Source organism: Capra hircus, chromosome 26 (genome assembly GCF_001704415.2).
Source record: "Capra hircus breed San Clemente chromosome 26, ASM170441v1, whole genome shotgun sequence".
Lineage (NCBI taxonomy): Eukaryota > Metazoa > Chordata > Mammalia > Artiodactyla > Bovidae > Capra > Capra hircus.
This window is the reverse complement of record NC_030833.1, coordinates 30,230,702-30,374,176: the sequence shown is the minus strand read 5'-3', so window position 1 is coordinate 30,374,176 and position 143,475 is coordinate 30,230,702. Positions and strand designations below refer to the sequence as shown.

The following is a 143,475-nucleotide window of genomic DNA, read 5'->3' as shown; positions in this document are numbered from 1 at the left end:
TACAAACTTGGGCCAGTTTGAAAATATGAACACTCCATAAAGTGAATATGAATTCTTTGCTTTGGTAACAAGAACAAGGTAAATCATATGGAAAGTCACATGCAACCAGTGCAGTTAGGTTCAATCTGAATGGAGTTAAGACGGCCACATGTTCATCCTGGGATGCTGGGGGGAGCTGTGGCTGGCCTGCCCAGATCATGTCACCTTCAGTCACTGACCGTTGGGATCTCTGAAGTGGCTGCTTGGCCCAGGCTGGGTTTTCCCATAGCTGAGTTACACCCATGCCAAATTGGCTTGTGAAATGTTTACAAGCAGTTTTAAATATTATGATAAAAGGAACAAATATATCCAGAAGGCTTTAAAACCACCCTTTCCTAAGTTACCAGGAGGATTTTCAACAGGTTTGGCCCTAATATTTGCAGAGCTACAGCAAGAGAACAAATGCTCACATATTGTGTTCAGATATTTACAGTTTACAAATGAGCTTGATAAACTGTTAAAAGAGGACAGAGATTTCATCTTTCTTTCTGTTGCAACACATAAATGCCTCCATATTTTAAAGCCTAGATCTGGATTTAGAATTCCCAAATGCCACAGAGTTCTACACCAGAAATTGTGGTGAGAGCTGGCTCCCAAGTTCCAGCCTCTAGACCCTTCCCCAGGCCTCCCCATTCTCAGAGGTCCTCGTGCTCCTCCAGGCTAACTCTCTAATCCCCACATTTCAGTTCCAGTCTTGTGCCCTTCAAACAGCCGCACCAGGGATGCGGCGACATGTGCACAGGGGGTGCAGTCCACCCTTAGAGGGTAGACCTGGGAAGGGGCCCACACAGGCTCCAGAAGTGGGTTTGAGGCCATTTGGGCAAGACATGCTAGGGTTCCAAGTCCCCAAAACCTAGTGGAAAAGGAGGTGAATACAGATTCAGGGTGGACACAGCTGCTTGGTCCCACGGATGCTTCCACCTTATTGAAAGAAGGATCTAAGGGGCCCTAAAACCTGGGACTTGGGACAGAGATTCCTCTCCCCTTGGTCCAAGTATGAAAGTGAAAGTCGTTCAGTTGTGTCCGACTGTTTGCAACCCCATGGACTATACAGTCTGTGGAATTCTCTAGGCCAGGATACTGGTGTTGGTAGCCTTTCCTTTCTCCAGGGTATCTTCCAAACCCAGGGATTGGAACCCAGGTCTCCCATATTGCAGGTGGATTCTTTACCAACTGAGCCACAAGGGAAGCCCAAGTATACTACTTGGTCCAAGTATACTAATTTTCAATACTTTTTTTTTTTACAGAGCGGTATTGCCTTATTTTTTTCCTTCCAGTTATACTGAGATATAGTTGACATACAGCACTGTGTACACGTCAGGTATACAGCATACTGATTTGACTTATATACATTTCGTGATGTAAGTCAAATCAGTATGCTGTATCCTGAATATTCACTGGATGAACTGATCCTGCAGCTGAAGCTCCAATACTTTGGCCACCTGTTAGGAAGAGCTGACTCATTGGAAAAGACCCTGACGCTGGGAAAGATTGAAGGCAGGAGGAGAAAGGGACGAGAGAGGGTGAGATGGTTGGGTGGCATCACCGACTCGATGAACATGAGTCTGAGCAAGCTCCAGGAGTTGGTGATGGACAGGGAAGCCTGGCGTGCTGCAGTCCATGAGGGTCACAAAAAGTCAGACAAAACTGAGCGACTGAACAACAACATCACGAAATGATAATCACCGTAAGTTTAGTGAACATCTACCATCTCATGTGGACAGAAAATTAAAGAAAAAAATGTTTGCCTTGTGATGAGAACTCTTAGGAGTTACTCCCTTAACAACTTTCACATGTAACAAGCAGCAATGTTAATTATGTTTCTCACGTTGCACATCCCTAGTACTTGTTTATCTTATAAATGGAAGTTTGTCCCTCTTGACCATACTCATCAGTTTTCCCCTTTCCTGCCCATCACCTCTGGTAACCACAAATCTGATCTCTTTTTCTATGAGTTTGTGTGTTTTTGGAAGGATAACTGACCTGTAACATGATATTAGTTCCTGGTGCACAACGCAGTGACTGGATGTTTCTATACATTACAAAATGGTCACCACTTACTCATTTTTACTAAAGTGATACATATATATAAAGCAGATCAAATGGTAAGGATGAGTTTATAATGGGAAGTCAAATCATTTTCCCTCGCTGAACCACACCTAGAATTTTCCTCAATAACCCCAGATCATGCTTTCACCTCTGTTTATTAATTTATCAACTTTATTATCTTTTTTATATAAACAGTCTTATTCTACTGAAGGGTGTTAAATAGGAAAGTGACAAGCAGATGTGCATTGTAAGAGATCATTGTGGATATAGTGTGGCGAATAGATTACAGGCACAGGAGCAGACACAGGAAACTATTAGGAAACTATTTCAGATCAAAGGAAAGCTACTGGTGGCAACAGAAAAGAGGGAAGAGGACAAACTGAAGAGATACTTAGGAGTTATAACTGAGAGGATAGAATTGATAGGTGTGGAAAGGAGAAAGAATCAAAGATGATTCCTTCCTTATCTTTTCCTTGGTAGTGCTTACAACAATTATGATGAATTGGGTATTTGTGTGATTGTTTAATGCTTGCCTTCCCTTCTGGCTTATAAGCAACCCGAGGACAGGGGCCAGTCTTATCCAACATCTTATTTCTGTGTTCATGTGCTAGCATAGCATGTGACGCACAACAGTGTTTAAAAACTGTTTATTGGTTAAATTGTATTTTGGGTTATAAGCATATGGGTTTATGGTGGCATCATTCACCAAGTTCAGGGCATGGAGGAAGAAGAGGAAACGTGGAGAATGAGTTTTGACCATGCTGAGTTGCAGGTTCCTGTGAAACATCCCAGGGGAAGGGTCCTGGAAGCAATTGGAAATACATGTCTAAACCTTGGGAGAGACAGATGAGCTGGAGAGATGTGGGAGTCAGGAGTGTAGAGAAGATGGTCGAAGTCATGGAGGATTTGAGACACCCAAACCAGAAGCGAGCCCAGCTGGTAAAGAATCCACATGCAATGCAGGAGATCCCAATATGATTCCTGTGTTGGGAAGATCCCCTGAAAAATGAATAGGTTACCCACTCCAGTATTCTTGGGCTTCCTTGATGGCTCAGATGGTAAAGAATCCGCCTGCAATGTGGGAGACCTGGGTTCAATCCCTGGGTTGGGAAGATCCCCTGGAGGAGGGCATGGCAACTCATTCCAGTATTCTAGCCTGGAGAATCCTGTTGGATAGAGGAGCCTGGTGGGCTGCGGTCCATGGGATTGCAAAGAGTTGGACATGACTGAGCAACTAATCACACAAACCAGAAGCTTAGAATAAGGAAAGAGATCCTAGGAGAGCACTCTGAGGAAGTAATATTTAAGGATTGCGCAGAAGAGTAGCAATTGACAAAGGACATAGAGAAATGGCCAGAGTGTTCTAGATAGGAGGAAAACCAGGAGAAACTGGAGTCTGAAGTTTAAGAGAAGAATTTTAAGAAAGAAGGAGGGGTCAACATGTCCAATGTTCCATCTAGGAACTCAAGCAAGGAAGGTAACCAATAATCAGGGTCAATTCAGTGATGGGTAAAAATGCCAGAGTGAATTAAGGTGAAAGTGGAAAGAAAATTAATTTAGCAAATGTAAGTGGCTCATTCAAACTCACTTATCAGACTCGTTCACTGTCATCTTTAAAATCAGTTTAGATTTCAGAGAGGATAAAATGAATAACTTGAATTTAAAAAAAAGAGACAGAGAGGGACAATAGAGTCTGACTGTAATCAAGCCTCACCTCTCATAGGTAGGTGAGGGGAATACCAGGGAGGTGAGGCTAGGACTGAGGAGGCGGCTCTGGGGTGCATGCCTATAAGGGGGAGGAGAGTAGCATAGAAAACTCTGGTTAGTTCCTCATTTCACCCTGTGTGTGCTAAATTGCTTCAGTCGTGTCTGATTCTTTTGCAACTCCATGGACTGTAGCCCTCCAGGCTCCTCTGTCCAGGGGACTCTCCAGGCAAGAATACTGGAGTGGGTTGCTGTGCCCTCCCCAAGGGATTCTTCCCTCTGATTAGTTCATCATTTTGCCTTAGGTTAGCCCTGCTGCTGCTAAGCTGCTAAGTCACTTCAGTCATGTCCAACTATGCGCGACCCCATAGACGGCAGCCCACCAGGCTCCCCCGTCCCTAGGATTCTCCAGGCAATAACACTGGAGTGGGTTGCCATTTCCTTCTCCAACGCATGAAAGTGAAAAGCAAAATTGAAGTCGCTCAGTCGTGTCCAACCCTCAGCAACCCCATGGCCTGCAGCCTTCCAGGCTCCTCCATCCATGGGATTTTCCAGGCAAGAGTACTGGAGTGGGGTGCCATTGCCTTCTCCGAGGTCAGCCCTAATCCTCACCTAATTACCTGAGGAAAAAGGTCAAAGGACTTATTACCAGGGTTTAGCTGATGGAATACCACCTCTCACAAATAGATTTTGTTAAGGTCCTCACTCAAGCAGCAAGAAGATAAAGCTCTGCTGAGAAATTTTAGGACGTTTCACTCAGCTTCTCAGTTTCTCCTCTGCAAAGAAGCTAACCAGTGATGAGAGCAAAGAATGTCAAACAACAACTAAACTTCCTTTTGTTGAGAAATTGAGATTAGGAATACCAGACCACCTGACCGGCCTCTTGAGAAATCTGTATGCAAGTCAGGAAGCAACAGTTAGAACTGGACATGGAACAACAGACTGGTTCCAGATAGGAAAAGGAGTACGTCAAGGCTGTATATTGTCACCCTGCTTATTTAACTTCTATGCAGAGTACATCATGAGAAACGCTGGGCTGGAGGAAACACAAGCTGGAATCCAGATTGCCAGGAGAAATATCAATAACCTCAGATATGCAGATGACACCACCCTTATGGCAGAAAGTGAAGAGGAACTAAAAAGCCTCTTGATGAAAGTGAAAGAGGAGAGTGAAAAAGTTGGCTTAAAGCTCAACATTCAGAAAACGAAGATCATGGCATCCAGTCCCATCACTTCATGGCAAATAGATGGGGAAACAGTGGAAACAGTGTCAGACTTTATTTTTGGGGGCTCCAAAATCACTGCAGATGGTGACTGCAGCCATGAAATTAAAAGACGCTTACTCTTTGGAAGAAAAAAGTTATGACCAACCTAGATAGCATATTCAAAAGCAGAGACATTACTTTGCCGACTAAGGTTGGTCTAGTCAAGGCTATGGTTTTTCCAGTAGTCATGTATGGATGTGAGAGTTGCACTGTGAAGAAGGCTGAGCGCTGAAGAATTGATGCTTTTGAACTGTGGTGTTGGAGAAGACTCTTGAGAGTCCCTTGGACAGCAAGGAGATCCAACCAGTCCATTCTGGAGGAGATCAACCCAGGGATTTCTTTGGAAGGAATGATGCTAAAGCTGAAACTCCAGTACTTTGGCCACCTCATGTGAAGAGTTGACTCATTGGAAAAGACTTTGATGCTGGGAGGGATTGGGGACAGGAGGAGAAGGGGACAACAGAGGATGAGATGGCTGGATGGCATCACTGACTTGATGGATGTGAATCTGAGTGAACTCCGGGAGTTGGTGATGGAGAGGGAGGCCTGGCGTGCTGCAATTCATGGGGTCACAAGGAGTCTGACATGACTGAGCGACTGAACTGAACTGAACATTTTTTTGTGGTTCAAGAATTTGATTTGTTGTGTATAATCATTTGTGCCCCTTACCTTGTTAAATTGATATTGGGAAGAACTAATAAAAACATTTGTGTGAACTGCTTCAACCTTAAGCAACCTTAAAATCAGTGATAAGAATACAAGCAGATACTTCCTTCCTTAAGGGTTAATAAATTAAACATTAGCCTAAAGTGCCGCTTACTCCTGGAGGCTTACACATTCAGCCCAGTTGCTAACTAGAAAAATGGGAAGATAAGGTATAGATTCTGGCCCTGATCTTGAAATTTCCTGAGCCAAAATTTCCAGCTTTTTGGAAAAGCTGGCATGAACAATGACATTCCAAGCCTTAAGTACAGAAAACCAGATCCTCACAACAGCCCTGACACCTGAGGTCTCAGACCAACCTCCTCGTGACACTGGATCCTAATAGCCCTTCAGTAAGGAGGAACCACATTCCACCAACTTTGCCTAGGTAGCCTGTTCTCAGTTCTTTTGCTTCCTAAAGGCTGTACATTCCTTGTTTAAGGTTCAGAAAGAGCCTCTTCTTCGTTGCATTCTCTATGCCCATTTCCACCACCTTGTAATCAATCTCTCCTACCATATAACTTCTTGTTCTGGACAGGTTAAAGTTGAGTTGAAAAGAAAGCTAAGAGAAGAGAGTACAGAAAGTCAGATTTCTACTCAGAAAGCAATATCTCCATGGCACGTATGAGATTCTTTACTAATAGGCACAGTAGTTCAGAAATCAGGCAAAATTAGAAATAAGTTATAAGAAAGCTGTCCTTTCAATGTACTTCAGTAACAGTGAAGATGTTTTTGCATATATATTTTTCACAAAGCTCTCGCAGTGGACATATGTGATAATGAGGATTAAGGGGCTTAGAGGCAGGCTCACAAATACCGGAGATTGGAGTCCAAAAAGATAAGTCTGTGTTTCCTTTAATCTTTACCCATCTCTTTACTCCAGTTAAGTGTTCCTGGACCCCATAAACATTTTTCTATTAATGTTTCCACATATCTTTATAATTTCCAAGAAGGTCCTTAAGTCTGTCCCTAAAATTCATTCATTCAACTTATTTTTATTTTCCTTTTATTTTCCACCACTGAGCCAAGCACTGCCAATACAAACGGAAATTAGACATGATCCTCAACGTCGAGGAGCTTATGGTTTAGTGGTGATTCAAGAAAAAAGAAATTCAAACACCTCTGGAGATCTAAAAGCATTTTTAGAAATATAACGTGATAACATCTGTATCTTGTTTTGTAGATAAGTTAACATATTCTGATTTTGTATTATTGAAATCATGACTCCAAGTATCCACCTGTGTACGCACGTAACCTTAGATGTTTACACAGTTAAATTTTAAACTGGTCCTTAAATAGAGGGGTTTTGCAATTCATTAATTTTTGAGTTTGTTTCTGAGGTATTTCTTAATACTGAAGCACGGATGATTTAAACATACTCACAAATTTTGAGAGTCAAAAGCCAACTCTGAAAATAAGTACAGTGTACAGTGTTCAAGAATTTCCTGTTCTCCTTAGCTTTGATGGCTTTGTTTGCCTTGTTCAAAGAGATATTTGACTATTATGTAGAACTCATATTTAACAGACAGCTTTACAAAGCTGAGTTGTGATATCTTCTCTTTTGCTGATCCATTTTACCATCTAAAGAGTGTTTTTACAGTTTAGCATCTGGGCTTCTTGCTTCAAACACGTGGGGCTTGAAATTGAAATACACAGTTAAAGTGAAACAAAAGTTCATGATGCTTCACCATAATTATTTAATATTTATTGTATACCTTTCATTTTTCTAATTATTAACTCAAAGTTTGGCTCAAATGATTCTAACCTGTAATCTATATACAATCAGTCTTAAAGAATGCTGAGTAGATTAACCCAGAGGTAGAGGTAGCCTTGGAGAAGGCAATGGCACCCCACTCCAGTACTCTTGCCTGGAAAATCCCATGGACAGAGGAGCCTGGAAGGCTGCAGTCCATGGGGTTGCTAGGAGTCGGACATGACTGAGCAACTTCACTTTCACTTTTCACTTTCATGCATTGGAGAAGGAAATGGCAACCCACTCCAGTGTTTTTGCCTGGAGAATCCTAGGGACGGGGGAGCCTGGTGGGCTGCCATCTATGCAGTCGTGCAGAGTTGGACGTGACTGAAGCGACTTAGCAGCAGCAGAGGTAACCTATGAACTTGAAATCAAGTTATCTTGTAGAAAATAAATACTCCAATTTCATTTCATTCTTTCATTCACACACATTAATTCAGGGCCTTCCAAAGGATAGGAACTGTTCTAGGTGTTGAAAAGACATCAGTGAACAAAACAGGCTCCCCTAGGGAGCTCATTTTACTGGAGCTTACATTCATTTGACCAAAATCCCCGAACAGCCAATTTTGAGAAGGGACTCCACTTTTCATGGAGGAAGGGAGACAAATGACAGTAATCCCAAATCATTTGAAAGCTGCAGCATGGCAGAGTCAAAGGGCCTCTGGATTTGCAATCAGGCGACATTGATCATAGACGTCCTATACTCATTTTCCTTGTTGTTTTCTGGGTCTTAGTGTTCTCATCTATTAAATAATGGCATTAAATTTCATAATCTCAAGAGTCTCTTCTGGAGTGAATAGTCTATTATTTTATAATATGTAACAGGCATTTACTTGATTAAGGTAAATTCACATACAGTGAAATGCACAGATTATAGAGATATCTTTTTCAAAAGTACAGAAATGTCTGGGAGCCATCTTAAACTTCTCTACCTTCTGTTGCTACAGTATGGTGTAGAAGTGTATTTTATGTTCAGAGTAATGATCCTGAGGCATTGCATGATGCTGAGTCAGTAAGACAAGGTTTAATTATGTTCATTAGACTACCTACTAAAGCAAGAAAATGACTAAGGCAATATAGAGAGATTTCAAACAAAATTGTCTTCTCATAACCCATAGTTAATTAGAAACCCAATTGACTAGTATGCTCCTGTCCAAGAGTTGACAGTTTTCAGACTTCTTTATTCTTCTTTACAACCGTGACCAAGTCACTGATCCAGATCCCGGCCATTTCACACTGATTCCACTAAAATCAGTGGATTATGTCTCCTTCAAACTACATGAGACGAACCAAGAACTTCCAGATGTACAAGCTGGATTTAGAAAAGGCAGAGGAATCAGAGATCAAATTGCCAACATCCATTGGATCATAGAAAAAGCAAGAGAATTCCAGAAAAACTTCTGCTTCACTGACTATGCTTTGACTGTGTATATCACAACAAACTGGAAAGTTCTTAAAGTGATGGGAATACCAGATCACCTTGCCTGCCCCTGAGAAATCTGCATGCAGGTCAAGAAGCAACAGTTAGAACTGGACATGGAACAATGGACTGGTTCCAAACTGGGAAAGGAGTACGTCAAGACTATGATTTGTCAACCTGCTTATTTAGCTTATATGCAGAGTACATCATGAAAAATATCAGTTGAAGGATAAGCTGGAATCAAAATTACTGATAATCAATAACCTCAGATATACAGATGATACTATCCTAAAGGTAGAAAGCAAAGAGGAACTAAAGAGCCTCTTGTAGGTGAAAGAGGAGAGTGAAAAAGCTGACCTAAACTCAACATTCAAAAAATGAAGATCATGGCACCCAGTCCCATCACTTAATGGCAAATAGATGGGAAAACAATGGAAACAATGACAGACTTTATTTTCTTGGGCTTCAAAATCGCTGTGGATGGTGACTGCAGCCATGAAATTAAGACAGTTGCTTCTTGGAAGGAAAGTTATGACAAACCTAGAAGGCATATTAAAAAGCAGAGATATTACTTTGCTGATGATGGTCCATATAGTCAAAGCTATGGTTTTTCCAGTAGTCATGTACGGATGTGAAAGCTGAACAATAAAAAAGGCTGAGCACTGAAGAATTGATGTCTTCTCAACTGTGGCGCTGGAGAAGACTGTTGAGAGTCCGTTGGACCGCAAGGAGATCAAACCAGTCAATCCTAAAGGAAATCAACCCTGAATATTCATTGGATGAACTGATCCTGAAGCTCCAATACTTTGGCCACCTGTTGGCTCAGTTCCAAGAGCTGACTCATTGGAAAAGACCCTGATGCTGGGAAAGATTGAAGGCAGGAGAAGGGGACGAGAGAGGATGAGATGGTTGGATGGCATCACTGACTCAATGGACATGAGTCTGAGCAAGCTCCGGGAGTTGGTGATGGACAGGGAGGCTTGGCGTGCTGCAGTCCGTGGGGCTGCAAACAGTCAGACACTACTGAGCAACTGAACAACCGCCACCACCAAAACAATCACTTCAGAGGCAGAAAAAAAAGGATTTAAATAAGAAACAGACTTATATAAGACTTATATAAGTCTTATTATGTTAAATAAGAAACAGATTGCGTGAAGTGATTCTGAGTTGTGTGTGTGTGTATGTGTGTGTTTTAAATGAAGGGGCCAAGGCCCGGGATAGGTTAGACACTTAAAGGACAGGCATCTGAGATAGAACAGACACGAAGAGACAGCTCAGTAGACAGAAGGCATATAAAGTGGTAGGTGCTCAGGAGAGCTGGGCATTTTTTCAGAGAGACTAGAAGCAAGCCTGGAAGACATTTAAAGAGGCAAGGGCTGGAGTATGAAAACATATTTATTAAAGAGGCAGGAAAAGGGAGTATCTTGTCAGGGGCCTGGGTAGGAAGAAAGAACATGCATTCCTCTTCTCCATGTGAAAGAAAGAAAGAAAGAGAGAAAGAAAGAAAAAATGTGAGCAAAGTGATAAAGTTCTGAGTTTTTACAACATTCCAGATGTATTCTATCAAGTATATGTGCAACTAAAAAGAAAGTGAAAACAAGAAATAAAACATCTATTTTCCAAGTATACTTTTACTTCAATAAATCTTAATCCTTTCTAAATTCTAAGCATTAAAATATGCTAAATAAGGATCTCTGGCAAACACGCCTCGCTGATGAGGCTGAGTGTTGGAAGATCTACAGTGGCGCTAGCGGTAAAGAACACACCTGCCAGGGCAGGAGACATAAGAGACGCAGTTCAATTCCAGGGTCGGGAAGACCTCCTGGAGGAGGGCATGGCAACCCATTCCAGTACTCTTGCCTGGAGAATCCCATGGCCAGAGGAGCCTGACAGAGAATCCCCAGTCCATAGGGTCACAAGGAGTCGGTCATGACACAGCGACTTAGGACGGACAGATGGAAAACATGCCTCACTGATGAAGCTGAGTGTTGGAAAGGCAAGACTGTCCTCCTCCTCAATTCATGGTATCTAAGGAGCTAAAGCGGAGAAGGCCATGGCACCCCACTCCAGTACTCTTGCCTGGAAAATCCCATGGACGGAGGAGCCTGGAAGGCTGCAGTCCATGGGTTGGCTAAGAGTCGGGCACGACTGAGCGACTTCACTTTCACTTTTCACTTTCATGCATTGGAGAAGGAAATGGCAGCCCACTCCAGTGTTCTTGCCTGGAGAATCCCAGGGACGGGGGAGCCTGGTGGGCTGCTGTCTATGGGACACGACTGAAGTGACTTAGCAGCAAGAAGCTAAAGCACAGCCAGAATTCTTTGAAATCTTAAAGGACACGTATACTGGCTTGATTCTTATAGAAGAATAAATTTAGATTTCAAAATGGCTTTGGTCTTCAATATTTGATTATAACATTCAGGGAGAATTTGAAGTCTGGCCTATTATTTTAAAGCTGTATTCATTCACCAACTGGGTGCATTTACAAGTCACGCATTCCAAAAGTATAACTTTCTTTCATAGGATACCTTTTGAAACATTCATCTTGGTCATCATTCAGTGAAGAAATCTTACTTTCCTCATGTATGAATCATATCTCCTCAGAAGTTATTGTCCACAATAGCATTTCCACTTTTTGAAAAAACTAGACTAATTTCCTCCCTTCATGTTGCCTCTGATTAGACCTTCTCTTCTGTTTTCCTTTTCTGAAACTACTTCCTTCCACTGGTCAGTTAAATCAGTCTTTTAGAAACATTATTTTTTATCCCTTTCTCTTTCCTGGTTCTCCACCTCTCATTCTGTTAAAACACCTCTCATTATTCAGTCAGGCCAAACATTCATGTTGACCAGGCAGTGCACATCCAACAATGTAGGCGTCTGAAGGCTAGAAGAGATCTAGGCTTGGAACCTTCAGTCAAGGGGCTTTCAGTCTGGTTAGGGAGACAGCAAGCATATCGGAGCAAACAAAACCACAAGGAAACCGGGACACTAGACCCTGTGATCTGGCTACCAGATCTGAGCTCTAGAGTTCAGAAAACCAAGCAGCCTGAAGTTGCAAAGCAGAGAAACAAATCCGCACCATCATCTGCCAAGAAATCGTACACAAATCTGCAGAGACACAGACCCTGCCCAGTGTGACTTCCCAGCTTTTGAATCAATATGGAACTGTTACAAAACAAGAAGAGGAGGCAACCAGATAGACTATGATTTTATGTACACTTTTAGCATCTTCTTTCTAGCTGTATTAATTTGTTAGCTGGATCACTAAAGATGATCAGGCCATTGAAAAAGGTATCCATAAATATCAGAAACATGAGTGTGTGAGTGTGAGAAATAGACAGACAGAGATGGAGGGAGACTTAGCCAGGTAGGAATCAATCAAAAGGTGAATAATCAGAATACAATGTACCCCAACCTGCTCCATCAATATAGCCAATGTGTCACTGTGGAGAAATAGCACCATTTAAGAGGTCTGATATATTAATTAATGCTTGAATTATCATATAAAAAATAAATCTTTCCAAGATCTACCTTACAGCAGGTACTACCTGAGATAGATACTGGGAAATGGGGACCATTCTAGTCTTTTCCTGAGCAAGACTGTCACAGAGATTGGCATTTAACGTCAGCAGACGGCTTGGCCATGCCTGCGTACCTAGTCATCCCAGCTTATTCTAGTTTCACAACGAGGAGACTTTTGGTTTCTATCCGGCGCAATGTTCCTTCCACCTCGTGCCTTTCTATAAGGATGTTTAGTAAGGTCACCCCATACATGTAAGGAAAGAAAACTGCCTCACCTAAAAATGTGAGGAAATGGTGCTCTCTGCAGGACAAAATGGTAATCGCAGCCCCAGTGACCCTTGAGGACGGCGTCGTGCTTTTTGTAGTACAATACTATTTCTCTCCACAATGTGGCGCTGCTGTTCTAAACGTCGTTTTTCAGCCAGTTTTGGGTGGGAAAGAGGGTGATGGGGGCAGTGAAGATATAGGGTGGGAAGTACAAGCGCATTAGGAGGAGAGATTGGCTAAGGAAGAAAGCAGACTCTTTCTGCCAGAGAGGGCTTGCCTGGCAACTCAAATCAGACCCATTCCAATTAGAGTTACCCCTGAACCCAAATCATTTTGGATCATTTAATCCAATGGTTCCCAAACCTTCCTGACTAACAGAATCACCAGGGAACTTTTTTAAAAAGATGTAGATCCCCAGATTCTACCCTCAAGAAACTCTGATTCATAAATCTGGGTAGGAGCCCAGCCACTTGTGTTTTTAAAAAGCTCTCCCAGAGATCATTGGTGTTTCATTTATACGAGTTTTAGAGAGGAAAACAGAATTTTTAAGAGGAATCAATTCTTGCAGCATACCGTTTCCATTTCTCAATTCAATAACAACCAATGCCACGAGAATCTATTCTGTGGTTACGAGAATGTATTCCTGAGTTCTCTAGGAAATCAGAGCACAGTTGATTGACGATGTCCATCTGTCTCCTTGAAGTGCTTACTAAACAGACCTCTATTCTGTGTTTCCTCTCACCATGGGCAAAGACTGTGACCCAACAGAACCATAACTCCCTAGTACCAGACCACACTGTCTCCTTTCCAGGCACTGATCACCCCAGTTAGAGACCAGAGGTGGTCTGGCTAACTTTGGCATCATTCAGAACTGAGTTTGAATCCTAACCCAACAACTGATCAGCTATGGGGCATTTACAATTTTACCTAACCTTTCTGAACCTTTATTTATAATAGGAGATAGTCATACTTGCCTCTGAAGGCTGTAGAAGACTCAAATGAGGTGCTTTAAAGTCCATACATCCTGCCTGGCACAGGATGGTTAATGAACGGTATTTATTACTGGCAGTAGCAGTCATGCTACCTGGGATCTCTGGAACTTCTCTCCAGCACCCGTACAATCTAAGAATTCTCTACATACATGATATTTTTTGCATCCTAATGACCTGTTTTGAGAAAGACTGCTCAGCCTTGTTTCTAATAACCTGTTTAAAAAGTAAGGAAAGTGTCCTTCCCTTCTCTGAATCATAGCAGATAGACAAAATGAATATCTTTAGCAATCCTTAATCCCCCAATCATTCATGTTAGAATGATACCATTGGAACCTACCTTAGCAGGAGTTTTCAGGTTTTGGTGAGTGATTGAATCCTCCAGAGCACATATTAAAAGTGCGGTTTCCTAGGCTATGGCTCATGATTCTTGATTAAGTTAACCTGGCACGGAGGCCAGGCATCATCACTTCAACAGTCCTCACACTTGCACTGTGAAAACATGGCCTTAAAAATAACTTAGTCCCAGGTGATGGGTGTTAACAAAACAGGGTGGTGATCCTCTTGCAATATATATGTCTGTCGAATCAGGTTGTACACCTTAAACTTCTACAATGTTATATATCAATTATATTTCAATAAAATGGGAAAAATTACCCAGTTCCAGGGTATCAAACTCAAAACCTTCCAGAAGCCAAGCAGATTGTGCATGTACAGGAAGGGACAGGGTGTCAGGTAAAAATGGTGTGGTGCTTACCAAATGGAACTGGAAAGCCCATGCCCTATCTTCTTTACTTTTTAAAAATTAAGTTACAATGCATTTGGAAACAATTTGCTAGACGAAAGGAATTTGTCTCTGAACATAGGAAGGTAAAATGACTTGCTCTTTATCATTGAGGAGTGGTGGAGCAATACTCACTTTGTGAATGTCCTGGTTACTGTGCCATGGTGACAGCCTCTTGAGTGGAACTCAATAGTGTCCTTCTTTTTTGGCCTGAGACTAAATTTTATATCCAGTTGGAGAAAAGGAAAAACAGCATTGAGAGAGCACAGCTCAGAGGGTGACTCCAGCCTAGGATGTTCCCCTAAATAAACCATTTTTTTTTTAAGCAAAGAAGCCTAGAGTTCACAGAGGAGGTCTTTACCCAGTGTTCCTGAGTGCCAAGACCTCTCAAACTGCAGAGAGATATGTGCCATCAATTATTTTTAATGGACTTTAACACTACTTAAATGTTTATTTTCAAAGCAACCAGAAGCAGCTTGTCTCCTTCCTGAGAGAACTCTCCACCTGGTGTATGCTGTGCTTAGTTGCTCAGTTGTGTCCACCTGGTAATGGTGGTCATAGAGCCGAGGAAAGACAGAGTCTGATTAAATTGGGGAAGGGAGCAATGTCAGGAAACTGTGAGAAAGCAAGACATGGCATTTTTACACATGACTCGCCTGTCTCATATAATTTCAGGAAAACCAACATCCCATAAAAATAAGCAACAGAAAAGCATCAAGATTAAACCCAATAAAGGTTATCATGAGGAAAAGGAGAATGAGAAGCAGGTAACATTTTTACAAACAGTGAAAATGAAAGCTATTATATTCTGCTCCAAAATGAACTGAAAAACACTTTTAAATGATACAAGACATAAAATAATAGTAGAAATCAGAAGTAGAGGTACTTGAAATAAAGTAACAGAACTCATAAAAGAACTAGAAATAAAAGAAAAAATTTAGAGACTGGAACACCAGAGTGAACAAACAAACAGAAAACACCATAACAGACATAGAAGGTGAAAAAGAAGGAAACTTTAAAATAAAAAAGAAATTTAAAATATTAAAGAGAAAGTAACAAATATTAAAGGCAAATTAAAGTGAAAGTCGCTCAGTCATGTCTGACTCTTTGCAACCCCATGGTCTATATAGTCCATGGAATTCTCCAGGTTGGAATAGTGGAGTGGGTAGCCTTACCTTTCACCAGGGGATCTTTCCAACCCAGGGATTGAACCCAGGTCTCCCACACTGCGAGCGGTTTCTTTACCAACTGAACCACAAGGGAAGCCCCCAAAAGAAAAACTAAGGACATCCAATATTGCAATGATAGTTTTATACTATCATAGTTGGGAGAGATCCCAATTAAATTGGGAACATAAGTGTTTAAAATTTTTAAATTAAAAAAAAATTTTTTTTTAGTTTTTTAGTTTATCGTAAACTAAAAAGGATTAAAATTCATTCAATGATTTTGAAGTTTTTCATTGATTAGAACCCAAATCCCCCTTTCCTGGGACTTATCATGTGAACCAGTCATTCCATTTCTAAGTATTTACCTCCAAATAAATGAAAGTATATGTTCATACAAAGACTTGTATTAAATGTTAATAGCAGCTTTCTTTGTAAAAACTAAGAACTGGAAGGGCTTCCCTGGTGGATCAGTGGTAAAAAATCCACCTGCAATGCAGGAAACCAGGTTCAGTCCCTGGGTTGGGAAGATCCCCTGGAGAAGGAAATGGCAATCCACTCCAGTATTTTTGCCTGGGAAATCCCATAGACAGAGGAGCCTGGTGGGCTACAGTCCATGGCTTTGCAAAAGAGTCGGACATAACTTTGCAATTAAACAGCTGGAAACAACACTTATGACCATCTACAGGTGAATAGGTAAGCAAAATGTGGTACATTCATGCAAAGGAATACTACTTAGCAAAAGGAAAAGAAAAGAAATGAACTTGGTAAATGAACAATTTGGAAAAACCTCAAAAACATTATATAGAATGAAATAGCACAGACAAAAAAAGTACATACTGTATATGATTCTATCCATATAAAAAATTCTAGGGCTTCCTTGGTGGTCCAGTGGTTAAGACTCTGCCTGCCAACACAGGAGACATGGGTTTGATCCCTAGTCTGGGAAGATCCCACATGCTATGGAGCAGCTAAGCCTGTGTGCTACAACTATTGAGCCTGTTCTCTAGAACCCAGGAGCCGAAACAAATGAGCCCATGTGCCGCAACTATTGAAGTCCTCACGCCCCACAGCCTGTGCTCCACAAGAAGAGAAGCTACTGCAATGAGAAACCCACGCACTGCAACTAGAGAGTAGCCCTTGCTCATTGTAGCTAGAGAAAAGTCCTTGAAACAACAAAGACCCAGCACAGCCAAAAATAAATAAATTTCTTTTTAATTATAAAAAATGCAGACTAATCTAGAGTGATAGAAAGATGAGTGGTTGCTTGGAAAATGTAATAAGAAACGGGGGTGGGGAGTAGAAGTTGGTGACATGGTATCGTATAACTGAAATTTTCTAGGAGAGTAGAATGTAAGTGTCCACACACAAGAGAAAAAACGAATATGCCAGGTGATGGATATGTTCATTAACGAATGGGAGGGAGCCTTTCATATGTACATGTATATTAAATCATCAAGATGTACATTTTAAATATCTTACAATTTTATTTGTCAATTATACCTCAATATGGCTGAATTACAGAGAGAGAGAGAGAGAAAGACTAGGGAAATGACTGATAAAGAAGGGATAACCATGACTAGTGGGAAACGCATCAATAAATCACCCTCACAGGGAGCCAGCAAGGCTGGTGCTCAGAAAACCTGAGTAGTTAAGCAGTTCAGGCAATGGCCAGGCCAAAGGCATCTAAAGCTTAGCACATTAGCAAAGGTATGGGCATTTGGGTGAGAACAGTTTCGTGTATTGCTTGGTGCTTTTTTTTTTTTTTTAATAAATATGAAATGTATTTCTTAAGAAGTCCAGAGTAAAATAAAACACCAGAGGGTTTCTTGGAGGGCTGGCTTTTGGACAGGCAGAGACCATTAGATACCATGTTTCAGTCTTGCAGAACTTAAGCTGAATAGTTACCATGGGTCTCCTTGACTTGTCCTGTAATTGACTGTACTAAGGCATTCTTCTCTCTCTCCAGCCTGTCCTTTGGCAGATTGCAGCTGCTGACACAAAATAGCTTGCCTTTATTACCCTTTCCTTTATTTCCTCTTTTTTTTTAAATTGTGATTAAAAATATATAAAATTTACCATCTTAACCATTTTTAATGGTATATTTCAGAAATGTTAAGTATAATTCTCATTGTTGTGAAACAGATCCATTCTATTTCCTCTTGCCCCAAACCATCTCCTTTTCTATTCTCCACTTTCCCTTAATAAGCATCCTACTTTTCAATTCAAAATCTCAGGAACAACCTTTGTCTACTTCTATTCCACTTACTAATTCCAGTCAGTTCCATCTGTAAGTTGTGTTAGAGGCTGTGAGTCAGCCTCCTAACTTTCTCATCTCATCAATTCCTTCCTTTCTCATCTCTGTCTCTATCCTAGTCTAAAGCCTTATTACTTCTTGCCTGGATAACTAAGAGTTTTATAAGTGATTCTCTTATCTCCAGGATCTCTCCCCATAAAGCATCTGCTTGCAATGCGGGAGACCAGGGTTCGATTCCTGGGTTGGGAAGATCCCCTGGAGAAGGAAATGGCAATCCACTCCAGCCCTCTTGCCTGGAAAATCCCATGGATGGAGGAGCCTGATAGGCTACAGTCCATGGGGTCGCAAAGAGTCAGATACGACTGAGCGACTTCACTTTCACCAAATTAACATTTTTAATAAAAGTGTTTAAGCCTAGTATTCATCTGCTCAGAAAAATCTTCCATGACTCCTCTATAAAATAACATATGGTGTCCTTAGCCTATCATACAAGGGTCTGCATGATGTGCCATAAATTATCTTTCTAGCCTCTTCACTAATAAGCATGGTGCAACTTCAGAGGACTGAGAAGAAAAGAACCATTGTCAATGTACAAAGCAGAGAACACATCTTCATCGAGACCACTCCATAACAGCATGTGGCACCAATTTCACCAGCGCTCTTGTTTCAAAGAATGCCTTTCCCTTTCTCCGTGTAATGTAAGTGTACAAGCCACTGTGATATCATAGGCATTAAAAGTTATATGTTCACGTTTCTTGCATGCCTACATTATTTTTCTTTTGGAAATAAAAATAATTTCCTTGGACAATCGTAGAACCAATGTACTGGAAAAAGTCTTCATATCTCTCTACTTTTCTTTTCATCTACTGCTACCACTTTTGGCCAAACCACCATCATCTATTTGCACCTCCACAGAAGTCTCCTAAATGTTTCTCTCTGTTTCTATTCAATCATTTGTCTAAAGTGTTCTTCACACAGCAACCAGAATACATTTTTCAATAATGTTAACCATATTATGATACTACTCCCCTTCTTAAAATCCTCCTATGACTGCTTAAAATCCTCCTATGACTTCCCATTGTCTTAGAAGCAAATCCAAATATCTTGCAGGCTCTTCCCGATCTAGTTTATTCCATCTATTTGACCTTACCTCCAACTATTCTCCCCTTTCTGCTTACTAGGCTTCAGCCACACAGGTTTTCTTTTGGTTCCATAAATCTGCCTGACTTGTTCCTACCTCTGGACCTTTGCATCTACTGTTCCGTTCACTGAAATGCTCCTCTGTGAATCCATGCCTGATGGCTCCTTCCTGTCTCTCATGTCTCATTTCATATATTCCTCTCTTCAGAAATTCCTTCCATCACCACCTGATCTAATGTAGGTCTCTGGTCATTTATTTTTTTAAACTGAAGTATAGTTGATTTACAGTGTTATGCCAATCTCTGTCGTACAGCAAAGTGACTCACTTATACACATATATACATTCTTTTTTTATATTCATTTCCATCATGCTTTATCCCATGGTACTGAATATAGTTCCCTGTCCTATTAGTCATCAGTCATTTCTTATTAATTATCTTGTTTGATAGCATGTATCATCTGAAGTTGCTCTGTCATTTATTCGTTATTTGTCTCCTCCACCATCACCACCTCTGTAATGTGAAGTTCCACGACATAAGTTCATTTCTACGTTTTCACAGCTGTCTATCTTGTGCATAGAACAGAGGCACTCGTTAAATATGTGTTGAATGAATGAACGAACTACTTCCAAGCAGACTAAAGGGAAACATCCTTAAACATCTCCAGAGATGATACCACCATTTTTCTGAAAATGAATTCCAGCATCCAATAACTTTAAGTTGTCAGAAAGTTCTTTCTAATATCCAACCTAAATCCTTTCTAAAGCAATTTCTGTCTCTTCCTATTTGGTTCTCAATGGAATCATTAAACTGTCTTCTTACAGTCAGTCATAAATTTGTTATTAGGTCCTCTCAACACTGCTTTTACTCTTCACATTTTCTAACATTGTTGTCTTCATCTGTCGTTGTCAAATTCTCCGTCTTAAACTTTGTGAGCCCAATATTGGACCCAAATATTACTGCTTAAAATAATGCCTGCGTAAGAAAACCTCGGCTTATAAGTACCTGCCTTAAAAAAAGAGTAGTTCTCATTGTCATCCCACCTCTTTCTTAATCTCTTTTTCCACAGGTTCCATATGTGTTTTTATAAGAGGCTTTTATGAAAATGCTTGGATTTTATAAGAATCTGTAAGTTCAAATGAGAATTGAAATAGCTGAAGGACACAGATCCTAGAAAAGACCCTCAATTTGACTGATTCATCTGTATTTTAGCCTAAACTCCACACAAAGCAGATTACAGGCACAAGGTCTGAGGTTCCAACAACCCAGAGGAAGGTTGAGTGGATAACAGTGAAAGCACACTTCAGTGAGAAGTTATTAAGACTAAAAGTGAGTTTTAGGGGTGAATCTATTCAAAGTTGAGATGGGAGAAAAGATAAACAGAACTTTTAAACTATCTGTTTAAAAGGAATCTTTAAACTAGCTGGTATTCAAGAATGTGGCATAATTTTATTTACAATAGCCAAGACATGCAAGTAACCTAAATGTCAATCAACAGATACATGGTTAAAGAAAGATGTGGTACATTTATATAATGGAATACTAATCAGCTGTAAAAAAGAATGAAATAATGCCATTTGCAGCCACATAGATGGACCTAGAGATTGTCATACTAAGTGAAGTGAGTCAGAAAGAGAAAGACAAACACCGTATGATATAACTTGTACATGAAATCTAAAATATAACGCAAATGAACTTATCTATGAAACAGAACCAGACTCACAGACATAGAGGGCAGACTTGTGGTTCCCAAGGGAGAGGGAGGATGTGAATGATGGATTGGAAGTTCGGGATTCTCAGATGCAAGCTATTATATAGAGAATGGATAAACAACAAGGTCCTACTGTGTAGCACAGGGAACTGTATTCAGTATCCTTTGATAAACCATAATGGAAAAGAATATAAAGAAGAATGTGTGTGTGTGTGTGTGTGTGTGTGTGTGTGTAAAACTGAATTACTTTGATATACAGCAGAAATTAACACAACATTGTAAATCAACTATACATCAATAAAATAAATTTTTTAAAAAAGAAACCCATCTTTAGAAACAGTGTAGTGTAGCTGCAGGACGTCCAAGACCAAAAAAAAAAAACTATCTTAAAATCAGACAGAAAGTCACTACTTTCAAAGGAAAGATTATTAGATTTACATGTGACATTTCAGTAGGAACAATGGAAGCTAGAAAACAGTAACGTATTCAATATGCTCAAATAAAATAAGCATAAACTAGAAATGTATATTTAGTAAAACTGTCTTTCAAAAGGGGCTTCCCTGATAGCTCATTTGGTAAAGAATCTGCCTGCAATGCAGGAGACCTGGGTTTGATCCCTGGGTTGTAAGATGCCCTGGAGAAGAGAAATGCTACCCACTCCAGTATTCTCGCCCGGAGAATTCCATGGACTGTATAGTCCATGGGGTCTCAAAGGGTCAGACATGACTGAATGACTTAATATCTTTCAAAAACAAGAATGAAATAAAAATATTTCAAACAAATATTGAGAGTTGGCCACAACACTGCAGGAATTCTAAGAGTTATAATTCAAGTAAAAGGAAAATGATCTGTTTCTTCCAAAATAATTAGCAAAGAAAGTGGTAAATATGTTAGTGACTCTAAAAAAGCAATAACTAGATGAAATAATGACAATGTCTTATGGGGTTTAAATAAAACAAGATAGAATTAAAATGCATGAAAACAATAGCATATAAATTGGAAATGAGACCTTTGGAGGCAAAGTTTTTTACAGTCTTTTTTATTGTCAGGTGTGGTAAAAACATTGATTACCTTTGGACTTTGAAAAGTTGAATATGGATAATAAAACTCCAGGGGTAAACACTAAAAAAATAGAGAAAGTGTATAATTTCTAAGTTACTACTGGGAAATAAAGAATGAAAAAATAGTCAATCGCTTTAAAAGAGGCAAGAAAAGATAGAAAAAGAAACATGCGGGAAGGTGGGACAAAGAGAAATCACATAGAAATACAAATATGTCTGTAATCACAATAAATGTAAACGGGTTAAATGGTTCCATTTAATCAGACTGATTAAAAGTAAGTTTATCTATATGAAGTTTTACAAGAGAGACGTAGACCATAACAATTTTTCAAGTAAAAAGATGGAAAAAATACACCAGGAAAACACTAGCAACAACAATTTGGTTAGTTACATCAATATCGGACAAATCAATGTTAAAGCAAAAAGCGTTACTTGAGATAATGCAGATCAATTCCAGAAAGTTTAGCAATTCTGAACAACATAATTCAGAATTTAATCTAATAGACCTAGAAGATACCCAACATTATAAGGTATATACTCTTTAGAATTAAAAAATACTTTAAGTGACATATACCATATATGTGACATAGCTGAAGCAATACTTAAAAGGAAGTTTATAACATATAAAAGGAAGTAAAAACATTTAAATGCTTTTGAAAAGAGGATGATCATACTAGGGCTGGTAAGTGTTCCCCCAACACAGCAGTTAGCTTCTCCCAGAGCAAGTCATCCAAGAATGAGAACAAAATGGCATATAGCTTAAGAAGTTAAGAAAAGGGAAACAATAGATCCAAAAAAAGTAACTAAAATGAAGGAAATAATTAAGATAACCTCAGAAAGTAAGACTTTACATAGTACTTTCCACATGCAGGGTAGTGTTCTAAATTCTTAGCACTTATTAACAAAACCATGCAAAACAGAAAAGAACATAGACAAAACATTCTTGGGCATGTCAAGAAGAACATGAAAAAATGCTCAGCATCATTAGTTAATGGAGAAATCACAATGAGGTATCAACTCACATTGGGTCACAATGGCCATCATCAAAAAGCCTACAAATTACAAATGCTGAAGAGGGTATGCAGAAAAGGGAACCCTCCTGTACTGTTGGTGGGAATGTAACTTGTGTAGCCACTATGAAAAACAGTATCAAGAGTCCTTACAAACTAAAAATAGAGTTACTACATAATCCAGTAAACCCACTCCTGGATAATATCTAGAAAAGATAAAATTTTTAATTCAAAAGGTTACATGCACCCCTATCATCATAGCAGCACTATTTATATTAGCCAAGAAAGACATGGAAGCAACCTAAATGTCCATCAGCAGATGAATGAGTAGAGAAGATGCGGTATATATACACAATGGAATATTATTCAGCAATAAAAAGAACAAAATAATTCCATTTGCAGCAACATGGATGGACCTAGAGAATATCTTACTAAATGAAGTAGGTCAAATAGAGAAAGACAAATATTGGTATAACTTCCATGTGGAATCTTAAAAAAAAATGATACAAATGAACTTGTTTACAAAACAGAAACAAACTCACAGACATAGAAAACAAACTTAAGGTCACCAGAATGGAAAGGGATGGGGAGAAGAGATAAATTAGGAGTATGGGATTAACAGATACAAACTACGAGCGACTTTACTACCGACTACTCACTACTACTATACATAAAGTAGATAAGGAACAAGGATTTACTGTATAACACAGTGGACTATATTCAATGTCTTGTAATAACCTATAATGGAAAATAATCTGAAATGTATGTATCTGAATCACTTTCCTGTACACCTGAAACTAACACAAAATTGTAAATCAACTACACTCCAATTTAAAAAGAAAGAAAATCATATAACGGAAAGAATGAACAAAATCGAAGCTTCATTTTTAGAAGAAAAATACTAAAATTTTTAAATCTCTGGCAAGACTGATCAAGTAAGGGCAGGGGGGCTCCAAATAGCAATAAGTATAAAAATGACAGAGATTAAGTAGGTAATAAGAGTATATTATGATAAAAAGCAACATAAATGAAAACTTGCATGAAATGAACCAACTTCCAGAAAAAAAATATAGCTTTCTCAAACAGACTTAGGAATAAACAAAAACCTTGACTAATTCTATAATCATTAAGTCATTGAAACAATAGTTGAAAATCTTCCCAGATAGAAATCAGGTCCAGATTGTTTTACCAGTGAGTTAAAATATACATCGAAGGGCCAATTTCACTTTACATAAGCCAATCCAGAGTATGGAAAAAAATAAATTACTCCCCAACTAATGAAAAGCAAAATCCCAGCACCAAAACTTGACAAGGACATTATGAGAAAGGGGGCTTTCTTGGTGGCTCAGTCGGTAAAGAATATGCCTGCAATCCGGGAGACCCAAGTTTGATCCCTGGGTCAGGAAGGTCCCCTGGAGAAGGGAATGGCTACCCACTCCAGTATTCTTGCCTGGAGACTCCCATGGACAGAGGAGCCTGGCGGGCAGAGGAAGATTGTAGGTCAGACTCACTCAATAACATAGATGCAAAAATCCTAATAAAGTATTAAAAAACTAAATCCAATAATGTAAATATGTTATGACCAACTTGGGCTTATCCTAGAAATACAAGTTTGTTTTAACATTAGAAAATCAACCAATATAACTAATCACAGTAGTAGTGTTGTGTCACTCAGTTGTGTCTGAATCTTTGCAACCCTGTGGACTATAGCCCACCAGGCTCCTCTGTCCATGGGAGTCTCCAGGCAAGAATACTGGAGTGGGTTGCCATTTCCTCCTTCAGAGGATCTTCCCAATCCAGGGATCAAACCTAGGTCTTCCTCATTGCAAGCAGATTCTTTACTGTCTGAGCCACCAGGGAAGCATAACTAATCGTGCTGGCATATTAAAGAATGATAATACGTTCACTAACTAGATAGATAAAATTCATATAATATTCAACATCAATTTGTAATTGTAAAAAACTCTTATGAAAGTAGAAATCAATGGGAACTTCCTTAATCTGATAAAGCTTCTACAAAATCTCCCTGTATTTGTTATTCATTTTATATAATAAATTACCCCCAATGTTAATAGCTTCGCTCAATAATAAACATTCATGCTTTCACATGATTTCTGTGGGTTAGAAATTCAGAAGCTAGGGTTTCGTAGAAGATTTCAGTCAAGAATGTTGGCCAGCTTTTTCGCAACGGGTTTGCCGCCAGGACACAGGTGTCGTGAAAACCACCGTTAAACCTAAGCCAAAATGGGAAAGGAGAAGACCCACATCAACATCGTTGTCATTGGGCACGTAGATTCAGGGAAGTCTACCACGACTGGCCATCTGATCTACAAATGTGGCTGGATCGACAAGAGAACAATTGAAAAGTTCGAGAAGGAGGCTGCCGAGATGGGAAAGGGCTCCTTCAAATATGCCTGGGTCTTGGACAAACTGAAAGCTGAACGTGAGAGTGGTATTACCATTGATATCTCCCTGTGGAAATTTGAGACCAGCAAGTACTATGTTACCATCATTGATGCCCCAGGACACAGAGACTTCATCAAAAACGTGATTACAGGCACATCCCAGGCTGACTGTGCTGTCCTGATTGTTGCTGCTGGTGTTGGTGAATTTGAAGCCGGTATCTCCAAGAATGGGCAGACCCGTGAGCATGCCCTTCTGGCTTACACCCTGGGTGTGAAACAACTAATTGTTGGCGTTAACAAAATGGATTCTACGGAGCCACCCTATAGCCAGAAGAGATACGAGGAAATTGTTAAGGAAGTCAGCACCTACATTAAGAAAATTGGCTACAACCCCGACACAGTAGCATTTGTGCCAATTTCTGGCTGGAATGGTGACAACATGCTGGAGCCAAGTGCTAATATGCCATGGTTCAAGGGATGGAAAGTCACCCGTAAGGACGGCAATGCCAGTGGAACCACCCTGCTTGAAGCTCTGGATTGCATCCTGCCACCAACTCGCCCAACTGACAAACCCTTGCGTTTGCCTCTCCAGGATGTCTATAAAATTGGTGGTATTGGTGCTGTCCCTGTGGGGCGTGTGGAGACTGGTGTTCTCAGACCCGGCATGGTGGTCACCTTTGCTCCAGTCAATGTAACAACGGAGGTGAAGTCTGTAGAAATGCACCATGAAGCACTGAGTGAAGTCCTTCCTGGGGACAATGTGGGCTTCAATGTCAAGAACGTGTCTGTCAAAGATGTCCGTCGTGGCAATGTGGCTGGTGACAGCAAAAATGATCCACCCATGGAAGCTGCTGGCTTCACAGTTCAGGTGATTATTTTGAACCATCCAGGCCAAATCAGTGCTGGATATGCACCTGTACTGGATTGTCACACAGCTCACATTGCTTGCAAGTTTGCTGAGCTGAAGGAGAAGATTGATCGTCGTTCTGGGAAAAAGCTGGAAGATGGCCCTAAATTCTTGAAATCTGGTGACGCTGCCATCGTTGATATGGTTCCTGGCAAGCCTATGTGTGTCGAGAGCTTTTCTGATTATCCTCCCCTGGGCCGTTTTGCTGTGCGTGACATGAGACAGACAGTCGCTGTGGGTGTCATCAAAGCAGTGGACAAGAAGGCAGCTGGAGCTGGCAAGGTCACCAAGTCTGCCCAGAAAGCTCAGAAGGCTAAATGAATATTATCCCCAATACCTGCCACCCCAGTCTTAATCAGTGGTGGAAGAACGGTCTCAGAACTGTTTGTCTCAATTGGCCATTTAAGTTTAATAGTAAAAGACTGGTTAATGATAACAATGCATCGTAAAACCTTCAGAAGGAAAGGAGAATGTTTTTGTGGACCATATGTTTTGTGTGTGGCAGTTTAAGTTATTAGTTTTTAAAATCAGTACTTTTTAATGAAAACAACTTGACCAAAAATCTGTCACAGAATTTGAGACCCATTAAAAAAAGTTTAATGAGAAAAAAAAAAAAAAAAGAATGTTGGCCAGTACTGCAGTTTCCTGAAGACTTGACGAGGCCCGGAGGGCCCACTTTCAAGGAGACTTACTCACAGAACTACCAAATTGATGCTGGCTGCTGGCAAGAGGCCTCTGCCACACTGACCCCGCCATTGGGCTGCTTGAGTAGGCGCCCAACACAGCATCCGGTTTCCAAAGTAGAGCAAAGTGGAAGCAACAGTATCTCATAATCTAGCCTCAGAAGTCGCTAGATGACCATGTGTCATTTCCATAATATCTTGTTACACAGGTCAACCTTATTTAGCATTGGGTTGAGTATATCATTAGGCAAAAATCATATGAAGCCATCCTGAAGACTGGTTATCACAAAGCTATGACAAATGTTTTGTGGTGAAGCATTCAAAGTGTTGCAATTTCACAAACAAGACAAAGGTTGCCACTATCATCATTTCTATTCAGTATGGAACTAGAGGTGTTGGCTGATACAGAAAAACAAGAAAAAGAAACAGAAGGAAGAAACAGTCACTATTTTTAGATCATATAATGTATCAACAAAGAAACAACAAACAAATATACCATGTTTCCAGATACAAAATCAATTTATGAAATTCCATTTAAAAATTTTAAATTAAAAAAGCATTTGTTTTATTTGTATTTGACTGTGTCAGTGCCTAGTTGAAGCACTCAGGATCTTTGATCCTCGCTTCAGCATGCAGGATTGCAGGACTGCGGGATTTTTTTTAGCTGCCACATGCAGGATCCAGTCCCTGACTAGGGATCGAACTCGGGCCCCCTGCATTGGAAGTGCAGTGCCCCAGCCACTGGACCACCCAGGAAGTACCAATCAGCTGAATTTTTACACATTAGCAACAATGTTAGAAAATTCAATTTAAAAGATGATTTAACTCAGGGGCCAGCTTGCCTACCAATGGACCAGACCCAGAGGCCGCAACTGGGACCCTTTTGTCCCTGGTCTCCTCCTGACACGGACAACTGGCCAGAGTGCCCCGACCAGTAAGGAGCAAGAGACTTTATTGACCTCTCTCCCCTTCCCTCTCTCTTTCCTCTCCTTAACCCTTCCTATCCTTCCCTGTTTTTCTAGTCTCCCAGTCCTGGAAGCAGGAATCTGGTCAAAGGGCCCTCAGCCTGAGCTGAGGATTAGAGACTGATCACCTCCTCTTGGCAGAGAACTCGAATTCTGGTTCTGGTCTGGTCTGATTTCTGGTAGGGCCGAGTTTCAGTCCTCCCTTCTCTGGAGGCCCAGGGAAAAGTCCCATAATGCCTGGATATCTGTAGGTGGCAGGAGACATTTGTAAGGCCACCCCTTTCGCACCCCCCTCTCCCGCCCCCTCCCCCTTTTTCCTCCCTCCTGGCTTCCTTTCCTCCCTTGAAATCTTTGATGTTAGTACTTGGATTCTTGTATTTAAGGCCTTCCCTGGTGGTGCAGAGGTTAAAGCGTCTGCCTGCAATGTGGGAGACCTGGGTTCGAGAAGGAAATGGCAACCCACTCCAGTATTCTTGCCTGGAGAATCCCATGGACGGAGGAGCTTGGTGGGCTACAGTCCATGGGACACAAAGAGTCGGACATGACTGAGCGACTTTACTTTCACTTTCAACTTACAATAGCATAAAAATTATGAAGTACCTAGGAATAAACCTGACAAAATATACCTGAGATCTTGGAGGAGAATATCATAAGACTTCACTGAGGAACATGAGTGATCACCTAATAATGGAGGCATGTATCACCATCATGGACTGGAAGACTCAGTGATGCAAGGGTGCCAATTCCCCCCAAATTAATTTGCAGATCTGATAAATTCCAATCAAAAGCCTAAGAGAGTTTTGGGAGGAGGAGAGAATTCACAAAGTGAGTCTAAAGAATTAGATAGGAGGACTTGTCATACAAAATATAAAGAATGATTATAAATCCCAAATAATTAAACTATATCTTACTAATATAGAGATTAAAATGTAGCCACTGAAATAAAATGGCCCAGAAACAGACCCATGAATAAATGAAAACTGGACTTACGATAGAGCTGGTAAAAAATGGCAGAGGAAAAAGGATAGCTTTTTTTGATAGGTACTTGGTTATCCATACGAAAAGTAATTAAATTGGACCCCTACCTTACACCATAAACAAAAATCAATTCTTAGTGAATTCAGAATCTAAATATAAAGGGCAAACTATAATATTTTTATAACGTGATATCAGAGATTATCTTTATAACCTATAGATAGGAAATAATTTCTTAAACAAGCAAAAAAGCTACAAGTTGTTAATAATAATGATAATAATAACAACAGAAACACTAAATTTCATAGAATGTCAGGTGCCAATGATTATACACCACTACTTTTAAAACAGGAAAAATATGTCAATTAAACTATAGGACAGTTTTCTTATTAATCAGGATTTTTAACCTTATATTTTATAAACTTACTTAAACATAGATTTTATATATGTACATGCATAAGAAAGACAATTTGAGAGAAACAGACTGATTAAAATATTCAATATCCAGTATATACAAAGAATTTATATACTTCATTAAAAGAGGAAAGACAAATAACGCCAATAGGAAAAAATAGGTGACAGATTTGAAATTACACATCATAAAGTACCCAACAGAGTATAAAATACTAGTTGGAATGTAAATTAGTATAATTGCTTTGGGAAATAATTTAACATCATCTTCTAAAGTGGAAGATGAACTAGCCCTACGATCATGGAATTTCACTTTAGGTATATATTCTAAAGAAACTGCTGTGAATGTGTACAAAAGAATCTATAAGAACATTCACAGCACCTTTGATACGGATTAGCAAAAGATATGACACAGCCCAAATACTATCAACAGTAACATGGATAAATTGTAAACTAATTAAATAGTCTATCACAGTGAAAATGAATGCACTACAGCTATACATTAACAGCATGGATAATCTCAGGAATGTAAAGTTAAGTTAAAAAAGCAAATTGCAGAAAAATACATACAGTATGATTTCATTAATATAAGTTCAAAAACACAAAACCAGGGGACTTCCCTGGTGGTACAGTTAAGAATCCACCTTGTAATGCAGGGGATGCAGGTTTGATCCCTGGTTGGGGAGCTAAATCCCTACATGCCACTGAGCAACAAAGCCTCTGTGCCACAAGTACAGAGCCTGCATGCTGCAACTAAGAACTGATGCCGTGAAATAAACAAACACTAGAAAAAAAACAAAACAAAAACACAAGTCAAACATTGTTTAGGAATTAAACATGTGAACAGCAAAAGCACGTTAAAGGAAAAAAGTTCAAGATATTATCTATCTCTGAAGAGGGAATAAAGGAGATAAGCTTGGGATGAGATATAAACTGCATTTCAAACAGAATTAGTCTATTACTTGTATTAAGCTACATAAGTGTTCATTGTATCTTGTCTTTAAATTTTTAATGTATACTTGTAAATTTTATTTTCATATTAATTAATATCTAAAGACAATTTTAAAAGCTAGATATAATAGTACATATAAGATTTACACCTACTTTTCAAACACAAATGAAACAGTCACGTAACTTGAAAGAAAATCTCAAGGAACTTCAAAAAAGTCATGATTATACAAGCTACACTTTCTGATCACAATATAATAAAGTTAAAGGTTAACAATAATTTTTTAAAATGCATCCATTTAGAAAATATAAAATGCCTAATTAAATCATATTAGAGCTGAAATCAAGACAGAAATTTAAAAATATGGGATGTGGCTAAGCAGTTCTCACAGAAAAAATTTAAATGCATATACTAGAAAGTAATGATTGAAAATGAATAAAGCATATAATGCAAGAAGCTCTAAAAAATAAAATAAATTCAATTGAAGCAGATGAAATTAGTAAAGTTAAAAGTCAAAATGAAATAGAAGACAAATGATAGGAAGAATCAACTCATGGAATAACAATCTGAATAACTGTCATTGGTAATCAATAAAATGCAAATTAAAATGAGATACGATTTTTACAAAAGAGATGCCACTTCACACTCAATAGACTGAAAAAATGTAAAATGTGAAAGTAACCACTATAGAATCGAAAGACTCCTTCATCCAGTAAAAATGAAAAAGAAAAAATTGTGAAAATACCAAATGTGGATGAAGATGTGAAGAAACAAGAATTTTCATATTGCTTATGGGAATATAAATTGGTAAGAATACCATGGAAAAATATTTGGCAGAATCTGGCAAAGCCAAGAAAGCATATTTTTTGGACTAACAATTATATTTATAGCTATATATTTTATAGAAACTTTGATAAAGGAGTTCCAAGACACATGAATATCTGTGTAAAAAATTCTTAAATATTCACCAAGAAAGAATGGATAAATAAATTTAGTATATTCATGAAAGGTATGTTATGTGGTAGTTTAAATGAAGAAACTAGGTTACATGAATCTACCTAAATAAATAACTAAAGAAGAAAAAATAAACAAGAAAGACATAAAACTATGTGGCATATGATTGCATTTGTAGAAATATTGAAAACATCCAAAACAATACTACACGTTATTTAAGAATACATATTTATTAAAGTATAAAACTTGCTTGAGAATTATACGCACCAAATGGAGAATAATGATATGCCTGGGGAAAAAGTGAAGGGAAGAGAATTGGGATGTAGTATGTCAGAGACTTCGAGTATATCTGCTATCCTTTATTTCTTTTTTAAAATTAAGCAAATAAATTACGACTTCCCTCATAGCTCAGTTGGTAAAGTATCAGCCTGCGATGCAGGAAACCCGAGTTCAATCCCTGGGTCAGGAAGATTCCCTGGAGAAGGGAATGGCAACCCACTCCAGTATTCTTGCCTGGGAAATCCCATGGACAGAGGAATCTGACAGTCCATAGGGTTGCAAGAGTCGGACACGACATAGCAACTAAACCACCATGAAGTGAGTAAAACAAAATGTTTGGATTTGAGGGAAGCAAGATGAATACAGATGTTTGTTGTTTCAGCTCCAAATGATATATTTTATAATATTTTAAATACTTTTAAATGACTCAAGAATATGTAGAAAACCTGAAAAGACTGATATTTATAAAAGATATGAATATGTTCTACTCAAGACAACAGCATCTGATTCACATAATTTTATATGAGTTCTAACAAGTCTTAAAGAAAGGATAATATTTATGTTATTTGTATCAGGACTTAGAAAAGGATGAAAGTCCTTCAGTTTGTTCCAAAAATCTAGCATAATCCTGCTACCAATACCAAACTAGGATGACATTTAACATTTTAAAAAGGGAGGCAGGTAGGGCTAAATTTACTTACGTTCATAGATGAAGTATCTGAAATGAGATGTTAACAAATTAATCCAGCAATGCAGTAAAGTAATAATACATCATGAACCAGAAACGTTCATCCCAGAAATCCATGAATGATTTTGAATTATGAACTATGTTGATATAATTCACTCCATTAACATAGTAAAGGAGGAAAACCTATCATCTCAATAGACACCACGAAGATAATTTAATAAGATCAAAGCCCATAACAGATTTTTTAAAACTCAACAGAAATATTAAGAAAATTTCTGTCTCAAGGATACTAATCTACAACAAAAATCATATTTAATGATGAAATATTTAGCAGCATTTCCACCTAAATAGAATAAGATAAAAATGACTACTATCAACATTATAGTCAAGTTTAGTCAAAGCAATAAAATAAGAAAAATAATTAAGAAATACAAATATTGAAAAGGAAAAGCAATTTGGTAGTATCTACCAGAAAACTAAGTATGTATATACACAAGTTTTAGATGGCTGTGAACACATAGTTTTCCCCATTCCCTATTGGCACCACACTCCATTAAAATGGTGACAGAGAACTTATGGTTGCCAGGGAGAAGAGATAGTTAGGGACTTTGGGAAGGTCATGTACACAGTGCTACATTTGAAATAGATGACCAACGAGACCTATTGTATAGCATGTGGAACTCTGCTCAATGTTATGTGGCAGCCTGAATGGGAGTGGGGTTTGGAGAATGGATACACGAATAGGTATGGCTGAGTGCCTTTGCTGTTCACCTGAAACTACAACATTGTTAATCAGCTACACACTGATACAAAATAAAAAGTTTAAAGTTTGGGTTAAAAAATATTATGACAGGGAAATACACATAAATTAAATGGTACAAATACTGAGGGAGTCTATAAGCAAAGGAAAGATTTCAACCAATATTTGGAAGTTAGAGAATGGATAAAGAAAGGGTAATTAATGAAGCCAGTTACTGCCCAGAGTACAGAGAGAGAGATAGAGCCAAGGGCACTAACCAGTCTGTCAGAATCCCGGAGAAGCTCTTAGCTGGGAAGCACCAGGTTCAACAGACGGAATAAGTGAAATGTGGCGCTTATTAATTAAAAGTCTGTTTACACAAGAGTTAAGCCATCAGTTTTACTCTCCCTCCATCAGTCAAGTATATGTCCCGCTGGCAAATAAATGAAGAGTGTTCAAAATAAACCAAAAGGTGCAAGGAGAAAAATGGCTCAAAGGTTCAATATGAAAAATGCAGGCTCTAGAGTCACAGAACTTTCCCTCATCTGATACGTGGGATTTGATCACCCAAGTGAAAGGGTCCAAAGAGTTAAATATGAGATTATACATTTGAATAAGTGTTGGAGGCTTGTTGGAGTCATGTGTGATAGGCTCAATTGTGATCCCTGAAAGATACTGGAATCAAGATTGCCAGTTATTGAAATATCAATAACCTCAGATATGCGGATGACACCATCCTTATGGCAGAAAGTGAAGAAGAACTAGAGAGCCTCTTGATGAAAGTGAAAGAGGAGAGTGAAAAAGTCGGCTTAAAGCTCAACATTCAGAAAACGAAGATCATGCCATCTGGTCCCATCCCTTCATGGGAAATAGATGGGAAAACAGTGTAAACAACGTCAGACTTTATTTTTTGGGGCTCCAAAATCACTGCAGATGGTGACTGCAGCCATGGAATTAAAAGACGCTTACTCCTTGGAAGAAAAGTTATGACCAACCTAGATAGCACATTCAAAAGCAGAGACATTACTTTGCCAACAAAGGTCCGTCTAGTCAAGGATATGGTTTTTCCAGTGGTCATGTATGGGTGTGAGAGTTGGACTGTGAAGAAGGCTGAGTGCTGAAGAATTGATGCTTTTGAACTGTGGTGTTGGAGAAGGCTCTTGAGAGTCCCTTGGACTGCAAGGAGATCCAACCAGTCCATTCTGAAGGAGATCAGCCCTGGGATTTCTTTGGAAGGAATGATGCTAAAGTTGAAACTCCAGTACTTTGGCCACCTCATACGAAGAGTTGACTCATTGGAAAAGACTCTGATGCTGGAAGGGATTGGGGGCAGGAGAAGAAGGGGATGACAGAGGATGAGATGGCTGGATGGCATCACTGACTCAATGGACGTGAGTCTGAGTGAACTCCGGAAGTTGGTGATGGACAGGGAGGCCTGGCGTGCTGCGATTCATGGGGTCGCAAAGAGTCAGACACGACTGAGCGACTAAACTAAACTGAACTGATAGACATTATCTGATTACTTCCTTATGACAAATTCCTAAAGGTAGAATTATTGGGTCAAATGTATTGTTATGATTAAAGTTTTAAATTCATGTTATCAAAATTGTTTTTCATTGGGTTAATTCACACTCCTATCAGCAGTATTACAAAATAACTACTTGATAATATGCAATTCTTTTGTCAGTACTGGGTCTCATTTTTCTTAACCTTTGACAATGTGATAAATGAAGCTGATGTCTCATTGTTTTTATCCATCTTTTCTCTTATAATCAAGAAAGCTGAATATTTTATTTGCTTTGGGGATATTTTTACTTCCATGTTTTTGAAGCATCTAATTATATAAATCAGCCATTTTTAAATAGAGCTACTTTTTTCATCCTAATGGCTCATAATAGCTCTTTATATATTAATATATGACATTTATTTTTTAAGATCTATTATGAAAATATTTCTATTTTTATTTTTGTTTATAGAGAGGGGTTTTTTTGGATGGCAGGTTATATCTAAGAAGATGATTTTACTTACATATGAATTGGCCTCAGATCAACTTGAATAATTGATTTTTAAAAATACTGTGGAGAACAATAGAGTAAATATTAACAAGTGAATCTTGAATACTTAATGAGTATAAGGTGCCAAGCAAATATGCACTGGTGGAAGTCTCTGTTATATTAATGGCGATCTAATTCCGTCCTCTTTTAATCATTGTGATAGTTCAGTCTTTGTCTCTTGTCACCTGGATTTCTTCACCTGGCCCTAAATTGTCTCTGCCACTAGCTTCAGCCAAGCCATCTTTCATCACTGCCCCCAAATAATCTTTCTGATATACGCATTTCATGTCACACATCTGCTTAACCCCCTTTGATGGGCTCTAGTTGCCTTCATTATAAAACCCAAACTTTAGCACAAGGCCCTTCCTCACCTGCATCCTACCAAATGTCTCTGGCTTTCCTTCTGTCTTCATATCACAAACACTGCAGCCAAACAGACTATAGTTCTCCAAACATACCTTGTTGCTTCACAGATCTGCAATACCTTCTGTTATTTCTTCTATATGGAACCCCCTTACTCTCAGTCACTACTTATGAACTCGCTCATTTTTTTAAGACCTACACAAGTCTTTGTATACTCTCGGAAGTCTTCCTACCTCCCTCTCCTGTTCCTGTATGGAGATGGCCTCTAGGCTGCCACAGCACTCTTCTGGGTCTAAGTCTAGAAGTCTGTTTCTCCCAGAAGACCATCAATGTGGTGAAAGCTTCCTCTCTCCTCAGAATGCATGGTCTTACACAAAGCAAGTGTGCCAATGTCAAAGTTTTAAATAGGGATTAAGCAATACAGCAGAGCTTCAGGACATTAATAGCAATCATTTGTACAGTTCATATCATTTAGAGTACTCATTATGTTGCTTTTTTTGCATATGCCTTAATTTCCACATTTTTAGGCTTAAAAGAATATTATCAAGCAAATATCTTCAGACAATAAGCTAGAATTGAAGGAAATTAAGAAACTTAGTTGTAAGATGTTTTAATATGTCAGGTGCTGCTATAAAATTCCAGGAGACCTAAGAACATCTTATTTCCAAATATCTATCATATTGAAAAGTTATGGAATAATGCAATATATTTCATTTTTAATGCAAATGTAGTTCATTTTTAACTCAGACCCCTGATTTGAGGACATCAAGTGGAAACTCCAAACCTAAAATTTGGAGAAGATGAGAGGAGATTAAGAAGGTAATATAAACCTCAAAATTGCTAAAAGACTAAGATTTTGTTCTCACAATAAAAAAAAAATGGTAGTTATGTGACATGATAAAGCACTAACACCTTAATGGTAATCATCTTGCCATGTTTCAAATCAGCATGTATCAGATCAACTTACACAATGCTGCATGGCAATTATATATCACTTAAGAAAAGAAGATTAAAAAGTTGAGCACAAACACAAAAGTACTGTGAAACTCATAACTTTATGTATCATCCATTGTACCTCAGACATTGAAATAACTCCTTTTTCCAGTATCAAAGTGATTAAAACAGCATTGTGTGAGGGTATGCTAAGTTGCTTCAGTCATGTCCAACTCTTTGTGACTCGATGGACTGTAGCCTGCTGGGCTCCTCAACTCCAAATTGAAATAAATCAAAAAGTTTCCAGTTTCTTTGCTAGACTGAAAACAACCCAAAGATTCAGCAAAGTAAGTGTGATGACAATTTATATTATCGTGGTCTTAAAATAAGCGAGAGGTCTTTAGGCCCTAGCATAGTAAGCTGTATAATATTAAATGAGGAAAGCAACCTGCAAAATATAATCTATATAATCTCCTTTTTGTGAAAAATGTTAACATACATGTTTATATTCATATATATATATTTAAAAACCCAAAACACTATCCAAAATTTAGTGATTATCCTGGAGTAGGAAGAAGGCAGTTCAGCAAGGGGACGTGTCCTCTCGACTTCATATGTTTCTGTTAGGCTTAAGTTTTCACAATGAAAAGGCATTAGCCTTGTTCAAAACAATATGGGTATGAAATCTTTGTGGGAAAAAATTCTGAGGGAGTGGGAGAACACATCAAAAAAGTTGTTTTAAACCAGGTGTCCCTCTTCACAGAAAATTCACCTAAGTCTGTTCTACTTCCTACAAGTTTTTCCCTTCCCTGGGAATTTCCTAGTCAAGTAACTGTAGAGTACTCTGTCCCTGTTGTCAGGGAAGAAGTTAGGATTGAAATTCATGAGGCATCGTGCCTTGTTTTCCTACGACTTAACTCTGGGTCTTAAAGAGACTCTGTGGCTCCCTTTCTGAAAGATGAAAGACAGAAAGATCTACAAAGGGTACAAACTTTCAGTTACAAGATGAACAAGTTCTAGAGATCTAATGTAGAGCATAGTAACTATAGTTAATAATACTGTATTGTACACTTGAAATTTGCTACAGGAGTAGATATTCAGTGTTCTCATCACACACATACACACACTGTTACCATGTGAGGTGATGGATGTATGAATTAACTTGATTGTGGTAATCATTTCACAATACAGACATATATCAAACTATCATATTGGACACCTTAAGTACTTACAATTTTCATTTGTTAATTATACTTCAATAAAGCCTAGGAGAAAAGAAGGGAGTGTGAAGGACCTAAAGCTGTTTGTGTGGGTGTCAAAACTGACTGACCTTATCTCACTGAGATCCCTTATCTTAAGAGATCTCAAATGAAGATCTGGAAGATTCAAAATGGACAACAAAGTTCATGGTCAAACTATTCAATTCAAGAGTCATATGTCTTCTGGCCTGAATAATCCAATAATGAATGGATCTAATAATTCTTTATTTTCAGTTCCCTTTGCCAGTGTAGATATGGCCAGAGAGGGTTCTGAAGCAAGAGAAATAAAGATGAAGGGAAGGAAACAAAGACAGACCATTGTTTCTGGGGAGCCCTGAGGAAAGGTGATGCAGATGCTGAAGCAGATGTGACCACATGGAAGTGTGTTGGGGGCCCTTTGTGTTCCTATGCTGTGACTCAGGTGACCTTTCCTTCCTAAGTGGAACAGAAGGGAAAGCAGCTCTAAGATGTGAGAACAAGAAGCTTGGGTGTCCTCTTGGCTTCACCTTAGGGACTTGGTTGCCTTTTGAAATCTCATCCTTTCTTTGAAGCTCAAATTCTACCTTCTTCAGAAAACCTTCCCCAAATAAGCCTACATAATTTATACTCAGTTTGTAGCAATTTAATACCTTATTAAATGACATTCTTGTATTATCACCCTACTAGGTTGTAGGTATCTTTAGGGCAGAAATCTTATTTTGGTTTTAAAAAATGTCCACAATGTCTAGTGTTGGGTTGAGAAAGTAATGTGTTCAAGTAAGTGTTTAATGGAAAAGTTGAAAGGAAGAAACCAACAGGCTCCAAAAGGTGCCCAAGCTTCATTCTAACTTGAAGAATACAGAGTTGAGTCATATCCCTGCATTCTCAAATCAGAGCGCTGAGGTTCACCCGGTACATGGTATATTTTTCTCTGAAGAAAGCTACACTGAATGCAAATGAAGTCTCAAAGCCCTACAAAGTACAGTCGGGAAAACGCAGTTCCTTCTAAATCCCTTTGGGGACCAGGCTCCCCTCTCCGTGTGTCTGTGTCTGCGGTGAGTATGCCTGGGTGGGGGAGGCTGGGGCAGGGTGGGAGGAGGCAGAGAGAGGGGAAAGACTCCATGCAGTGATTATGTGGAGGGGATTTGCTATGTCCCTTTTCTCCCCCCCCCTTCCTTTGTCCTCTTTCTCTGTGTTCCTCTCTTTGTCCCCTTTTCCTCGTCCCCTTCTTCTGCATTTGTCTGGGAGAGGATCCTGGAGTGTTCTTTTGATCGAATCAATCTTTCTCTGGCACTTGAGTTCTGATTGGCTGAAGGACTTAGGGAGGAAAAAAAAACTTTAATTAAGGAGATAATCTCTTCTTTGGAAGTTTGGCAGCTCCATTTCACCTCCCCTTAACTCTGTTTGGGATCACTTACACACCAAGGAAGTTGGGGTTTGAGGGGAATTCCACCCCACTACCACTGAGGAGAATACTTTTGCATCTTACCTCTCTGTCTCCCAAAGTTTAGAATTTTCTATCCTTATTACTCCAAAGGATTAGGATGCTTGTGAAGCCTTCTGCGTGCATCTTTCTTTTCACCTGTGTCTTCCAACTCAGCCATACCTGGTAAGTAACCCGGACTCTTACCTGGAACTGGGAATAGGTAATTGTGTGTGATCTATTGGAGAGAGCTTATTTTCATTTCTAGAACTGTAGGAAGCCTTGGGATCTCTCCTAGGGAAAAAAAATTGTTCCACAGAGTAGGACTCTTTCTAAATTTACAGTTGGTTTTAGTAAATCTTTAAGATTCTTGGCAATATAGAAATGGATTATAAGTTGGGGGGGTTCTTACGTTTGTAAATTGCTGGACCGCATATATTCAAGTCATTTTGGGGGAAACGGACAGTAGCCCTTTTTACCAAATTCTGATGTCAGCATTGTGGTGAAGAAGAGGTGTTTCAGAGCAAGATCTACTGTAAGCTGAATCTGATCTTTGAGGTGGAGGTGGGAGACAAAATTCAATGGAATCTTATTTTGCACTTTCTGACTTAAATATTTTTTTTCAGAATATTCTAAGTAACTGCTCATATCGACACTTCCTAGACACTGAAAAATTTACTCAAGGTACTGAGTTGGTACTAGGTTAACAAACATGTTTGAAATAAACTGTTTTAGAAACATAAATTTCTCTAAAAATGTATTTAATTTATTCCACTTACACATATTTCTAAATTGCTCAGAAAATGAGAAAATGTGTCTGAAAATGCTTTGTAATCTATAAACCATTACACAAATCATAGATGATATTATCATCCTTTTCATTTAGCTCTTGGAAACCATATAAATATCTATATAAGGAAATGTTAACAAGCAAGTATGCAATAACGTACAGAAGAAAGACCTGGGAGATACATGTCGCTAGGTGTTTGGAATTTCTCCCCAATTAAAATATAAACTCAGTTTCTCTCTTTATCAGTTTTAGCTTTGCCCATCTATGTAATCAAGATATAAATCCAATTGCTGCATAAACTATTGAGAAAACAAAAATAGGAATTTCATTGCTAAAATCAGCTTCCTACACTGGTTGAGGGTGTATTCTAATTTTAAATGAGTAAAGCCATCTTTATTAGCGAGTCGATCAGAAGTGTGTCAAATGAGTACAACAACTTGCAAGCTAACACAATAATTTGCAACATCGATGATTATGAACTGAACCAACAAATAACCGGTCAGTTTTTAATTGGCATTTTAATTAAATATGTCATGTTAAAAAAAAAATCTGTCTTCTCTCTCCTTCATGAGAACAAAAAGACAAAAGGGAGAGGAGACTATTTCAGAGCATTTCTACTGACGTTCATGGTATTCTTCAGCTGATTCAGTATCAGCAAAAGAGAAACACGAGATTCCTTTCCCCAGTCACCAGGGCAGTGTGAAGAATTGTTCTATAAAAATACCTTTACTGTGTGTTCCTTCCCTGCTGGAGGGGGTCATGTTCATTTCATTCCGAAACTGACACAGCCACACTGAAAGGTGGCTGGGTTGCTTGTCTGTCCAAATTCAAGTGTCTGGATTCAAAAAGAGACAAGAAAAAAAGAGATGTGAAAGAAAGTTCTAATTTAAAAACAGGGTTTAAGAACCCCTTCTTGCCTCGCCTGACTTTGAGGAGAAAATGTACAAACCTCCTGTATAATGCAATTAGATTTTAATTGCCTTTCCCCTATAAGCCCCAATTTGAATGCAACATTTATAGTTTGCCAAGAGTCTGATTTGGGTAGCATTTGAAAGTGATTTTTAAGCTTCACATTAAATCTTGATTATTCTTATAATGGAACTATCAGGGTTTTACATAAGGTCATCCTTCCCTTTGTGCCATGCAGAGAAATTTGACCAACCGCAGCCTTTCAGAGTTTCTCTTAATACTTCATTATCAACCTTTTATGTAAGGATCCCAGAAGCATTTAACAAATAGAGAATCACAATTTCTGCTTGGCTGTTCAATTGTAGGCTTTCCTGAAATTGCTGTCTAAAGGAGTCTATCAACAGAAATTCCTGAGCTTGAAAAGGAGAGAATAAAGATGACATTCACCTACAATCTGCAGTTTCACTAGATATCTCAGTGCAAGATAATTAGGAGGAAAAAAGCATTCTCCACAGTTCCTTCTTGTTGGGACTTCTCTGAGAATAATTTTCTTTAGTAACTTAAGAAAAATCTTTTCTTTGAATTTGTTTGTCTTAACCCTAATGCCTTAAGAAAGAGAGAGAAGGGGAATGTACGAGGGCATGACATAGCCAAGCAGATGGTGATGGTTATGATGGTGGCCAGAGATAAGCCAATTTGACTTTTCACTTCCAATGCTTGTATTTTTCTGGAGTGAACAGGCCTAGAACATGTTTTTTCTTAACTTTTACCTTCATTTTACTCCAAATGATGTCTCATAACGATACTAGGTCTTGCTCAGTACTATCCACTTCTCTTTCTTTCTGCTCTACTCAATCACCAAATCAGAAAGATGCACTGGGACGTAGATGTTAGCCCTGGCTCTGCTCTCATGCTTTAAGGGAGATTTTTAACTGCCTCTCCTTCTTTACAAAGGAGTTAAACAGGGTCAGTCTCTTTTCTGCAGTAGAGAAAGAATTTATCTGGAAACTTAGGGTTTTAAGGCAGCTTTGAAATATATAATTCCTTGGTTCTCTGCATGTGTATTTTTTTGGGTAGCCTTTCTATGGCTCTTGAAATTTCATCTGATAATGACATGCAAAACCCCTGATTTGAGATTATGTGTGTGTGTTGTGGTAGGGGGCCTTGAGTCCATACTCTCACTGAACATCATCTATAGTTTATTATTTTTTGCATGTATGTGAAACTATTTTTCATATAAATAATGAATCATAAAACACACACTCATTTAAAAATGATTGAATTCATGGTGATTTGTTGCCTATTAAGTTTTTGTAGAGTTCTTCCCACTGATAGATATGAAAAGAATAGGTGCGATCGGGTGAGAACCCATTCCATTTCGTCAAACTAAGAGGATTCTCATCCCCACAGAGGTTGGGGATTTTCAAAGTTGGGGACATAAAAAGTAAGGTGTGTGAAATTGCTTTGGAATCTGGAAAATAATATGCCAATATGAAAGATTCACATACCTAATAGCTTTCCTGCTCAATAAAAAAAGGTTTATAGCCCATTAAAAAAAAATGGCTTGAGATTTGTGGAGTAACTTGGAGGTGGATTAGGTTGGCAGCTGCACAGTAGGAAGTCCTTCTAGGGGCTTGCAACACGATTACTGAAATTTAATTTCCATTTTGTCATTGATTTCTCAACAGTGGAGCCACGCATTGTTTCTTTCAGAGTCTCTGTGTCTCTTGCCCCATATAATAATATTAATATAATAACTATTACTATCTACAAAGGCTGTGAGGTCTGGAGGAGATACTTCATTACAGCTTTTCTTGCAAAACCAGTTTGTAGAAGCGATGACGACACTACTCCATGATACATCTTCATTTTTGTGTATGCGGATGATAATGTGATACAAAGAAAGATCTTCTTTTTATGACATTATAGAAAGAAAATTGGGCTTTCCTGGTGGCTCAGTGGTAAAGAATTTGCCTGCCAGTCCAGGAGACGAGGGTTCGATCTCTGGGTTGGGAATATTCTCTGGAGAAGGAAATGGCAGCCCACTCTGGTATTCTTGCCTCAGAAATCCCATGGACAGAGGAGCCTGATAGACTACAGTCCATGGGGTCACAAAGAGTCAGACACGACTTAGTTACTAAACAACAGTAATAATAAGCAAACCAGGATATTTTTTAAAAGGGTCAGAAGAAAAGAGATTTCAAACCAAACCCTTTCTCTTCCATGGAAAGAGTTTACTTTTTCCCCTTTTTCCCAGGTGGAACACTTGGTTTAATACTACTCTATATTGGGCAATGCTATTATCTCCGGGACTATTAATAAAATCCCTTTTTCCTGGACTCCATTTGCTTTTTTTAAAAATCAAACTCATATAATCAATTTCTCTTAATCTGCTGGCTGATTATTATTATTATAAATCGGGGCATTTCTAAAGGATTTCATTTGCTCACATTTGGATGAAATGGGTTTTTGGCTAAAAGATTCCAAAGATTCCACCAGAGCCTTGCCATCTACTCATCCTCAAAGATTTAGCTCAGCTAATCCCTCCTCCAGGAAGTCTTCCTAGATTGAATTAGCTACCTCTGCCTCCATTTTTCATATTTTGTAGTTTAAAAATAGAAAGTTGCCTGGCTTACTGAAGTTCTTACTGCTGTATAGCTATAGGCTCCTGAGAAAGGGGAACTTATGATTAGCTTTGGCTTTGTCCTAGATTTGTCTTGGGACACAATCTATACTCAGGAATAATAATGATGTGAACCAATAGTTGGTGAGCATTCACTCTGTAACTTCGCCAAAAACACATAGCTTGTTAGTAATGAGACAGGAATTTGACTCAACATCACTTGCTACACTGAGCCACCAAACCATCCTGTGTCAGACAGGACTGCTTTGTCTCCTCTGCCCATGATTTGTAGCTCAGCAGCCAGAATACTGGACCGTGCTCCTTCATGCTATGGCCAGACTTTTTTCTCTGTCTGGCACTCCAATTCTTCTGGGAATTTTTAATGATATTAAATTTAGTCTGACAAACATGCAGAGGTCTAGCACTGAGAAACAAAACCTTATACATGGCTAATATTTTGATGCTTGGGGCTGGTGCATGGGGATGATCCAGAGAGATGATATGGGGTGGGAGGTGGGAGGGGGTTCATGTTTGGGAACTCATGTACACCCGTGGCGGATTCATGTCAATGTATGGCAAAACCAATACAATTTTGTAAAGTAAAATAAAGTAAAAATAAAAACTTAAAAAAAAATTAAAAAAGTATTTCTTCTGTTAGCTTACTTAAATTGTCTCTTACATTAATTATCCATAGAATGCACTTTTATTTCATTCCTTTCATCTCATTGAAAACTATCGTCTACCTCTTGATTTGAATTAGATATATGAAGTACTGGCTTTTGTCCCAAAACTCAAATTACCTGTTCTTTTCAAGATAGCAGGTTTGTGTTTGTATGGAGATCAGCGCAAAAACTTCTGTGCTATCTTTACTGCCTCTGATATTAAAAGTTTACTTGCAACATAAGGAAGCTAGTTCTGACTATATTCTCCTAAGAATAAAGACATATATTTGTAGCATCTGTTAGAATTTCCAGGAGTCCAAGAATGATTATGGGTATCCTCCATTTCATCATTTTTCATTTAACAGCTTTTAAATAAACACTTGGGAATCTTTAGAGCTCTTTTGCCTTTTGGTTATCAAAGTAACTAGCCAATAGTGAAAACAGATTACCCAATATTCCTAATTTAATTGCATGGCAAGGAGACATATAGAATAAATATATAGTGTTGTTAAACCAGACATACCCAAAAAACTCTTCCCTATTTCCATCAGAAAGGCAGAGGAGATTTTATAGAGTTTAGAGAGATGGAGCAATACAATTTTTCTTAGGATAAACTCTCATTTTTCAGAAAGCAGATTTTTCTTCCTAGGTAAAAGATCAGGCTGGGTTAATAGTTGGGGGAACTCTGAGCCTGGTTCACATAAACAACATTCCCCACTGCCTCCCATTTGAAATATACCTACACTCTGAGGGCCTCTCGAAAGAAACTACCATCCATTTTGGACAGACTCTCTAGTCTCATTATGAGCCAAACTTTTACGGTTTGTTTTTCTCAGTCTTTATTGTTGGCTCTTGTTATTGATCATATCATTTCACTGTATGCTTCTAAGATCAGAGCTTTCTCCAGACCAAGAGAAATCAAACCATAAGGGGATCATTTAAATCCACTATTGTCTGACCAGTTCAAATTCACCCTTCTTAATAGGATATTTTCCCAACTTCAGCATCCTCCGGTACCAGCACAGTGTGAGGCTATGTGCCAGCAGCCTCAGAAAGACCCTGTAAGTGAGACAATAGTTCAATCTTTCTATGCAATTCCCTAAATGAAATTCTTACGTTTACTAGGTCAAGCTTAACCCATCCTTCAGAAGGAGAAATTCCCCTTTATTCAAAACTGTAATTCTTTTTTGCTACCATCAATCATAGTCCTTTTGCTTTACTCGGGCCCTCCGTATCAGACTTTGAAGATTTCACTTCATACTAATATCCAGGCTAATAAATAGTGATAGTTGAACTGTTTTATCCTGTCTGGCATTTCTTCATGTTAATCTAAGGCATCTGGGAGAGACTAGACTGCACAGATGGTTGGTTCTGTTCAGACTATTTATTCTGTTGTTTAATTCTATATAATAAACTTTTTCTTAGAAACATAGAGTAGCATATAGAATGACCTGCCATAGTTCAGCTTCAACAGTTATCAACTGCTGGTTCATCCTGCTTCATCTACACTTTTTGTATTATTGTCAACTGCATATATTTCTCTTTGTCTAAACCTTCCATGGTAAATACTACCATGGTTCAAAATAGGCAAAAGAAGGATAGGAAAAGGATTCTTTTGCCTGAGAGATCTTGATAGCCAATTAGAGTAAGTCTTGGGGAACATCATATAGATATGACTGCCCTTGGGGGAAAATCAAGAACACAAATTAGTGAAAAGAGAAAATTTATTCAAACAGATATTTGAGTTTATTTCTATTTGAGATGTGGCTGGTTAGCAAAGGCAACAGAAAATGATAGTTGGGTCAGATTGAGGAAAGAAAACTTTTACCATCCATTTGGATCTAGTTGCATTAAGTAATGAAAATGGTACCAAAGTGCCAACGCTTGTCAATTTTCCCACCTTGAACTGGTCACCTAATTGTGTTGTAAGATAATTCTTACAGTTACCATACATACTTTCCTCCTTGATCCTGACATAAACCAATTGACTGATCCATCAATGCAACTGAGAACATGAATATTTTCTAAAGTCTATACTACAGGGACCAATGTTAAAGATCATAAAACAAAACAAAGTTTTCTGCCTTCATAACAGTCCTGGAAAAGGTTCCTGCAATCCCAGGCTTCCTGGGAAGAGTGGTTTGAGCTGTACCTTAGCAGCTTTCACTTAGAGACCACAGAACAGAGAATGAGTTCAGTTTATTCCCAGTTAGAGTCCTCATTTACATGCTAAGTGTTGAAGTGCTTTTTTGTAGCTCCGTGTTTCTCAGCAGAGTTTGCTACAATACATAAAGAAGGAGGGATATGAGGACAGAAAGACTGCTCTATAAAATATCCTGGAATACAAATGCCTTTTCAGTTTCAAGGGAAAAGATTATCCCTTGAAAATTTCCGATTTCTTTGGGAAAGGAATCTGCCTGAGACTGTTTTGCAGAGACGCATGATATATTCTCGCCTGTGGGCTATTACTGTGGGCTATTATATATTATCTTTGCCTTTGCCAGTAGTTGCTTGGCAAGGGCTAGATCTGAGATATCACGGGATTTTAATACAAGCGTTAAGGACAACTGTTAAAACTGAAGCATCTGTTTAACATTTCTTTCTTTATAGCCAAGTGATTTATAACACTTTTTCCTAGTACTTTAGGGCACTGCATTTTAATATAGAAAATTCACATTTATATAAAACAGCTTGAGAATTATTTATAGAGCTGAATTCCTCTTGAAGAATGAGAGGGAGTTTAAAACCATGAAAGAGATAATGGGGATATGGCCAAAACTACACATTTGTTACTTTTTCCTTTCCTACAGATCTTGAAAAAAAAACCCTTGGCTCTAGTCTTCACAGCAATCATTTCTTTCTTTCCTTTCACATCCACACTCCTTCAATGAATCTATGCTAGTTGCTTTCATTTCACAACTGTTTACTTGCTGTAATCTGGCCTCTGAAATAGATCTATTTCTCCACTGAAATAGATCTCTCCATTGATATCACCTCTGTTCCCTCCTGACAAACTTTTAAGTTGGAGGAAGGTTATCTTTGAAATCCTGAATCCTTCTCTTCCCTTCAAGACGTTAAATATCTTGGGCCTTCTACTTTCTAATCCCATCCAATGACTAAATCGGAAAGAGCTTGATTTCAATTATTTCTACTTTACAATGTATAAGAATTAGTCATGCTGGTCACTCTTGGAAAAGTCTGTATTTTAAACTTAACTCTGTCTAATTGTACAGTGAATTGTTTCTAGCTCAAAACTCCTTAGGTACTATCAGCAAACGAAGTGAAAATGTTTGGATCAATGAGATATTATTTCAGTCACCAGTAAGGCTTGCTTTCTATGTATATAATTGTGTGTATGTACATATCTGTGCATGCTCTGCAGGTCCAATGTTGCAGAGGCTAGAGTCACAATAAAATTTGCTCAGGAAGAGCTATCCTTGGGTTTTCCCCGGCCCAGTGGATTTTGTGAATTCCATGGGGTGAAACACCTGGCCATTAGACATACATTCTAAGAGAAAGTTGTTTCACTGAGGCATCTGCCAGCAGCTCTGCTGGTCTGGACCCTCCCCTCAACCTTTCTCCTCCTTTCCCCTATACCCTCTCTGTGCCAAATCACCAGCTTCAGCTGAAGATCTGTATCTACATTCATTTACCGCCACTTTTCCTCTTCCCTGGGCTTCACCCAAAGTTATTATTATCAGACTGTCTTCCTGAAGTGGGCCAACTAGGGCTTCATGACCCAGAGACTCTCTGTGGACTTCAAATGGCAAAGAGAAGCCAAATCTGTTATTCAAGGACTCGTGGGGAGAGTGAACCAAGGAGGGGATCAGAGGGCATAGAGATGAAAGTCCTGGGCATTGAGAAGAAAACACCAAATCCTGGAAAATTCTGTTTAGAACCTTTGTTAAAAAAAAAAAAAATAGGTGTGTGGAAGGGGAAAAGGGAATCCTAACTTAGAGTGAAGCTATATCAACCACTGGAGTTCCAATATATCTGGTTACACTTGCCGATCAGTAAGGCTGGCCTGTTAGCCTTGCTGCATGAGACTGAGTTCTTTCTTGGGAGGGACTCTCATACTGAGGGGAGAGTGAGTCGAGCCCACAAACTTGGCACAGTAACAAGGTCCTGGTCACGCAAAGGGATGAGTAAGTCTGCAGGTAGCATGCTGGGTGCTCCTTCCTGGGCCTGCGCTGGTCTGTGCTGTGGGGCTGTATAGGATCAGGCATGTGTCCTCACGAGGGCTGCCACACCACTCAGAGCACGAGGTGATGGGCTACAGACCTCCTCATGGGCTACGCTAGTTTGGAGAAAGCCTGCAAACAGGGAAAAATAAGTAAAACTAATTGGATAGTGTTTGCCCACAATTGATACCATATTAAAAAGCAGAGACATTACTTTGCCAACAAAGGTCCGTCTAGTCAAGTCTATGGTTTTTCCAGTAGTCATGTACGGATGTGAGAGTTGGACTGTGAAGAAAGCTGAGTACTGAAGAATTGATACTTTTGAACTGTGGTGGTGGAGAAGACTCTTGAGAGTCCCTTGGACTGCAAGGAGATCCAACCAGTCCATTCTAAAAAAGATTTGCCCTGGGTGTTCTTTAGAAGGAATGATACTAAAGCTGAAACTCCAGTACTTTGGCCACCTCATGCGAACAGTTGACTCATTGGAAAAGACTCTGATGCTGGGAGGGATTGGGGGCAGGAGGAGAAGGGGATGACAGAGATGAGATGGCTGGATGGCATCACTGACTCGATGGACGTGAGTCTGAGTGAACTCCGGAAGTTGGTGATGGACAGGGAGGCCTGGCGTGCTGCGATTCATGGGGTCACAAACAGTTGGACACGCCTGAGTTCTGGCAGGCTCTAGAACTTCTGAGCAACTGAGCACACATGCACGTAGGAAGTTCTACAAAATTGCAGGTTCCCATTCTCTATTAGATATGTCTGCATGCATGAATGCTAAGTTGCTTCAGTCCTGTCCAACTGTTTGCGACCCCATGAACTGTAGCCTGCCAGGCTTCCCTGTCCATGGGATTCTCCAGGCAAGAATACTGGAGTGGGATGCTATGCCCTCCTACAGGGGATTTTCCTGACCCTGGGATTGAATCCAAATCTCCCAAGTCTCCTGCATTGGCAGGAGGGTGTTTTACCGCTAGTGCCACCTGGGAAGACCCTAGAACTTCCTAAGCAGATAAAATAAAGTACATTTCTTCAAATAGTATCAGGTGAAGAAGGGCTTTGAAAATCTGAGTGTATGGCTCTATGGATAATAAATATTAGGTAAGAAAAGACAAACAAACAAACTTGGAGGCTTTCCAAGAGCTAAAAGAGAAGCTGTGGCATTTGTATTTGGGTTGATCCAAAGTCCCTCCTGTCCTGTACCAGTTCCCTGGGAAAATTTTGCTGGTGGTCAGGCTGATTCTGGAATAGCCAATTCAGGAGGCCAGATGGCCTATGAAAAAAGCTGTGTAGTGTTAGAAGCTGTGGGTGTTTATGCTCTAGATCAAAGAATTTTGAATTGTGGTTAGATTGTGGGCAGATTACAGCTACTGAGGTACTGCAAGTTTAGAAATTCCCCAGAGCAGAGAAGCAATGGGGAAATGATTAAAAAAAAAAAAAAAGTCCACAGGGCTCTGCTTCAGCAGTTATTCACAGCCTCAGAACTGCTAATGTATCTGTATCTATGGATGGTTGCTTAACAAGGGTTGAAAAGATATTTAGTGATGGAGAAAATAGCAAGGACCTAAACTCACATTAAAAGGAAGGGGAAGGAACTTGTTAATGTCGATATTACAGGGATTGTGGCAAAAGGTAGTGAAGACAAGACAAAAGGACATAATGTGGCCAGTTAGTCCAGATGGGAGCAAGTAAAAGCAGAGGCACTTCCAGTGAAACATTGAGAGATCTCAGAATGAATGATGGAGAGAGAGTAAGAGGGGGGAAGATCTGATTGCTCTTTCAAATGTGTCCCGTTGGTAAATTAACTTGGAATAAGAATGAAATAGCTTTAGAAGGAATAGCTTTTTGTAGGAAAAAGCATAAAGCAAAACATAAGTCACAGACTCCCTTCAGGGTTAATGACAAGAATGTGGAGGTGGCCTGAGAATATAGAATACTAGCTTTGGCATTAAAGACTTCTCTGAGTGAAAGTAGTTAGCATGTTTCTTAGAGGACAGGGGGCCCCTAGATAAAGATCCAGAATCCTTGTGGGCATATCCCACCCTCCTCAAATAAATATTTTACTCTCAGTATGGGGAAGGTGGGCATAAACAGGGCAGCTGAAATCGCCAGGAAAACACTGATACCAAGAAAAAACTGCAGGGAAGGAAGGAGATCCATGGTTTTCATTCTCAGTGCAGTTAGAGACTCAGCCCCTCAAGACAGGGACCAGCGAGAGCTTTGGGAACCGCCCAGTCCAGAAGGTGCTCCATCCAGTCACCAAAAAAGAGAATGTCCACCTGTTTGTTACTGTTGCAGTTGGAGAAGCCATTTTCCAGATGGAGACAATATTTGAGTCTCCCAGGCCCTCAAATTATACCTAGGCATGGGATGCTTGTTGGCGCCTCCCCGTTCTCCCCCTGACCAGTGCTTCAAAGTGGATTCTCAGGATCACCAGCAATACAGATTCTACCCACTCTCCCATCAACACTCTACTGCCCAACAAGAGTCTCTGGAGCTGCGGGCCTTCATGTTTAATAAACTCCCCAGAAGATTCTCATGCACTTTACAGATAATATATCTGGATTGATTTTCAAAGCCTGTAATGAAGTCCATTCTCCAAATCTCTGGCACTCCAGATTATGTATATATACATGTTGTGATTTTTGCATAATTATTATAAAAGATTTGCAGAAGGTTGCAAAGAAATGTACAGGGAAGTTCTATGCCCACTTTCCCTAGCCTCCCCCAGCATTAACATCTTTCAACTGTAGTGTGATATCCATAAAGCTTATTCAGACTTTACCAGTTTTACATACCCCACAGTCACTTCACTGTCCTAGACTAATGGAATGCCTCTAAAAGATCACCAAAGCAAGACAGACAGGAGGATAAAAGAGGTTGGGAAAGAATCAAGTCCTGTCTAGGTCAGGCACTATAGCCGCGTGACAGTTAAAGGGGATTGGTGCAGCGTGGCTGCGGCTTACACCATTTTCCACTGGGACTAACAGTGAAGCCGGGGCAGGTCTGAGGAGATGCTCTCATCAAGTTCACTGTCTTCAGGCATCTGAAGACAAGGGAAGGGCTGGAGCTTCAGTTGGAGTCTTATTGAGGATCATCCTGCTTCTCTGGCTAAAATCCAAGTCTCCATGTCTTTGCTTTTGAGCCACTGGAAACTGTTAGCTTCCAAGGTAATAATCTTCCGTAAAATCAGAAATTCTTTAGGGTTGTTATAGGAGTGGAAGTGGTCCAGGGTGGGTAAATCAACAATGGCCAGATGCCAAGACTAAGCACATTTATCTTGGGTGGGCAAAGCACTATTTGCACGAGATCCCTAAACATTGATCCCAAGGAAAGTACTGAAAGAACACTACAGAGTCTAATACTTTAAAAAAATTTCCATTTCCTTGCAAAGATGGCACCCTTTGAAAGGGCCACCATATGAAGGGGCTCCAGGCTGGGATCACTGCTTGGGTTCAGCATATTGCAGGCAGGTCAGGAAAACTGGGAGGGCTCAGGCCCCAGAAGTTTATCTAAAGGAGTAACTATGGAGTCTTCCTAAGAGAGCATTCTCTCTAAAGGAAGGGAATTGAGAAGATCAGCTCTTAAATCTTGTCACTGGAATTTGTTAGCAAGCCCCTCAGTTTCAGTCCAGCGAAGGAGGTGGGAGGGTGACCAGGAGGGGGTTATAAGGAAAAACAAAAGAACAGTTTCATGACACCCTGTAAGACTTGTACACAAACAGCAGTTTTGATACGAAGTGGAAAAGTAAAACTCTAAAAGAGGTTAAAAGATATTTGCTCTGACATTTAAAAAATAGACTTTTAAAAGGAGAAGTTTTAGGTTTACAGAAAATTAGAGCAGAGAGTACAGAATTCACATCTATCTGCTCCCCTGCTCCCCTGTACAGTTCTCCCAGTTATTAATATCTTGCATTAGTGTGGTACATTTGTTTGTCCCTGCTTTTTCATCTGTTGAGCCCAATGTGAGCAGCAACATAGCTCCAAAATGTATCCAGGGGATGTGGTGGTAGATAAAGCAGAACCTGGCAGATATGGGTGCCTGGTGGGCATGAAGCCAAAGAAATAGTTAGAGCAATGGAATAATAGAAAAGCAGCAGAGACAGGGTGATAGTTAACTGAACCCTTTATGACTGTGGGCAAAAACCCCTAAAACCTCCAAGAAATACCAAGAAATTTTCGGGGATCGGGAGTCCTCAATTAGCATGTGGGAATAAGAGCAAGAGAAATATGAGTTGCAGAAAAGCACAGCAGTAAGGGAGTACATGCTCCAGAAATCAGACCGACTAGGTTCCAACTCCGTCTTTACCATTTAACTAGCTGTGGGACACTGACTAACAATCTGTTTCTCTTTCTGTGACTGTAAAATGGAAGACGCACTAGCTTCTACCTCATATAATTGTTGTAATAATTATGTGAGCTTAAAACATGTAAAGCACTAAAAAGAATATTTTGTGTGCACAGAATAAACACCCAATAAGTCATACAGTAACTATTCCATGGGGTTGTTATAAAAAAATTGAAAACAATGACACAGGTAGAGCACCCAAAAGAGTTCCTTATATATCTAATAAATTCTCATTACTTGTGTGATAAAAATTAAACTTTATATGGGATTAGTATATATACTTGGAGACGGCAATGGCACCCCACTCCAGTACTCTTGCCTGGAAAATCCAATGGACGGAGGAGCCTGGTGGAAGAGGCTCCTCCGGAAGAGTCGGATACGACTGAGCGACTTTACTTTCACTTTTCTGCATTGGAGAAGGAAATGGCAACCCACTCCAGTGTTCTTGCCTGGAGAATGCCAGGGATGGGGTCGCACAGAGTCGGACACAACTGAAGCGACTTGGCAGGCAGGCAGGCAGTATATATACTGGAGGACTAACTAAAGGAGAGGAAACAACTGTAAAATTTTTATTTGGCAGTGTAAAAGCAAAACTAACTATAGTTATTTATGTAAATTGCTTGCTACTTATGCCTAATTGCTATGAAGCACAATAACAATTATACATAACATTAAGTGTGTCAGATTAACGTGCTAAAAGTTTTGATTATAACATCAACCTCTGTGTACATATGCTCAGTGTTCACTGATGCTCTTGTGGAATGATCTGCTAATGCACCACGCTCATCTGCTCACCATGCTGGAAAATTGGTGGGAGCACAGGCTTGCCACAAACTTCTTTCTCATATCCCCCCAAATCTTTTTTCAGTCCTTTTTATCCTAGAATTTTCTGTTGATTCTGATGATCCTCTCATTATTTTTGCAAAATCTTAATTTATTTTTATCGGGTACTTGCTATGTTCAAGGTACTATATTAGGAGCTGGAGGGGATACAATGATAACTAAGACAGCCTCTACTTCAAGTTGAGTATAAGGGAATAAAAAAAAAAACCTTTATATGAGGCAGAAAAAAGTTGCTGAGAGTCTTCAAGAAACTGGTTGTGGGTTTTGAGTTAGATACTAATTTAAGAATAAGTAACATTTTAAAAATATTCAGTTCAGTTCAGTTCAGTTGTTCAGTCGTGTCTGACTCTTTGCCATCCCATGGACTGCAGCACGCCAGGCCTCCCTGTCCATCACCAACCCCTGGAGTTTACTCAAACTCATGTCCATCGAGTCAGTGATGCCATCCAATCATCTCATCCTCTGTCGGCCCCTTTTCCTCCCTCCTTCAATCTTTCCCATCATCGGGGTCTTTTCAAATGAGACAATTCTTTGCATCAGGTGGCCAAAGTATTGGAGTTTCAGCTTCAGCATCAGTCCTTCCAATGAATATTCAGGACTGATTTCCTTTAGGATGGATTGGTTGGATCTCCTTGGTGTCCAAGGGACTCTCAAGAGCCTTCTCCAACACCACAATTCAAAAGCATCAATTCTTCGGTGCTCAGCTTTCTTTAAAGTCCAATTCTCACATCCATACATGACTACTGGAAAAACCATAGCTTTAACTAGATGGACCTTTGTTGGTAAAGTAATGTCTCTACTTTTTAATAATCTGTCTAGGCTAGTCATAACTTTTCTTCCAAGGAGCAAGTATCTTTTAATTTCATGGCTGCAGTCACCATCTGCTGTGATTCTGGAGCACCCCCCCCCCAAAAAAAAACATAAAGTCTGTCACTGTTTCCACTATTTCCCCATCTATTTCCCATGAAGGGATGGGACCGGATGCCATGATCTTCGTATTCTGAATGTTGAGTTTTAAGCCAACTTTTTCGCTCTCCTCTTCCACTTTCATTAAGAGGCTCTTTAGTTCTTCTTTGCTTTCTGCCATAAGGGTGATGTAATCTGCATATCTGAGGTTACTGGTATTTCTCCTGGCAATCTTGATTCCAGCTTGTGCCTTATCCAGCCCAGCGTTCCTCATGATGTACTCTGCATATAAATTAAATAAGCAAGGTGAAAATATACAGCCTTGATGTACTCCTTTCCCAGTTTTGAACCAGTCTGTTGTTCCATGCCCAGTTCTTACTGTTGCTTTCTGACCTGCATACAGATTTCTCAAGAGGCAGGTCAGGTGGTCTGGTATTCCCATCTCTTGAAGAATTTTCCACAGTTTATTGTGATCCACACAGTCAAAGGCTTTGGCATAGTCAAGAAAGCAGAAGTAGATGTTTTTCTGGAATTCTCTTGTTTTTTGATGATCCAGCGGATTTTGGCAATTTGATCTCTGGTTCCTCTGCCTTTTCTAAATCCAGTTGGAACATCTGGAAGTTCATGGTTCGCGTACTGTTGAAGCCTTGCTTTGAGAATTTTGAGCATTACTTTACTAGTGTGTCAGATGAGTACAGTTGTGCAATAGTTTGAGCATTCTTTGACATTGCCTTTCTTTGAGATTGGAATGAAAACTGACCTTTTCCAGTTCTGTGGCCACTGTTGAGTTTTCCAAATTTGCTGGCATATTGAGTGCAGCACTTTCACAGCACCATCTTTTAGGATTCGAAATAGCTCAACTAGAATTCCATCACCTCCACTATCTTTGTTTGTAGTGATGCTTCCTAAAGCCCACTTGACTTTGTGTTCCAGGATATCTGGCTCTAGGTGAGTGATCACACCATCGTGATTATCTGAGTCATGAAGATCTCTTTTGTATAGTTCTTTTGTGTATTCTTGCCACCTCTTCTTACTATCTTCTGCTTCTGTTAGGTCCATACCATTTCTGTCCTTTATTGTGACCATCTTTGCATGAAAAGTTTTTTGCTATCTCTAATTTTCTTGAAGAGATCTCTAGTCTTTCCCATTCTATTATTTTCCTCTATTTCTTTGCATTGATCACTGAGGAAGGCTTTCTTATCTCTCCTCGCTATTCTTTCTGTACATATTAATTGAGATATAATTCATGCATTGTAAAATTTACCCTCTTAAAGAGTACACATCAGTGGGTTTCAGGATATTAAAAAATCTGTACAACCCTCATCAGAATCTATTTTAGAGCATTTTAATCACCTTAAAAAGAAATCCTTTATCCATTAGCAGCCATGTCCCATTCTTCCACCCCTTAGTCCTTCAGTTCAGTTCAGTTCAGTTCAGCTCAGTTCAGTCGCTCAGTTGTGTCTGACTCTTTGCAACCCCATGAATCGCAGCACCCCAGGCCTCCCTGTCCATCACCATCTCCCGGAGTTCACTCAAACTCACGTCCATCGAGTCCGTGATGCCATCCAGCCATCTCATCCTCGGTCGTGCCCTTCTCCTCCTGCTCCCAATCCCTCCCAGCATCAGAGTATTTTCCAATGAGTCAACTCTTCGCATGAGGTGGCCAGAGTACTGGAGTTTCAGCTTTAGCATCATTCCTTCCAAAGAAATCCCTGGGTTGATCTCCTCCAGAATGGACTGGTTGGATCTCCCTGCAGTCCAAGGGACTCTCAAGAGTCTTCTCCAACACCACAGTTCAAAAGCATCAATTCTTTGGCACTCAGCCTTCTTCACAGTCCAACTCTGACATCCATACATGACCACAGGAAAAACCATAGCCTTGACTAGACGGACCTTAGTCGGCAAAGTAATATCTCTGCTTTTGAATATGCTATCTAGGTTGGTCATAACTTTTCTTCCAAGGAGTAAGCGTCTTTTAATTTCATGGCTGCAGTCACCATCTGCAGTGGTTTTGGAGCCCAAAAAAATAAAGTCTGACACTGGTTCCACTGTTTCCCCATCTATTTGCCATGAAGTGATGGGACTGGATGCCATGATCTTCGTACTCTGAATGTTGAGCTTTAAGTCAACTTTTTCGCTCTCCTCTTTCACTTTCATCAAGAGGCTTTTTAGCTCCTCTTCACTTTCTGCCACAAGGGTGGTATCATCTGCATATCTGAGGTTATTGATATTTCTCCCGGCAAAATTGATTCCAGCTTGTGTTTTTTCCAGTCCAGTGTTTCTCATGATGTACTCTGCATATAAGATAAATAAGTAGGGTGACAATATACAGCCTTGACGTACTCCTTTTCCTATTTGGAACCAGTCTGTTGTTCCATGTCCAGTTCTAACTGGTGCTTCCTGACCTGCATACAGATTTCTCAAGAGGCAGGTCAGGTGGTCTGGTATTCCCATCTCTTGAAGAATTTTCCACAGTTTATTGTGATCCACACAGTCAAAGGCTTTGGCATAGTCAAGAAAGCAGAAATAGATGTTTTTCTGGAAATCTCTTGCTTTTTCCATGATCCAGCGGATGTTGGCAATTTGATCTCTGGTTCCTGTGCCTTTTCTAAAACCAGCTTGAACATCAGAAAGTTCACGGTTCACGTATTGCTGAAGCCTGGCTTGGAGAATTTTGAGCATTACTTTACTAGCGTGTGAGATGAGTGCAATTGTGCGGTAGTTTGAGCATTCTTTGGCATTGCCTTTCTTTGGGATTGGAATGAAAACTGACCTTTTCCAGTCCTGTGGCCACTGCTGAGTTTTCCAAACTTGCTGGCATATTGAGTGCAGCACTTTCACAGCATCATCTTTCAGGATTTGAAACAGCTCAACTGGAATTCCATCACCTCCACTAGCTTTGTTCATAGTGATGCTTTCTAAGGCCCACCTGACTTCACATTCCTTAGTCCTTGGCAACTACTAATCTACTTTCAGTTTCTATGGAATTGCTTGTTCTGGACATGTGCATAAAAAGAGTCATATAATGTATGGCCTTTTGTGTCTGGCTTTCATTTAGAATGATATTTTCAAGGTTCATTCATGTAGCATTAGTACTCCATTCCTTTTTATGGCAAAATAATATTCCATTGTATGAACAGACCACAGTTTATTCATCCATTCATCACTTGATAGACATTTGGGTTGTTTTCACTTTTGGGCCATCATGAATAATGCTGCTATGAACACTCATGTATTACAAGTTTTTGCTGGACACATGCTTTTAATTCTCTTGAGTAAATGCCTAGGAGTGGAATTGCAGGGTCATATAGTTACTCTATGTTTAACCTTTTGACGAATTGCCAGACTATTCTCCAAAGTAGTTACACTATTTTGTAATCCCACCAGCAATGTATGAAATTAAATTTCATACATTAAATGTATGTTTTAATTTGTCCACATCCTTGACAATACTTGTTATAGTTTTTTTAGTTTAGTGCGTGTGAATTCTTGTTGTGTTTTTTATTTGTATTTTTATAACTAACAACATGGCTTCCCTGGTGGCTCAGTAGCAAAGAATCTGCCTGCAGTGCAAGAGCCACAGAAGATGTGGGTTCGATCCCTGGGTTGGGAAGATCCCCTGGAGGAGGGCATGGCATCCACTTCAGTATTCTTGCCTGGAGAATCCCATGAATAGACTATAGTTCATAAGGTTGCAAAGAGTCAGACACGACTGAAGTGCCTTAGGACGTGTGCAATGATGTCTGGCATCTTATCATGTAGTTAGTGGCCATTTGTTCACCTTCCTTGGAGAAATTTTTATTCAGATCCTCTGTCCATTTTATTTTTCTTTCAATTAATTTTTATCAGAGTATACTTGCTTTACAATGTTGTGTTAGTTTCCAGTGTAGAGCAAAGTGAATCAGCTATGTGTATACATATAACTCCTTTTTTTTTGGATTTCCTTCTCATTTAGGTCACCACAGAGCATTGAGTAGAGTCCCTTGTGCCATACAGTAGGTCCTTTGCTCATTTTCAAATTGAGCTATTTGCCTTTACACTCTTTAGTTGAAGTGCTCTTTATATGTTCTGGGTAGAGTCTAACTAGATATATGACTTGAAGACATTTTCTTCCATTCTATGGGGTGTCTTTTTACTTTCTTGATGGTGTCTTTTGAAGCATAAAAAATTTTAATTTTGATTAAGTCTAATTTATTTATGTTTTCTTTGATGACATGTGCTTTTGGTATATCTAAGAAACCATTGCCTGATTCCAGGTCATGAAAAATTAAAACTGTGTTTTCATCTATGAGTTTCATTTTTGTAGTTTTAGCTCTCACACTTAGGTCTGTAATTCATTTTTAGTTAATTTTTATGTGCTATGAGGTAGAGATCCAACCTCATTCTTTTGTATGTGGCTATCCAGTTGTCCCAGCACTATTGGCTGACAATGCTAAGAATAGGTAAGATTAATGGAACAGCATAATCAAAGGCATAGAGGCATGAATGCATGGATTTCCAAGAATAGCAACTGGTTAGGCCTGACTAGGGGATTCCTGGTGGCTCAGACAGTAAAGAATCTGCCTGCAATACAGGAGACTTGGGTTTGATCCCTGGGTTGTGAAGATCCTCTGGAGGAGGGCATGGCAACCCACTCTGTGTCTTCTTGCCTTGAGAATCCCATGGACAGAGGAGAATGGTGGGCTACAGTCCATGGGTCACAAAGAGTCGGACAGAACTGAGCAACTAAGCACAGCAGAGGCCTGACTAGAGGACTAGACAAGTAGCGGTGTTTAATGGGAAATGAGGCTGGAAAGGGATGTAGGGTCAGATAATGGAGGGCCTTAAGTGGCCAGAGTTGGAGAACTACAAAAGATTCTTGAGTAGGATGACATTGGAATCAGGCTTTTGGAAGGCTGATCTAGCTCAGACTGTACCTGACAGGAATTGTATGAAAACTGTGAAATAGAGAGGTTAATCACTAGAGCTCTGTAGTGGTTTAGGTCGGGGGCCACAACTCAGGCTGCAACAGTGAGTCACTGAGACAATGAGGAAGAAAAGAGGGAGCTTGTATGTGAAAGATATTACAAAGGCAACATACACTTGGGTTTTAATAACTGGTTGGATTCTGAGAATGGATTGAGAGAGACTGGGCGGGGGCGGGGAACAGTGAAGTCAGAAGTGGCTAGTTGGCAGGGAAGATGAGTTAACTTTTAAACATTCTGTCCTCCACTGTTTACTGGCTATTTCTATTTCTTTTGGGATTTATGTCTTTCATGTCCTTTTTTTTTTTTAAATGTTGTTTGTTCTTTTAAATATGTAAGAGCTCTTCATGTATCATATATTGTAAGCATTTCCCCAAATTTGTCATATGTCCTATATAAGTATTATCTCATCTGACCCTCTCAATAGCCTCTGAAGTTGCCACATCATAACCCCATTAATTATAGTTGAGGTTAACTGAGCACAGACTAGTCTCTTTCCCAGGGTCACATAGTTAATAAGTAGCAGAGCTGAGACACTGACCCTCTGGCTCTAGAACTTCCTCTCTCAGGTTTTCTGCCTCATAATAAGGCAAATTTAGTAATAGTTTCCTAGATAATCATCTGTACTTTAAAAAAATTTTAAAGAAAATAGGATATATTTAAATCTTTTATAGTATTTTCTTTGCACACACCAACTTAATTGTATGTATTTGTGTTTCTCTTTTTTTGATGGCTCTAGCTAGAGATTTGCTATCTTATTATCTTTCAAAGACAGCCCTATAAAACTACCGTTTTTCTGGCTTCTAATTCTTTGACTTTTGCTCTTATCTTTTTTATTATAGCTCCCAATTTTTCTTATGTTCACTTTGCTGATTTCAAGAACACATAGCAAAATTTTCTTAACTCTTAAAAAAAAGTACTTAGAGTTTTTCTCTTAACATAATAGCGACTTTTAACCAGCATGAGAATGGGGAGGCAGGCTAATTATAATCTCCAGGAGGACTTTTTCACAGATAATCTATTATTCTCTTGTCCCTTGCACCAACTGCCTATCCCACCCCAACCTATGAAGAATATACTGTTTTGAGAGTGCTTGCTAATAGCTGTGTGTTTCCCCCTGTAAGAAAAAAACTCAAGTTTTAATCCATCCCATGAGTCTTCATATGATATTCTCAATGTTAATATTTAAACTGAAGTTATTTGGAAGGTGTGCTTTTCATATTAAATGGTAAAAATTAAAAAAATAAACATAAACATTGCCATCACAATTTGAAGCATTCCCAGTAGAGAAGTCTAGCATTTGTTTGAAAACGTAGCTCTGGATCTCAAGATGGAAGTCAGGGTTGGAGGTAAAGATTTGGGAGATATTGCATATTCATGGTGGTAAGACCTTGCGCATGAATCAAGGATTCTCTCCTTTCCCCATCTCTCTAGATTGCTGTTCCTTCTGAGTTTCCTCAGATGATACTTCTTCCTGCTCCCACCCCTAAATGTGAGTTCCTTTGTTCTTTCATTCAACAAATATTTATTAAATGGTTACTATCCTCAGGTACTGTTCAAGGCATTGATAATATTTGGTGAACAAAACAGACCAAAAGAAAAAAACAAGGGGGAAGAAAAGAAACCCTTGCCTAATGAACCTTACAATCTAGTGGAAGGAGAATATACAAATAAAGATGTAAAACATGGCATTTAGATGATGAAAAGTACCCTGGAGAAAAATGGAGCAGAGAGAGGGGGTGGAAGAAGTTGCAATTTTTAAACAGATGATCCAGGAAAGCTTCAGGGAAAATAACTCGTTTGATTAAAAGTCCAGTGCAAGTGAAGGAACAAGCTATATGTTTATATGGGAAAACCATTCCAGACAGAAAAGATAGCCCATGCAATAGCCCAGAGGCTGGAGAGTACCTGGTGTGCTGGAAGAACAAAAGGACCAGTCTGGCTGGAGCAGATTAAGTGAGGGGAGAGTAGCAGGAGATTAGACCAGAGGCATAACTGGGTACCAGATTGCATAGAATCTCATAAACCACAATAAGAACTTGGCTATCGTTCTATGTGAGATTTAAGAATCAAAATAAAACACTAGAGGATTTTGAGCAGAGTGGCAAAAATTTGATTTATATTTTAAATGGATCACTTTTGAAAGGGATCAATCATCTTGAGCATAGATTATGGGAAGAATAAGGGTAGAACCAAGGGGTTCAGTTAGCAGGCTATAACAACAGTCCAGGCAAGAGATCATGACAGCTTGGACCAGGGTGACAGCAGTGAAGGTGCTGGGAGCTGGTTAGAGTCTGGATATATTTTGAACTGGAGCTGGCAGGAGTTGATGACAGACTGAACACAGGGTGTGAGAGAAAGGAAGGAGTTAAAGATGACACCCAGCAGCTGGAAGAGAGAACTGTCCTTTCTTTAGATGAGGAAGACAGTGGGAGGAACAGGTTTGGAATGGTGACAGCAAAGATCAAAACTGTTTGGTCATGTTAAGTTTGAGCTGCCTATTAAAGCCTGAAGTGATGTCAAGAATATAGTTGGGGGAATTCCTGTGGTCCAATGGTTAGCTCTCTGAGTTTCCACTGCAGGGGTCCCAGGTCCAGTCCCTGGTCAGGGAAGTGAGGTCCTGTAAGCCATGCAGCATGGCCAAAACATAAATAAATAAATAAATAAATAAATAAATTATGTCTCAAACCCTAGTTCCTTTATATATATATTGCTTCCCTGGTGGCTCAGTTGGTAAAGAATCTGCCTGCCACGTGGGAGACCCAGGTTCGATCCCTGGATCGGCTAAAGAAGAGAATGGCAATCCATTCCAGGTTTCTTGCCTGGAGAATTCCATGGACAGAGGAGCCTGTTAGGTTGTAGTCCATGAGGTCACAAAGAGTCAGACACAACTGAGTTTTATATATTATATGTATTTATGCAAGTCTGGAGTTTAACGAAAGGTCTGAGAAGAGCTGAGAGGGTCCAGTAAGACACAAACCCTTTGACACCAGCCTGGGTCACGTCATCAGCAACTGTATGTAAAGGGAATGGGAAGCGTACAGCTCCATGTAGTAGTAGCATGCTGCTTAAACCGCATTCTGTAGAGCCGTCTCCATCTTCCACTGTCTGTTAGCATCTTTCCTTGAATCATATTACTGTCCCTAGGTGGCACACATATACACTTAAATTCCTTCCTCTTTGGCTCTCCTCACATTACACACTCACTATGCCTTCTATAATCCATATTCTATGTCACTCCCTAAAAGGGCATATAAGACTGCAGACTTAATCAATAAATGGGTGGGTTCTGACTGATCCACCCACCAGCCCTTTTCATCTCTCCCCTTCCTCGGGTGTCCCTATTCCCTGACACAACAATACTGGCATTAGGCCAGTTGAAAACACCACAATGATCTCTAAGTGTTCCAATAAAAACAAGAATCACTCACTTTAAATCAAAAGCTATAAATTATTAAGTTTAGTGACGAAGTTAGGCTTCTTTCCCAAACATTGTGAATGCAAAGGAAAGGTTCTTAAGGAAATTTAAAGTGCTGCTCCAGCGAACACAAGAATGATAAGTGAGGGGCTTCCTCGGTGGCTCAGTGGTGAAGAATCTGCCTGCCAATCAATGCAGGAGACACAGGTTCGATCACTGACCCAGGAAGACCCCACATGCCATGTAGCAACTAAGCCTGTGTGCCACAACTACTGAGCCTGTGCTCTAGAACCTGGAAGTCACAACTGCTGAGCTCATGTGTTGCAACTACTGAAGTCCACACGCACCTTAGAGACTGTGCTCCACAGCAGGAGAAGCCACAGCAATGAGAAGCCTGCACCCAGCAACAAGAGAATGGCCCCCGCTCTCTGCAACTAGAGAAAAGCCTGCATAGCAGTGAGGACCCAACACAGCCAAAAAAAAAAAAGAGTGATAAATTAAACAGTCTATATGGAGACAGTACCAGTATTAGTGGTCTGGATAGAAGACCAAACCAGCCACAACATTCCTTTAAGCCAAAGCCTAACCCGAAGCAAGGACCTAACTCTTTTTCTGTAAAGCCTGAGAGAGGTGCTGCTACTGCTAAGTCGCTTCAGTTGTGTCCAACTCTGTGCGGCCCCATAGATGGCAGCCCACCAGGCTCCCCCGTCCCTGGGATTCTCCAGGCAAGAACACTGGAGTGGGTTGCCATTTCCTTCTCCGATGCGTGAAAGTGAAAATTGAAAGCGAAGTCGCTCAGTCGTGTCCGACTCTTAGCGACCCCATGGACTACAGCCCACCAGGCTCCTCCGCCCATGGGATTTGCCAGGCAAGAGTACTGGAGTGGGGTGCCATCACCTTCTCTGAGAGAGGTGAGGAAGATGCAAAAGAGAAGTTTAAAGCTATCAGAGATTGGTTCATGAGGCTTATGGAAAAGAAGCCATCTCCATAATATAAAAATGCAAGGGCAGACAGCAAATGCTGATGTAAATCTGCAGCAAATTATCCAGATTCCAGATCTAGTCAAAATAATTAATGAAGGAGTCTAAATTAAATAACAGATTTTCAGTGGAGAAGAAACAGCCTTCTACTGAAAGAAGATGCCATCTAGGACTTTCATAGCTAGAGAGGAAAAGTCAATGTCCAGTTTCAGAACTTCAAAAGACAGGCTGACTCTTGTTAGGGACTAAGGCAGCTCGTGATATAGACTGAAATCAATGTCCATTTACCCTTTTGAAAATTCCAGGGCCCTTGAGAATTATGCTAATTCTGCTCTATAAATGGAACAACAAAGCCTGGATTATAGCACATCTGTTTACAACATGGTTTACTGAATATTTTAAGCCCAATGTTGAGAACTACTGCTCAGAAAAAAAAGATTCGGTTCAAACTATGACTGCTCACTGACAATATACCTGAGAACTCTGATGGAGATGTACAGTGAGATTAATGCTATTTTTCACGCCTGCTAACACAACATTCATTCTGCAGCCCATGAATCAAGGAATAATTTTGACTTTCAAGTCTTATTATTTAAGAAATACATTTTATAAGGCTATAACTGCCATGAATGAGTCCTCTGTACAAAGTTAATTGAGAACCTTCTGAAAAGGCTGCACCGTTCTAGATAACTAAGAACATTCAGGATTCATGGGAAGACGTCAAAACATCAAGTTTAACAGGGGTTTGGAATAAGTCGATTTCAATCCTCATGGATGACTGTGAAGTTCAAGATTTCAGTGGAGGAAATAACTGCAGGTGGAAAGAGAACTGGAATTAGAAGCAGAGTCTGAAGATGTGACTGAATTGTTGCAATTTCATGATAAAACTTGAATGAGTGAGAAGTTGCTTCTTATGGATAAGCAAAGAAAACAGTTTTCTTGAGATGAACTCTACCCATGATGAAGAGGCTGTAAAGATTGTCGAAATGACAACAAAGGACTTAGAACATTACATAAACTTAGTTGATAAAACAGTGGCACTATTTGAGAGGATTGACTTCAATTTTGAAAGAAGTTCTACCCTAAAATACTATCAAACAGCACTGCATACTACAGAGGAATCATTCATGAAAGGAAAACCGAATCGATATGGCGAAATTTACTGTCTTATTTTAAGAAATTGCCATATCTAGTCCAGCCTTCAGCAACCACCACCCCGATCAGTCAGCAGACATCAACATCAATGCAAGACCCTCTACCAGCAAAAAGATTTTGACTCAGGAAGCCTCAGGTGATGGGTAGCACTTTTTAACAATAAGCTATTTTTTTTTTTTTAGAACTTCCCTGGTGGGCCAGTGGTTAAGAATCCACCTGCAGGGGACTTGTGTTCAGTCTCTGCTCTGGAAGATTCCATATGCCATGGGGCAACTAAGCCTGTTCACCATAACTACTAAGTCAGCGCTTTAGAGCCTGTGCTCTGCAACAAGAGAAGCGGTGGCAACAAGACCACACTCCACCCACAACTAGGGAAAGTCCGCATGCAGCAATGAAGACCCAGCACAGCCAAAAATAAACAAATAAATGCCAAGGCTGTAAAACCCATGAAAAAATAAAGTATTTTAAAATTAGGGTACATACATTGTATTTTTTTAAGACAATGCTATTATATACTTAATAGACAACAGTATAGTGTGGACATAGCTTTTATATGTACTGGGAAACCAAAAAATTCATGTGATTAGCTTTATTGCAGTGGTCTGAAACCAAACCAGGAATGTCGCTGAGGTATGCCTATATATTTGCTGAAGTAATTCTTAAAACTCTTGGCATCAGAAATGAATCGGTGTATCTCTGTTATGCTGTGGTTTTTCTCTCTTCTAGGTCAGTGAACAATTTCCTGATGACTGGTCCAAAGGTAAGAAAAAAAATTCCTTTGATTTATTTGGACTTCACTTAGCTTCTTGACTGAAGACTATACATGTCAATTTCTTGTCATTATATCCACATCTTTTATTATACTGTGTATCTTTTAGGCAGAAAAACTGTGGCATGGAAAGGGATACACCCCAAATCACACAGCAAACTAATGTCAGAGCCAGGACAAGAACTCAGGAATACTGACTCTGAATTTATGACCAGAATAAAAGTTTTCTTTCATAGTGTCACGCTATAGTTAGCCATATAGTTAGCACAGGGCGGGCAAGCTGTTCTCCATCTTTAAAATGCTGGCATTCTACTACATGATCTCTAAGAATATTTCCAGCTACAAAATGTTCTCTTCATAGGATGAAAACAGTTGAAAATTCATGAATCGTGTAATTGAGTCTCACTTTGAAGTGACAGAGTACAGTGAATAGAGTGAGATCTAGAGTCTAATGAAACACCAGTTTCATTCCTACTTCCATTTGCTAGTGGTGGGACCTTGAGCAAATTGTTTTACATCACCTCTCTGAGCCTTAAGTTTCTATTCTATAAAGTGAAAGTGAAGTCACTCTGTAGTGTCTGACTCTTTGCGACCCTGTGGACTGTAGCCCACCAGGCTCCTCCGTCCATGGGATTCTCCAGGCAAGAATACTGGAGTGGGTTGCCATTTCCTTCTCCAGGGGATCTTCCCGACCCAGGGATCGAACCCAGGTCTCCTGCATTGCAGGCAGACGCTTTAACCTCTGAGCCACCAGGGGGTACCAATTTCACAAGGTTATTTGTGATGTTACATGAGACAGCATATTGAAAGTGCTTACTCTGTCATTAATTTGGAGGAGTGGGAAAGTGGGCAGGAAAAGACGTGCTTGGCCACTTTAAGGCAAATGCCTACCAAGTTCAGTTGCTATGAGTCTGAAGTTTGACCCCTGTGTCCCTGCAGGCTTACCTGATCTACTCCAGCAGCGTGGCAGCTGGTGCCCAGAGTGGAATTGAAGAATGCAAATACCAGTTTGCTTGGGACCGCTGGAACTGCCCTGAGAGAGCCCTGCAGCTGTCCAGCCATGGTGGCCTTCGCAGTGGTAAGGAAAGCTTCAGCTACAGGTCCCTGGACCCCTTGGCCACAGGTCAGAGCCCTACTCTCCAGGGACAGAACCAAGCCTCCTCTTTCCCTTTGTTGGTCTCTGGTCTCAGGTCATCTCCCTCTCTAGTATCTTCTGTTTTTTGCTCCAGCTCCTCTTTTTCTTAACTGACACCCTCTCTACTCAACAAATGGCCCTTGCCTCATCCCCAATCCTATACCATCTGCAGCCTCCTAGCTTCCTCAAAATATAAATAGGTAGGTAAGTAGAGGTCATATATTTTCATGCCTCTTAGCCTCTTCTTTTAGCAGGCTCAGTAGAGAGGTACAGGGCAAGTGGGAATTGACTTGGAGACCAGATTCCCATACAGAAGATTAAAAAGTGGCCATGCCAGGAAATGATTGAGGACTAGCTAGCGCCTCTCAGAAGCCTCTCAGACTTCCATGTTCCAAGAGAAAGTGGAGATGGGTTCTTTACACCCTGACCTTCAGATTCTTCCCCATTTCTTTCTTGGTTTCTTTCCCACCTAAATGCCACCCATATTAACAATACTCTAACCACTCAGTCATAAAATGTATAACCTGAAAAGATGGGAAGAGAGAAGAGCTGAGCTGAAACCAGGACTGGAGCAGATCCTGGAAGAGAGTGAGGTACATTATAAAGGTGGCAAGATATTTGGTTGGCCAAACAGTTTGTTGGGGTTTTCCATAACACCCTGTGGAAAAGCCTGAACTAACTTTTTGGCCAACCCAACAGAACAGAGCGGAGTGAGGAGGGTACAGTGATGGTATTAAAGGTATGTCTTTGGGCTGTAATTCCTCCCTCTAACTCAGTTTTTGGTTCCTGTCAGCTAATCGGGAGACAGCGTTTGTGCACGCCATCAGTTCTGCCGGGGTCATGTACACTCTGACTAGAAACTGCAGCCTTGGGGATTTTGACAACTGTGGCTGTGATGACTCCCGCAATGGGCAACTGGGTAAGCAGTGACCTTGGGGGTGGGTAGGGCAGCCCAGTGTTCACTCAGGCAACGAAAAGCTGGGCAGATACTTGGTGGAGTGAAGAAGGGTGGTAGTCTTCTACATCTGAGGAAAATCAAGGTGGACCACTTTGAGCCCAAGCGCTACAGTGACAAATAAGGCTATAGGTAGCTGGGAGCCCTTCTCTCACTGGGTGGTTCCCTTAATTTAAATACAATAATAAAAGAAGAACAGTCCCTTCAGATTCTAACCTATTACTGTCTCAACCATGGGAGGGGGGCCCTTCCACACTGCCTAATGAAGGAAAGCTACAAGGCTCAAAATAGCCTGGAGTTAAAATTCCCCTCCAGGACCTCCCCTCTGTTCTATACAGAATAAAGCACTTTCTTCCCAGAAGAAAGGAATGGACATTAAGATTGATTACGTTCAGCTCCTGGCCAACCCCAGTCTCTGGCTGGTCTCAGGAATTCCTTGCCCCAGTTGTTGAAAGCTAACTAGTCAAAAATAATCATGAGAAAAAACAGACCCCCTCAAAACAATGTATCTCCGCATATATATGTTTTCTATATATACCTACTTTCTTCTTGACTTAGCACTACTGCTAAGTCACTTCAGTCATGTCCGACTCTTAGCCCAACAGGCTCCTCCGTCCATGGGATTTTCCAGGCAAGAGTACTGGCGTGGGGTGCCACTTAGCACAGCAGCCCACTAATCTGACTGCTGCTCCTTCTTGCCTCATTAAAGGTGATCTGTTCCTGTGAAGTGCCAGTCTTGTGTTTTTCTCTCGAACCTCACCTTCTCTAACTCCCTTACCTTACACCCATCCCTATCTCATTTCCTGTTTACCTCCACTGTCCTCTGCAAGCCTCTGCCCTCCACCTCAACTACCAACTGCTGTTCCATATTATCTCAATTGGCCTCTCTCCCCGTCAGTGTGTGCACTTTCCTCACCTTTTCCACACCATTTTGTGCCTTTCGGAAGTCAGTCTCTGGCAGAGCACATGTACACTCTGCTGGAAGGCCAGGAACATAGCCCAGGGAGCAGGCATCTGCCTCCCCTGGTAGCTACTTCTGTCATGGAGTCCTGAGCAGGGGATGGGCTGAAGCTAGGAGTACAAAGGTGTCAAAAATAAATCTGGGGTGAAACTATTCTGGACCGGGTGCACTCGCCCCTCCTGAATCCTCCCTCAATCCCCCTAACCCACTTAGAACCAGCAGCCCAGGAAGCTCCCTGCAGCCTGCTCAACCGCCTTTCTTCCCACCACGTTTTCCAGGGGGCCAAGGCTGGCTGTGGGGAGGCTGCAGCGACAACGTGGGCTTCGGAGAGGCAATATCCAAGCAGTTCGTCGATGCCCTGGAGACAGGACAGGATGCTCGGGCAGCTATGAACCTGCACAACAACGAGGCCGGCCGCAAGGTGAGTCCTGCAGCCCCTGGAATCAGGCACCTGGCTCCATCCACTACCAGGCCTAGGTGTGGACAGCCCGTCAAGTCTTTTATCTGACTGGGCAAACGTGGTACCAAGCCGGCTGGCCAGGCAGACTTGCAGGAAGCCTCGCAACTCGCCAGACGGCGAGACTCCCCAGGGGCGCAATCCCTGGCCCGCTCACTCCTAGCTCTCTCCCCAGGCGGTGAAGGGCACCATGAAACGCACGTGCAAGTGCCACGGGGTGTCTGGCAGCTGCACCACGCAGACCTGCTGGCTGCAGCTGCCGGAGTTCCGAGAGGTGGGCGCGCACCTGAAAGAGAAGTACCACGCAGCTCTCAAGGTGGACCTGCTGCAGGGTGCAGGCAACAGCGCGGCGGGCCGCGGCGCCATCGCTGACACCTTTCGCTCCATCTCCACGTGGGAGCTGGTGCACCTGGAGGACTCCCCGGACTACTGCCTGGAGAACAAGACGCTAGGGCTGCTGGGCACCGAAGGCAGAGAGTGCCTGCGGCGCGGCCGGGCCCTGGGCCGCTGGGAGCGCCGCAGCTGCCGCCGACTCTGCGGGGACTGCGGGCTGGCGGTAGAGGAGCGCCGCGCCGAGACCGTGTCCAGCTGCAACTGCAAGTTTCACTGGTGCTGCGCGGTGCGCTGCGAGCAGTGCCGCCGGCGAGTCACCAAGTACTTCTGCAGCCGCGCGGACCGGCCACGGGGGGGCGCGGCGCACGAACCCGGGAGAAAACCCTAAGCGACTCCTCTCCCCTCTCTCGTTTCCCCTTTGGTCCTTGGCTTTTTTTAGAGACCCCAGTAGTGAGGAATCTAGGGAATAGGGACCCCACACTACCAAGGCCAGGGATCCCGAGGGAGAGAGCTGCTGCATTCTCTCCGGAGCTCGCCACTTTCCAACCTGTTTCCACAGTTTCTCTGCTGTCGGCATCGTCGGCCCCACCACGCTGAGGTCTGACAGCGCTCTGAGACTCTGAGCTACTGATCTTCCCAGGACTTCGAAGAGAATGGGCGTTCCTTCTCCCGGTCCTGCCTGCTATAATGCCTGACCTAGCCTGTGGAACTTTGGAACTGGAAGAACCCTCCTGAGTTATGCAGGGCCCAGAGAAAGCATGGCTTTTTTTTTTAACCCCATCTTCCCCCCTCTATCCCTACTCCCCTATGTCCTGCTGTCAGCTCTCTGCCACAGCCACACCTTCCTTGGGCAGAAGCCCTCCTGTGCTTCTGATTCCCTAACTGCTGGCATAGACTCCCCAAGAATCTCTACTTTCCCTCCCCTTATCCCTCCTTCTTTCTCTGAAAGAGATACTGGGGAAACTGACCCAAGAAAAAGCATGTCTTTAGGGGTTGGTTCTTAGAGGTGGAAGTTGAAGATGGAGGAAGTGAGAACCTTGAGGGCTGATTTGATGAAAACCAAGGGTGCCACTCACCCCTGTCGTGTCTCTAATGGACTTTGCCAGTGGGGCAACGACCTTCTTAGACAATCATCCAAGGTGCCCTAAGGGGAGAGTGCCAGTTATTTGCTACGCTTTCAAATAAGCTTCTCTGTGCTCCTAACCTACATTTTCCTAGCAACCAACTTTACCTCTACTCTTCCCTAAAGGATCTTATCTGAGCCAAGACTGAGATAAATAAAGCTAATTTCCCTTCAGACCCTGGTTTGCACCTCTGAAGACAGGTCATGAGGAATGAGAAGCTGGGATCCCTCCTTTTCACTAACCTGATTCTCAAATAGGCAGGATTCAGGAACTGGATACTTTCCTTCAATATGTAAACTTCCTGCAATGAAACTGTTAATAGGAAGTTCAGTACCTTAATTTATTGCAGTCACTGTGACATCTGTCTTTTTTTCCAGGTATTGAACTTATTCTTGGGGCTATGGGGAAGGGTGCATGGAAGATGTAACCTCTAGGCCCTCTCCTCCCTCCCACCTTGCCTGGATACTATCCTTCTGTGGGCCTCACTTCCCTGATGGCCTAAGTAGTTATCCTGGCCTGACTGAGGTTCATCTGCCAAGTATTAGGAAATCATGCCCATAAATCTTCCACGGATACATTCACTCAGTGGCTAAGACCTTGCTACTTGTGGTGCTTCTCATTCCCTTCTCAGAAGGAAGCAGTACAGCAGGGACTTGCTGATGGAATGGGGCTCAGGAAGGGAAGAACTAACTCCTGAAAGACCCTCTACAGCCCAAGGAGCCTCCCAGTCATCTCCTTCCCCTAGGCTGGTCCTGGATCTGGGTGCCAGGCAACCCTCTGGAGCAGAATGGGTCAAATGCTAGAAGACTTCATCTCATCTCTTGTAGAGGAGAGCACAGAGGAAGAATAGCTCCAAGTGGGTAAAATGGGAGGAGGCTCTAAGGGTCGATCAGTGAGAGCAGAATGGCTCCCATGCTCCAAACTGAGACAACAGCAAGGGCAGACCTCAAATCCCTGGCCTCATCCCTACATGTCTTCTGGTCCCACTAACACCTGCTGAGGAGAGAGGCTCACCTTCCCTCTGTGCAGGGTACATGCTGCCCTTCAGGGTGCTGGAGTGCTTCACTTCCAGTTCTATCAGCAAAGGCCTTTTGCTCCTTTCCTCAGCTTAGATCTGGGCCTCATGGATCTCCCAACTAGCCCTTTGTCCCTAATCAAGCAGTAGCATGCACTAACTTGGTTGTCCCACTTGGCAGAATTGCCTGACAGTGTTCAGTAAGAAAATCTGGCAAGGCAGCTAGAAAATATAAAAGTAAAATCTTATAAAGGGAAGTGACATTCCCCAGGAGGTCTCTCAGCATACTAGTAGGAGAACTATCGTGCTTCATGTGTGACAACTCCAGGTCGGTATTCGAAACATGTCATGCTGCCAGAAAGTTCTTTCACAGGTTATTATTTTACATTCCCAAATGGCTATGATTGACACCACATTCATTTGTGTCTATAAAGAAAACAATACTGAGCTACCTTAGATCTGGATTGCTTTCCCTCTGCCCCTTACATTATCCATTGATTCATTTATTCATTCAACAAACACCACAGTAGAAATACAGTGGTGAACAACATACTGACCTCCTGCGTTCATGGAGTTTAAGTTCTCTCTTATAATCAATCACCACTGCTATGTTCCCCTTTATAAATGTGGACAACCAGACTGGCTGCTTGGGAAGACAACTTCAAGGTCAGCAAGTGAAAAATCTTTTGTTTTACAGATTTAAACTGATGCTGAGAAAGATGTCTGGCTTGTTCCACCAACTAGTAAGGTACCACGGGGTGAGTTCTGGAACCCAGGCCCCTCCCCTCCTCTTGTGTGCTCCTTAGGAGTCCATCTGTCTCAGCCAGGGGACAGAAGTGGAGGGAGGTCCTGAGAAGTGACAAGGATGCTGGGTGGAGGGGACAGAACACTGTCTCCTTCTCGTCCCTGGCCTGTGAGCCTACACACAGGCAGGGCTTGCTTTCCTTGAAAAGAATCTTAGCCTCAACTGGCCTTAGCAGCAGGTTAGGGCCAAGACAGAGACAGGGTCGCGCTCAGTGCTGGCGGTGCTGGGGGTGGTGGGAGGGAAGGGCAGGCCAGGGCACTCGCCTATTGTGGGTCTGGATTGGATGCTTCCACTCATTCATTTCCTTTTAATTAACCCGCATTCCTGGAGGAGAAATATTTATGTTGGCTCCCATAGAGGCAATCTGCAGACTGGAAAGAAGGGGGAAGAAAGCCGGCCTTAGCAAAACAATATCTCTAAAGAGCTCAAGAAGAGAAAATAAGAGAACAAAATGCCATTAAAATAGCCTTCTACCCCCACCGGAGTCAATGAAAACTTCATTTCACATGCTAATCCCCCACTCCGCCCCCTTCCCTTCTCACAACACCTTTCCGAAAGTGTTTGGGAAAAGTCTTCGCAGTCAGTACACAGCTCCCCGCAGCTCAGACTTCTCCTTGTGTTAGTTCAGGGCCCCAAGTGGGGCTCTCGCTCCAGCAGCGGCTTTTTTCTCCCCCCCTTTAATTTAAACAAAGACTTCGGAGTTCATCAACCTCCCACTGAAATTCACAGCTGCTGAACAAACTAATCCCTTCTCCCGGCCTTTCTTCCCTTCAATGGGCTCTTGGCTTCAAAGACACTTTGGGAAAGGACTTTGCTGGGGCTCACACTGCTTCATCAATAGAAGTTAGTGCAAGTATTATCTGAAGAGCAAGTGGCTTTACAAACAAATACTGCCTAACAATCCCTTCCTCCCAAACACACACATCTAGCCTGCAGACATGATGGGATCTACAACAGGATTAGAGATCGTACCCCTGGCTTCACACCCGGTCCCTTTGTGTAGCTGAGCTCAGCCCTGAAGTGGTGTGGGGAAAACCCTGGAGCTGAATGTCAGGCACGGATGGAGACACACACACACACACACACACACACACACACACACACACACACACACACACACACACACACACACACACACACACACACACACACACAGAGTGGTGCGGGGAAAACCCTGGAGCACACACACACACACACACAGAGTGATGTGGGGAAAACCCTGGAACTGAATGTCAGGCACCGATGGAGACACACACACACACACACACACACACACACACACACACACACACACACACACACAGAGTGGTGCGGGGAAAACCCTGGAACTGAATGTCAGGCACCGATGGAGACACACACACACACACACACACACACACACACACACACACACACACACACACACACACACACACACAGAGTGGTGCGGGGAAAACCCTGGAGCTGAATGTCAGGCACGGATGGAGACACATACACACACACACACACACACACACACACACAGAGTGGTGCGGGGAAAACCCTGGAGCTGAATGTCAGGCACCGATGGAGACACATACACACACACACAGAGTGATGTGGGGAAAACCCTGGAACTGAATGTCAGGCACCGATGGAGACACACACACACACACACGAAATGATGTGGGGAAAACCCTGGAGCTGAATGTCAGGCACAGATGGAGACACGTGCACGCACACACCACACACACACACTCCTCCGAGTGGCTATAAATGCTGCAAGGAGAGAGCTTAATTCAGTGCCACCTCCTTTCTTCAACTCTCCTGACTTCCTATCTGTCCCCAAGCCTTTCCCTTGCCTTACTGAGGTACACGGAGCACGAACAAAGGACTGGGAAGACAGGTAAGAGCAAACGAGGACCCAGAGAAGATAATAATCGGGAGATGACTGAGGAAACCAAACTAAAGCAGCTTTATTGCACATAAAGTACATCAGGGCTTCAGTGCAGAGTCCAACCATGAAAGTGCAGCCGGAGAGGGTAGGGAAGAAGGGCCTCCAAGTCTTGAAGAAGAGTGCCAGAAGAGTCTTTCATTAATATGGCTCCTATTCCAGAACCAGGCTTCTAATCACAGAATGAATGGGTCTATATCTTGCCTGGGCCAGGACTCAGGCAGGCTGAGTCAGGGGCTGCTCCCCATGGGCAGTGGTCCCTCTGCTTCTATCCCATAGCTTAAGACAACTCTCAGCAAAAGGCAGTGCACCCCTTCCACCCTCCACCTCACCTAGTTCACCCTTAACAATGCTGGCAGAGGAGAAGTCCCTTCTTCAAAGGGCCTGAGTTCCTTCTCTTGGTTCTGCTCAGCACCCATCACTCATGTCTAGGATTTGTTGAAAGGCTGAGCAACAGTCAACTCTACTCCAGTCTCTGGGGCTCAGAGAAGTATGGAAACATGAAGTCAGAGGCAAGGAGAAGGTAAAGTCAGGCTCATAACCCACAGAAGGGGAAAGACAAAAGACCCACACGATGGGCACGGCAGAGGTAGACTTGAAAAGATGATCCTGCTCACCCTCTCAGAAACCACTTGGACAGAATGCCCCTGGGGGAGAAGGCGCACTGTGCCAGCCCCTGTTGGAGTATAGTTTTAGGGGAAGTGAGGGAGAACAGGCTGACTGAGCCCTGGGCAGATCCCAGAGGGCCAGGCATAAAGGGGTAGAGAGCAGGCATAAAGGGGTAGAGAGCAGGCACTCTGCTGGTTTGGAGCCAAGTCTACAGCATCATATACCTGGCAGCAAGGGAGGAAGGCTGGGAAAAACAAACAGAATCTGTCCCAAAAGTCCCTTCCTGCAGGAAGGAATTAAGTAACAGTAAAAGTGGTCTGGCAGGAGGAGCTGCCTGGTTTAGACGTGCAGCTTATGAGCAATGGTGAGGACAGACTTCAGGACAGGCATGAAGCTGGAGACCTCACTGAAGCTGCTGCAGCCCACCACCTGGGCATGCACCACAAGGCCCTGCTCAGAGCTTCCTGCGTCCACACATCGGGCAATCTCATGGAGTCCAGCCAGCACAGGAGGCGAGAGCTGTGGAGGGATTGGCCCAGAGTTAGTAAGCCCAACTCCACCCCTACGCTGGAGGCATGGAAGGGAGAAGCGAGGACTTCCTTCTGGAGTTCTGGAGCCCAGTCCAGGCAACATGTCTATATTCTGTAGGGAACCCAGGGTCAGTGAGGCTTATGGGAAGGGATAGTGCGTGCCCTTTGGCCATGGGTGAAGGTGGAAAAGCAGGAGGCAGACGAGCACCACTGAGTGTACTTACTGTCCCCTCGCAGAGCTTGTCATACAGACATTCTAGACGTTGCGCAGCTTCATCTAGCTTCCGTTTTGTCTTCTGCAGGGAGGGAAATGGATTCTAATTCCAGGCCCTAAGCCTAATCCTACACAGGACCGTAAAGAATCATGGTACCTTAGAGCTAGAATGGCTCAGTGCTCTTTCTTTCATTTGACAGAGGACAAATGGAGACCTGAAGAGGGTAAGTGACTTGCTCTAGTTGACTCAGCCAGGATTGAATGGCAGGTCTCACTACTGATCTCACCCTCCTTCCAGTACTCCCTGCTGCCTTTCCAAGAGCTAAGTCTCAGTGCTGTTGGGTCCTGCTACCAAGGAGCTAAACTCCAGACCAGACAAGTCCTCCCCAACGCCACACCAACAATATCAAATAAGTATAAGCTACAGACAGCATGTCCAGGGACAGTAAGAAGATTCACACAAGGAACTGGTCTTATAGTTAAGGGATCCTGGGACCAGCTGGGGTCGGAAGGGAGCATCATGGGGAAGGTTCAGACTCACTAAATCAGTGGCAGATAGGGAGCAGCGCTGCAGAAGTGCCTCAAAGCTGATCTTCAAGGACTGGTGTTCAGGGGGCAGCTCCTTCCTGTTGATCTTCTCCAGTGGCTGCTGACATTGCTGAGGAGGGAGCAGGGAGACAGGAGAGACAGGCAAGCTGTCCTGCTTATGGCTCCCCTCAGGACTAGTCCTCTGTGACTTGGGGTCATGCTGCTCCCTTTGGAGCAGAGCTGGGGAGGGGCATCCCCCTTCTCTGAAGTAGGGACACTTGGTATCTGCCCCCCACCCCATCTCTTTCAGCCCAGAGTCTGCCTCCAACTTGAGGAATGAAGCCATCCTTCATGCTCCCTGCTTTTCTACACCCAAGAAAAGAAGGTTTCCAAGAGGAAGGAAAACACATCATTCCTGTCATCTGCCAGCTGAGTTCTTATGGGGCTCTGGGGGGAGCATGACTCACACTGGGGACAGCGGGTTGTGAGGAAAGGACCCCTCGAGGCTCAGGGGCAAGGCACATAACTGGAGCAGTAATTGGTGCTGGGGGTGTAAATGTCTCTGGCAACTAAAGAGAGAGAAAAGAAAGGCACATGAGTCTAAGCTGAAAGACCCCTTCCACCCTGCTTTGAGGGAGTGGAGAAACTATGAATGAACAAGGGCACAGAACAGTGAGTGGTGAACCTAGAAGTCAGAAGATGGTGAATAAGAAGGAAAGAGGAGGTGGCTGAGGGGAGAAGAGTGAGTGGGGAGAGAGGGGGGACAGAGTGCCCGTTTGAGCATGGGAAGGACCAGGCTGCTTCTGTAAGGAACTAGAGCGTGGCTCATTGGCGAATGTATGGGGTTGAGTGGGGAGAGATGTATTCACCTTTTTCCTCTGGAGGTTTCCCTTGGGCACTGGAGCATTTTTCAAGGAATCCTGAGGTCCTGCATAGTGTGAACATAGGGGTAATTGGGGGCATGACCAGAAACACTGAAATTTTTGGTCTGAAGATCAGTAAAATTGATTTAGTTGGAGTCTTCCACACATACCCTCTGCAGACCAGCCACACTCTCAGTTGACATTCCTAACCCTAGTTCACTGGCTTGATGAAAGAGACTCCCAAGGTGGTAGTGGGGAGGGGAGGAGAGGGAGGCCATAGGAGAAGACTGACCTGGGTGAGGAATCAAGATGCCAGTGGTTGGGAAGACACCAGCGCATGGAGCACCTGGCCCTCCTGGAAGGTGGGCCGCAGGGAAGCTGACAGGAGGGGCTGGTGGCTGGGAGCTCATAGGGATGAAGCCTGGTGCTCTCACAGGAAACAGAGGGGGCACTGGAGGAGCCCTAGACAGGGGGACAGAGCCAGGCTGCATAATGTCTGAGGGTGCCATGGGTGGAGCCAGGAGAGGCCATGTTCCAGGGAATCCCACGGGGTTAGGAGCTTGCGCCCTTTGCCCTCCTAACAGCTGAGGCTGAGATAAAGCTGAAATGGGACAGAGAGGAGATTCAGACCACATCAGAGTGGAATCACGGAGAAATTAGAATCACAGAGGAATTTTAAAAAAAGAAACTATAATAGTAATTAATAATATAAGTATAAGGAGATCTACCATTTACAAACTATTTTTAACTATATTCCTTATTTGACCCGCAAAACAATCCTGTGGGGTTGAAATGAACAATATAACAATCACTCTCAATTTTCAAAAGAAACAAAGTGGCTAGGTATAATGCCCAAGTACAAAGCCAAGTACTGACAGTATTAAGAATTCAGACTCCAAGCTCCTCCCACTATATGGACATGCTGCTGTTGCTGCTGCTAAGTCGCTTCGGTCGTGTCCGACTCTGTGCGACCCCACAGACAGCAGCCCACCATGCTCCCCCGTCCCTGGGATTCTCCAGGGACACTGGAGTGGGTTGTTATTTCCTTCTCCAATGCATGAAAGTGAAAAGTGAAAGTGAAGTCGCTTAGTCGTGTCTGACTCTTAGCGACCCCATGGACTAGAGCCCACCAGGCTCCTCCATCCATGGGATTTTCCACTATATGGACATATTACTTCCCAAATCCATGCCAGCCATGCCAGCTGTTTTTCTCTCTACTCTGTCTAGCCAGATCTCCACTTAGTTGGTCACTCACCAGGCCTTACCCCAGGGCCCAGAGGCAAAGGCTGTGCTTCCTGGACCCCAGATGGCCTGTAGTCACTTGTATTCTGCATTCTGAAGCCCTGATAAGGGCTAGGATGGGAAGGTGTCAAGGGCATCACTAGTGATGACTGAGGTGTAAAAATCCTTGGCCTTGGAGGTAGAATTGGAACCTGTAGGAAGTGAAAAAAGGATCAGCATCTTGGAAAGGAAAAGAAATTACTAAGTAACTGAAAATGGAAAAACAACAGGGAAAATGAAACCAAAGGCTAATTAAAAAAAAATCAACAAAATGGATAAATCTTTATAAAGACTGACAAAGATAAAGAGAGAAGACACAATTCATCAAGACAGAGGATGAAGCAGAGAATACTCCAACAGACCCTGCATCCATGAAAGAGGTGATAAGGAATGTTACAAACAACTTTACAAATAATTTGACAACTTAGAAAAATGGACCAATTCCTCAAGAACCACCAACTACCAAAACTCTGCCAAAATTAAACCAAAGACCTGAATGTTCTGTAACTATTAAAGGAATTAAACTTGTAATTAAAAACCTCCTCCCACCCCCTTCCCCCAAAAGTTTCTAGGTAGACCTAGATAGTTTCACTGGAGAAATTTTACCAAACACTCAAAGAATTGACACAAAGGTTCCATAATCTCTTCCAGAATATAGGACCATTTCCTAATTTACTTTATGAGGTCAGTACTACCCTGATACCAACACCACAAAATAAAACTACAGGTCAATATTTCTCATAAACTTAGGCACAAAAATCTTAGGCACAAAAATCCTCAGCAAAATTTTAGTAAATCAAAGTCAGCAATGTATATAAAAATAATATACCACAACCAAATAGGATTTATTCCTGGTCATGGAATGTGTATCATGATATATTTAAAAATCAATCAATGCAATCCACCATATCAGAAGAAAAATCATTTGATCATACAAAATGATGCAGAAAAAACATCTGACAAAATTCAGCACTGATTCATGACTCAGCACACCAGGAAAAGCAGGAATTTCCTTAGCTTCACAAACAGCATCTACAAAAACCTACAGCTACCATTATTCTTGGTGCTGAAAGACTGAATGTTCTCCCTCTAAGACTGGAAACAAGAAGGTGTTCACACTCACCATTCTCATTTTAATACTACAAAAAGGCAAGAGAAATTCAAGGCATGTAATCTGGGGAAAAAGGAAGAGGGATAGCCTTTTTGATAAATGATTCTGGATATCCATTGGCAAAAAAATAAACCTTGACTCAAATTTTACACTTACACAAAAATTAATCCAAAGTGGAACATGGACTTAAAAGTACTTCTAGAAAAAAATAGTAGGAAATTTAGGGGACCTTGTACTAGGCTAACAGTTCTTTGACTTGACATGAAAAGCATGAACCACAGAAGGAAAACTATAAATTGGACCTTATAAAATTAAATTTTGTTGCTCTGTGAAGGACTATTAAAAAGATGAAAAGAAAAATTCTTACACAGTTATACACACATACACACATATGAGGACATGTAAAACCAGTGAAATCTGTGGGTGGAAATTAAAAGATGGGACAGGATAAATTATCAGAATTTTCCTGCCTAATACCTTTATCTACAATCTTCCTGGATTTTGCTCCCTTCTGGTAGGCTCCTGGTCTCATAAATTAACAGCATCCTATCCATCTGGGCACTGTCCTCTACACCATCATCAGTTTCTGTCAATTCTACCTACTAAACATCTCAAATCCAACCTCACTTTCTAGTTTTTTCATTCCTTCATCATCTCCTGCTATGCTCCTAACCGTCTCTAGCTTTGCCCTTCCTAGACACATAGCTAATCCTTCCCCTGCATAAGACCACTCAATAGCTCCAGAATGCCTTCAGGGTCAAGTCTAAACTCTTGAACACAGAAATACCAGGTCTCTCTTGATCTAACTATACATACTGTTACCCCAGCCTCAACTAACTCATTCCACTGCCACAAACACCTGCTTTGTAAAGTAGTTAAAATGTTAGTCATTCCTCAAACAGTCTTTGCTTACTTTCCCTTTACTGCCTTGGCAGATGCCATTCCCTCCGCCTGAAATAACCTTTCTTCCCTCTTCCTTTGTTTAAATAACTTTCAATTTTCAAGACTCAGATCAAATATCAGTAAATTGCTTTCCGTATGATCTCAGGGCTCTTTTATCATATCCCAATCAGGGCATTTATGAATTTTACTGTAGTTAATTTTTACATATCTATCTTTTTAGTAGACTATGAGCAAATAAAGGGCAAGGATCATGGTTTGTATACTTTCCTGTTCTAAGTGCCTAGCCGTTGTTCAATAAACAGCTATTTAAAAATAACTGAATCTATGCTTTATGACTGAGGTTCATGACATTGTACAGGAGACAGGGATCAAGACCATCCCCATGGAAAAGAAATGCAAAAAGGCAAAATGGCTGTCTGGGGAGGCCTTACAAATAGCTGTGAAAAGAAGAGAAGCAAAAAGCAAAGGAGAAAAGGAAAGATATTCCCATTTGAATGCAGAGTTCCAAAGAACAGCAAGAAGAGATAAGAAAGCCTTCCTCAGCAATCAATGCAAAGAAATAGAGGAAAACAACAGAATGGGAAAGACTAGAGATCTCTTCAAGAAAATTAGAGCTACCAAGGGAACATTTTATGCAAAGATGGGCTCGATAAAGGACAGAAATGGTATGGACCTAACAGAAGCAGAAGATAGTAAGAAGAGGTGGCAAGAATACACAGAACTGTACAAAAAAGATCTTTACGACCCAGATAATCATGATGGTGTGATCACTCACCTAGAGCCAGATATCCTGACATGTAAAGTCAAGTGGGCCTTAAGAAGCATCACTACAAACAAAGGTAGTGGAAGTGATGGAATTACAGTTGAGCTATTTCAAATCCTGAAAGATGATGCTGTGAAAGTGCTGCACTCAATATGCCAGCAAATTTGGAAAACTCAGCAGTGGCCACAGGACTGGAAAAGGTCAGTCTTCATTCCAATCCCAAAGAAAGCCAATGCCAAAGAATGCTCAAACTACCGCACAACTGCACTCATCTGATATGCTAGTAAAGTAATGCTCAAAATTCTCCAAGCCAGGCTTCAGCAATACGTCAACCGTGAACTTTCTGATGTTCAAGCTGGTTTTAGAAAAGGCAGAGGAACCAGAGATCAAATTGCCAACATCCACTGGATCATCAAAAAAAGCAAGAGTTCCAGAAAAACATTTATTTCTGCTTTATTGACTATGCCAAAGCCTTTGACTGTGTGGATCACAAGAAACTGGAAAATTCTGAAAGAGATGGGCATACCAGACCACCTGACCTGCCTCTTGAGAAATCTGTATGCAGGTCAGGAAGCAACAGTAAGAACTGGACATGGAACAACAGACTGGTTCCAAATAGGAAAAGGAGTACGTCAAGGCTGTATATTGTCACCCTGCTTATTTAACTTGTACGCAGAGTACATCATGAGAAATGCTGGGCTGGAAGAAGCACAAGCTGGAATCAAGATTGCCGGGAGAAATATCAATCACCTCAGATATGCAGATGACACCACCCTTATGGCAGAAAGTGAAGAGGAACTAAAAAGCCTCTTGATGAAAGTGAAAGAAGAGAGTGAAAAAGTTGGCTTAAAACTCAACATTCAGAAAACGAAGATCATGGCATCCAGTCCCATTCCTTCATGGGAAATAGATGGGGAAACAGTGGAAACAGTGTCAGACCTTATCTTTTTGGGCTCCAAAATCACTGCAGATGGTGACTGCAGCCATGAAATTAAAAGGCGCTTACTCCTTGGAAGGAAAGTTATGACCAACCTAGATAGCATATTCAAAAGCAGATACAAAAAAAAAAAAAAAGCAGAGACATTACTTTGCCAACAAAGGTCCATCTAGTCAAGGCTATGGTTTTTCCAGTGGTCATGTATGGATGTGAGAGTTGGACTATGAAGAAAGCTGAGTGCTGAAGAATTGATGCTTTTGAACTGTGGTGTTGGAGAAGGCTCTTGAGAGTCCCTTGGACTGCAAGGAGATCCAACCAGTCCATTCTAAAGGAGATCAGTCCTGGGTGTTCTTTGGGAGGAATGATGCTAAAGCTGAAACTCCAGTACTTTGGCCACCTCATGCGAAGAGTTGACTCATTGGAAAAGACTCTGATGCTGGGAGGGATTGGGGGCAGGAGGAGAAGGGGACGACAGAGGATGAGATGGCTGGATGGCATCACTGACTCGATGGACATGAGTTTGAGTGAACTCCAGGAGTTGGTAATGGACAGGGAGGCCTAGCGTGCTGCAACTCATGCGTTCGCAGAGTCGGACACGACTGAGCGACTGAACTGATGCTTTATGAAGATAGGAATTTTCATCATTTTAAAATTAATATATTCCAATCATGCCTGGTACTTGGTAGACACTTAATAGGCATTTTGGAATGACTGAATAAGCAGGGTCTTACCTGGTGAGAAGACTGGAATTTCAGTCTGGAAGAGGATGTCTCTTGAGAGTAGGGGGTAGCTCCCACGACAACCCGGGGAAAAGGGAAAGGGGGAGACTGTTGGCTCGAGACACCAGAACCCTGGGCGTGAAAAAGTCGATCTCTCAGCTGCTGAACTGGTAGCTATAAAAGTTACAATAATGAAAGACTGTGTTAAGTAAAATTAAAACAAGCAAATATCCTCTCTTACAAGCCTAGCCCCACATAGCTTTCAAACCTCAGCTGACCCTCCACATTTTAGCCATCTCAGAGAACTCAAAAGATCTCTGCTGCAGCTGCTGCTGCTAAGTCACTTCAGTCATGTCCGACTCTGTGCGACCCCATAAACGGCAGCCCACCAGGCTCCCCCGTCCCTGGGATTCTCCAGGCAAGAACACTAGAGTGGGTTGCCATTTCCTTCTCCAATGCATGAAAGTGAAAAGTGAAAGGGAAGTCGCTCAGTCATGTCCAACTCTTAGTGACCCCATGGACTGCAGCTTACTAGGCTCCTCCGCCCATGGGATTTTCCAGGGAAGAGTACTGGAGTGGGGTGCCATTGCCTTCCCCTGCCAAACTGACATCTGCTTTACTAGTTATTTCTCTTTGAAGGTCCAACTGTTTTAAACCACTGAGAAGCCTTCTTCAGCTTCTCCAAACAAAGCCAGCCCCTTGCCTATGAAGTCCCAAAGTGCTTAGTATAAGCTTCTGTTATGGCAGGATAAATTATTGACATCTGGTTTTCCTCCAAGAGACTGTGAACTTCCTGAAGGACTAGGTCTTATTTATCCCAGGAGCTTTAGCATTTAGCATAGTGCCTGTAACACAGAAGTGCTCAGCCAGTGTTAAGATGACTCAAAGAAATGGTTTGCTCTCTCCACATGCTCCCACTCACCTGAGCACAGTCACTGGGTAGGTAGCTCATGGCAGTGGCCAGGCTGCCCTGGGCTGCCAGGAGGTTGGCATACTGAGTGATTCTGTAGGTTGTGGCAGGGCCTGGGCTCATCCCATCAGGACCCCGCAGTAGCTCCAAGCTCCTGTTAAGAACCATCACTTTCTCCATCAGGTCCTGGAGGGACAAAGAAAAGGGCAGTCAGTCCTCATCAACGCACACCCTGCTCTCTTAGCTCAGGCAGCTCAACCAAGGACTTCCCTGCTATGGATAGCAGGTGATGACATATGATATGTAAGAGACATGACAGCCAGAGAAGGGCCACTTGGCTTCACTTCCCAAGCTGTTTGGGTCTTACACTCTTGTACATCTCTGCCTCTTCATTTTGGATTCTTTACCTTTTATGCTAATACATCTTAATTTCAGATTCTGTTATCCATTTATTTCATATGTGACTTTGTCTCCCTGTGACTGTGCCCATCTCTGTGGGCACCCACAGAATATCTGGTACAACTTAGAGTCATAGGACTTTTCATAGACGCTAATAGAAGGCCCAAACTCGGTATTATTCAAATACAGAGTAAACTTATATACTCAAACCTGAAGTGGGAAAAAATTGTGAAGTTAATATCTAAGCAGCTGCTACTCAATCTCCCTTGACTGAGAAGGAGGTAAGATGACAGCTTATCCATGGCAAAGGTCCCAGACTTTGAGGGCCCTTCCCTCTTTCCTAAAACTGATTCTAGCCTGGATACCTAGAAGACCCGCCTCTGATGTCCCTGCAATCTCCACTGCTAGCCTCTCCTGAAGGCCTGGTATGGAGGGACCAGGGCCCTGAAGTGAAGGGGTACCTGTAAAGCCATAGGGGATGAAGCCGGCTGGCATTTTGCCCAGCACTCCACCAGCCGCTCCACACTCCCTGAGCATACGTAACAGAGTCTGGCTTCAGAGGTGAGTGCCCAGCCACTCTCCTGCTCCATACGAGTTCCCAGCCTGTCTGCAGAGAGATAGAAGCTTCTTAAAATGGCACAGCTTCCCTGTGCTTCTCCTCCTTCTGTTTGAAAACAGGTAGGGGACCATGAGCTATGGGACAAGTAGCCACAGTGGCTTAAAGACAACACCGAGGCTAATCCTGCTGGGCAAAGCTTTTGCACTGAGATTTGACAAGAAAAAGTAAAATAGGACAATAAATGCCCTCCACAGAAAGTAGAGATGCACTGTAGTCTCTGATGACATGGCTTGGCTTCCCAGAGTTCAGGCTGTGCCTCTGTCTCCTCCCGCAGTGTGTCCAATGACTCCACGCTAGAGTCACACCACTCCATCTTGGAGCCAAGGGCCACCTACCACAGAGCTCGGGGAATTTCTCTGGCTCTGAGTATGTCAGCAGCAAGGCCAGAGCCTCTCTCCAGTTCTTCAGGCTACAGGTATGCACCATGTCTTTCCAATTCTTCTGTATAATGCAGGCTAGCAGCTGTAATGGGCAGTGAGGGAAGGAGGCCATCAGCTGTTCATGCAGCATAGGCAGCAGGAGTCACACAGGGATGACAAGCCCCTCCTAAGCAGCCTTCCTATTTGACCACTGACTAGGGGCTCGGGGTAAGGTAAGGGAGGTTGAAGTAGGAGGAGAGAGAGGCAAATCCTCTAAACGCCAGTCCCGTAGTACAGACAGCCTCTTGACAAGGTCCAAGTAATCCCCTCCTCCTCCTCTCTGCATGATGGTCAGTTACCGGGGCGATTCCGGTTTTCTTCTCGGCCAAGTAGCGCTCCTGTGCTTGCTTCAGCAGATCTGAGCCTCCAGCCTGGGCCAGGATGATGGCATCAGCAAAGCGCTCTTCTTTCAGACACAGCTCCATGGCAGGGCCCAGTTCTCCAAGCAGGAGAGCCCGGCTCAGGAGTCCCTCCGTGTCTGCAGGCAGAGCATCCCCTCTGCATCAGCCTGCCCTCAGACCAGTGCTTTCTGTCCCCACCTCCTATACCCTGCCTCCCTGAGTCTCCCTCATCCCAAACTCCCCAAGATTCATTCCCTCATAACAAAATACAGAGGGGTGTCCAGGGGTCCCCAGGTCCAGTGGTAAATCTCTAAGGACAGAACCCAAGACAAGAGAGGGACTCGTGGCAGCATCACAGGTGTGCCATGTGTTTGCTCAACAAGAAGAGGGTCACAGTTCTTTAAGCAGGAAGATAGAAGGATGAAGAGTACCTTGGTAGAAGGCCTTTCATATGAAGGATCCATCCATGAAAATCTTTAGCCAGAGAGAGCTCTGACTGGTACAGGACCACCCAGCATTTGCGATCATGAAGGGAAGTAGGAAGCCGGGGACAAGAAGGCAGTGTCTTCAAGTCTCGAGAACTCTGAGCCCACCTACCCCCACACAGAGGGTTCCTCTCCCTCAGGGTCAGGGTACCTTCTGTGATGGGGATCTCCCACGGAGTCATGTTTTGAGGGATCAGCTCATCAAAGAAGGCTGAGGAGGCCGAGGCTTCCCAGGTGGTATGTTTGGAGGTCTGTACAAAGAAGGACAAAAGTGGCTACTTGGGAAATGAGTCTAGAAGACAGAGAGCTGGCCTAGTCGCTCTCTCTGGGAGTACTATTAAGAGTTGTCCCTTCAACAGAAATAAAAGCCAAAATAAACAAATGGGATGTAATCAAACTTGCCAGCTTTTGCACAGCAAAGAAAAACAAAAGACAATAAACAGAATAGGAGAAAATATTTACAAATGATGTGACTGACAAGGGCTTAATATACAAAACAGCTCATATAATTCAACAACAACAAAAAACAACCCAACTGAAAAATGGACAGACAACTTAAACAGATATTTTTCCAAAGAAGACATACAAATGGTCAACAGGCACATGAAAAGGTGCTCAATTATTGAGAGATGCAAATCAAAACTACAGTGAGATATTACTTTACACTAATCAGAACAGCCATCATTAAAATGTCTACAAATAAATGCTGGAGAGGGTGTGGAGAAAAGGGAACCCTCCTACTCTGTTGGTGGGAATGTAAGGTGGTGTAGCCAAAACAGTATGGAGGTTCCTTAAAAAACTAGAGTTTCCATATGATCCAGAAATCCCTCTCCTGAGCATATATATGGACAAAACTATAATTCAAAAAGATACATGCCTCCCTATGTTCACAGCAGCACTATTTACAATAGCCAAGACAGGAAACAACCTAAATGTTCACTGACAGGTGAATGGATAAAGAGGATGTGATACATACACAAGGGAATACTACTTAGCCATAAAAAATGAAACAGTGCCATTCGCAGCAAGCTGAAGAAAGACAAATATACCATATGATATCATTTATATGTGAAATCTAAATTATGACACAAATGAACTTCTCTATGAAATAGAAACAGACTCATGGACCTAGAGAACAGATTTGTGGTTGCCAAGGTGGAGGGAGGTGAGGAAGGGATGGAGTGGGAGTGTAGGATTAGCAGATTTGAACTAATGTACATAGAATGGATAAACAAGGTTCTACTGTACAGCATGGGGAATTATATTCAGTATCTTGTGATAAACCATAATGGAAAAGAATATAAAAAAGAATACATAACTAAATCACTTTGTAGTACAGCAGAAATTAACACAACACTGTAAATGAACTATATTTCAATAAAAAAAAAAAAAAAAAGAGCTGGCCCTTAATGGGTAAAGCTAAAAGAATAACCAGGTGAAGTTTGGGAAGTGCTATACTTCATGGTTAAAAGAGCTCCACTCCTAGCTCCAAAGCTTATGGGGTCTATGTCTCTCTCTGGTTCTAAATGAGTGAGGAGTTTGAAAACTTCCACAGAAGTTGAGCAGTTATTGAGAACAAAGTGAAGGGCTAGGAAGGGGAAAATTCCTTAAGGGCAGGTTTTCTATGCTACTCTAGATGGGGCTGGCTGGGCTCCTTCCATACCTGTATGGAGAACGCCTGTTGTCTGTTACTGTTGAGGTCATCTCCCTTGGACTGAGGGTTCTCACCCAGCCTCAAATCACTCCTCAACCATGTGGCCACCTGCAGGGAGAAACATAGGAATACTACTCTTCCTAACACGAGATCAAATAAATATTAAGCTTTTCTTCCCACCTTCATACTCCACCAACTGATAGCACAGGATCCTTGTGCTATTTTCCTGGGAAACAGAATAACTCCAGGAGGTAAAATGCTCATATATGCATTACTGAAGCCCAGGAAGAGGTATTCTGAGATGGTTTCCACCAGCAGGATTCTCTTTTTCTACAACAAACATGTATTTCTGATGTGAAAGCAGCTTACCTTCTTCTGAAGTTCATCTTTACTATATCCTAATAGCTTCAGGAATTTCATCCTGGAGTCCTTCTCTAAAGTCACCTAGAAGCCACAGAACACAGACGTGTCCATTAAATGAATGTGAATAACTCTCTCCTGCACCAGCTGGACATCTGTGATAGTGGATCCTCAAATGTGGCTCTAGAAGTGCCCCCGAGACCAACACCATCTCTCCACTCTTTTCTGCAGACTTGATTCCTGTGGGATTGTGGGTAGATGTGTTAACAAATCCTTTCTCCCTTCTGCATGAGAACTGGACCTTCAAGTTGACTTCCTAGATCTACTATGCTGGTAACCTGATAAGAGTAAAATGTCAGCTATGTTTCTAGGCAAGACTGCTTGTGACTGGTAAACTGCATCTGGACTAGAACTATGTAAACTGTTAATAATTGATGTGGACAACATGCTATGGGCTTCCCTGAGAGCAAGGACTCTTGTACTAAACAAATCCCTTGCAGGAACCCTAGAAGCTATGCTTCTGGAGTTCATAAAACAGCTATTGGCCCTTGTGGGCCTGAGGCTTCTAAGCTAGGGCAGCTAACACACCAGCTTGATGTATATCTCATCTTCTTGCACCTGAGCTATCTTCTGAGGAGCTGAAGGGGAGAACTCTAAGCTGCTGCATGGACTGCAACAAGGACTCCCGCAGGAGAGAACCACTTGATGCAGTCTTGTGAATCTAAATGGCTAGGTGAGAAGACTCCTGCCAGCTGATCCTCTTCCCTTCCTACTGCCCCATGGCACGGCACTGGAGAAGCCTTCACCATGGCTCTGGTAAAGTACCCAGGACATCAGCAATAGTAGAAAAAAGGCCAACGTCACTTGTATTCCTCAGTTTCCCTAGCTACAGAGAGTCTCTGAGCCTCTGGTAAAAAGAAGATTTTGTTCCCAGGATGGGTGCTGTATAGGAAAAAACCCAGCAGGGTTAAGGCCTCTGTAATCTGGGCCATAGGGTGGTAGTTGACAGAGGTTGAGGTATCTGGCTTTGGGGAGACACTTCTGAGCAGCCAGCCTTTAGGCTTCCTACCTTCAGGAACTGCCAGAGCATCTTTTCACTTTGCAGTGATGATTGGCGGATCTTGTTCTGACAGTAATTCAGGAGATTTCCTGATCCCAGGGCTTCCTGCAGCTCAGCTGACTGTGTCAGGAGTTCAGGTTCTGTGGTGACCTGACTGATAAAGACTAGGCGGAGGCAAGGCTGTGGCACCTGATGGACCGGGGTGCTGGGGAGGCCAAAGGTCACCAGCTTGCCCCCAAACTGATAAAGAAAAACAAGAAGGGGAGGGCAAAAATTAACACCAAGTCAGGATTACATGGGAGGCTGTCTGTCGGTCAACCCTAAAAGACAGGAAAGCAATAAAAAAAAAAAAAAAAAAAACAAAAACTCCTGGGGGTGGAAAGAATCAGGAATTGAGTAGTAAATGTGCCCACATCCTAAAACCACCCCTGCACTTTCAGCACCATTAACTTAAAAGGTACAGTCCATGGTACTCATTCTTTCCTCACCTGTTCTGGCACCATCATTCTAGAATTATACAATAGTTATCACTATCCCAGGTAGGGGGCTTCCCTGGTGGCTCAGACGGTAAAGCATCTGCCTGCAATGCGGGAGACCCAGTTTTGATCCCTGGGTTGGGAAGGTCCCCTGGAAAAGGAAATGGCAACCCACTCCAGTATTCTTGCCTGGAAAATCCCATGGACGGAGGAGCCTGGTAGACTACAGTCCATGGGGTTGCAAAGAATTGGACACAACTGATAGTTATCACTATCCCAGGTAACTCTGGACTAAACTGCTCATCATTATCACAGTCGTTTTACCCACTGTAGCTGAGCAACAATAAAATCTTCCCCCTTCTTGTTCAGTGTCTCCCATGCCCTGTGCTAGCATTTTCTTCCTCCATTCCAAGCCCTAGACTACCACCCTTTTCCTACGGCCATCCAGGAGCTTGTACTGGTTTCACAAGGCCACAGGAGAGAGTTTAAGCTCCTCTGCCTATAATGCACAAAATCTTTCAAAATCAGGACCAGACCTGCCTCTCTAGCACCGTTCTCTCTGTTCATTCATGTGATCACTCTGTGTCTCCAAAGTACCCAGTACATTCCTGCTTCTATGCCTTCATCCACCACAACACTCCCACCTGAGCATCCTTCTCAGCAAATTAGGTACTTTATTGTATAAAGCACCTGGCACAAAAGCAGAGCCCAGTCAAGTTCCTTTACTCCAGCAGTTCTTCACCTTGGCTGCACATTAAAACCACCTGGGTATTTATCCAAAGTCACCAGGCTATACCCCAGACCAAAAATAAATAAATAAGAAGAACCACCTCTGGAGGTGGTACCCGGGCACTGGTAATTTTTTTTAAGTTCTTCAGTTTATTCCAATTGCAGTCATGCTAGACAACCACTGCTCTACTCCCCAACCATTCACTACTCTCTCTCTTTAATGAGTGCTTCTAGCCAGAATTCTTCTCGTGATTCTTACAGCACAAAATCTACACTACAGGTCAGTGCTAAACACAGCCATCTTAACTTTTGATTTGTATAATACTCAATAGTTTTACACAGTGCTTATATGTATTCTTTTTTGAATGTTGGACAGCACGGACTGTTTGCTAACCTCTGTTCTCCCAGGGCAGGAGACGTGGGGGGTCACAAGTTCTCTATCCTCTTCCTCCTGTTCTTCCTAAGGAGAGATTTCCATTTCTCCTTGGCCCTAGTCCCTAGCTGAGTCTCAGTGGATCACAGACAGAAGGACTAAGGGTTAAGAGGGGATGTTGGTGGGAGACATGCAGGAAAATCCTTCCCTCTGCTGTCCCCCACTGGGAGAGGCGTTGGGTTTGGAATGTGAGAACAGTACAATAAACAATGTCTAGGGTAGTGTCCCTCAACCCCCATATATTGTCACCCTGCTTATTTAACTTCTATGCAGAGTACATTCGAAATGCTGGGCTGGATGAATCACAAATTGGAATCAAGATTCCTGGGAGAAATATCAACAGCTTCAGAAATGCAGATACCACTCTAATGACAGAAAGGGAAGAGGAACTAAAGAGCCTCTTGATGAGAGTAAAGGAAGAGAGCGTCAAAGCTGATTTAAAATGCAACACTCAAAAAACTAAGCTCATGGCATCTGGTTCCATCCCATCATGGCAAAGAGAAGGGGAAAAAAGGGGAAGCAGTGACAGATTTTATTTCTTGGGCTCTAAAATCACTGTGGATGGTGATTGCAGCCACAAGATTAAAAAATGCTTGCTTGTTGGAAGGAAACCTATGACAAACCTAGACAGAGTGTTAAAAAGCACAAACATCACTTTGCCAATAAAAGTCCATATAGTCAAAGTTATGGTTTTCCAGTAGTCATGTACAGATGTGAGAAATGGACCATAAAGAAGGCTGAGCACTGAAGAATTGATGCTTTCGAATTACGGTGCCAGAGAAAACTCTTGAGAGTCCCTTGGACTTCAAGAAGATCAAACCAGTCAATCTTAAAGAAAATCAACCCTGAATATTCACTGGAAGGACTGAGGCCAAAGCTCCAATGCTTTGGCCACCTGATGCAAAGAGCCAACTCATTGGAAAAGACCCTGATGCTGGGAAAGACTGAGGGCAGAAGGAGAAGGTGGTGACAGAGGATGAGATGGTTGGATGGCATCACTGCCTCAATGGACATGAGTCTGAGCAAACTCTGGGAGACAGTGGAGGACAGAGGAGAGCCTGGTGTGCTACAGTCCCTGGGGTTGCAAAAGAGTCTGACATGACTTAGAAACTGAACAATAAGAACAACCCCCACCCCCTAACCATCCCTGGAGGTAAATGGGGCTCTGTGTACATTTGGCCTTGAGTCTATGAGGCAATGGCAGTGGGGAGGGCCAAAGGTTTTGAGCAGAGAAGAGGAGGAGATTTACATTCTTTCTCCTCTGCTTTCTATTCATTCCGTTCTTGCTTTGTATTCTAACCATGCCTGTACTCTATCAGTCCAGGTATGCAGGAAAATCAGATGGAATGGCAGGCAATTCCCCATAAGTGAGAGTTCAAAAGCAACCAGTTCTTTTAGACAGGACTGGCACTGCAAGCAGGGTAAAGGGGTTGAGAAGAAAGCTTAGCAAATCACTGCTTGAGCAATAAAATGGGACCTGATCTGAGACTCAGGCAGTGAGAATTAACTTCTTACAGAATAGAGCTCCATGCTGGGGACACAGTACGCTACACACACACACTACACTTACAGCAAATGAAACACCTGCTGGCCTCCGCATCCATTTGGGGGGTTTTTTCAGGGGAGGTATCAGTGATGCTTGGGCCACTTGCTTTGGCACTTGCAATGGTGGGAGAGGCTGGCCTTTGCTGAAGGAAGATGAGATCTGGGGACAAAAGGACACCTGCATCACCAGTGTGGAGTGGTGGCTTAGCCAGGAACTCCACCTACAAAGTCCATTTTGGGAGGGATCCTTGAGATACCCAATCTGGCCCACAAAAGTCAGGACTCTCATGTTTCAGGGGGCTGGTAGTAAGGATGGGATGCCCGTGCAGCTGGCTCCTGGAAAGCCAACTGCATCCAATGTCTACAGTGAAGGGTGACACAAAATGTAACTATAGGAGACAGGGGGGTAAGTTCATTCTTCAAAATAGTAGAGAGTCCCAGCATGGGAGTCCAATTCCCCTGAAATACCACAAGGAACATCCAAGAACAAGAGTCAAGGTAAAGGCCTCCTTTGTATTGGACAGGAACTGACATCCTTCCAGGGGGATGGACACTGGTGCAAAAGTTCACAAACCCAGGGTTCCCGAACCCAGGGCCCTAGTCTCCCAAGTCTTCAGGAATCCCCACTTCTCCCCAGGCTTATGTCCTTTGTTCTCCCACTGAACAGAGACAGTCCCTTCCCTCCAGCATTTTCCACCAAGCCCTTCAAACCTTGTCAGCCTGTCTCATCTGCTGGACTTCCCAGCTCCTACCCATCACAGAGTATAAATTGATCCAGCCATCAAAGGAGGCAGCGGAGAACACCAAAGGGTCCCGAGGGCACCACTGCACATCAAAGCACCAGCTGCTCAGCGTGGGTAGTTTATACACCACCTGTTGTGAGGGAACATAACCAAGAGGGAAACCCTGACTTAGGTAAGGCAACTAGAGCACAGAGGTGCAGCTGAGATTGCCCCACCATCCCAGCGTACCCACAGAAGGGCCAGCCTACCTCGCTGCTCCCCAGGTTCCAGCACAAGATCTGGTTGTCCTTGGCACTACTGAGCAGCAGCTCAGCATCAGCCTGACTCCATGACACTGACAGGATCCCCCTAAAAAGGAAAGGAAAGAGGAACTAACATTTGTTGAATGCCTACTACAAGTAGCGTGCCTTATGTATCTTGGGTAAATGTCATCTCCTCAAAATAAGCAGTGTGGCTTCATTTTACAAATGAGGAAAATGAGGCTCGGGAAGAAACTGAGGAACTTGCAGCAGTCATGCAGCCAGAAGCCAAGTCAGACTTCAGAGTGTGGGCATGATGTGCTATAACCACTCTGCCACCCACAGGTCCCTGCAGGATGGCCTGCTTCTCCTCCCTGATTGAAGGGTGGGTAGAAATTCTGAGTCAGCATGAATCAGGGAAGCACCCATTCCTATGGGTGCTTTTAGCCCAGGAGGGTAGTGAAGACCTAACTCTCAGAAGTCCCCAAGGAGGTACAAAGGCATGACCCTTGAGTTAGAAAGAACAGACTATGGGGCTGCTGCTTCTGCTGTAGGCCCAAGAGCTAGAGCTTCAGAGGCAAACCTGTTCACAGGAAAAACAGGAGCCAAGGTTCTTTTATTGAGAAGTCTTGGAGGAGGCAACTTAATTACCTAAGAAATGAGCATGTCCTCAGATCAGAGCCTGGGGGCTCTCCCAGAGGAACTAAACATTGGCTCCAATATTTCTTATGACCCTACCCCCACTCGTATGTCTGGAGGTTACATGGAATCTCAGGCTCTTTTCTATAACCTCAGGGTCTACAGGAACCCCTCTTGATTGGAGGTGGGGCTAGAACTGCGTAACTGTGTGGAGGTGGGGCTAGAACTGCGTAACTGTGTGTTCACCAGGACGGCTCTGAAGCTGGGGAGAACGTCTGATAGCCAAAGTGAGGCACGTATTGCCCTCTACCCAGGTCAGCTATGCCCGGCCCTCCACCAAGGATGACATGCTACCTGCTGTGACTCTCCAGCACCTTTAGGGGTGAGGAGGCAAAGCGCAAGTCCCACAGCTGAATTACTGGAAGATGATCATCTTCTGAACAGAGCACCAACTGGGTGGCGACATCTGGGTGCCAGGCCAGGCCTGAGCAGTGCATCTGTGAACAAAGCAGATCCCAACGGGCAACAGAACCTTACTCTTCTTTTTATGAACCCTTTTTGTCTAGCTGAAATGGGACCTCTCTGAGGGTTTTGTGTCTTTGTGTTTTGTGCCTTTCTTATGTAACTGGGAACACCACAGCCACTGGGGAACAAGTGATGACCGTAAGCAAGGAGCACTAGAAGCCTCCAGATCAGCTCAGTTTGGCTTCTCTGAGCTTTCACTCTCAATAGGAAATCTACTACAGGGCTGAATCTATACTTGTAACAGCTGAAAGCAGAACCTTGGCCTGGGGAAGAGCAGCTCCAATGCTAGGCCTGAGAGAGACAGCAGAGCCCGAGCCTATATTCTGCCTGTATTCAACTCACCCGATTGCTGTGATCACTGACTTTGATGATAGGTTCATTCTTCCTGAGATCCCACACGACTGCCTTGCCGCTGGGGTGAGCAGAAGACAGAATGTGTTGAACTTGACGGTTCCAAGAGAGAGCCTTGATATCTTCCAGCGGCTGCTAAGGCAGAATGGGGCAGGGAGCGGGATGAGGACAACCTGTCACCCCTGGACCAAGAGATAGCTGGTCTGCCACTGATCCCAACCACCCACAGAAAAGCCAAGAGTAGACGTGGGGCTACCCAAACCATGCCAGTCTCAGGAAGCTGGAAGGGAAGTTTTCCAGAGAGGATCCTTTGGAAAATGATGTAGAAGCTGAAAGAAGGACAGGTGCACTTGGGTTTTACTCCTATCCCAAGATGCTCCTGAGAGGACAGAGTCAAGATTTTAAAAAGAGCCTTCTCAACGATGACAAGAGAGAAAGGGAGAGGAAAAAGGTGAGGGTAGGAAGGAGGGAAATATAGACACCCAAGACCCCCAGGGAGAATGAGGCAGAGAGAAAAGCCATTGATACTTTAGGGCACAAGATGCTATCAAATTCATACTCAACTTACCTCACGATACTGTATGCACGAGACAGAAAAGCCAGGAAGAAAAAGATGGGGGCCCAGTTACAGACTGACAAGACATGAACACTCAGACACAGAGATACAGGAGACCCTCAGCTACATGGCGGAACAAGACACAGGGACAAAGCTGACCCTTCCACAAAAGGACAAGGGTGTATCTGGGTGTCCTGCTCTTGCCCCTGGTTGGCTAAACCCAGGGCTCAGCTTTTCTTAAATTTTACTATGATAAACAGTACAGCCACCCCTTCTCTCAGTGTCTTTTATCTCCTTCACTCTTTTTGCCTTCCAGAAACTTCTAGAACAGTCAATGACCACAAGCCACTTCCACCCCTACCCCTATTCCCTGACCTCCCTCCAGTCCCCACCCACCTCCATCCCTCTATTATCTGGCTGGTAGGCAACATGTTAGTCTGTGGAGCTTTACTGCCCTCCAGTGGTGAAGACTGAAATCTGTGCCCTGGCTGCCTCCAGAATTTAATTCTCCCTGGGAAAATCAGCTGCACTCTTTTAAGCAGTAGCACCAGGAGCCTCCTCACCTGTGACTTGGATCCTGGGGTCATTGGCACACTCAGGTTATTCAAATCCCAAATGAAGATTTCAGAATCATTGGCCCCTGAGGCCAGGAGGTTTCCCTGTATGAAGGAATATGCCTTTGGAGACACACCATCCCAGGAAGAGATGAGAGCAGAAAAAGGGGAAAGAGACCCACGTTTGGATTGAAAGCCACCCCCGTAACAACCTGGGAAGGCTCAGAGTTACAGACCAGAGGTCACAAGTAAATGCTTCCCTTCAGATCTGATGCTCCGTGCCTTTCAGGTCTGATCAACTGAGATGCTAGTACCTGGAAAGGATTAAAGTCAAGGGCTCTGACAGCCCCAGAGTGCTTCTGTCTCCGGGCAATCACAGGCTCCTTTCCCGAAGACAAGATGTGGGTCACACTGTACAGAGTAAGCATGCCATTGTCCCCGCCGCCTGCAATGACCCCGGAGGCTTCCAGAAGCCCACTGCCAAAGCTCCCCCAGATCAGCTTGTGAAACCTACGAAGAGGAGGAACTGGCATCAGCAACAACTCAGGTCCACATCAGTCAGTAGAGAATGGGCATCTTTGTCAGCCTCTGCCATTATGCAGGCATCCCCAACCTTAGGATCTTCCTGTCTCCTTCATTTCCCAGATGCAGAACAGAAGTCTCCTCTGCCTGGCCCTGCCCTTTGGCTGAAAAAAATACTTCAAATAGATTACTTCACTTAATCATCCCAACTCAAATAACAATACTTATTGATAACTTCCTATGTACTACGCACTGCTTCAAGTGCTTTACATGTATTAGCCGATCAACAATCCCATGAGGTATTTACCTTATTTTCAATTGAGGAAAGTGAGGCACAGAGAAGTTACAAAGCTTCTGTTATACAGCTAGTAATTTTACTCCCATCTGATGGGGAAACAGTGTCAGACTATTTTGGGGGGCTCCAAAATCACTGCAGATGGTGACTGCAGCCATGAAATTAAAAGACACTTACTCCTTGGAAGGAAAGTTATGACCAACCTAGACAGCATATTCAAAAGCAGAGACATTACTTTGCCAACAAAGGTCCGTCTAGTCAAGGCTATGGTTTTTCCATTAGTCATATATGGATGTGAGAGCTGGACTGTGAAGAAAGCTGAGGGCCGAAGAATTGATGCTTTTGAACTGTGGTGTTGGAGAAGACTCTTGAGAGTCCCCTTGGACTGCAAGGAGATCCAACCAGTCCATCCTAAAGGAGATCAGTCCTGGGTGTTGTTTGGAAGGAATGATGCTAAAGCTGAAACTCCAATACTTTGGCCACCTCATGCGAAGAGTTGACTCATTGGAAAAGACTCTGATGCTGGGAGGGATTGGGGGCAGGAGGAGAAGGGGACAACAGAGGATGAGATGGCTGGATGGCATCACCAACTCCATGGACGTGAGTTTGAGTGAACTCCGGGAGTTGGTGATGGACAGGGAGGCCTGGCGTGCTGCAATTCATGGGGTCACAAAGAGTCAGACACGACTGAGCGACTGAACTGAACTGAACTAAACAGCTAGGAAGGAGAAGGCAATGGCAACCCACTCCAGTACTCTTGCCTGGCAAATCCCATGGACAGAGGAGCCTGGTAGGGTACAGTCCATGGGGTCGCTAGGAGTCGGACACAACTGAGCGACTTCACTTTCATGCATTGGTGAAGGAAATGGCAACCGACTCCAGTGTTCTTGCCTGGAGAATCCCAGGGACGAAGGAGCCGCTGGGCTGCCATCTCTGGGGTCGCACAGAGTCGGACACTGAAGCGACTTGGCAGCAGCAGCAACAGCTAGGAAATGACAGACTCAAGGTTCAAAGTCAGACCCATCTTATGCCAAAGCCTGAGCAGTTAACCATCATAAAATATGGTCTTCTATTGAGAGGAAGATCCGAACTCTTCTACACCTGAATAGAAGCAGGTTCCCTAGGCCAACAGTTGCTGTCCCCGCTTAAACAGGAAGTGAGAAAAGATCTATTGACCTTCCTTTCCCATGCCATGCTCATGTGACTAGTCTACTGGAGCTGCCATATGTATTCTGTGGGCCAGCCTTAGAGAAACACAGAGGCATGAAGAATAAATGCACTGTTTGGGAAACACTTTTCTGGCTTTCTGAGCATCTTGCATTCTGGCACACAAGAAAGAGATGGACCCTGGGCTCCCTGGTCAAGAATAGGTCCCCTGAAAAACCCCTAGGGAAGGCATGTGAAACCCCCAATGCCTCACAGGTGGTCTTCCCTCCATTTCACAGCTGTTAGCCGAGGGTATTTCCACAGCCCTTCTGAGAAGGCAGATTTCACACTGAATGATGTCATGTAAGATCTCCAACTGAAATTAAATGTTTCCATACTCTGGGAACAGTCAGCAAAGAAACTGAATGGGGAAACCAGGCAGGAACCTGTCTAGCCAGTCCTTAGATCAGAGCCAACCTCTCAGAAGTGAAGAGCTGAGCACTAATTCAGACAAGGCCAGCATCTGAACAGAAACAGCACAGCAGAACAAACAGTGGGTCTAAAGCTACTGTCAGAAAGGCTGTTTTCTAAAGTTATGCTGATATCACCATGCCAGAAGAACGGTTCCATGCTGGCTCCAGAGAAGGCCATGTCATCAGGGGCTAGAGCTCAGCATGGGCAGAGAGCAAGACAGCAGATTACCCAGAGAAGCCTGAAATAGTTCACACAAGAAGCAGAGGAAGGTACACCCAGCGAAACTCACATGGGAATGCAGCGCCCTCAGTATGGTCATAGCAGATGACATACGAATCAGAGGAAAAGGTACCCGAGACCTCAAAGGAGTCACCACAGGGTTAGAGAAGAGGGCCCAGTTACTTTAGAGTGGCTGAACTGCAGACTACAGGGTGCGACAAAATCATTCCTCTTTGTGGAGGCATGTAGAAAGTACATTCCTATTAACACTTCACTGAGAGTGGAACTGGAGCCTGAATAGCTGTGATAGACAACACCTGGGAGAGTCCGGCAAAGAAGACTTAGTCGTGTGTGTGTTATGTATAAACAGAGCACACAGCATGTGAGCAAATGTGACATCTGTAAGTGTTAAAACATTAACAACTGATGAGTCTAAGTGAAGGTATGTGTGCTTAGTCGCTCAGTCATGTCTGACTTTTTGCAACCCATGGATTGTAGCCCGCTAGGCTCCTCTGTCCATGGGATTTCCCAGGCAAGAAGATTGGAGTGGGTTGCCATTTCCTTCTCCAAGGGATATTCCTGACCCAGGGATCGAACCTGTGTTTCCTGAGTCTCTTGCGTTGCAGGTGGATTCTTTACCATTGAGCCACCAGGGAAGCCTTTATCATTGTAATATTCTGCAACTTTTCTATGTTTGAAAACAAAAAGTTATAAAACAGACCAAAAAAAAAAAAAAAAAAGATGGCCTGAAAATAGGAACTATAAGATTAAGGAGAAGGTATAGGGAGAAGAGTTTGTATAGAAAGGTGGGAACTTTGAAAACATGAAAATACAGCTGGAATTCTTTGCTAAAGAGTTTCCCAGGATAATGATGGCAGTGATGGAGACCACACAGCATCACAGAATGAGAGGAGGCATCTGAAGAAAATACAGGTTCCTTGATTCCCTCCCAGGCTTTCTGAAGCAGAATGTCCAGAGTCAGGCCCTTAAAACCCATTGGCCCACTAAACCCTGCAGAAGATGACACAGAAAAGAGGAAAGCATAAAGCAACGGGTGGGTCGACCTTTATCTACCCTGATCATTTTGGTCAATTGTTTGTGATGCTAACTTTTGAGTAAGTGACCTAGCCTAGGCTAGAATGAAAAGTAGTGAGTGCCTTGGACCCTGGAGCATCTAAGATGATTTCTTCAGAAAGGCCGCAACAGAACTGCATCAAAGGTAATCCCCTAGGTCTTCGAGAATGAGAATCAATCTTTAGACACAATTACAGACATGAAAAAAGGAAGCTGCTTCAACCTAGTTGACTGCAAAACAGGTTGTTACCCTTGAAAAGCTCTTCAGGCACTAAGACCAACAGAAGACTGACCATAACTAACTGAAGTGGTGGATATGAATGCTCAGGTTGGTAATCCAGAAGTTTCTAATATCACTCATTTATTCCACAGATATTTTTTCAACTACCTAATGACAGGCACTATTCTAGATACTAGAGATACAGCAATAAATAAAACAGACAAAAATCTCTGCCTACGTGGTTCTCAGGATTCAGTTTCAAGGTTTCTTAAGCAATTAGCTCTTTGTTAAGAATTCTTGGCCTTAAGGAGCCACTACCATGCTGGAGCTGCTACTTGGCTGGTTTAAGAAAAGAGCCCTTGCCCTCTGCCCCTTTGCTTATCTTCAGGAGTATAAACATGATTAAATTAGCTCTCCTCTTTCAGAAGCCCTTTCTGAAATGCCTACTTACAGGCTAAGAATATCTCATCATTACTGGTAAAACTGCCAAGGCCTCTCTTCAAAAGATACAGGTACTGGAAATAGAAACATAAAAAACTGCAAAATAAGGGATACTGTAATAAAGTGATAAAGCAGTGATAAAGTGATATACGAGCTCAAGAAAGTAAGAAGAATAACTAATTTTCATTATTAAGTTAAGCCATGAAAAGAAAGAGGAGGGTACTTCTATGTATCTTAATCTAATCACTCAGACAAACCAAAAAAGGTGTAAGATAAAAAGTTACATAACAGACCAGCAATCTTTTAAGGGGGATGGCAAGAAAATCCTCTGGGATGTAAGAAAAGGATTTATATTTTTATATTAAAAAAATAATACAGTAATACATGTATATTATTTATATTAAAAATATACTTGAGTGCAGTGAATATTCACATTTCTCCTGATGGTGCAAAAATCTGGGGATCACTGATTCAGACTATAAGTCTCATCTTTACAAAACTAATAAAAGAACAGTTGAATAATAGAAAGCAGGTCTTGAAGTCAGCTAGGAGCAGACTTAAATTCCAGCTTCCTGGGGTTTTAATTTCCTCCTATGTAAAATGGGAATAATGGTATTATTGGCTAGGCTCATTTTGAGAAATGAATACAATATACAGAGCCCCAGCATAGTGCCTGGCATGTGTACACATGCTCAGTGAATGCTCATATCCAGCCCTATAAGTCTGCCAGAGCCGTGAAATCCATGAGTGCCCAATCGGTGCCTGACAGCAACGAGGGGAGGGTCATTCATTCGTCTCTCATTGGCAGAAAAGGGAGATACTGTGTAAGGCTGTTATTTTCACAAGAGCCAAGGGAGGAAGGAGCCAACATCTCTGGGTTCCAGAGAGAGATCAGGTACTCGTGGGTCCAGGCTTATGTGAGGCGTCTCTATCACATCATTCTGCCTGATCCTGCTGCTCCCCACAAAGGTGCGACTGGTAGTTTTCAAAATCTTCTTGCAAAATAAACTTCCCTGGTGGCTCAGAGGTTAAAGCGTCTGTCTCCAATGCGGGAGACCTGGGTTCGATCCCTGGGTCGGGAAGATCCCCTGGAGAAGGAAATGGCAACCCACTCCAGTATTCTTGCCTGGAGAATCCCATGGACGGAGGAGCCTGGTAGGCTACAGTCCACGGGGTCGCAAAGAGTTGGACACGACTGAGCGACTTCACCTTCACCTTGCAAAATAAACCCAGAATTAACTTCTCTCCAACTTAAAGATCATTCTCCCCTCACTTGTCCCCTCATGAGCCCTGAGAAGCACACAACGCTCCTGAGATTCCCCATCAAGGTCTATATCAGGATCTGCCCTGCATACCCATCAATAGTTCAGACATAGTACCTGCTGGAGGCAGAAAGGACTCCCTTGCGTTTCAAGTCCAGAGAGGGGTCCCTGAAATCAACCTCAAAGATTTCCAATGTGCCATCTGTACTAAAGGAGGCATCTAGCTGCTGGGCAGATGTTCCTAGGCACAAGAAAAGTCAGGAAGAGGCAGCATGTGAGCAACAATATATGCATGGATTTGGGGTATAAATGGTTAGGCAGTAGAGAAAAGGAGGAGTAGGAGAAAACTGGATATACCCTTTTTCAAGTGGTACCTCCAAAAAAAAGCAAGAAAGCATGAGGTGCTTAGCCTTGAGCGATAATTGAAGATTGTCCCCAGGGACCAAAACTCCTAATATCCCCTTGCTTATGCTCCTAGCCAACCCCACCTTTCCATGACTCTGAAACTTTCTCTGAAGCACAATCAAGAGCACTGAATACTAAGTTTCCCTTCAACCTATCCAACGGATCTTCATCTACAGTACTACCATACCTGTGGCCAGATACACAGGGTACTGGCTGGCTGGGCTCCACACTTGGACAGCTTGTCGCTCAAGCTCCTTCAGCTTCATGGTCTGTCCTGTAGGTGACAGAAAAGTGACATGATCCTCAGCCTACCGAAAACAACAGTAGAAACCACAAGCTTTTGGGCCAGATCAAGGGAACACCTGTGGACATGAGCACCTGTTTTCCTCGCTCCACCATAGGATGGAGTATTTGGGGGCAATACAGGGTGACAAATACATGATCAACTGCAGATGTGTAATGACAATTCATTTATCCAGTTGGACAGGGAAACCTGGTGTGCTGCAGTCCATGGGGTCGCAGACAGTCAGACACAACTGAGCTAATGAACTGAACTTACCCAGTTACTGAAATCTAATGCTTTAAATCCTAAAAGATACTGAATCACACTGGTTGCCACAGGTCCAATGGTGATGATAACCATCAAACCAGAAAATCTCAGCCACTCTATCCATTCCCTTGGTTTTAAACATTATCCATATGCTGATGACTGTCAAATTTCTATCAGCAACACAAATCTCTCCTCTGAGTTACAAGTTCTTATATACAACGGCCATTTACACAAGTTCTTATATACAACTGCTAATCAAATATTTCCACTTGGGTATAGTAAAGATACCTAAGTTAGTCTGTCTAAAATGGAATTCTCTATTCTATCATCTCACCCCTTCATCTGTTGTTCCTTCAGGTTTCTTCATTTCAGCAAACAGCCAATTGCTCAACCCCAAAACCTGCAAATCACCCTAGATTCCTCCTTCTTTCCCTTCTAATCTATCATTCTTTCAGACTTTACCTCCAAAATATATCTTAATCTATTTTTCTCCATCTTCACCACCACTACGCTATTTGAAGACACTATCATCTATCACCTAGATTACTGGTTATCTCCCTGCTGCTCATCTCCAACACCCAATTCTTTCTTTGCTTAGAGCAAGAGTAAACTTTTAAAATAAAAAATAGGATTTTGGTATGCCATGCTTAATGTTTTTCAGTGGCTTCTATCACTCAATAAAACACAAACCCCCTTGAGTCCTGCTCACAACTACCACTTCAACTTCCTCTCTTGCTGCTGCTGCGTCGCTTCAGTCGTGTCCGACTCTGTGCGACTCCATAGACGGCAGCCCACCAGGCTGCTACTCTCCCCCTTACTTATTGGGTTCCATCTGCGTTAGTCTTTTCTTTTAATTTCTTGGCTTTTCCCCACTTTAGAGCTTTGTAAATTAGGTTTGCTATACCTTGAAAGCTTTTCATTTTATTCTCTGGATAAGTGGTTCCTTATCACATCTTTCAGGGCTCAGCTTCTCACCTCCTCAAGGAGGTGAGTCATCCAATCCAAAATAGTATTTTTTGCTTCTTAGCAATTTGTAACTGTATATTCATTTACATCTACATTGTTGGTGTTGTACACTAATAAGTAAACTCCATGAAAGCTGCTGCTGTGTCTGCTTTGTTCACCATGTTATACCTAGTATCAGAACAATGTCTAGCACATAGTCAGTGTTCGATAATATTTTATGAATGAGTGCAGACATCTATTTTAACTCGGGTTTCCAAACCAATTCTAACATATACTCAAGGTGCCATTCCAACAGGCTAGCAAATCAGCTGCTGCTGCTAAGTCACTTCAGTCGTGTCCGACTCTGTGCGTCACAAAATCAAAAGTTTTATTACTTAACCTCAAATGTACTGTCCAGCTTGAAGAAAGCTTAGGGCTGCCAACTCAACCAAGACTTCCCGGGCACCTCTAAACACTTGAGGCTACAACAGGACTCCTCTGACGAGACTGCACATCATACTATACGGTCACCAGTGCCACCTGCTGGTCAAGATCATTTTCACGTTTCTGGAGAAAAGTCTCTCAAGTGGGAGCTACAATTAGCTGAGTGCACTTAACGTGCACCTCCCATTTAATTCTAACAATGGTTCCGTGTGGTCAGTAGTTACTATCCCCATTTTACAGGAAAGAAAACTGGCTAGGCCAAGCTGTGAACCCCAACCAGCCTTCAGAGCCCGTTGCTTTTAACCAATATACCAGTCTAAAGTAAACCCCATAGTGTTTAAATCCCAGACAGCCTACAAATTGAGAAGATAGGCTTGTCATGATGGCAAAAATGGTCCCCGATACGGTCAGAATGGCGGGGCCTGGGAGGGTCAAAGGTGGGGAGAGCTATGATCAGGCAACCAAGAGCTGGGCACACTGGTGCAGTGAAGGGGGAAAGCCAGCTTTCCTTAGCTGTCCACTCCCTCTGGAGGACGGTCGGCCTTCCCCGCGGCTCACCGGCGTCAGCACCGACGGGCGTTGTCGCCCGGGCGGGACGCACAGACCCGCGGCCGACTCTGGGCCCCGGACAGGTCAGGGCCCAGGGCTGCTGAGGAAGGCGCGAGGGCAGCGCTGGAGAGAGACCGTCGTCGGGCTGCGGGGCCCGGGCGCCGCAGGGAGAGTGAGCAGGCTGCAGTCCGAGAGCAGGGCGGACATCGTGGGGCCCCCTGAGAGGCACACCGGCCGGAGCCCCCGGGCGGGAGCCTGACCGGCAGGGGTCTCCGCCGAGGGCGAGCGCCCCCCGGCACTCCTGCGAGAGGAACCGCGCTCTGGTTCCTCCGCGCGCCTTCTGCTCTCAGGAGCCCCGGGATAGGCGGGGAAAACCAACCTGCGCGGAAAGCCCAACTCAAGGGTCCGGCGCCGCAGAGCTGGAGTCGGGGGCCGGTTCCCTCAGGGCTTTGGAGCTCCGCGGGCGCTGTCGACGGCGGCTCCAGAGGGCCAAAAGTAGTCCAGGCCGCGGGCGCCGCCGCCCACAGGCGCCGCTTGAAGCCAGGCCCAGGACCTGGACAACCCGCGGAGAACGTTCCCTCATGGAAATGTAGCTTTTAGTGGGGCTTCCCTCACCTGTCCTGTGATTATGCAGTGGGTCAGATCCCGCGACTGTTAAGTTCTGGTGTCTTTTCCTTCTGAAAAGGGAAAATACTAATTAAGCGGTAAAGACCTGGTCCTAGCTACAGGAGCGCTCTGTGGAATCCACTTAGCTGAAAAGGTGAAAAGCAATCTAGGCCAGGTGGAGCTAGCGATAACCCGCCTACCAATGCAGAAGACGTAAGAGACGCGGCTTCCTTCTCTGGGTTGGGAAGATTCCCTGGAGAAGGGCATAGCAACCCACTCCAGTATCCTGTGGACAGAAGCACCCAGCAGGCTACAGTCCATAGGGTCACAAGGAATCGGACACAACTGAAACGACTTAGCCCGCATAGGCCTTAATAGCAGAGTGACTTTGTGAGGCGGACCAAAAACTGGTGCTCCCAAACGTTGGTTGAACTAATTAAGGGCTGTAGATGGGTGGAGAGCGAGGTACCGTAGACCAGGGGCTGCTGCTGCTGCTAAGTCGCTTCAGTCGTGTCCGACTCTGTGCGATAACATAGACGGCAGCCCACCAGGCACCCCCGTCCCTGGGATTCTCCAGGCAAGAACACTGGCTGCTGCTGCTAAGTAGCTTCAGTCATGTCCGACTCTTAGTGACCCCATGGACTGCAGCCCACCAGGCCCCTCTGTCCACGGGATTTTCCAGGCAAGAGTACTGGAGTGGGGTGCCATTGCCTTCTCCAATGCATTAAAGTGAAAAGGGAAAGTGAAGTCGCTCAGTCGTGTCCAACTCCTCAGGACCCCATGAACTTCAGCCTACCAGGTTCCTCCGTCTATGGGATTTTCCAGGCAAGAGTACCAGAGTAGGTTGCCATTGCCTTCTCTGAGACCAGGGGCTACCCGGAAGGTATCAGAGACTAGACAGGTGTTAACACGTTGAAGTTTCAAGAAGATAGGTGATGTCCCAACAAGGAGAAAGGGGCCCAACAGACTGATAGGCGCCCTGGCATTTCCCATACTGTGAATGAAAGTGGCTACAATTGGGGAACTGGGCTGACTACAGATTGTGGAATACTAATTCCACTCTGCAGGTAATTGGGAGTTACTGAAAATTATAAGTAGACGTGGTGGCTCAGGGGTAAAAAAGCTGCCTGTTAATGCAGGAGACTGGTTTGATCCTGAGTTGGGAAGATCCCCTGGAGAAGCAAAAGGCAACCCACTCCAGTATTTTCTTGCCTGGAAAATACAATGGATAGAGGAGGCTGGCAGACTGTAGCCCACGGGGTTGCAAGAGTCGGAAACAACTTAGTGACTGAACAACACGCAGTAAGATTATATCACTAGTGATCTGGATCCCCTTGCAGAGAGAACAGAGCTGGAGGCAGGGAATCAAATTAGGAGACTAACAAAACAATTCAGGTACCAGGTGATGAACTCTTGGATTAACGGATTGTAATAGATTGTAATAGCTGAACAGGCTCTTGTGACTGATACAGGTAAACAGTTGGCAGGGGTATCTGTGATCATATATATCTATTGATTGAAGGAATTATGGCATTTCCAAATAAAATGTTCTGTAGGCAGCTGAAGATTTTGGATCTAAGTTATTTTGATTCAAAACTTTAATGCATGAATTCTACTGTAGTCCAGTCTACCTGCAAAGATGGTGAGCTGGTTATGACTGGGCCCTGTCTTTGTGACACAGCTCTAGATTTCCTTTTCACATGGATATGGAAGTTTTGAACTCAGAGCAGAAAAGAATGTAGGGTACTGGTGAATTTCTCAGCACAACAGTGGATAAGAAACAGAATTGAAAACTGAACCTCAGGCAACACCTCAAAGGAGGGAATGAGGCCAAGGTGTGTGTTCTGAAAGAAATCTGAACCAAAGGTATAAGGTTAGTTTCAAGTAGGACATGATTTTAAAAAAACCAAAAAACACACTCTTCCTGCAACTGGGACATCTTAGAAACTCTTTTCACCTTTTTATAAATACTAAGTCTTCTTTTCTAGGTAACTCATTGAAGGCAATTATTTTCTTGTTCAACTTTTTATCTCCAAGGCCTATCAGTGTCATATATATTAGGCAGACAGATGTTTGTTAAATTATCAAATGTTCTAAAGGACAGAGAATGAAGACAAAAAAAGCAGTGGAGACCTTGAGAGAGACATTTCAAAAAAGAAAAAAAGAGGCATTTCAGCAGACCCACTCCCTGATCTCATAAACGTCTTTCACTGTCTTCACACCTCTAAAGGACTGCTTATCTAACGTGAATGGACTTGCTTCCACAGATCATGCTGAATATACTTTATGGGACAGGTTTTTAGGCAGTATCATTGTAATTTAAGAAAATGGCCCTAAAGGGAAGAAGAGAACATAAATTGGTTCTCTTTAACAGATGCATTGAGATAGACCCTTAAAAACATGGTTTTTCTCTTTCTAAGGCTATTATAGGAGCTTGGATGAATCATTAAGGTAATGAAAGCCATGCATAGGTTCAGTAATAACTGTGACTATCCTCTTAATTCATAAATATAGGTAATGTCAACTTGTAACAGTCTAGGATTCAGAAGCTGCTTTGGAATACATATTCTCTTTTTTTAAAATGAAGGATAGTTGATTTACAATGCTGTGTTTTTAATAAATACATATTCTTATAAGAGAGACATACAAAATTAGAGGCAATCACAGCCCTAGGCCTGTCCTAGAACACCTATTTATCCTACAGTATTTTGTAACATGTAAGAGTACACTTTTTTTTTAGCTAACTACTATTATTAAAAGTTTTTTTTATGGGAAATAAACCTGTTCCAATTTGAGAAGTCAGAAAACCCTGTAAATGGGGAGTTACCCTCAACTACCTTTTCCAGCAAAATTAACAAATCAACATCCTCTTTGCTTCAGTTCAGTCACTCAGTCGTGTCTGACTCTTTGCAACCCCATGGACTGCAGCACACCAGGCCTCCCTATCCATCACCAACTCCCGGAGTCTACCCAAACTCATGCCCATTGAGTCGGTGATGCCATCTAACCATCTCATCCTCTGCCATCCCCTTTTCCTCCTGCCCTCCATCTTTCCCAGCATCAGGGTCTTTCCAAATGAGTCATGCTTAAGCAGTAGCTATTCCCAGAGGAAATGAGGCACAGATACCACAGCACTAAGTTTTATTAGGGATTTCATTTAAGTTAAATTTCTAGGATTGAAGGAGTCAGTTAGGGAACACAAAGCTCATGAAGCCTCCTCAGATCTCATAGTGAACCACTGGCTCAGGTTCTTTGTTGGGATCGCCGCCTCGTTCCAGGTACAGATTATTGTAAGGATACTGCTTTGGCCCCTAAGGAAAAAACACAGGTCAGCAAGAACAACATATATCCAGCCAACACCTGGCTACAGCCTACCCTGAGGGAAGAATCACACACAGTAAACAGGTACACAGTAGCTTCTGGTGAGACCCAGCTGGGCCAGAACAGCAGGGACAGTACTCTTCTTCCCAGCTCAGCCCAAGGCAGTGAGAAAGCCTAGATTGTAAGAGAAGGGGTGCTACAGAGAGAGAGAGAGTGTGTGTGTAAGAGAAGGGTGCCTACAGAGAGAGAGTGTGTGTGTGTGTGTGTAAGAGAAGGTGTGCCTACAGTATATGTGTGTGAGAGAGAGAAAAAGAGGAGGGAGAGAGAGAAAGGGAGAGCATGAGGGAAGCTTTCTAAATGAGATGATGCATCCATCCATCCCACTCTCTCGGGGTTGAGACAGACTCAATCTCCTTTAAGTCACTCAGCCTCTAATGGTTCCACCACTAAAGCGGCCTAGCAAATGAGGCGTGCAGGAGCAGCAGTGGGGGAAGCACAGAGGAAACATGGCTTGGACGTGCTTTAGGGGCTGCTGGCTTTACCAACAAACAGCTGTCAGAGAACACAGCTCAAGGGGAGGAGAAAAGGGTGATGTGCTTACAGAACTGAAAAATGGAGGAGCCACACTGCGTTGCTTGCTCTCCTGAAGCGAAGTTAGTGCTCACACCAGCCCTATGTGCACTCTCCAGCCTGGGGCCCCTGGGGCTCGGTAGGAAGGCTTGTGTCCGTGCACAGACATGCGCGCTACCATTAGGACATTGCCTGTCTCAGCAGAGGCTGCACTGTGCAGCCAACTGGAGACACGGCAGCCTCCTGCTTTCTGTACCTTTCTCACAGTCTGCCCTGTAGACTATTCCCAGGTTCATCTTTTAAAAACCTAGGCATCATTACAGCATTCTTCTGTTCAAAATCCCAACATGGCTCCCTGCTTCCTAGAGGCAGGCCAAGTCATCAATGTATTCCCAATCCTTGGCACCTTCTGTACCCGGTGCATGACAGGAGCTTCATAAACATTTATTGAATTAATGCATTACTATACCATCAAGTCCAGATCCCTCAGCCACGCAATAAAAGGTGCCCAACCAAACTGATCAAATGCACTTCACAATATTTTTAACACAGCAGTTTCCACACCTGATTTCCCAGCACATCAAAATTACCTGGGAACTTGTTAAATATTGATTGTAGAACCCCACTGTGGTGTTACTGAATTAGGCTCTCCAAGAGCTAAGGAATCTGACTTTTTAGCAGTTCCCCAGGTGCAGCTGGTTGTCTGAGAGCTATTTATAAACGTATTCCACTCCAGCTAACTCACTGTCCTCTTTCTCCATTCTGTTTTCTTCCCCCAAATGTTCTCTTCAACTTCTCTCCGTCATCTAAAATTATGTTTTAGCATCTAGCATAATCCTCCCTAATAGCACAAGCACATATATTCACTACGCACATATATATACAAAAACTGTGCCAAATTCCTATATATGTGCCAATGTTGCTCACGTCACATATCTGAATTTTCTTATCCAAATTAAACGTCCTCAAAGCAAGAGAGTATATTTTCATTCTTTTTTTTAGTTTATTTAAGTATAGTTGATTTACAATGTGTTAATTTCTGCTGTACAGCAAAGTAATTCAGTTGTGTGTGTGTGTGTATATATATATACACACACACACTTTTTCATATTCTTTTCCATTATGGTTTATCACAGGATATTGAATACAGTTCGCTGTGCTTTATAATAGGACCTTGTTGTTTATCCATTCTATTTATACTAGTTTGCATCTGCTAATCCCAAACTCTCAATCCATCCCTTCCCCAGCCCCTCCCTGGCAACAAGTCTGTTCTATACAGACAGTATATTTGCTGTGTCCTTCATGTTCTCTAAAATTAACTGTCCATGCTTATAGTAAACATTTAATTGCTTCCTATAGAAAATGCCCTTCACACTAATAAAGGATAAGCTTTCAACTTGAAATTCCTGGACTCTACCTTAAAAGATCACTTGCTGAAATATGGTGGTAAGTACAGTTCCCCAAATGGCAACTCTAAAGACTAGCTGGCTTCTTCATTCTCATTCCTCATCTACTCCTACACAGTTTCTTCTCACTCAGACTGACCCAAGATACAGGCAAAAGCTGTGCTCTGGTACTTGTTCCAGGCCAGTAGCTAAGGAACTAAGGCCCTCTATAGGCTAGGCCTCACCAGGAAGCCAAGCTTGATATCGGGTAGATCTGTACTCCAGAGACTGCATTCCCTCAGGAAAGTGTGCCTGAGGGAGCACTCCTCAGATACTCACCACAGGCTGGTAGGCAGGGTAAGTCTCCCCTACCCAAAACATGAACAGCATGAAGGCGACGAAGCCGAAAAGGTGCTTACACATGAGGTTCCAATTAACAGGAGTCGGGGACGTGTCCACACGGTTCCTGATATACATGTCCAGGTCCCAGTGCATCTGAGACAGAAAGGCAGATCACCATCACACACTGCTCTTCCTGCAAAAGGCAGGCAGCCCAGAGTGATCAGAGCCTCATACAAGACTTGAAAGGCATTCTCCTGCCCTGGGCAATATTCTGAGAGCCGCATCTGAGATACTCTGGCCCACAGGACTGGATGCTGGCTTATGTCTGGGTTTGGTTGATCAGAGACAGTCCCAATCATTAACATTCACAACTCAGAGCTTCAGTTATTCTCAGAAGTCCTTTACACACACACACACAGACACACACACACACGGAACCTCAGATCTCAGAGCACTTGACTCTGCTTCCTTGGGCAGAAAAACCTTAGTGTTGTTGATGTTTAGTCACTAAGTCATGTCTAATTCTTGGCAACCCCACGGGCTGTCCATTGGTTCTCCCAGCAAGAATGCTGGAGTGGGATGCCATTTCCTTCTTCAGGGGATTTTCCCGGATCAGGGATCAAACCCATGTCTCCTGCAGTGGCAAGCAGATTCTTCACCACTGAGCCACCAGGAAAGCCCACTTGGGCAGAAAAGTGCCATCTGATCTACAGAAGACATAGGGAAAAGGAAGAAAGGGCAAATGGGACATGGTTCTCTCACCGGTTCACCCCAGTTCAACCGCAGGTCTGGGTGGTCCCAGTCATACCATGGATCCCTCTCCTGCTGTGAGCGGTCAGGCAGTTTCGGATAGTCACCATACCTGAGAGACAGCAAGAACTTCTGGACACGGCTTTGAGAGCCTCCGACAATGCGCAGCCTTCTCATCTCTGAGATGAGAAACCAAGTGACAAGATAATGGCCTCCCACTAAGGACAGAGGAACTAACCTTCCAATCAAGATCTCAGTGTTTTCCTGTGGTGCACATATTAAGAATGTTGGGTTAAAGGGCTGCTGGTAAATATCCCAAATATCCCCCCAGAAAGACTGTGCAATTTACATTCCTACAAATGGTATAAAAGAGATTAATTTTCCTGAATGCTTTCCAGTATCAAAGTTATCATTAATAAAATATTTGCTATTTTATTGTTTTATTAAATCTCAATTTTTTACTCACTAAGCACAGCACTAACTGCAGAAGTCCAAATTGTTATTAAAAATTCATGTCAAACTCCGAAACATTATTTAACATATGTAAGCTTTTCTTATCTTCTTTCAACAAAAAGAAAAAAAGTCATGCCATGTTATAACATTAGCAATGGAAGGGAATTTAACAGTCAATCACTCTGTTTTCCTCAGTAGACAGAAAAAGAAACTGAAGTTTAGAGTCTGAACCTAAGGTTGCCCAGTTAACTGGAATAAAAACAAAAAGGTATAGATGAGAGGAGTACTCTTCATAGCAACTGTTTCTCAGCCACAAAATTGACAAACATCTCCAAGCCTCAAACACCTGATTGTTGAGTCCCTTTTCTCCCTCTGCTGACTTAGACGCATCCCGGAATAGGGGGCACTCCAGTGTGATAGGCTGGATCTTTCAACAACAAGTCCAGGTTCATCTTATACAGACTGCTACCGAGGCTGCTCTTGTCCACAACACAATAAAAGTCATAGGAAATGATGACAACTAGACATGTGTCACAGAAAGTGATTGGAAAACAACAAGACGAATAGGAGCTGCTAAAATCACTGCTGAAAGAGTGATGCTAGGGAGAAAATGAGGGTGACAGTAATCAATTCAGGTAATTAACCACAGAGATGTTATGGGGTATGGGGGAAAATCATCAAATGGAGTAAGAGTTAGCTATTTAACCTTTTAAAGTTGCTAAGATTTCCACAACGCTAACAGCAACGATTTAAAAAGACAGAAATATACACATATTAATATAGAATACTCGGTCTACAAATAAGGTTCTCATGACAGCAGTCCAGCTCCAGCCTGGTCACGTGCCTGGATGGCAGCACCTGAGCCCAGCAGATGCTCAATCTAAATGAAACCTTGCACTCTGGATGGACCAAGAAGGTTCCCGCTATTCAGGGGTCCTCAAGGGAGCTATTAAAACCTCAGCTTCCTCATCTGAGGAAACAGCCTGAGCCAAGGAGAAAATTAAAGTCCTCGCGACTGCAGCTGCTCACCCATCCCCTCCCACCTCTCTCCACCGAGAAAAGCACTGACTCTGACGGGTCACGAAAAGGTTCGGGAAAAAGGGTCAGAGTAGAGCCACCCACCCAGTCCGAACTTCTCCCATTACTACTCGGGTGCGAGCAGACCCTATCTCACCCCATGCCATCATCTGGGTACGGCTCGTAGTCTTCCACCCGCATATTATACTTCTTGGCGGCGGCAGCCCGTTCTTCTGGGGTCTTGGGATAGGGTCCCGGGAGCATGTCCTTGGTAATGTGGGAGGCTAGGGCAAACGAGGGCAGGTCAGAAGCGACCCCACTTTCTCTGCCACTCTAAAAGCTTCAGGCTTCAAGGTCAGAGCCCGAGGCTTCGAGGGACCAGCAGACCTTCCTTCCGTCTTTGTGGATATGCCAACCCTACCTCCGCCCTTTCCCGCACTCGGCGGCCGTGGTGCCCCACCAAATCCACCCTGCGCCCGACACAATAAACCTCAGGCACTTCCCCCTCCCACCCACACTGAGGCCTCGCCCGTTCTAGCGGACCTGTCCGTGCACCCAGCGGCACCACGTTTCGGGCTGCCTTTTGCAGCCATCGGATTCCCAGGACCCCCACTCTGGCCGCCGCCATCTTCACCTTCTTTCCGTTTCACCCTGCACATGCGCAGAGACCTGGTCACGGCGGCTGAGCCGGGCCAAACGCGATTAGGGAGAAAAGTGTTAAGGTTCAGTAAGGGCGGGGCTTAAACGGTGCTGGTAAACCGGAGGGAAGGTGAGCGGATCCGTAGAGGCTGAGAGGCAAGGCGGAAAGGACAGAAAATCAAGCGGGTCACTGCTTTGACATTTCTGATTGTTGAGTCCCTTTTCTCCCTCTGCTGACTTAGACGCATCCCGGAATAGCGGGCACTCGGAATCCGAACATCTCGGTGGACAGCTGACCCACCTCCCCCAGGACCTGTATAAGTAAAACGAGCCAGTTTAAATCTCTTTTCTAGGGCTTCCCCCATAGCTCAGTCGGTAAAGAATCTGCCTGCAATAAAGGACACTCGGGTTCGATTCCGGGGTCGGGAAGATCCCCTGGAGAAGGAAATGGCAACCCACTCCAGTGTTATTGCCCGGAGAATCCCATGGACAGAGGAGCCTGGCAGGCTACAGTCCATGGGGTCGCAAAAGTCGGACACGACTTAGCGACTAAAGAGAGAATCTCTTTGACTGCTTGCCTTGTTCCTCTCCTTCAGTGGCAGTTCCTCTTTCCATATTCAAACGTGATCATTCTTCAAATTTAGTGCTTGGTTTTGTTTGTTCACGTTTTGTTTTCCACATTAATTATTTCCTTTAGTTAGAGGCACGATGCAACACACAAATTGGCCCCAAAGTGGTTGTTTTGTTTCAGCCGCGCGGCTGGGGGAATCCCAATTTCTCGACCAGGGATTGAATCCGCACCCTTGGCTTTGAAAGCGAGGAGTCCCAACCTCTGGACCTCCAGGGAATTACCCCCCGCCCCGCCAAATTGTTCTTCAGATTCAGTCCCGTGTTTACATCCGAATGTCTCAGTCACCTCAACCCAACAAATATAAAAACAGTCCTATTATTTGAACTCGCCTCAGATTTGCTAGACTTGGATAAACACACTTCGAGCCGAACCACAATTAGCGAACACTAGCCCAACAAAAGAATGGGAGGGGCATTATTGTTCGCATATGAATGTTTTTATTTACACAAGTTATGATTTGCATAATTTACAGTATATCAGTTCAGTTCAGTCGCTCAGTCGTGTCCGACTCTTTGCAACCCCATGAATTGCAGCACGCCAGGCCTCTCTGTCCATCACCAATTCCTGGAGTTCACCCAAACTCTTGTCCATCAAGTGGGTCATGCCATCCAGCCATCTCATCCTCTGTCGTCCCCTTCTCCTCCTGCCCCCAGTCCCTCCCAGCATCAGAGGTGGCCAAAGTATTGGAGTTTCAGCTTTAGCATCAGTCCTTCCAAAAAACAGTATATACATGCACATACTTCCAGGAACTTTTAGGGTGATTACTGTTTTGGAGTAGAATCCATTATTATAGACATTCCCAAATATATATCAGAGCAATCAAAATTGATATATACTCTTCAGTGTATGAAATTTTGGGGAGAATTACTTTACAGCAACTTGCCCTCATGCATTGGAGAAGGAAATGGCAACCCACTCCAGTGTTCTTGCCTGGAGAATCCCAGGGACGGGGGAGTCTAGTGGGCTGCCGTCTCTGGGGTCGCACAGAGTCGGACATGACTGAAGCAACTTAGCAGCAGCAGCAGCAGCCCTCTTGCAAATGAGCAACTAATTGATGTTCAGAATGGTGGGATGAGATCTGCACTTGATCAATAGCAAACCCTGATCTAATTCAGTCGAGAAACAGAGTTGGACTAAGGCAAAAATGCCTTTTAAGTAGTTGAGATAGCAGAGAAATCAAATGGTGCCAAGCAAAGAAAAAAAAATGTCTTTGATTTTGGAAGAATTCAAGTTGCCATATATTTTTTTGCAGAGGACTTCAGATCAAACTTTGCTCAACATCTATATATTGGACAATTGCTTTTCCTTCTGACTTCCTTAGGTGGGTCAAGTTTGTGTCTCTCCCCATCTGTCAGGGTAAAATTTAATGCTTCACTAAACTTGCCTTCTTCTTTGCCTGTTGTGTAGGCCTGGATGCACTGAGCAATAATATTTTGTGAACTGGTTAGCCCAAATGATGACTCCTACTCAGTGAAACAATTGTCTAGTCCTAGGAGGGGCGGCGGTGAAGAGATACCCCTCGTCCAAGGTAAGGAGCAGTGGCTGCGTTTTGCTGGAGCAGCTGTGAAGAGATACCCCACATCCAAGGTAAGAGAAACCCAAGTAAGGCAGTAGGTGTTGCAAGAGGACATCAGAGGGCAGACACACTGAAACCATAATCACAGAAAACTAGTCAATCTAATCACACTAGGACCACAGTCTTGTCTAACTCAATGAAACTAAGCCATGCCCTGTGGGGCCACCCAAGACAGGAGGGTCATGGTGGAGAGGTCTGACAGAATGTGGTCCACTGGAGAAGGGAATGGCAAACCACTTTAGTATTCTTGTCTTGAGAACCCCATGAACAGTATGAAAAGGCAAAATGATAGGATACTGAAAGAGGAACTCCTCAGGTCGGTAGGTGCCCAATATGCTACTGGAGATCAGTGGAGAAATAACTCCAGAAAGAATGAAGGGATGGAGCCAAAGCAAAAACAATACCCAGCTGTGGATGCGACTGGTGATAGAAGCAAGGTCCAGTGCTATAAAGAGCAATATTGCATAGGAACCTGGACTGTCAGGTCCATGAATCAAGGCAAATTGGAAGTGGTCAAACAGGAGATGGCAAGAGTGAATGTTGACATTCTAGGAATCAGCAAACTAAAATGGACTGGAATGGGTGAATTTAAATCAGATGACCATTATATCTACGACTGTGGGCAGGAATCCCTCAGAAGAAATGGAGTAGCCCATCATGGTCAACAAAAGAGTCAGAAATGCAGTACTTGGATGCAATCTCAAAAACGACAGAATGATCTCTGTTTGTTTCCAAGGCAAACCAATATCACAGTAATCCAAATCTATGCCCCAACCAGTAACCCTGAAGAAGCTGAAGTTGAATGGTTTTATGAAGACCTACAAGACCTTTTAGAACTAACACCCAAAAAAGATGTCCTTTTCATTATAGGGGACTGGAATGCAAAAGTAGGAAGTCAAGAAACACCTGGAGTAACAGGCAAATTTGGCTTTGGAGTACAGAATGAAGCAGGACAAAGGCTAATAGACTTTTGCAAAGAGAACGCACTGGTCATAGCAAACACCCTCTTCCAGCAACACAAGAGAAGACTCTACACATGGACATCACCAGATGGTCAACACCAAAATCAGAATGATTATATTCTTTGCAGCCAAAGATGGAGAAGCTCTATATAATCAGCAAAAACAAGACTGGGAGCTGACTGTGGCTCAGATCATGAGCTACTTATTGCCAAATTCAGACTTAAATTGAAGAAAGTAGGGAAACCACTAGACCATTCAGGTATGACCTAAATCAAATCCCTTATGATTATACAGTGGAAGTGAGAAATAGATTTAAGGGACTAGATCTGATAGAGTGCCTGATGAACTATGGACGGAGGTTCGTGACATTGTACAGGAGACAGGGATCAAGACCATCCCCATGGAAAAGAAATGCAAAAAAGCAAAATGGCTGTCTGGGAAGGCCTTACAAATTGCTGTGGAAAGAAGTGAAAAGCAAAGGAGAAAAGGAAAGATATAAGCATCTGAATGCAGAGTTCCAAAGAATAGCAACAAGAGATAAGAAAGCCTTCCTCAGCGATCAATGCAAAGAAATAGAGGAAAACAACAGAATGGGAAAGACTAGAGATCTCTTCAAGAAAATTAGAGCTACCAAGGGAATATTTCATGCAAAGATGGGCTTACTAAAGGACAGAAATGGTATGGACCTAACAGAAGCAGAAGATATTAAGAAGAAGTGGCAAAAATATGCAGAAGAACCATACAAAAAAGATCTTCACGACCCAGTTAATCACGATGGTATGATCACTCACCTAGAGCCATACATCCTGGAATGTGAAGTCAAGTGGGCCTTAGAAAGCATCACTATGAACAAAGCTAGTGGAGGTGATGGAATTCCAGTTGAGCTATTTCAAATCCTGAAAGATGATGCTGTGAAAGTGTTGCACTCAATATGCCAGCAAATTTGGAAAACTCAGCAGTGGCCACAGGACTGGAAAAGGTCAGTTTTCATTCCAATCCCAAAGAAAGGCAATGCAAAAGAATGCTCCAACTACCACACAATTGCACTCATCTGACATGCTAGTAAAGTAATGCTCAAAATTCTCCAAGCCAGGCTTCAGCAATATGTGAACCATGAACTTCCAGATGTTCAAGCTGGTTTTAGAAAAGGCAGAGGAACCAGAGATCAAATTGCCAACATCCGCTGGATCATGGAAAAAGCAAGAGAGTTCCATAAAAACTTCTATTTCTGCTCTATTGACTATGCCAAAGCCTTTCACTGTGTGGATCACAAGAAACTGGAAAATTCTTCAAGAGATGGGACTACCAGACCACCTGACCTACCTCTTGAGAAACCTATATGCAGGTCAGGAGGCAACAGTTAGAACTGGACGTGGTTAGAACGTGTTAGAACTGGAACAGACTGGTTCCAAATAGGAAAAGCAGTACGTCAAGGCTGTATACTGTCACCCTGCTTATTTAACTTCTATGCAGAGTAAATCATAAGAAATGCTGGGCTGGAAGAAGCACAAGCTGGAATCAAGATTGTGGGGAGAAATATCAATAACCTCAGCTATGCAGATGACACCACCCTTATGGCAGAAAGTGAAGAGGAGCTAAAAAGCCTCTTGATGAAAGTGAAAGAGGAGAGTGAAAAAGTTGGCTTAAAGCTCAACATTCAGAAAACGAAGATCATGGCATCCGGTCCCATCCCTTCATGGGAAATATATGGGGAAACAGTGGAAACAGTGTCAGACTTTATCTTTTTGGGCTCCAAAATCACTGCAGATGGTGACTGCAGCCATGACATTAAAAGACACTTAACTCTTTGGAAGAAAAGTTATGACCAACTTAGACAGCAGATTGAAAAGCAGAGACATTACTTTGCCAACAAAGGTCCATCTAGTCAAGGATATGGTTTTTCCAGTAGTCATGTATGGATGTGAGAGTTGGACTGTGAAGAAAGCTGAGCACCGAAGAATTGATGCTTTTGAACTGTGGTGTTGGAGAAGACTCTTGAGGGTCCCTTGGACTGCAAGGAGATCCAACCAGTCCATTCTAAAGGAGATCAGCCTTGGGTGTTCTTTGGAAGGAATGATGCTAAAGTTGAAACTCCAATACTTTGGCCACCTCATGCAAACAGCTGACTCATTGGAAAAGACTCTGATGCTGGGAGGGATTGGGGGCAGGAGAAAAAGGGACGACAGAGGATGAGATGGCTCGATGGCATCACCCACTCGATGGACGTGAGTTTCAGTGAACTCAGGAAGTTGATGATGGACAGGGAGGCGTGGCGTGCTGCGGTTCAAGGGGTCGCAAAGAGTCGGACACGACTGAGCAACTGCACTGAACTGAACTGAACTGAACTGAAGGTCTACAGTGTAGAGCTATCGGTTACCATTAGGAGGCACTCCCCAAGGGCTCGGGCCGGCGTTCTTAATGTCTCTGGGCCGCTCTCTCTGGCTGCCTATCTCTATGGTTTCCGTTGTGTTTTTCTCCGGAATAGGCGCACTTCCGCTTCCGCTGGGGCCGTCCCTAGCGGTAGAGATGGCGGCGACTGCAACGGAGGCCGCGTCTTCGGCCTCTGGAGAACCCCGGGAAGAGGCTGAAGGCCCTGGCCCCGCCTGGGATGAGTCCCAACTGCGGAGTTATACCTTCCCGACCCGGGCCATCCCGCGTCTGAGTCAAAGCGACCCCCGGGCGGAGGAGCTCATCGAGAATGAGGTAGGGGGCGGAGCCGCTTTCGAAGGGGGAGGGGGAAGGAACCTGGTTGGGAGGAGAGGTCAAAGGCGAGTGGTGGTAGAAGGGAGGGACCCGCTGGGCTGTGGACTGGGGCCTAAGCGGGGATGGAGAGGGAAGCAAGGAGAAATGGAACTTGCGGCGTTCATGCTAGTTAACAAGTTATTTTGAAGTTGGGAAATAGTTGGAATCTTGGGACAAGAACCCACCAGCTCCTTGGGACAACTTGATTTGTTTTTTCCATTTAGGAGCCTGTGGTGCTGACGGACACAAATCTTGTGTATCCTGCACTAAAATGGGACCTTGAATACCTGCAAGAAAATATTGGCAACGGTGACTTCTCCGTGTACAGTGCCAGCACCCACAAGTTCTTGTACTATGATGAGAAGAAGATGGCTAATTTCCAGAACTTTAAGCCAAGGTCCAACAGGGAAGAAATGAAATTTCATGAGTTTGTTGAGAAACTGCAGGATATACAGCAGCGAGGAGGTGAAGAGAGGTGAGTTCCAAGATCATGGCTTTTTCTATTGAATCTAGGGCATCTGTTTTCCTTTCCTGTATTTATTTTAGGCTGAATTTTCTAGCTCGAGGGATGATGATGGAATGACTAGACTTGAAGTGTGACTCTGAAATTTGTTGTCTTCGTAAAGTGAGAGTCGCATTTGCCTAGCAGAGTCTGGTAGGTGAATGATAGGAGTGCAGGTTTGAGTGAAAGCTATGATGAAGCTGAAGGCATATGCCCTCTTCAGAGTGAGAAGTCATTACTTAACTCTGGTTTCCATTTTGGAGCGCAGCCCCAGGGTTGCCAGATAGTCTGATTTCCCCGCCCCACCCCCACCCCCGCAGAGAAGCTAGAAATCAAGATTTCTATTTAAAAAAATTTTTAAGCTTCAAGTGTGGGCAGCTAATTCAAATTTTTTAAAATGCTGCCAGAGGCCAGTTTAAAACGTCAGTGAATTTCCTGAGACTGCAGGTGTGCAGGCTTTGTCCTAAAATATTTGAATGGGAGCGGCGCAGGCTGAAAAGTTGAATAGGTGAGGGTAGGGAGAATATTGATGTTCTGCATTGTATTGACAATAGCAAACATAAGACACCCACACACATAGGGGAATGACTTACCTCTCCCTTTTAACTCTCTTTATGAGGACCTTCCGGAGAAGGCGATGGCACCCCACTCCAGTACTCTTGCCTGGAAAATCCCATGGGCGGAGGAGCCTGGTGGGCTGCAGTCCATGGGCTCGCTACAAGTCAGACACAACTGAGCAACTTCACTTTCGTTTTTCACTTTCATGCATTGGAGAAGGAAATGGCAACCCACTCCAGTGTTCTTGCCTGGAGAATCCCAGGGATGGGGGAGCCTGGTGGGCTGCCGTCTATGGAGTCGCGCACAGTCAGACACGACTAAAGCAACTTAGCAGTAGCAGCAGCAGCAGCATGAGTACTTTCTCTTATGTAGTTCTCTGACAGCATCCAGTCCTGCTTTAACTTTGCTCCTGGGGAATTGCTGTCACTGAGTACTTGATGGTGACTGACTATCTCTATCTCACATTTTGTGCCCAACCCTGGGCTTTTCTTCAGTTTCCAGCCCCATTTCTCTTTCAGACTCTGTTAGCAGTATGTGGCAGAATGAAAGGATTTGAAATATCCGCTTCCCTTCCCACCCACGCCCTCTTTTTGTTCGTCTTCCTAACTCTTAGGTATTGTCGTAATGTTGGGACTTTGACCAAAAGAGTTTCCAGAATCTGAATTACAATAGATTTGTTCTTTATGTCTTATAGAGACTGTTGCAGTTGAATCCGTTCATACATTAATGTCCTCAAATTTACCACAGTGTGCACTGATGCACATACAGACAAACACACACACACACAACCGACACTGAGAAGAAAGATTGATTTAAATGATGCTGGTGGAGTGTAAATCTGTTGGGTGAACATATGCTCTAGAATGAGTATGAGATAAGATATGAGTCTTTTGGTTTCCCAGTCGTTTTAAGGTTTTTGTTTCCCACAGTGAGAACATTTTGCCTAAATGTGAGCTAGGAGTGTAGTCTGTACTTTATGGATGACTTAAGGAAAATTTCTTGACTGTTTGCAGATTTTTCCCTACCGGCTGACTTTAGCACCAACTAACTCCATTGTGTAATGATACAGGTTGTTACGATTCTGATGTAAAGGGTATTAGGATCCTTTTTGAGCTGTTTTGAGCGTTTACTGTTAAGGTTTCAGAGGAATTGTTTAGATTCCTGTTTGGGAAGTGTTTTTGACTCTTTCAGAGTTACTTGAGAAATATTTGTACAAATATACATATTTTATAATCTCTGGGGAGCATTCCAAGGTTGCATTCAAGTCTTGAGGGTTCCATGTCCCCACATAGGTAGCTCTTTTCAAGTTAGCAAGATTTTTAATTAAGGTTGCTTTAAACATCACGGTTATCATCAGGCACTGAGATACCTTTGAGCTTTTTTAAATAATGTTCTCAACACCATTACTTTTTTCCTTCATGTTTGCCCCCTAAATAATATTTCTTTGGGGACTTGAGCAAGTGTGTTTGGGTTTTCATATGTATCAAGTAACTTCTTACCTTCCTCAGGCGTGTTAGGGGCCCTGAGTCTGCAGAAAGCTTAGTGAGGTTTCTTCCTTCAGTTCCAGATGGCTGCTATAGATAGGTAGTTGAATCAGTTAAGATAAACTAGGCTTCATTCCAGGACTCAGCAATGTGAACCAACGAAGGTTTATTTTTCACACATGCTGCATGTCCATCTCGGGTCACCTGGAGGCTCTGCTCTTAGGTCATCTTTTCCACTTTGGGACCCAGATTGCTCCAGCAGTTGCTATCTGAAACTTTGCAGTTGCTGTGGCAGAGGGAAAGTAATGTGGTGGTAGTGTGTACCGTTCTTAAAATTAAAGTTTGGAAGCAGCACCAGTCATTTCTGTGGACAGCTTGGTGGCCAAAGAAGTTAAATAAGCAAGCCTTACTTCAGGGAGGTGCAGAAAAATAACTCTCACAAGGAGGGAATACAGTCTGCCACAATGACTGTCAGAGGCCAAAGGAGACTTCTCAGGCCCTGAGAGTTTCTGGAACAGGCTGAGTCATCATTCTAGGGTCTGTGGGTAGGCTTTGAGGAATCTATGAAATTAAATGAAAGTTTGATGTATGTGCATTTTTATGGGGAACCTCCCTTGAGTACTTTTTTCCCCTCTTGGATTCATAAAAGATTCATAGTGTGACCCAGAAAAGCCAAGAATCAACTTCTTTAAAATACAAAATTTGATGTTGAACAGAGCTCAGAGAAGGATAGGAGAGGATTCAGCTCTGTGAGAGTCCCATGGCTGCAGCTGTTTTTGTTAGAAATGTTGGTGTGGGCTTGGGTTTGAATTTCCAGGTGTAGGGAGGCCATGCCACAGACAGTGTGTACATGCACTAATGGGATTTTCTTTTTGGGGAACATAGGTTGTATCTACAGCAAACACTCAATGATACTGTGGGCAGGAAGATTGTCATGGACTTCTTGGGTTTTAACTGGAACTGGATTAATAAGCAACAGGGAAAGCGTGGCTGGGGGCAGCTGACCTCTAACCTGCTGCTTATCGGCATGGAAGGTAAGAAATCGTTCAGAAAGCAGCACGACTTGGAGTCACATGAACTGATTTCTAATCCTTTTCCTACCACTTACTCGATCCATGACTTTGAACAAGTCATGTAACTTTCTTAAGCCTCAGTCTCCTAATTTGTAAAACAGACGCAGTAATACCTTAAAATTGACTATGAAGATTCAATGAGATTAATATATGTTACATCTTAAAATAGCTTCAGGCATTCTAAAAAGAAAGTTCCCTTTTCCCTTCCTCAATTGCTTTTTGAATACATATCCTCAGATACTGGCGATCTCTCTAAAATTCTGCTGTTTTCTGTTGGATATGTTTATAGATTTTTATCCTAGTAGAAGAGAAATATTTTTCCAATGTAAATTGAACTTATCTTTTGAACAGATAATATATTTGGGGGGTTAAATTCAAAAGGTATAAATAGGTATGTAGTGATAAATCTCTCTTACACTCCAGTTTCCCAGCCTCTCAGTTTCCATCCCTCCTTGGAGGCACCAAATGTTGTTAGCTGCTCTGTATCCTGCTAGAGGATTTTACATGTACATAAGCAAATACTTGAATAATAATTTTTTTTTTTTAAAAAGAGACACCTTTAAATTCCAATGAGGAGAAAGAAAGCTACTTACCAGCCAGGGTCATTGTCTCAATTCTGTCACTAGCTCAGTGCCAGGCTCATAGTAGAGGTACTTAGTAAATGGTGAGTAAATTGAGTTGAACAAGGAAGCTGAGTAATTACTCATTATCAGTCACCACTAGACTCTGAAGTCTCTTCTTCCCCTTTGATTGTCTTTTCTCCAGATTTGTGTCTTTTACTGCTAGTATTAATGAAAGCTTCTAGTATGGCAGCTTATGAATTGTCCCTTAGCCTGCCCCTTTGAAGCCAACTCTTGGTTGACCTACCAGGAGCCAGTTCTTGTTTACTTGACTCTGAATTTGTATGTTGCCTTTCTATCCTGTGGTAGAGGGCAAGGAAGCAGATGCAGCAGGTAGAGACAAGAGAGCAAGTCTTCTTCAGGGATGCACATGGACTCTGCACCTAGTAAAGTGGCTGTCTTGGCCCACTCAGGCAGATTGGGGAATGTTTTCTAAACTCCATGCCTTGCAGAGGGCCCTTGAGCTCTTAAGGACTGTGTAGAGAAATAGTGGGGCTCTTTATAACTGTCAGATGCAGCTCCAGTTATAAAGAAGAGCATACATACACAAGGGCAGATAATTCAAGATGGCATTTTAGATAATTTGCGTTATTCAGAGTACACAACACTCTTCAGGAATTTGTTGTTCTCCTCCTGCCCCCACAAGAATCAACAGCTCCAGTGTTGATCTAAAGAAGTGTTGCAGTTCAACAGGTGTGTTGAAGTGGGAGCAAAGGTTGAGAATCTTTGAGCTCCAGAAAGTGTTAGTCACTCAGTTGTGCCCAACTCTTTACAACCCTATGGGCAGTAGCCCACCAGGCTCCTCTACCCATGGAATTCTTCAAGCAAAATTACTGGAGTGGGTAGCCATTCCCTTCTCCAGGGGATTTTCCTGACCTAGGGATCGAACCCGCGTCTTCTGCATTGCAGGCAGATTCTTTACTGTCTAAGCTGCCAGGAAAGCCCCTGGTGAGCTCCAGAAGAGCTACCAAAGTAAGTACATATATACAACTTAAAATGACTGGTTAACTCCATCAAAGAAGAGCATGCATGCATTGCTGATACCATCACTTCAACTATTTCTAACTCTTGCTTGTGTTTCCCTTGAGTTTGTGCCATTGTCAAGAAGAGTTCAAGTGCAGGTTCCCACTAGCTGTCTGAAAGCAGACCATCCCTGTGAAACCTTCTATAAGCCAAGATGATGTAAAACAAAGAAGCAGTTATCCTAGGGCACATCTTGCTAACGGATGCCCAAAGTAAATAGAGATAAAGCACAGATGCTCACACACACAGTCAGAGCTGTGGTGGCTTGAGGCTGAGTGTAGTTTATAGAGGAGGAGGTTGGCAGTGGCGCTCTTACTGCTCATGCTCACTGCCTCTGTGGTGGCTCACTCCAGAGCAAACGCTGAATGATACTTCTGCCTTTTTCTTTGTAAAAATGAAAATTCTCTTTGAATTTCTTTCAGTTAGCAAAATAGATGCAAATATAGGTCTCCTTTAAAAACAAAATGGTATAAAGCAAACTTGTGAAGAGCAGGGCATAGCTGTACGGAGTGTATTATTTTGTCATGCTTGTATCATTTTGATGTGCAGTTGTATACAGTAAGGGCAGCAGCCATCATTTAAGGAAGTCTACTCTGCTAATTGATGGTGAACCCTTAGCCAGCGATGTTGCTACTAGACCTATTGCCTATTAAAAGTGTAGCACCTAATTGAATGAGAGTTGTGATTACAGTCTCCCTGATTTTGATTTGGAACCTTTTGCTGAGAGGGCAGACTAGGTTTCTTTGTAACACTGAAGCCTGTGTTCCATCCTGTGCAGTAGCGCTACTGTCTTGAATAAGAAAATGTCTTTTTTCCTACAGGAAATGTGACACCTGCTCACTATGATGAACAACAGAACTTCTTTGCGCAGATAAAAGGCTACAAGCGATGCATTTTGTTCCCTCCGGATCAGTTTGAGTGCCTCTACCCATATCCTGTTCATCATCCCTGTGACAGACAGAGCCAGGTGAGCTTGCGTGATCTGAGGAGGGTATAGAACTCCTTTGAGATCCAAGATGGGCATGGGTCCCCCTTCTCTGTGGCAGTATGCCAGGTTTGGATAAACTTAGGACAGTTTCACAATGTAGCTTACATATTCCTGGCCCCTGTGGTGGTCCCCAGATGTTCAGGGCAAAGCCCTCACTGATGCTGGTGGGCTGTAGTTATTTTGTTTGATTGGATTATAAATTCATGAAACAAAATGTGTATGTCTCCATTAGATTTTATGATTGTTTACTTTTGTCACAGATGCTACTTCTTTTTGATAAAGAGAAGGATGAATAGAATTGAGATATGTCACTGAAGGTCTTTTCTGGATCTCAGTGAGGTATGTAGTTGACTTTGTGGCCAACCAGAGAGCTCCTCTTCTTCCTTGAGGAGAAAGCTGCTTAGCTTCCTTGTGTAGGAGTCTTTGCTGGTTAGAATATGTGTTTGGGAGAAAGTTTCTGAAAGTTTGGCTGAAAGATGAGTCCTAATTCCTCAAATCTGCAGGCCATGAGTAGGTTCTGACCTGTAAACCTTGATGATTGGCTTTTGACCTCAGGATCACGAGGCCTAGTATTCATTTAACATTGCCCATCTTCTTATGTCATTCTCTGAGAGTTTGCATATGTTTAATGTGTGTTGTGTCTTTGTTGGATTTAAAAAAAAATTCTCAAGACTTTTTAAGGGATCTTTTTTGATTACCAAAGTAACAGATAAAAATTTGGTGATTGACTGAATTTTTTTTTCCTCTTGAACCTCTCAGGTGGACTTTGACAATCCTGACTACGAGAGGTTTCCCAATTTCCAGAACGTGGTTGGTTACGAAACAGTGGTTGGCCCCGGTGATGTTCTTTACATCCCAATGTACTGGTGAGGACGGGGCTAGGACCGGGGGCTTCTGGGGAGCTTTCTTTCCCATTCCCTGGAAAGCCTTATCCATGTCCCTTCTTTTGAGTTGTGGCAGGATTGGACTTAATGTACAGGAAGGTTGGCATATCCGGATGATGGGTGTACTTAACCTGGGGGAAATGACAACACTGTCTCTAGATGAGATAACAGTTTTTCTGGTCCAAAGAGGCCCCAGAGGCTTGAGGGTTGGCTCTTTGGTATTTGAAGACCAAACACCACTCTCTCTAGCTCCAGGGTGTGTTTGATAGGATGAGTGTGAAGATACCGTCTCCCTTATATCCCCTAGCTGGACTTTAGCTAGTGTCAGAGGATCTGTCCCTCTGAAAAGTACTGGTGGCAAACAGCAGCCTGTTTATTTTCTTGCAGGTGGCATCACATAGAGTCATTACTAAATGGGGGGATAACCATCACTGTGAACTTCTGGTATAAGGTGACTATGGTTTTTTGTTCTAGATGGGAGTGGGGTGAGGTAGGTGTGATGAATTATTTGGGGGTAGGGCAAGGAGGTTGGCTGTCTCTGGAAGTGATTGCCGGGTCTTTGAGGGAGATGAAGAGGGTTGGAGTTGAACTGGGTTTCTTAAGAGGATGGTGCTTGGTACAGTGCGTGACACTGAAACCTGCTAAACCCATTTCCTGAGCTGCTGCTTCCTTTGCAGGGGGCCCCGACTCCTAAGAGAATTGAATATCCTCTCAAAGCCCATCAGAAAGTGGCCATAATGAGAAACATTGAGAAGATGCTTGGCGAGGCCTTGGGGAACCCACAAGAGGTATGTGGCTGCCCCAAAGTGGCACTCCTGTGACCAGGGAAAGTCAGGGTTGGTGTCATGTTCCCTATAGCTCGTCTGTTTCAGTATCTTGTCCTCTCTCTTCATAGAGGTTATGGGTATGTTCAGAAAATTCTAATTTTTTGGTGAGAGCTGGGCTTGACTGGCAGATCAATTATAATCTGTTCCATGCTAGTAGTAATGTTCCTCATGGGGCTTGTGTGCCAGCTGGGGACCCCTGAGGGGATTCTTCTGGAACGGAAAGCGAGCTTTAAAGCATCTTCTCGCGTGCTCCCAGCTCTGCCAAGGCTGCTCTAGGTAGTGTTGAGACCCGCTTCCCACACAGGTGTGCCAGTGGCCCATTGCATAAATGGGGGAGATTTGTATTTGTGATGCTCTTTACCTCTGTCTTGTGGTTAGCCTCTGCATCCATAGCACCTATGGGGAGAGAGCACCAGCCCCAACTGCAAGTGATCCTTTCAGGATAAAGAAGTATTTAAGATTCTTAAGGCACATTTACGAAACACGCAGATAGACACTCTGAGGTGTCTGGGGAGTGTTAGCTCCTCTGACTGTCTGTCTGTCAGTTTGGTGCTGCTTATGTGTATAGGGTGTTGTGAGAGGGAAAGTAATCCAACATGAACCCAGAGGAGGGGACCATGCCCCAGAATACTGGGTTGACCTCCAGGAAGAGAGTTGATTAGAGGGTTTACAAGATTGAATGAAAGCCTTGTCCTTGCCCTTGGCTGGACGTCGATGTCTCCAGACACACCCCGTCCTGCTCTGGGGCTAGAGGACAGACAGTTCTGACTGGCTCCTCATGTCTTTCCACAGGTGGGGCCCTTGTTGAACACAATGATCAAGGGCCGATACAACTAGCCTGCCAGGAGTCAAGGCCTCCTGCCAGGTGACTGCTAGCCCGTCCACACCGCTTCATTGATGAGGACAGGAGACTCCAAGCGCTAGTATTGCACGCTGCACTTAATGGACTGGACTCTTGCCATGGCCCTGGAGGCAGGTGTTTGGGGCAAGGCAGGGTGGTTGGCACTCCACTCCCATTCGGAGGGACTTCTTACCCTTGCCTCTGTGCCCCAGCACCTTCCCTCTCTGCCCCCTAAAGTCCTGCATTCAGTGTGTGGAGTCCCCAGCTTCTGGTTGTCATCATGTCTGTGTGTTAGTCTGTCAACCTCGGGGTGTGTGTGCGTGTGTGTGCCTGCACACGCGTGTATGTGTTTCTTCCTCGCTCCCTCCTTGTGGGTCAGGATGCCACTTCTGGCTCTCGGCTCTGTCTCCTGCAACCTCAGTGCCTCAGCCTGAGAGAAAGGAGATGCTCTCGGATGCCCCCACATCTGGGCTACAGGGCCACAGCTATCCTGTCCGTGAGATCAGTCTGCCCCCTCCCAGTTTTCACAGAGTGAGGCTCTAGGCTGGTAGGAATGCTACAGGACTCTAATGGGAGAAAGAGGGGAGGGGGAGGCTTTCCTCTGAGAGCCTCAGTAGCTTCCTAGGAGAGTGAATTAGGCAGGGTTCCAACTTGGACCTTCAAGCTCAAGCCATACACAGAAAAGCACCTTGGGACAAAGAACCAAGGATTGTGCAAAACGTCCAAATTACAGGAGTTTTTACATACAGCTTCCTTCTTTCAGCACCAGCTCTTGCTCTCTGTCCTGGGTGCCAGAGGAGTCCTCTAGCAGTGGCTTCTGTAGGTTCTAAGGGTGCAAGCCTCTTGTGGATGTGTGTGTGCATGTGTGTCTACACTGGCCTGCCTCTCTGCTGACCAAGTTTCTACTGCTTAACCTTGTCCAATGGAACATACAGCGGGAACTCCAAGGCAATACTGCCTGACCTGGTCTAAAGCTTTTAAACTCATTTTTAGCCGTTGGATGTTGGTCAGGCCTCACTGCAACAACCTGCCTGAGACCGACTGGCTAGAGCCTCCAGATCCTACGACCTTCCCTGCCCAGGCCAAGTCCTCTGCTACGTCTGTGGAGCTTCCTGTCTCAAGTAGACTAAGTGGGGTCAAGCTGAGGCAGCTAACTCACCACCTGTCATCCACCTCATGGCAAGGGCAGAAATGTAGCCTTGCCTCTTGAAGCCAGCACCTCTGTCAGACCCCACTGTAATGTTCCACAAACACTCTCAAAAGTCAGGGCAACTGGTGGAGCATGGAGTGGAATTCCTTTTCTGTTCATAGTTACTTGTGGGAACCCCTCTCAGGGCTGCAGCTTACAGCTGGGTCACTGGGCACTGCACAACTCAAAGGGCTTGAGTGGTGGAAGTGGGGCCCTTGGAATTGGGCAGTGTGGTAGCCCTGCGTCCTGTCACCTCCATTCCCATCTCCACGTCCCTTCTCTCTGGAAGGAAAAAGGAGTTGGAAGTCTGTGTTCATTTTTTTCCTTTTTTTTTTTTTTGCCAAAGGTTTACTTCCAGTGTCTGAGCTGTGGCTCTCACCCCCAGAGCTCAGTTTATAGTTACAGTGCACTGATGGACTGAGAGGATGCGCGTGTGTGTGTGCATGAGCGCACCTGTGTGTATTTTGGGGTGGGGTGTTTATTTTTAGTACCCCATGCTGGGGTTCTCTGATGCAGTGTGGGTGTTCAAACACGGTACCTTCTGAAGTGTAGTTCTTTCAAATATAGCCAATGCTGGAAAATGTGACCGCAGTGGTCTCCATCCCTCCATCTCTTTTGGGAAAAAGGAACGCAGCAAAGGAAACAGGACAGAGGAAGGATAAATTGACCACCTTCACATTTTGAAATATAGCACATTCTTTGCATTCTCGTCAGCATGTCTGCAGCCTTCCTGGCTCATTCCTCAAAGATGTGGGTGATGGCTTGGTCCTCTCAGCTGATCTTCTCTGGGTGCCCACCCATGTCTGACCAAGGTGGAGGAGGGGCCTTCACAGGTTGGGTCCTGATTCTTGGGTAATACAAGGATCCCTGACTATTAAGACACCTAATGTCAAGTGCTTTTGTCTTTGTTCCTCGCTATCCTGCAAGGTAGGTATTCTTACTTTACAGCTCAAGAGTAAGTGATCGGTGGCAATCAGGATTCAAACCTGGTACTATTTGGCTGCAAACACCCTGCTGTGCTTCCCTAGCAAGCTGTGTTGACTCTCTTACCGTGCCTCCTCTGAACTACAAGCCTTGCTCAGATCTCACCCACTGGGCAGTATCTAGTACAGACAGGCTTAGCCCAAAAGAATACAGCTCAGGGTAAAAGCTCTTCTGGGCTCCAGCAAACACTTCTTGGGGAAAATGCCAGGAAGCCATACTGTGGAGTTAAAGAGAGTTCTGAAATGAGTTACAGGGAAACAGTTCTGGATCCCGTTGATTACTTGTGTGTCCTTAAATAGGTCTGGTCACTTCTCCCAGCATGCTTGTGGATCTGGAGCATTGAAGATCTAGGTCTGGAAGTTCACTGAGAACTGTGATTCATGTTCTGCTGCCTGCATTTTCCCTGATGAAAAGATTGAGGCCCTTCCCTTCACATAGCTAAGCTAGGGCTGTTCAGGCACAAATTCTGCTTGTTGCAGAGGAAGCATCTCTGCCCTATTGCTTAACACCTATCCTAACTAACAGCATGAGGGCAGACACAAGAGGGAAAGGTGGGGGTTTGGGCCTGTATAGAGGTCAGCCATGTTGCATGCTCCTAGTTTTAAACCAGCAGGTACAGAGGAAACCACTCTCTTGTGAAGTCTAATATTTGTTGGGGGGTTGGAGTTGGGGGATGGAGGAGGGGCTGTTCTGGGCATCAGTTGAGCAGATGCCCAGGATGCCTGGGGGAGACCAGCTTCTCCTACAAATCAGAGCTCTAAATTACAAGGTTTTTACCAATGCGAACAGTTGGGGGAAGTCGTCTGCTCTCATTTGCGTAATGGTTTCTGTCACTGGTGATTAGACACAGGATGAAGGAAAAGAAATTTGACAATTAGGAATGAGCGATCATTAATCTGAATCTGTTAGGAGACAGAGAGGGGAAGGATCCTTATCAATGGCCAACCCAATGTGAGGAGACCCTCCCTCTGTCCCCCAGAAATTCTTGGGCCACATACCCTTTCATTGTTTCCTCCACAGGCTGAGCTGTTACTTCTTAACAAAGGCTGGGTGTGCCCCTTCCCTAGGCTGAGGTAGATACAGGAACAGACATCTAGAGGTGTGAGCTGAGAAGGTGTGTCAAATGCAAGCGATAGGGCAAAGAATAGCAATAGAATGGTTTTGACATGTGTTTCTTGTTTTTGGAAAATGTTTTTGTAATCAACACTACAGATACCCAACCTCTGACAAGAATTTGTTAGAGTCCAACACCGAAGGATGTGGAGAGAACCTGCTCTTTTATCCTCCAGGAGCGTCTTTAGTTGGAGAGGAAAGCACACGAAATACCCAGAGGTTATGAAGCCAAGTGTCATGCACCCTGTGAGGACAAGATTAGAGGCTGTTGAGAGAGGAAGAAGATGAGTGGAGAGCAAAGCTCAACCTCCGGGCTCCTCCCGGTCCTTGGGCTCATCAGAGAGCATGCTTCACCCTGGGCCTCCCCCCTCACATATAATTGTGGCTGTAGTTATGTGGAAGGCCCTGATGTGTGAGCAGGTGATGAGATGAACTAACAGGCTGAGTGTTAAAGTGTGAAGAGTCCCTACTTGGATCTTGTCTCCATGTCACCTTGTCTCATCCGTCTGATTCTTCGAAGCTCATGGACAGTATTTCCATCAGTTATTTCTCAGTTTTGTGACTTACATGTTGGTGGTTCCTTAGGTCAGAGGCTTTCTCAGGGATTGGAGGCAGGGATGGCGGTGGTGGTGCTTCATTGTCTTCTCAAAGTGGGAACTTCCTGTGGATAGGACTGTCTCTCCCCTTGCTAACTTCCCTACCTCTGGGTCTTCTACTGTTCAAAATCCAATGCAGAGGTCAGTAGGACTGCAGAGAGGGGTCCTCAGTGGTCAGTTTTACCCAAACAAGTTGGATATAGGGATACACTTAAGAAATGCTTGTGGACTTCCAGACGCCCTGGCCTTTCTGCCCGTGTCATCTTCCCTTTTTCTGGTACCTCTAGTGCTTCCCTCCAGCCCCAGCCCGCTTCTCTGGTATCCTCTCAAATTGCCTGCTCTAAAGAGATGTTCCAGCTTCCTTGTCCAGAGTACCCCTTCCCCCAGTTTCTCCTCTTCTCTCCCTGCCTAGTCTCTTCTCCAGCAGCCCCGTCACCAAGGTCCTTTTTGTGAACAGTCACTTTCTCAGAAGATCCCTGGCTGAGGTGTTTGGGTTGACTTTCTCTAGGGTCCCTTCGTCTTCCTTTTCTGATCTGCAGTTGTTCTGTGGATCTGTTTGTTGTGTGTCTGCTCTGTTCTCTTGCCATCCAGTCCTTTGTCATGTCTGCACATCCTGGTTTGGCTTTGCTCACTCTGGGAGCCCTTTCTGCTAGTCTTCAGCCAGTTCCATTCAATCCTCATAGGGTTTAGGGTCCTCAGCAGAGTCCTGCTGAGCACTTTTGGTGTGATTCTGGGGGACAAAGCCTCACACGTGGGCAGCCTTGAGTCCCAAGGGCCTGTGGTTAGTGAGACCTCCAGTGAGGAATGAGAGGAGGGAATCCAGAGTCACGGACAGGGGAGGACCAGTGAGTAGAGACTGAGCAGGAGACTCCCCAGGAGTAGAGCTGAGCCTGGCAAGCCTGGAGGGAAGAACTGAAGTTTGTGCTTCTGTCTACATGCATTGGTGTTCCTTAGGGTCCAGCAGCTGAGGTTTGGTGGGTGTTTTGCAAATGTCCCCCAGTTGCGCTCAGGTTTCTTTGGTGATGCTCCGAGTCACCAAATTGGCTCACTTCTGTGTTTCAGTATTTGCTGAAAGGGAGCAGCTCTCTGAGTAGTCATGTGTCAGGAATGGAGGGTCTTAGACGAGAAAGACCCTGGAAGCCAGGGTAGCAGGACACAGGGACCCAGTGGTCAGCTTATATAACCAGACTGTCACTTCACTCCTCCAGGTCTTTAGTACAATAGCTGGTTAGAGGAGTTCAAAAAAAATTGGGCCTTGCTTTCCCCATCTAAATCTGGTCTTCAGGTGATGTTTTAGGAAGGGGCATGTATCCTTTAACTTCCAGTGAGAAACAGCGTAACAATCTAGTGTATGAAAGCATGGATTTGGGAATCAGATATATTTGGTTCAGATCTGTAGTTCTGCTACCTACCGGCTGGGCTGGATCTTGTTGATTGAGTTGACCTTTGTGAGCCTCAAGTTTCCTCAACTATAATGATACCTGTGTAGGGAGAGGGAGTGGGTGTTGATAATATCTACCTCAGGGCTGATGAATTGATGGAAACAATGTTTGTAAAGCTTTAGCACAGTGCCTGGCAAGCACTTAATAAATGGCTGTGGTAGTTGTGGTTGTATTTTTTTATGTGACTTATTCAGAAACAATTTTAGTGATACCTTCACTCAAGAAAAGCGTAAGGAAGAATAAATTATGCTGGAGAAGTTCATATTGAGATGGGGACAGACAGAAGAGCCTTGGTATCTTAAACCCACCTTGGAGGGAAACAGGGTAGAATCTGATGCCTTCTGCTTGGTCAGCCAGATTTTTCCTCTACACCAGCCCAGGGCCAGCATGAGGAGCTGTTAGGTGCAGGCTCTCCTTAGACTCTGAGGGCTGAAGGCAGCTGGATGAGTGGCCATTATACCTGAAGAAGCTATTGCCAGCCTTATACCATTGCAGCAGCTAAGTCAGGCCCCCTCGGTGCAATGTTATTTCATGTATTTAAGTTATGCATGTGGTTATTCTAGGACAGAAGGGCATTCAGAAGAGAATTCAGAAAAATACAAGACTGGGATCTTTACTAGCTACCATTCGTGGAGCCTCGAGCATTTCTGTTCCAGACCCAGGGCCCGTCTCTACCCACTTGTGCTCAGTTCATTGCGGCCATCAAGCAGGCAGTTGGTGTCACAGGTCTGCAGAGGAGAAGCACCTGACAGGCTCAGGTGTTCACAGGCTTCCTGCAAGAAGTCACACAGTCTAAGCTGATTCATGAAAGACAACCAGGGTTTGGGAGAAGTGAAAGGCTTAAGTTTCTCCTCTGGCTTATCTCTCTCCCAGTTCCCCAAGCAAACACTCTCTTCCTCCGTGTTTAAGCGTTTTAGGAATCACTTCTAGGAAGGAGCTAGACAGTGGACCCGCAAAAGAAGAAAACCCTTTGGTTGTCCAGAGAAACCTTTGAAAATCGTTTTGGTTGTCAGCCCAGGTTTGTCCTGGAATGCAAATGGATTTGACTTGCTCAGTTGTAACCCCATCACTGCCTTCTCAGAAGACTGCATTCTGGCCTTTGGAGTTACACTCTGCCTCCCTGCCCGGAAGAGATGCTAGATCCAGTATTTGGGCGTCAGCCCGAGATGTACTCTGATTGCCTGGAATGCTCAGCCTTCTCCACGCTGGTACGCACTGATCTCTTAGGTTCTGCCTTCACCCTCTGCCACTGCCCTCCCCACTGTGAGCCACTCATATCCCTTTGCATCTGACCCTGGCTTCCAGCCCTATGGGTGAAGAAGACCTCTCTAGCAGGTGCCAAGCCATCTTTGGACTGCAGGCCATTCTGTAGTCACTTTGCAGTCACATCTAGATGTCTTTCGCCCTGGACCTTGGCAGCCTTTCCTTTGGCCACAGAACATGTTGCTGTGTTTTTTTCAGTTTACTTAAAACTTACTTGGTCATTGAGGTCAGTCCTGCCCTTCAGGAAAGCTCTACTACTTATCTCCAAATCCAAGCTACTTCTGAGCTAGGTTCTGTTACCTCTTGAATGTGTAGTGTATGGTGCAATATAGGGTCATGGTTGAGAATGAGGACTTGGCATATTTGGCTTTAAATCCTAGGTCTGTCATCTTACGTGACCTTGAGCAAATGACACTGCCTGAAACTTCATATATATGGGTATAAATTACCTACCTTGTTAAGGTTACATGAAATCAAGTATGTAAAGAAAGGCTTAGCAGGGTGAATGTTCCATAGCTCAGACTCATTTGTCATTGGACCTAGCCTTGTCTCTCAAAGCCTTTACTTCTCTTCCCATCTCGCTTTCTGACATATATCCTGCTTCTACTCCCAGAGCAAGTCTAGTTGTCAGGTCATGAACAGAACAGAGATAGGAGCATAAATTTCCTGCTCATGTTACCATTTCCTACCCCTTCTTGAGTTTTCCTGGTGGCTCAGACAGTAAAGAATCCGCCTGCAATGCTGGAGACCTGGGTTCAGTCCCTGGGTTGGGAAGATCCCCTGGAGGAGGGCATGTCAGCCCACTCCTGTGTTCTTGCCTGGAGAATCTCCTCATGGACAGAAGAGCTTGGCAGGCTACAGCCCATGGTGTTGCAAAGAGTCGGACACGACTGAGCAACTAAGCACCCCTTCTTGGTGATCTCCAACTTATTTTTTACAAGGACTCTACTATACTGCCATTGCTGGGGAATAATCTTCTGAAAGTTGTTTTCAATTATATTAAAAATACCTGAAACACACTGTCAGTGAAAATTAAAAACCTCAGACCTGCTGCCACAAAGGGGATCAGAGGCACTGAAAAGTGTGTGGGCTGTTGGCACAACAGGTGTAAGGTGGGTGTGGCAGGGGCATGGGGGCAAGAAGGTTGGCACAGAAGCTGCCATGCTCATCTAGACGCAGCACATGGGCTTGTTAAATTTCCCTCCAAGTTTTTGAATAGTGAGCTTTCGATTTGTTGGAGCAAAACCCCACCCACTTTACAGTCAGTACATTCATTGTTTTCATGGGCCTTATGAGATGTTTTGACAAGAATGGAGGCGTTGGATGCGACTCCAGGGCTTAAATCCCTATTGTCCATTTCCTAACTATAATCTCTTAAGTCTCTGTCTCTGCCATTTCATCTGTGAGGGGTTGAAAATAGCACATGGCTTGAAACATTGTTAGGAGCGTTTGTGATGATTTTTTTTAATTGGAGGATAATTGCCCCACAATACTGTGCCAACCCTTGCCACACATCAACATGAATCAGCCACACAGGCACATGCGTGTCCCTCCCTCCCAAACCCTCCCTCACCCCTCCACTCCCGTCCCAGCCCTCTAGGCCATCACAGAGTACCTGGCCAAACTCCCTGCATCACACAGCAAATTCGCACTTGCTGTCAGTTTTACATATGGTAATGTATATGTTTCCATGCTATTCTCTCATGATTTAAAAAATATGTGTATATTTAACTGCACTGGGTCTTAGCTGTAGCATGTGGGATCTAATTCCCCAACCAGGGATTGAACCTGGGCCCCCTGCATTGGGAACGTGGAATCTTAGCCTCTGCACCACCAGGGAAGTTCCGTGTGATGATGTTTTTAAAACATTAAATTCAGTATGGGCACTCAGAAAATGGTTTGTTATGAAGACTCAGTATTTAGTTAGTACTTGGAGGGCTGGGCTTTTTTAATCCTCCCCTGACCCTCAAGTTAATATGTGAAGTGGAATCACAGATATATTGGGGTGGGGAAAGCAAAATGGAAAAGATTAGGTTGTGAAAGAGACAAAGTCTGTGAAAGGCAGAGATGGGGACAAGATGGTTTGGCTAGGATGGGGTCTTAAGGAACAGAAGCAGAGACCTAGGCTCTAGATTACCATCTGATTCATTCTACCATCTGATTCATTGTACCATTCCTGTAGAATGAAGGAAATGGGGCAGGAGGGTGTCTGGATGACACGCTGTGGCTAAGTGGAAGGAACACAAGGCTCAGGGGCCATGAATGTATGTGTGACTCTCAGATGCTTTTCATAGGCTGGGTGACTTTGGGCACACTTGTCTCCATGCTTCAGTCTTCCTTAACAGTGGCTAGTATGACTACTGCCTCCTTCACGGGGTTGATGGGACAATATATGTGAGCATGCTGTCTAAACTGAGCACTATCTGTTACTTGGGTGGTGGTTGGGGTCAGGGTTTAGAGAGCTTTCCCAGAGTGGTGGGTCACAGAATTGCAGGAGTTCACAGATAAGAGCCTCTCGCATTTTCAACAGGAGACAGTAAAGCAATGTTGTTTCCCACCTAAACACTGTTCTTTCACTCTGCTAACATTTGTTTGCTAAGGATCCTGTTTTGGTTTAAGAAGGAAAAGCAGTGTGCTGACAAAGGCTGTGAGTTTTGGAGTTCCGTGGATTAGGTTTGAATCGGTTTCACCACTCCCAGTGCTGAGATGGTCAGATTACTTATACTGTCTCTGAACTTCGCTTTCTTAGCAGGCCCCTTTGAGTGGCTATTGGGAATGAATGAGACACCTCAAGTAAACAACTCGATGATTAGTACCTCCCTAGTAGTTAGTGAACGGAGAAGGCAATGGCAACCCACTCCAGTACTCTTGTCTGGAAAACCCCATGGACGGAGGAGCCTGGTAGGCTGCAGTCCATGGGGTCACTAAGAGTTGGGCACGACTGAGCGATTTCGCTTTCACTTTTCGCTTTCATGCATTGGAGAAGGAAATGGCAACCCACTCCAGTATTCTTGCCTGGAGAATCCCAGGAACAGAGGAGCCTAGTGGGCTGCCGTCTATGGGGTCGCACAGAGTTGGACACAACTGAAGCGACTTAGCAGCAGTAGCAGCAGCAGTAGTTAGTGAAAGTTGCTCAGTCGTGTCCAACTCTTTGCGACCCAATGGACTATACAGTCCATGGAATTCTCCAGGCCAGGATACTGGTGTGGGTAGCCTTTCCTTTCTCCAGGGGATCTTCTCAACCCAGAGATTGAATCCAGGTCTCTCGCATTGCAGGCAGATTCTTTACCAGCTGAGCCACAGGGAAGCCCAAGAATACTGGAGTGGGTAGCCTTCCCGACCCAGGAATCAAACCAGGGTCTCCTGCATTGCAGGAGGATTCTTTACCAACTGAGCTATCAGGGAAGCCTCCCTAGTAAGTGCCCAGTAAATATAAATTCCCTTTTCTTTCTCTTCCTTTCAGTTCAGTTCAGTCGCTCAGTCGTGTCCAGCTCTTTGCAACTCCAAGGACTGCGGCAGCCCAGGCTTCCTTGTCCATCACCAACTCCCAGAGTTTGCTAAAACTCATGTTCATCAAGTTGGTGATGCCATCCAATCATCTTATCCTCTGTTATCCCCTTCTCATCCTGCCTTCAATCTTTCCCAGCATCAGAGTCTTTCCCAATGAGTCAGTTCTTAGCATCAGGTGGCCAAAGTATTGGAGTTTCAGCTTCAGCATCAGTCCTTCTAGTGAATATTCGGGACTGATTTCCTTTAGGACTGACTGGTTTGACCTCACAGTTCAAGGGACTCTCAAGAGTCTTCTCTAGTACCACAGTTCAAAAGCATCAATTCTTCGGTGCTCAGCTTGCTTTATGGTCCAACTCACATCCATACGTGACTACTGGAAAAACCATAGCTTTGACTAGATGGATCTTTGTTGGCAAAGTAATGCCTCTGCTTTTTAATATGCTGTCTAGGTTGGTCATAGCTTTTCTTCCAAGGGTCAAACATCTTTTAACTTCATGGCTACAGTCACCATCTGCAGTCATTTTGGAGCCAAGAAAAAGTCTGTCACTGTTTTCCATTGTTGCCCCATCTATTTGCCATGAAGTGATAGATCTGGATGCTATGATCTTAATTTTTTGAATGTTGAGTTTTAAGCCAGCTTTTTCACTCTCCTTTCACTTTCATCAAGAGGCTCTTTAGTTCCTCTTCGCTTTCTGCCATAAGGGTGATGTCATCTGCATATCTGAGGTTATTGATATTTCTCCCGGAAATCTTGATTCCAGCTTGTGCTTCATCCAGCCCAGCATTTCACATAATGTACTTGACATATCAGTTAAATAAACAGAGTGACAATATACAGCCTTGACATACTCTTTCCCAATTCGGAACAGTCTTGTTCCATGTCCAGTTCTAACTGTTGCTTCTTGACCTGCATACAGATTTCTCAGGAGGCAGGTAAAGTGGTCTGGTATTCCCACCTGTTTAAGAATTTTCCACAGCTTGTTGGGATCCAAACAGTGAAAGGCTTTGGAGTAGTCAAAAAGCAGAAGTAGATGTTTTTTTTGAACTCTCTTGCTTTTTCTATGATCCAATGGATGTTGACAATTTGATCTCTGGTTCCTCTGCCTTTTCTAAATCCATCTGGAAGTTCTCAGTTCCCTACTGTTCCTTTAGGAAGCATCTAGTTTACCCAGTAAAAGGAACTCAGTTGTCCATGCCTTAGTGTGAACAAGTAATATCAGAATTCCCTTGTCTAGGATGAGATCAGTTACCCTAAGGAGTATGAGAAAGAATTTAGGGAGAAGAGTGCAGGGCTCTGCTATATTGGAGCTGGAGTAGGGGTCCTCTGGTCATCTCATTGGCATGGGGGTGGGTGAAGAAACCATGGTGTTGAGAAATTGAAATGAGTTTGAAGAAAGAAGGTGGGTGCTGAATGCTAGAGGGAAAAGTCAGTCGATGAGGAGGCTGTGTGGAGTGAAAGACAGGGACAAGTCGGTGAACTATGGATGAGATCAGAGTTCTGCCAGGAAAACCTTAGAAATTGTGACTACAAATCAAAGTTGTGAGGAAAGGCTTACATTCAGCCTGCTGTCATCTTAATACCTCTGAAACTTGTGGTCTTTCCAGAAAGGAAGAATATAAAAAGAAACAGAAATCTTCAAGATGGAAAGCCTTTTAAGTGTTTTCAGAGCCGAGGAAATGCACGACCTAAACCAGGTATCTGACAGCCTAGGTGGGGTTCCAAATGTCTGAGAAAATGTAGTAGGTTCTGAAGCACACGAAACTCAGGGATAGGAGCTGGGGACCAACTCATTAGGTAATGGAGGCCCTGTGAGAAGGCTTTCAGAGACAATAAGAAATTTCTGGGTCCCTTTTTAGAATATAGTCAGCAGCCCAATCAGTGTTTCTGGTTGCTTTACCATCTTAACCATCTGAGAAGGCAACCTCTAAAATATATTGGGCAGTATCAGTTGTTTCCTTGACAGGAAAGCATCTTTTAACTCTGGAGAACTTAGAATGAAGGATAGGCATGTTTAAGAACATGGAACCTGCAGCATTACTGTGTTTACTTGAATCTTTTTAAATCCTTTAACATAAGAGGGAGAATTTGCCTTTTAGTTTGATAGGTTTACCTTATGATATCAACTAAAGACTGTTGAATAATTTATTTAGGCTTTAATTTTAAGTTGAAATCTTGCCAAGTCTCTGTTGTTTTGGAAGATTTGAAATTATTTGAGATTTGCTGTATTAGTGTGATTTATTGGTGATACGATAAGTACTTGGGAAGGTTTGTTTTAGTCAGATAAATGAAGTACTTAAGGAAATAAAATATATTAACCTTACATAACCCCTTTGTTTTATAAACAATAAGGTTTGCAAGCTGAACTTAACAGCTTAGGCAAGAACTAGGATTTTGAATATGAACTTTGAAAACTGATTATGACTCTTAAAGTAATTTCTGGATAATTATTTTCTACACGCAAAAGTATCCCTAAACACAAAAGTATCAGACACCTCCCAGGGAAACTGCATGTAGCGTTAGTATTATAACAGACCCACCCACTCAGCCTCTCCACGTACCACTCATTCTTCAAGCACTGGCAACAGTTAAGATGGCCACCGTGGGTCAAATCATAGCTACAGACATGGGTTTTCAAAGTTTTTGGAGTTGGTTGGCAACAGTTAGGATAAACTTGAAAAACAAAAACTTGGTTTCTCTGGAAAATTAGAAGATCTGGCAACAGTTAAATCACATTTCTCGTTTGACAACATTTGGCTCAAGCTGAGTATCTACCACCACTTTGGGCACATTCCTTCCAGTTTGCCAGTCACCACTCTTCACTTTGGTACCTAATAACTGGTTTATCTCACCTCTGTGACCTGTGTGACTGACTTTTTTGCATGCCACCTCCGAACTAGAGATTTTTCAAGGTTCCTAACAGCTGATTGATAGCTGAGGGAAAGGCTCAGGAAAAGTGCAGTCCCTGCCCGCCTCTCTATTCTCATCGTCCCTACCCTGGCTGGGCCATCTTTTCCCATCTATGTGGCCCTAGGGCTGGCTTCAGCCCATGGAGGAAATACACTAGAAGTTCCCTGGCTCAAACTTCTCCACATTTGCTGCTCTTGGCTATAACCAGACTGCTTCCAGATATTCTTTTGCCCTATCTGCCTGGGCTCTGATCTCACATCTCAGTTGATGTGAACTTCCTGCTTACCTTGGTTATTTAACCACAGCCTCGCTTTAGGGTTTAGGGCTCCCAGGCTCTGCTTTATGAAGCTCCCATAGTTGACTAGACCTGGTCTGTCAGGCTTGGTTGTGAATCTTCCAGTTCAGACTCCCAAATCCCAACCATCTCCACCATCACTGCTCACTCACTGGGCAGTGTGGTTACTCAGCTGAGGAATGGAGGACTGTTGAAGGTTCAGGAGACATGGGAGGTGAGGTTGGAAGTATTTGCACTTTCAAGAGAAGGATGGAGGCTGAAGCCAATCACAGTGTAAGGAGGCAGACAGGAGAAGGCTTTTTAAGTGAGGGAGGCCAGCAAGCCTAGTTGTAGACAGAGAAGGCAGCAGAAGAGAGAGAATTCAGGTGTGAGAAGAAAGTCACAGAGGAGGCGCAGGGTGATAGGATAGGAAATAGCAATAGTTGGTGACACCCAGGGAGATTCTGAAGCTTAGATGCATCTTAACACCTCAAGAGTTGCAGGAGTGGGCACCGTTGGAATTCTGCAGTCCCCTAGAGTTAGGGTTAAGTAAATGAGGTTAGGAGAGTAGAAAGAGGGCATGGCCATGATGGGGCCAGGCCTGGGATAAGAGAAACTTCCAGCGGTGCAGCCAGCAGCATCTCGCAGTATCTGTAGACATAGTAGAAACATCTGAACCAAATGGTCATGAAGCTTGGTGAAAACGAGACCCAGTGAAGGTTGATATTGGATCCACATCAGCCTAGACTAGAAAGATGTCTTCAGCAGTATGCCTTAGGGCTCAGTCTGGGCCTGTGTCCTCTGACATTTTTATTGACAACTGACCAAGGCGGCAGGCTCATCAAGTTTGCAGGTGATAGAGCTAGGAGGGGCAGCTAATACTTTGCATGAAAGAGTCAGGATTCAAAACGATTTCAACAGGCTGGAACACTGGGCTGGAACCAACAAGATTAAATTTAACAGGGATAAATGTAGAGTCCTGCACTTAGGTTAAAACAAAATCAATGACATAAGTACTGGGTGGGGGGAGCGGACCAAGCTTGACAGCAGTTCATGAAGAAAAGACCTGGGGGGTTTAGTTGACTGCAAACTCAATATGAGTCAGCTGTGCGATGTGACTGCTAAAACCTCAAATACCATCATGAACTGCATTAACCAAAAAGGTGCAGCCAAATAAAGGGAAATGCTTACCCCACTGTTTTCTGAGACTGTCAGGCCACCTCTGGAATACTGGGTCCAATTCTGAGGTCCATTTTCCTAAGGAGGTCAGTGACAAGAGAGAATATTTTGAACAAGCAGCCAGTGTGGTGTTAGGCTTGAATACGGCCAGAAAGTTTCCAGAAATTCTGTGGTGCTGAGGTTCTGGGATGAAGGGCAGAAGTGACCCCTGGCAAAGGGGGTTGTATCTGGAGCACTTTCCTGCTACTTAGGAGGCTTCCCTAGTAGCTCAGACAGTAAAGAATCTTCCTGCAATGCAGGAGACCCAGGATCAATCCCTGGATTGGGAAGATCCCCTGGAGAAGGAAATGGCAACCCACTCCAGTATTCTTGCCTAGAGAATTCTATGGACAAAGGAGCCTGGCGAGGTACAGTTTCTGGGGTCGCAAACAGTCGGACATGACTTAATGACTGACACGCACACGGGGACCTACTTTTCCTCACTTCCTTTGGGTACCCAGAGGCATTGGCCTGCGAATTTCATCCTGGATTTCCCGAAGTCGGGCAACTGGGGGTCACTTAGAAGGGGTCTAGGATGGGGATCAGTGTGAGAGCAGGTAGAGAAACGGGGCAGTGTGGCAGTAAGGAATCTGCACACTTGGACCTCAGCAACACCTTCCCAGCGTCCTTCCCAGGACATGTAGTCCTCACTTCTGTCACAGCGTGGCGCCCTCACTCCATGCCGAGATCCCTAGTCCACAGTGGGAGCCAAATGGGCAGCAAGGCCGCAGCTGCCCTTCCCGCACTCCCCACTGCAGGGAGCCCGCGGGGCCATTCTGCTGATGTGTGACTGGCCTGGGGCTCCCGTGTGGCAAGAAGACAAACAGACGTGGAATTCAGGTGTAGCTCCTGTTACAGCTGAGCATTCTGGCCTGAGCTACTGTGCACGCAGCCTCTTATCTGCCCTGGCACAGAGCCCAGGGTGCAGAGAGGTGATCCTCTGGCAGGAGGGCTCCTTGACACCAAGAGCTTCATCTCTGTGGAGTCATGGACCAACCCAAATCTCCTGCCATGGGCTGGCCAACTGACTGTTCGCAATTTACCTAAACCGAGTTTTGTTTGTCTTGAGTTCCTTAACTGCTTGAAGTAGAATAACACTGC

At 43.3% G+C, this 143,475-nt stretch overlaps 4 protein-coding genes and 1 pseudogene across 17 annotated transcripts; 3 read left to right on the top strand and 2 right to left on the bottom strand.

Moving 5' to 3' along the window:
• On the top strand, window positions 25,015–26,767 carry LOC102175922 (annotated as a pseudogene). Its single transcript, XR_001297322.2, has one exon. The product of XR_001297322.2 is annotated as an elongation factor 1-alpha 1 pseudogene (transcript).
• WNT8B (Wnt family member 8B) lies at window positions 38,804–69,952 on the top strand. The gene is made up of 6 exons (XM_018041516.1): window positions 38,804–38,987; window positions 65,303–65,336; window positions 66,285–66,423; window positions 67,274–67,399; window positions 68,675–68,817; window positions 69,029–69,952. Exons 1-6 carry the CDS (start codon window positions 38,923–38,925, stop codon window positions 69,572–69,574), a joined length of 1,053 nt encoding a protein of 350 aa, XP_017897005.1. The 5' UTR covers window positions 38,804–38,922; the 3' UTR covers window positions 69,575–69,952.
• SEC31B (SEC31 homolog B, COPII coat complex component) lies at window positions 74,041–104,855 on the bottom strand. 12 transcript variants are annotated; one of them, XR_001917321.1, is made up of 27 exons: window positions 104,463–104,580; window positions 101,783–101,869; window positions 101,308–101,431; window positions 95,852–96,047; window positions 95,547–95,642; window positions 94,996–95,004; window positions 94,419–94,559; window positions 93,906–94,048; window positions 92,922–93,021; window positions 92,642–92,803; window positions 91,956–92,090; window positions 88,757–88,987; window positions 87,697–87,771; window positions 87,337–87,435; window positions 85,825–85,924; window positions 85,147–85,325; window positions 84,764–84,890; window positions 84,271–84,416; window positions 83,423–83,596; window positions 82,513–82,674; window positions 78,052–78,219; window positions 77,079–77,248; window positions 76,793–76,851; window positions 76,391–76,492; window positions 75,937–76,053; window positions 75,406–75,477; window positions 74,041–75,170 (listed from the first exon to the last, which is right to left on the bottom strand). XR_001917321.1 is itself a non-coding variant. In XM_018041510.1 (27 exons), the coding sequence occupies exons 2-27, from the start codon at window positions 101,859–101,861 to the stop codon at window positions 74,991–74,993; spliced, it is 3,495 nt and encodes a 1,164-aa protein (XP_017896999.1). In that variant the 5' UTR covers window positions 101,862–101,869; window positions 104,463–104,579; the 3' UTR covers window positions 74,041–74,990. The 12 variants fall into 12 exon arrangements, 11 of the variants coding, with proteins under 11 accessions (XP_017896999.1, XP_017896998.1, XP_013830594.2 ...); XM_018041510.1 differs by having other exon boundaries at window positions 77,079–77,387; window positions 78,042–78,219; window positions 104,463–104,579; XM_018041509.1 differs by lacking the exon at window positions 104,463–104,580 and adding an exon at window positions 104,699–104,855 and having other exon boundaries at window positions 74,041–75,477; window positions 77,079–77,387; window positions 78,042–78,219.
• Window positions 107,814–113,221, bottom strand: NDUFB8 (NADH:ubiquinone oxidoreductase subunit B8). Of its 2 annotated transcripts, XM_018041257.1 has the most exons (6): window positions 113,071–113,206; window positions 112,685–112,811; window positions 111,070–111,169; window positions 110,308–110,460; window positions 109,508–109,516; window positions 108,017–108,206 (listed from the first exon to the last, which is right to left on the bottom strand). In XM_018041257.1, exons 1-6 carry the CDS (start codon window positions 113,153–113,155, stop codon window positions 108,162–108,164), a joined length of 519 nt encoding a protein of 172 aa, XP_017896746.1. In that variant the 5' UTR covers window positions 113,156–113,206; the 3' UTR covers window positions 108,017–108,161. The 2 variants fall into 2 exon arrangements, with proteins under 2 accessions (XP_005698453.2, XP_017896746.1); XM_005698396.3 differs by lacking the exons at window positions 108,017–108,206; window positions 109,508–109,516 and adding an exon at window positions 107,814–108,000 and having other exon boundaries at window positions 110,305–110,460; window positions 113,071–113,221.
• HIF1AN (hypoxia inducible factor 1 alpha subunit inhibitor) lies at window positions 118,824–133,366 on the top strand. The gene is made up of 8 exons (XM_005698330.3): window positions 118,824–119,038; window positions 119,302–119,552; window positions 122,507–122,655; window positions 125,159–125,304; window positions 126,085–126,191; window positions 126,597–126,660; window positions 126,887–126,997; window positions 127,829–133,366. Exons 1-8 carry the CDS (start codon window positions 118,862–118,864, stop codon window positions 127,871–127,873), a joined length of 1,050 nt encoding a protein of 349 aa, XP_005698387.1. The 5' UTR covers window positions 118,824–118,861; the 3' UTR covers window positions 127,874–133,366.

Coding starts and splice junctions, on each gene's coding strand:
- WNT8B (XM_018041516.1), top strand. CDS start 38,923: ATGCTTGTGAAGCCTTCTGCGTGCATCTTTCTTTTCACCTGTGTCTTC. Junction 67,400..68,674: donor CTCCCGCAATGGGCAACTGG/GTAAGCAGTGAC, acceptor CACGTTTTCCAG/GGGGCCAAGGCTGGCTGTGG. Junction 68,818..69,028: donor ACAACGAGGCCGGCCGCAAG/GTGAGTCCTGCA, acceptor CTCTCTCCCCAG/GCGGTGAAGGGCACCATGAA.
- NDUFB8 (XM_005698396.3), bottom strand. CDS start 113,155: ATGGCGGCGGCCAGAGTGGGGGTCCTGGGAATCCGATGGCTGCAAAAG. Junction 112,812..113,070: donor GCCGCTGGGTGCACGGACAG/GTCCGCTAGAAC, acceptor CGTTTGCCCTAG/CCTCCCACATTACCAAGGAC. Junction 108,001..110,304: donor ACCCTGCCTACCAGCCTGTG/GTGAGTATCTGA, acceptor TTTTTTCCTTAG/GGGCCAAAGCAGTATCCTTA.
- SEC31B (XM_018041509.1), bottom strand. CDS start 101,861: ATGAAGCTGAAGGAGCTTGAGCGACAAGCTGTCCAAGTGTGGAGCCCA. Junction 84,417..84,763: donor GAAATTCCCCGAGCTCTGTG/GTAGGTGGCCCT, acceptor ATCTCTCTGCAG/ACAGGCTGGGAACTCGTATG. Junction 75,478..75,936: donor CCCTATCTGCCACTGATTTA/GTGAGTCTGAAC, acceptor CCCTCCCTGCAG/AAGACAAAACGGAAGCTAGA.
- HIF1AN (XM_005698330.3), top strand. CDS start 118,862: ATGGCGGCGACTGCAACGGAGGCCGCGTCTTCGGCCTCTGGAGAACCC. Junction 119,553..122,506: donor CAGCGAGGAGGTGAAGAGAG/GTGAGTTCCAAG, acceptor TGGGGAACATAG/GTTGTATCTACAGCAAACAC. Junction 126,998..127,828: donor CCTTGGGGAACCCACAAGAG/GTATGTGGCTGC, acceptor GTCTTTCCACAG/GTGGGGCCCTTGTTGAACAC.